The sequence below is a fragment of the Archocentrus centrarchus genome, chromosome 20 (assembly GCF_007364275.1).
Source record: "Archocentrus centrarchus isolate MPI-CPG fArcCen1 chromosome 20, fArcCen1, whole genome shotgun sequence".
Classification (NCBI taxonomy): Eukaryota; Metazoa; Chordata; class Actinopteri; order Cichliformes; family Cichlidae; genus Archocentrus; species Archocentrus centrarchus.
This window is the reverse complement of record NC_044365.1, coordinates 19,173,030-19,308,129: the sequence shown is the minus strand read 5'-3', so window position 1 is coordinate 19,308,129 and position 135,100 is coordinate 19,173,030. Positions and strand designations below refer to the sequence as shown.

The 135,100-nt window shown below is 40.5% G+C and overlaps 5 protein-coding genes across 6 annotated transcripts in view; 1 reads left to right on the top strand and 4 right to left on the bottom strand.

The window, feature by feature from the left end:
- The window catches only part of LOC115799403 (toll-like receptor 13), a 5,929-nt gene extending 3,206 nt beyond the window's left edge, over nt 1–2,723 (bottom strand). For both annotated transcript variants that reach the window (XM_030756549.1, XM_030756550.1), the window contains exon 1: nt 159–2,723. In XM_030756549.1, the coding sequence (XP_030612409.1) occupies nt 159–2,685 (2,527 nt within the window). In that variant the 5' untranslated portion in view covers nt 2,686–2,723. The remainder of the gene's footprint in view (nt 1–158) is intronic.
- A 13,879-nt stretch (nt 2,724–16,602) lies between these two features.
- On the bottom strand, nt 16,603–23,455 carry LOC115799386 (toll-like receptor 13). The gene is made up of 3 exons (XM_030756518.1): nt 20,929–23,455; nt 19,991–20,108; nt 16,603–16,831 (listed from the first exon to the last, which is right to left on the bottom strand). The coding sequence occupies exons 1-3, from the start codon at nt 23,453–23,455 to the stop codon at nt 16,603–16,605; spliced, it is 2,874 nt and encodes a 957-aa protein (XP_030612378.1).
- A 3,243-nt stretch (nt 23,456–26,698) lies between these two features.
- Nucleotides 26,699–35,815, bottom strand: LOC115799943 (toll-like receptor 13). Its single transcript, XM_030757233.1, is given in 5 exon segments — nt 26,699–26,939; nt 27,312–27,429; nt 30,748–30,837; nt 30,840–31,143; nt 35,771–35,815. Coding segments are annotated over 5 exon segments (798 nt in total).
- A 1,908-nt stretch (nt 35,816–37,723) lies between these two features.
- On the bottom strand, nt 37,724–44,022 carry LOC115799942 (toll-like receptor 13). Its single transcript, XM_030757232.1, has 4 exons — nt 43,613–44,022; nt 41,574–43,537; nt 39,276–39,393; nt 37,724–38,647 (listed from the first exon to the last, which is right to left on the bottom strand). Exons 1-4 carry the CDS (start codon nt 44,020–44,022, stop codon nt 38,407–38,409), a joined length of 2,733 nt encoding a protein of 910 aa, XP_030613092.1. The 3' UTR covers nt 37,724–38,406.
- Nucleotides 44,023–60,669: 16,647 nt separating this feature from the next.
- cnksr2a (connector enhancer of kinase suppressor of Ras 2a) lies at nt 60,670–134,699 on the top strand. The gene is made up of 24 exons (XM_030756606.1): nt 60,670–60,733; nt 82,934–83,097; nt 84,553–84,755; nt 95,722–95,809; nt 96,252–96,293; nt 99,529–99,648; nt 101,745–101,804; nt 102,110–102,178; nt 104,775–104,921; nt 106,857–106,969; nt 107,095–107,249; nt 107,710–107,799; nt 111,599–111,813; nt 115,602–115,662; nt 118,932–119,107; nt 120,382–120,455; nt 120,574–120,645; nt 121,235–121,302; nt 124,293–124,390; nt 125,366–125,587; nt 126,079–126,220; nt 128,110–128,334; nt 130,434–130,621; nt 134,502–134,699. The coding sequence occupies exons 1-24, from the start codon at nt 60,670–60,672 to the stop codon at nt 134,697–134,699; spliced, it is 3,054 nt and encodes a 1,017-aa protein (XP_030612466.1).
- The last annotated feature ends 401 nt before the right edge of the window (nt 134,700–135,100 follow it).

Below are 135,100 nucleotides of genomic sequence, written 5' to 3'. Positions count from 1 at the left end.
GGTGACAGTGTCACCTGCTGTAAAAACATTGAATTTTAATTAAACTTTTAATTAAAGGTTATATTTGTAATTGCTGAAACTGATGAACCAAGAGGTTTGGCATAGGGCCATGCAAAGCAAAACTGGTAGAGCCTTTGAATTTAAGCTTGCAGTCTTACCTGGTTCAAAGTCTCGATGGTGTAGGCACAGTCTCCAGCCCTGTTCCCCTTCCAGTTTGGGTAACAGCTCTTCAATGACCCAAGGCTCATCGTGGGTGTTATAGGAGATGAAAGCGTCATACTGATGAGGACTTTTCTTGTTTTTGTGCTTTTTGTCAAAGAGCCAAGCCACAAACAGGTAATAGGCATAGACCAGCTGCAACCTCATGAAATGGTAGGTGAGGGACACCACCATGAAACAGAGGATTGCACATGTGGTGAAGACAAAGCAAAGGAAGCCAGGCTCAGCTGAGCAGAAGTGGGTGTCAAAGTCCAACAGCATTGTACCTTTGAGTTCTTTTGGATCGTTGCACATAAAGTTATAGGCATCAAAAACTTGAGTTTTGTTGTTGTTTTTTGCCCACTGGAGGAACCAGCTGTTATCACAGTTACATGTGAACCCATTGCCCTGAAGATCCAGATAAATCAGAGCTGTTAGGGGTGTTATGTCTTCTTTGTGGATAACTGAATATAAATTCTGTCTCGCCTGCAGGAACTCCAGCTTTGTCAGGTTGGCATCTTTAAGGAAGTCTAGATAGTAAAGACTTGTCCTGGATATGTAAAGGCTTCTAAGGTTTGGAATTGGGAAAAACAGATCTGGAGAGAGTTCTTTAAGTTCATTTGAAGAAAGTTCAAGAACTTGCAGCTGTGGCGTGTAAACAAAGGTGTCTTTGCCCAAAGAACGAACTCGGATATTTTTGGCTTTGAAACTCAAAAGATTTGTCAAACCTTGCAAGAAGTTGGCTGGCAGATAATAATGCAGCCTGCGGTGCTGTGAAGTAATAAGCAGTTCCTCCAGATGGGACAGATTAGAAAATGGTGGATCAGACAAAGGTTTACTTTTCTTGTAAGTGATGTGATTTTCACTCAAATCCAATGTCTTTAAACTAATCAGAGTATGGAAAGCACCTTTGTTCAGTTCATCTTGTGAAATAGAATTCTTTTGTAGCTGAATGTTGGTAAGATTTGTCAGTCCAATGAAACTCTGAGGATCAAGTGTATCTATTTGATTTTGGTGTAATGACAAATTCTGGAGGGAGTGCAAGCCTTTAAATTCCTCCTTTTTAATGGCAGTGAGTTTGTTCCCATTTAAATACAGGTGTCTAAGGTTTGGCAAATATTCTTTGAAAGCACAGTTTAACTTGGTTATTTGGTTTATCTGTAGTTTTAGAGTTTGCAATCGTTTTAAATCCTTGAAAAGACAAGCTTGCAGAGCTGAGATTGAATTCTGATAAAGATAAAGCTTTTTGAGCTTTGTCTGATTGGTGAAATCCTGACAATCCAGTGTGCCGATGTTATTGGTGCTGAGATCCAGCTCTGAAAGAGTCGGTATATTCCTCGTCGCAGCTGGAACCAGTGGAAGCCTGTTGTTACTCAGGCTCAAAATGCTTAAATTTTGAAGGGATCTGAAAGCATCATCATGGATGTTTTTTATTTGATTGTCTGTCAAATCCAACTCAGTTACATTAATGCACAATTTAAACAAATGTGCACTGACAAAATTAAGCCTGTTGCTTCGAAGTTGGAGAGTCGTCATTGTTGGGATGGTGCAGGAAATGTTGATCAGTGTGCTCAGGTTATGAATCATTGCATTCATCCTCAGAATAGTGAGCGATGAGTTCACTGACTCTAGCAATGTTTCCATGTCCCTGTGAGCCAAATGAAGCCCGCTAATATCAAGTGTAGACACACGACTCAGAAAAGTCTTGTTTTGCACATCCCATTTCATTTGTTCCTTTTTGGATGAGCCGGAAATTTTAAACCAGGTGAGACTTGGAAAAACATCGGCAGTGATCCTAAAGACTGTGAGGGGGTTTTGAGACAAATCAAGGGACTGAAGTTCTACTGATGTGTTTGTCAGTTCAAATGAATTAAAAGTGGTTAAAGCATTGTTACTAATTACCAGCACACGTAGATGTGGCAGATGCTGCAATATCATTTGAACCTGTGTAATGTGGTGCAGTGTATTATGAGAAATGTCCAGAAGCTTTAAACTTGTCATGGACTTAAAAGATGTGGATGCCACTTGTTTGATGCGATTCCAACTCCTTCTTAGTTCAATAAGATGACTCAAGCCATCAAAGACATTCTCTCCTAGAGTAACAAGTTTGTTACTATTTAGATTTAAAGTCTGAAGGGAAATCAGACTGGAAAAAGTACCGCTATCTATCTGTGATATGCTGTTGATATTCAGGTCTAATTGTATCAAATTTAGCAGATCTCTGAAGTCTGATGCGTGAATTGTTGAAATTTTGTTTTTAGATAAATCAAGGCCCGTCACGGTTGAAGGAATATCTCCAGGAACAGCACTGAGTTTACTCCCACTACATATGGCAGTATTATAGCTGATTCTGCAAGTCTTCAGGGAAAATCCTCCAACTGGAACAGCAAAACTGATGATGCCCAGCATGATGACAGTAATGTTTAGTTTGCAACATTTTGTTCCCATTTTTGGTTTGCTTCGTTCCTTCTCCAATCCACAATGCATTTTTAATCTTTGCAACAAACAGAAAAGTCAAAGCCAGCCAACCATTAAAGGTAACATGTAATCCACCAGGTGAATTTAACTGTTGCAGATAATCCTGGGAAGCCAAAACAAAAACAAAGAAAAGGCACTGAACAGTCAAACAACAAATGTCAAACAATCAAAAATAAGATCTCCATATTGTGGTGGAATATGCCATTGTAGCTGATTCGAATGCAGGAGGTGGAGACGGCCCCTCCTGGCCCTTAACTATGGGTCTGATAACTGTTGATAACATGCATTTAATGGACTGATAACATTCAGAGTGGGGCATTGTGGTATCAGACACTAATACATGTATCTGTAAAACCTCATTCATATAATACAAAAATGCATCAATACCTCTGTATGTAAATAACGGTTTCTGACAATTCCTTAGGAGTACATGAAGATAGTTCAATGTGACAAAGTGAAATTTTTGTGATATTAGATACTGTTCATCTCATCACTAAGTAGCCAAATGGTACTGCAATGATGTTTAGTCATCTTGAAAATGTGCCATATAGGCTTCAAGTGCTTAATCCAATAAGACACATCTTGTTTTTATGACACCAAATTCCTCACAATTTATTGTGCAGTCTTGAGTCATTCCTCGTGTCTTTATATTTTGCTAGGAAAATGAGAAGCGGGCGCAGCTATTTATTGAAATGCGCAAACATACATGGAAATATAGTACATAATGCAAAAACATGAGTTTTTACATTTCCATCTATCTTGAATGTTGCTGTTTGGCATCAGCACCTTTATTCTTCAACCCAGCCTGAACTCTCATAACTTATTTAAGTAGTCTTCAGGAAGAGTTCTCCGGGCTTCCTTGGATGTTGGCTGCCTTTTTTTTTCTGTTTTCTATCAAAATGATCCCATGCTGCTTCAATGATGTTGAGGTCTGGCCTCTGGGGATGCCAATCCTTGACTGATTGTGTTCCACTGTGTGTTTTATTCTTCTTGACCGACCAACCACAAGTTGTCAAGGTGGGTCAGCTCTGCTTCTCCACCCTGACACTCAGCACCGGCTCCCCGACGGCCGTGTGCAGAGCCCCCTCTACATGTACAACTGTGCTCCCATCCACCCCTCGAACACCATCATCAAGTTTGCCAATGACACCACGGTGGTCTGTCTGATCAACGAGATGGTCACTGACTTCAGGAAGTAGAGACGGGACCATGCTCCACTTTACATCAATCGAGTATGTTACACACGTCACAAGGGGGCGCTGAATGGCGTGCTCAAGGCTGTTTTATTCTGTTTAATACAACACAGCACAGTACAGCGTTAGCGCTCTTCATCTACTAACTATACAACTGAACTTGTGTCTATTACAGTCATCAACTTTAGTACCATTAAAATATAAGGAAACAGGTCTAAACAGTAACAAATAATAGCAGACGGGGGTTGAAAGTGTGCTTACTACTACGCAGTAACAGCGTAAGTAACTGACGTCGGTTAGCATTTTAGCAAGCATGACTTAACATGTTCCATTCAATTCAAACTACGTACAAAACAACTTGCACTCATAAAAACACAGTCCTGCAAGTAGACAGAAGTATACTGATCCAACTTATGTGTTTTGTGCACTTCACCCACCTGTTTAATACAACACAGCACAGTACAGCGTTAGCGCTCTTCATCTACTAACTATACAACTGAGCTCACTTGACCTCTTAGCGCTATGGTTGCCATCTGGTGGCGTGGCATGTGTACTGCACCCCAATTTGGCAGGTGGAATAATTACTATTTTTTCGGTGTCACAACCCATAAGAACATTAAAACAGAAAAGTGAACATAACTTCAGCCTCAATAAAATGAAAAATTACAGGAGGGTGTACTTTCACAACATTCTATATGTCCTGGGTGCCACACCCTCCCCTGCTTAATAAAGAAAAAAAAATGACTAATCAATTTTTTTTCACTACTAATACCCAAAACAGTATCCCTTGAGTAGCTATAGCGGTTTCCCACCCTCTGTGAGTAGTGTTACACCCTATTTAGTTGTCATCTGTTTTTCACTGCTCATTCCTCGTGTGTGGAATAACCACAATATTTCCCAAGCTAAATAAACAAGTTCACCTCACAGTGCATTCTTAAACCGCTGTAACCAGACATACCATCGGCTCACATTGTCACGTTGTCTGTTACCACAACCAAATATTTCTTTCAATTAGACACTTTTATCTGTATTATTCTACTCTAGATCTTTTCAGCATGTCCGTTCTGCATAACAGTCTTGTTTATCTCAGTTTTTTTTTTTTTAACTTGTTGACTCAAATTATGCAGTCTTTCAGCCTTTAGCAGACTGTCTGTGTGGTGTTGGTTGTCCACGGTCTCCATAGTCTCTGGGAGCATGCAAGTGGGACACTCACCTTGGCACAGGCTATACCTGCCTCTCTGGTGGTTGGCTGTCCTAGCTGGTCATAGGTGAAGACCCGAGGCCGCCGGCGCTCTCTCTGTGGGTATGAGTGGGATCGGAGTGTATGCTGCTCCTCTGTGTCTGAGTCTCTGTCTCTCTGGTGGAGCTGTTCTCCATCAGAAGGATGCTCACCGCACTGCTCCTGGTCTTGTTCGTGCTGTCCATATTCCACCATATTCTGCTCTACAGGTTGATTGACTACTGCTTGAGATTCCTCCAGCTGTGGCTCATGGGTCTCAATCTCTGGAGTGTGATGAGGTCTGCTATCCTCACAGATATGGAGAAACGGAGACTCCCACAATAGGGCACCTTCTTCCTCACTGTCTGTTTCTGTATCCTCTTGTAATGACTGTTGTTTCTTCTTGTTGCTGTCTTTCTCTTCTGCTTGTTTGATGGTTTATTTATTCTTTCTAGAGGCAAGCTATCACAGGGAAGAAGCAGGTTCCTGTGGACTGTGCGGCTCTTCCCTCCCTGTTCTGGCTTAATTTCATAAACTGGGATGTCTGGACTCTTCTGGCTGACAACTACATACACCGCATCCTCCCAGTATGAACGGAGTTTTCCAGGTCCTCCTCTCTCCTTGAAATTGCGTAGCAACACTCTGTTGCCTGGATACAGCTGGACCCCGTGTACCTTTCGGTCATAGTAGTACTTGCCCCTTGACGACTCCTTCTGTGCCGCTGCTGCTGCTATGGCATAGGCTTCTTTCATTTGAGACTGCCATTTTTGCACATACTCGTCATAACTTACATGGTGGTTCTCACTTGGTAAGTTAAACATTATGTCAATTGGGAGTCTGGGGGTGCGGCCAAACAACAAATAATATGGTGAGAACCCCGTGGCTTTGCTCCGAGTGCAATTGTAGGCATGCACTACCTTTGCAAGTGATTGTTTCCAGTCTGCCTTTTCATTGTTGGTGAGAGTCCTGAGCATGGAGAGGAGGGTTCTGTTAAAGCGCTCCACTTGTCCGTTCCCCTGTGGGTGGTATGGTGTCGTGTGGGAGCCACGTAGCCCGCAGACCTTCTGGAGCTGGGAAAACAACTGGTTTTCAAATTCACGTCCCATGTCATGATGGATTCTCTGTGGGAAGCCAAAGTTCAGGGCAAAGTCACCAAACACTTTATCCACCACCGTTTTTGCTGACTTGTTTGTTGTGGCATATGCTTTTGCAAAGCGGGTAAAATGATCCATCACTACCAGGATGTATTCGTATCCATGTTTGCATGTCTCTAGGTGAAGAAAGTCTATGGATACCAACTCAAAAGGGTAAGTGGTAGTGATAGAGGTCAGTGGGGCTTTATGGGCTCTGTTGGGACGTTTTCTCTTAAGGCATTCACAGGCATGCATCACAAAGTGTTCAACGTCATGTTGCATTCTGGGCCAATAAAATCTGTCCCTTATTAATCCCAGTGTTCTTTCTGTGCCCAAGTGTCCCATTTCTTTATGAAGTTCCCTAAATACCATATCATGGTGTTCTTTAGGAAGGAGGAACTGGTCTTTGCCGTTCACTCGCCTATAGAGGACCCCATCATCGTTCACGTAAAGTCTGTTCCACTGTCTCAGCAGAATTTTCACATTGGGTGGCTCTTTTTTAAATGCTTGGCCTTTGGGCAGATACTCACTAACTTTGTAATGTAGTGCAGGCCCAATCACAGCATCACGTTCTTGACTCGCCCTGATTTCCTCTGGAGACAGAGTCTTACCAGCTGGGGATGACATATTGTCCTGCACTAAATGAATGCCATTCTGACTGAGAATGTAGCTCTCAGGACCTTTCTGTAACAAAACACTGTCTGCAGCGGCCTTTATCACATCTTGTTTCACCTCAACTGTGCACTGTGTCATGTATTGGCTGATGTCAAGCGGTAACCTGGACAGGCCATCAGCATCAGCATTCTTCTTGCCTGGCCTGTATCTGATTGTGAAGTTAAAGTCAGCCAGTTCACCAACCCAGCGATGTCCAGTGGCATTTAATTTTGCTGTTGTGAGGACGTAAGTCAAGGGGTTGTTGTCTGTGTACACAACAAAATGTGGGGCATAATAAAGATAGTCTCGGAAGCGCTCACATATTGCCCATTTCATGCCTAGGAATTCCAGTTTTCCAGAATGCATGTGGTAGTTTTTTTCTGGAGGTGTCAGTGTGCGTGATCCATATGCAATCACCCTCATTTTGCCTGCCTGGTGCTGGTACAATACTGCCCCTAGGCCTTCTTGTGAAGCATCACAGTGGAGTATAAAGGGTTGTGTAAAATCAGGGTACCCTAGAATAGGTGGCTCTGTCAAACTGTCTGTAAGCTTATTTAAAGCTTTTTGATGGCTGTCTGTCCACATAATGAGCGTGTTTGGTGGTGGTCGCCCCTTTTGTTTTGTATTCACCCGTTTTCCTCTTGTTTTAGTCACAGGTGGTGCTGTTTTGTCTGTGGGTAGAGTCAAGAGTTGGTACAGTGGCTTGGCTATCTTTGAAAAGTCAGGGATGTATGATCTGTAATATGAGAGAAAACCTAGGACTCGGCTCAGCTCCCCTACAGTGGTTGGTGGTTTCTCTTTCAGTGCCTGGACTGGGGCTATTTCAGTTGGATCCATAGTATAACCCTGTTCTGACACCATGCGTCCCAGGAATCTAACTTGACGCTTAAAGACATCACATTTGTGTGGGGTGAGCTTGACACCATGTTTTTGGTATCTCTGTAGCACTTCTCGGATGTGCTGCACATGGGTTTCAAATGATGGGGAGTGTACCAAGTTGTCATCTAAATAGGGCTGACAGTTGATGTCCCTAAGACGCTTTAGGCAGTCCTCCATACTCCTTTGAAACTCCGCTGGGGCTGAACTCAAGCCAAATGGTATGCGGTTCCACTGGTACAAGCCCCAAGGAGTAATGAATGCTGTGAGGGGGCGGCTTTCTGGGTCGAGGAAGCCCTGGTGATAGGCTTTGCCTTGGTCGAGGACAGAGAACCAGGAGCTGCCATGTAGGGAATCCAACATATCTTGGATCCTTGGGATTGGATGCCTGTCTGGTACTGATTTTCTGTTAAGTTCTCTGTAGTCGCAGCACAGCCTCAGTTCACCTGACTTTTTCCGGACACAGACAATTGGTGAAGAATATGACGACCTTGATTCGGAAATCCATCCTCGGCTTAACAGGTCTTCCAGATAGTCCTTTACCTCCTGATGCAAAGGCTTTGGCACTGAAACATAGGTCTTTTTCACTGGTGTTTTGTCGTGTAGCGTAATATGCATATTTAGAGAGGGAATGCATCCCACGTCTTTGTCATTATAAGCAAAAGCATGGCACTCCTCTCGCAGCAGCTGTCTCACTATTTTCTGCTGGTCACAACTGAGATGGTCTAGGCTGACAGGGGGATCCCACTGAGGCGGCTTGTGGTTAGGCTGGGGATTGCTGGAGACCTCATTCACCTGAATAGGGACCCCTGTGTCAGCGTTAAGTCCTTCTGATGTCTTCCCTGGGTTTTCAACTGTAACTGGATACACTGCCTTTATTTCTTCCAGGTGACCCAGGGTGGTACGAGGAGACAAGGTGAGTTCTTGCTTATTTGTATTAGCAATGGAGATTGGAATGTATGCTGTCCTTCCCTGCCTGACAGTGACCAGTCCCTCTTGTACAACCAGGCCCTCTGGCAATGGTGATGCTGCATCAGGAACAAACAAAAGGCTTTGGCCTGCATACTGGGGCCCTACATGTGCACGAACAAATATAGTGCTTATCTGTGTTGCAGCCAGGTTTATCACCTTCTTCCCTGTAAGGACATTCCCTACACTGTGGTTTTCGTCTGGTGTCTGCAATAACTTCAGCACGGACTTGGCTGTTTTGACTGACACTGAGAATATTTGACTGATTTTCCATATACTCTTTGTTTTGAAATGATTTTTTTCCCACTTGGCCACTATTTCCTCTATTACATTGAAGCCAATTATAGGCTGTTCTGCCACACTGGAGTCACTAGAGACTAACATGGGCACCAGTAGCGTCTTTGCTGAGTGATTGTCACCATCCAGAGAAAACTCTGTCTCTATCCATCCCTCATATGGTATCTCACTTCCATTTGCAGCTAATGCAACTAGTGGCTCAGATAAGAGCTCAGTCAGTGGTCTGATTTTGCTGTGAGGAAGGTGTTTCTTTCTCCAGTCATTGTTTAAAAGACTCACTTGAGCTCCGGTGTCCCATAAGGCTTCCACTGGTACCTTGTCAAGGTGGCATTGAACAACACACCTTCTCCCAATGAGGTTTATGAGCTTGGTTTGACGTTGTGTGGGGATATAACTACTAAGCTGTGGTGGGACAGCTGCGCTGTTGAGCTTACCTGGGGTCTTTGGTGAGCCTGCAGGATTTGCCTGCTGAGATGCAATGTCTGTGTGGGACCTGGGGAGAGGTTGGGCTACTGAAGGTCCCTGCTCAGCAACCCCATCCCGTTTCCCTGCAGGTTTCTTCCTTGTCTGCAGCCACGAGACAGATGACCCTCTTGGCCACAGCGGAAACAGTGGCGACATGTCTCACCAGTCCCCGTCTCTCTGCACACCCGACATCCTCTGGGCCCTCTCACCGGTGGTGGCTTTCGGCTTGGCCCTGCTGACTCTGTGTATAACTTTTTAATCTCCTGGACGTCTGCCCTGATGCCTTCAATTAGCTTAACAGTCTCTGCATCCGGTCCTTCATTTTGTGTTCGTTTCTTTTTGTTGCTCTGGTCATTCTCTTTGGTGCGTCTTTCCACATGTGCGCCATCCTCATTGTTTGTGGGCAAGTAGTCAGACTGTACCTCTGTGTGTATTTCACTTACTCTGGGTGATTTGACTGGCGTGTATCTCTTAAGCTTGCTCTGTCGCTCCAACTCAAGACTGGAGGCCTCATTAACTTTTTCAATTAAGACTTCATCTGTAACTTTTGGGTTGCTCAGTAATGGTTTTAGCTGAAACTTGACAGCTTCACTTAACAATCCAGTCTCCAGTGACCGCAAGAACTTACGTTGAATCAGGTTGGTGCTGAATTGCTCTCCCTCATCTTCTTCACCAGATTTACAGAGCAGTTTCTCTCTCAGTTCTATTGCTCTGAACAGAAAGGCTTGGGCAGACTCTTTGGGGTCTTGTGAAATGTTCATGAGTCTATGGAGTAGGTCCGATGATGAGTCTACTTTGTAATGTCCTCTTAATATAACTCTTAATGTAGACAGACTGAGGTCTCGCTTTACTTCTAGTAGGTCTCTGAGATGGAGGCCGGGGCTGACGGCTTTAACTACTGCCTCAATGATTTCATCCTCAGAATAACCTTTCTTCAGGCCAGACTCAATCTGGTTGGTCAGACTAGTAAAAGAGAGTTTGTCTCTTTGGCCTGCTTCCCCTATTTGGCCCCATATTTTGAAATCTTTCCTTAAAGTCACTTCTGGCACCCTGAGGGTTGCGGGAGGGTTGAGTTCCCTCTCACTGGCCAGAGTTGTGTTACTCAGCTGAGTCTCTAATGTTCCTATCTTCTCCTCCAGCGCATGCCGTTCTTCTTCTTGTGACCTCTGAAGTTGTTTGTATTCATGTCTCAGTCTCTCCATTTCAGTGAGCTCTGCATTTTGTGATACTGGTTCAGTTGTGTCCTGTACTTCTGGTGACTGTATGAACAACTGAAGATCACTGATGAACTGCTGGAACACCTCAGGCTCTTCGTGCCCTTGGGCTTCATCTATTGTGCTTTCTATAATCCTGATCAGGCTTCTGCGGGTGTGTCCTTTAAAGCCCTCACCTGATGGTTCCCTGCACTTAAGACGAGAGCACACCTTGAGGCGTCCTGGTGTCTTCAGAATCCACAGTGCTGCCATGATGTCATCCTGTAGCTGCTCCATATTGACTTTCTTTGTTTTTTGTCTTTTAAATCACTTCTAGGTTCGTAGGTTGTCTCTGAGGGCTATATTTTTTTCTAGCCTGTCTGGCTCGCCAGATTTGTTACACACGTCACAAGGGGGCGCTGAATGGCGTGCTCAAGGCTGTTTTATTCTGTTTAATACAACACAGCACAGTACAGCGTTAGCGCTCTTCATCTACTAACTATACAACTGAACTTGTGTCTATTACAGTCATCAACTTTAGTACCATTAAAATATAAGGAAACAGGTCTAAACAGTAACAAATAATAGCAGACGGGGGTTGAAAGTGTGCTTACTACTACGCAGTAACAGCGTAAGTAACTGACATCGGTTAGCATTTTAGCAAGCATGACTTAACATGTTCCATTCAATTCAAACTACATACAAAACAACTTGCACTCATAAAAACACAGTCCTGCAAGTAGATAGAAGTCTACTGATCCAACTTATGTGTTTTGTGCACTTCACCCACCTGTTTAATACAACACAGCACAGTACAGCGTTAGCGCTCTTCATCTACTAACTATACAACTGAGCTCACTTGACCTCTTAGCGCTATGGTTGCCATCTGGTGGCGTGGCATGTGTACTGCACCCCAATTTGGCAGGTGGAATAATTACTATTTTTTCGGTGTCACAACCCATAAGAACATTAAAACAGAAAAGTGAACATAACTTCAGCCTCAATAAAATGAAAAATTACAGGAGGGTGTACTTTCACAACATTCTATATGTCCTGGGTGCCACAAGTACATGTAGAAACAGTAACGTCCTTCAAATTCCTGCGGACCCACATTTCTGAGGAGCTCACCTGAGCTGCCAACACACCAGCACTGGGAAAGAAAAAAAAACAAAACAACAGAGACTCCACTTCCTGTGTGTCCTGCGGAGGAACCACCTGGAGGAAAAGCTGCAGGTGTCCTTCTACCGGGCCACCATAGAGCCAGTGCTGATGTATTGTGTGCCTATCTGGTTCGCTGCCTGTTCTGCTGCAGACAGGAGGGCTCCGCAGAGAGTCATCAGGACTGCTGAAAAAAAATCATCGGTTGCCCCGCCTGGAGAGCATTGCCAGCTCTCGCTGCATTAGGAGAGCAAAGAAAATCTTGGCAGATCCCTCTCACCCTGGTCAACACCTGTTCAAGCTGCTGCCATCAGGGAAGAGACTCAGGTCCCACAAAGGCAGGGTGAACAGGATGAGGAAGTTTTCACCCCTGGGCCATAAGACTCTTGAACACTACAAATAATACACAATAGCTTCCCTGATTCACTTCCTCTTCTGACTACCTCATCGTGCTATATTAGTACATTCAGTATATTACATTCAGTATATCCTCTGTGCAATAACTGGCATTTGTGCAATTATTGGTATATTTTGTATATTTGTTGCGTATTTATTCCCCTGCAAGTGCTTGTGTTGTTTGATATACATATAGGTTTTATTTTTCTTATGCCTGTCAAACTATATTATCTTTGGCATTTTTCATAAATTATGCATTTTGACGACTGACATCTAGTAACAGAACCAATGTAAAATGAGTCCTTTGCTAAGTTGTCTGTTATGTGTAGACGCAACACTGGCTTTTTCATGCTTGGATTAGATTAGATTAGATAAAACTTTATTATAATTCCTTAGGAAGATTCCGTCAGGGAAATTGAATGGTTGATAGGTTAGTTCAGTGATTTCCAAAGTGTGGCCTGGGGCCCCTGGTAGGCACTGAAGGTACTGAAGGTGGGTAATAACATAAATTCACATGGAAATTACAAGTATGTACAGATACATATTTATATAAATGATTTATTTATATGAAAAAATTAATTCAGCCTGGTAAAAGGAGGTGGTTAGTTTGTGATATTATTCATTAATCAGATCTAAAATTACTGCTCTTGTATTAAAGGGTATCAGTGGTAGGTGGGTCACAGACTAAAAATAAAAATTTCAAGAAAATACATCATTTTCTCTTTTGACTTCAGGGAAGTTTTAAGATTCGGTGGGCCTCGTGAGATTTTGTTTTTTTTTAAATGGGCCACAGCACTCTTGACTTTGGAAACGACTGGATTAGTGTTAATTACCTTAATGCACAAACAAACAAACAAACAAAAAAAACCTTCTGAACAAAAATCAGATACATGGGCATGAATGAAAATGAGTGAAAAAGCAGCCAATGTCCAAAGAAGAATGATGAAAGACCTTCAGAAAGCCTGAGAACTGTTGCTCAAGACCATTTAAAACAAATTACAAGAAAATTTGGCTCCTTGCAAACACAATGTGAATACATGAGAGGTACATGCACATTTCTGTATATTACCAATGAAAACAGAAACACATTTTACTGCACAAATTCCTTAAAATCTATATGAAGCATTCACACAAATAAAAGAAGGTCTCAGATTTGTTGCTTCATTTAGATTTGGACCCACATGCAGGTGAGGCGAACAAATGAAATCTTTAACTTACTGAGGATGAACGAAGGCTTACTGAGAGCAAAACTGCGGTCGATAATCCAACAAAGTACAACAAAAGCAAATCCAAAAACAAGTAAAGTCACTTGGGTAAGACCCAAAGAGACATTATGTGCTGAAATGACGGTAAACAGCAAAAGTGTAGAAAACCAGAAGAACGGGTTGGTAGAAAGGGCGAGTTGACAAGTGACAGGTCTATAAATACACAAGAAGACATGAACCAATGAGCCGCAAAGGCAAAAACAGGAAACCTTCAATTCACATCACAACCCCACTCTGGTTTTATGATAAAAAAAAAAGCTCAAGTCACGGTGTCCAACCCCGTTCTTAATTTACTCTCTGTAAATGTGTGGTTTGGTGTTTTTTCCAATAACCGTTATCAGGCACTTTCTGTAAATATACAAAGATTAGTTACATAAGAGAGAAATAGTACTTTGAAGGATATTTGAAGTTTATCTCAGCCTGGTGCATTTCAGTTCTATGTCTTATGTTAATTTTGTGCTCTCCACCTCCATTGTACAGATCCAGGAAAACCTACCATCATTATGTCAATTACAAGATATCTGACAAAAGTGGAGGGTGCAAAGTTCACATGACCCAAAGAACAACAGACACATGAATGGGGAATACACCAGGTTGAAATAAACTGCAATTATCTTGACAGTGCATACATTGCAGAAGTAATTTGTGGAAAATGTTTCATATCCCTCGTTTGTCCATAATAAATTAACAGCATGCAGAAATTTTACAAGCATTCAGGATTTTAACTCTCAGGCACCCATAATATTTTAGTGACTTTGTTTTGCTTATTTATCACACTTACACTGGCCCTATGTGAAAAAGTAAGTCTCCCTTGTGCTTTAACTCCAAAATTTTTGGAGTTATTTTTGGATCTTGTGATTCTGTGGACTAAGAAATATTAAAGCTTACTTAGTCTTTTATTCCCGTCTCATGAGTTCTGCATTTGGGTCTGAAAATCTTTAAGACACGCAGTGGTTCATAACAAGCCTGGCCACTCCCAGGAAGGTTCAATTTCTACATTTGTAGATGATGGCGCTCACTGTGGTTCACTGGAGTCCCAAAGCCTTAGAAAAGGCTTCATAAACCTTTCCAGACTGATTGATATCAATGACTTTGTTTCTCACCTGTTTTTGAGTTTCTTTAGATCGTGTTATGATGTGTTGCGTTCTGAAATTGTTTAGCCTGTTTCACTTTGTCAGACAGCTTCTATTTAAGTGATTTCTTGATTTGCCAGGTCTGGCAGTAATCAGGTCTTGGTGTGGTTAATCACAGTTAATTCATGATTTAACAAGGGGTTACACAGGGCCAGGTATGTTTGGATAGCTTAAATATTAATCAATAAAATATTTTAAAACTGCATTTTGTATTTACTTGGGTTATCTTTGTCAAATACTGAAATTAGTTTCATGATCTGAAACATAAGTGTGAGGTGAACATGCAAAAAAAAAGGTGAAAAAATAGAACTCAGGAAGGTGGCAAATCATTTTCACTGCACTGTAACTGTTTTCAGTAACTTATGCAAAATGAGTTCCAATGCAAAATTTTTATTTGACAGTTCATGCCTTTGACCACTTACAAATTTATTTCAGCAACACTTAAAAAAATTAAATAAATACAATTAATGTATAGTCAAGGTAAAAAAAGAAAAAGAAAAGAAAGAATTTACACCCCTCTTGAATTTCTAATGTTATGTTATATCAGTACATAATAAAACCTCAGTGGGTTTTAATTCAAATTATTTAAAGACAGCCTCAGCTGAACTACAACACAGTTTATTTTTTCACTTTGTCATTATTTATTTAACAAAATGCAAGCATAAAATACTGAAGCAGTGTGTCAAAAAAAAAAAAAAAAGGTATACCTCAGGATTTAATAGCTTGTAGAATCCCTTTTAGGAGGAATAACTCGAAGACTTGTTTTCTGTTTGACTTTATCTGTCACCTTATTGTGGAGTAACTTTTGCCCACTCTTCTTTACAACATTGTTTGCAGGCATTTGTGTATCCGCAGCTCTCTTAAGTTCCTGCCATAGCATTAAAGTCAGATTGAGGTCTGGACTTTGATTGGACCACTGCAATAATTAGATCTTTTTTTTTTAAGCCATTTTGTTGTAGATTTGTTGATGTGCTCGGGATCATAGTCCTGTTGTTTTAGCGCTCAGACAGATGGCCTTGGGTTCAACTCTAGATTATTTTGGTACTGTATACAGAGGAGTTCATGGTCGACTCAATGACTGAAAGGGGCCCAGGTCCTGTGGTTGCAAAAGAAGCCCAAATCATCACCCCTCCACCACTGTGCTGACAGTTGAGGTGTTTGTGCTGATATGCTGTGTTTGGTTTTCACCAAGCATGGAGCTGTGCATTAGGACCAAACATCTCCACTTTGGTGTTGTGTGTCCAAAGGACATTGTTCCAGGAGTCTTGTGACTTGCGCGTAATTGCAACTAAAGGTTTATTTGTTTTTTCACACACATATTACACATTGAGGTTGTGTTTACTGAAGTTCAAAACCTGGCGAGGCAAGATGATTTTTATTATGGGTTCAGCTTAACGTTCTTTTTGCCGTGACTGTATGTTTGATTGAATTATGTCATACAGTATGCTAGTATTACTCTAACACTGTGATTGTGTAATACTTTCAGGTTTCTTCCATTCTTCTGTTTGAAACATGAACAATTTGTTTGGGAGATGTGTAATACTTCAAAGTATTGAGATTAATGAGATACTTGAATATTGTAACTGATTATTATGGAATGATTACAAACAAATGACAATGAAATCAAAGCCTGCTGATAGCACGCTGCAGCTGACTTGACTATTCTTCTTTTTCTGAAGAACATCCATCTGTCATTATCAGCTCACAGTTCATGGAAGACAGAGCTCAGATGCTCATTAAAATCTTCCAGTGTGATTGTTTTAAAGCTGTTCGACTTACTTTCCATTTGTGCTGATTAGTAAATGCTGGTAAAACCGTCCAAGTGATTTTCAATGTCTGTTAAAATAAAGCTGATTTAAAAAAAAAACAAAAAACTTGTAGCATTTTTGGTATTAAAGCACATAAATTAACTTCTAAAAAACATGAATTAACCTCGCTGCTAACCAGTTATTTTATATTTCCATTAAATTGTACTTTACACTGTGAGAATAAATGATTCTATATCTGGATTTTCTCCGGTCTCCAGCGCCTGCCGAAGTTTCTCCCAGAACAGCTCAGTGTACTCTCCAGCTCGTGGCCAGCTAAGGTAGGTTTTCTTCCTCAGCATCTTCCTCATACGGTTATAAGGAGACAGCAGATGTCCAGGAATCTCCTCCAGGAACACCAGGATGAGCACGTCCTTCTGCTCGTCGAACAGACGGAAACTAAAGATAATATGGAGAAAGGGGAAGCTTTTTACTTCAGGAAGTAATGAAGTCAATTTAAAAAGAATACAGCTTGAAGACTAAAGGTGGTCATACCAATTATTGATTTTCAAGCTTGTTAGAAATGTACAAAGTGACTTTTGCAAAGTCTTTTTGTAAACATGAGATAGATTGTGTTTCCTATATTTTGTAAACATGATTCTTAATCACAGTATGATCACACTGTTTTAATGGAGGAAGAAGAAAAAGGAGCCCAACCGCTAGTATGTAATAATGCTTTAATGCTTTGTGCTGGCACATGTATTTATGAAAGTGGTTATGTACTTATCTTTGATAAGTAGTCTTATAAAAAAAAACAAGCAGTAAAAATCCATTTGTGACAGCTGGAAATTGCATGTTTCTAGTAGTCCCATATCTGTAAAACTGATGATACTATATATGATCACAATATATATAAAAAATCACAAGATTAATCAAACCTGTTAAATGATCTGAACACAAGCATCACTAAAAAATTTAATTTTAGCAAAACTGTTTTTCAGATGAAGTGATACAGATACAACTTGACCAATATAAGACACAACTAAACCAGCTGGACCCAGCACATACCCCGCTGGCACACATCTAGTCTCAGCAGCTTAGAGCTATCCAAACCAAGAACAGCCTTTTACTTTGAAAGATCTTGCAGTTCCCCTTGATGGTGGCTCCTGATTATTTTTTTTAGTACATTAAGTGACTTCTGATTGTGGAACACAAAACACAACATTAATGGTACTCTTTGATTGTTATTTTTATTGTCAAATTGTGAAAACAATGAAGTAGCACCTTATTTTGAGGAACTTCGTCAGTATTTAAGGGAACACAGAAGTTTTTTAAATTATTAACATTAATGCTCCAGAACATAGCTGCTGTCTCTTTGGAGGAATGCAAACGTTTTCTTACTTCTGATTAATATGGTATCACTTAGCAGTGTTTTGCTTATTTTCAGCCTATCGCAGCTGTCACAGGGTGAGAGGCAGAGTACATGCTGGACAGGTCACCAGTCTGTCGTGGGGCTTACACAGTGACACATTCACACCTGTTGGGCAATTTAGAATCACCAATTAACCTAACCCTGCAAACTGCATGCCTTTAGAGCAGGGATCCTCAAATCCAGGCCTCGGGGTCCGGTGTCCTGCAGGTTTTAGATGTGTCCCTGATCCAACACACCTGAGTCAAATATAGAAGTCATTAGCAGGACTCTGGAGAACTTGACTGCATACTGAGGAGCCAATTCAGCCATTTGATTCACGTGTGTTGGATCAAGGACACATCTAAAACCTGCAGGACACCGGACCTCGAGGCCTGGATTTGAGGATCCCTGCTTTAGAGTGTTGGAGGAAGCCGGAGTACCTATGCAGACACAGGAAGAACATGCAAACTCCACACAGAAAGGCCCCAGTTAGATGGTGGATTTGAATCCTGGACCTTCTTGCTGTGGGGCAGCAGTGCTAACCACTACACCCCCTCATTCATAATCATTTTTTAATGCACTGACAATAATCACGATCTTCCTCTGTAAAAAGAACTCTTCTCTACTGTAGGAATGTGTGGATAAAATGTATGAACTTTAAAGAGAGAAGGAATAATTGACATGACTGTTTTGTTAAGACAGGTATGAAAAAATTTGTAAAATGTAATGGATGTATGTTTGGGGGGGGCCCATGGCACCAGTAGTTTACACATTCAGGCTTGTGTGGCAGGTTGCTGGAATTTTGATGAAGCATGAATAACTGGTTGGTAATATGAACTTTTTTTAATGATAAGAACTAATATCACTGTGAAAGAAGTGTGAAAGCAGATGATATTTTAAGTTGAAAAATAAATAACCAATACCATAAGGATTTTAGAAAACCCTTAATCCTCCAAAATAGGGAAGTGAGTTCTATTATGGCAGTTGTTTATTGTTCTATTCCAGGAAAAGCTTTTTTGGGGCATTGGTTTATATAACCAAATTATACCATATTGTGATATTAATATTATTTTTACAACACATATATCCAAAATGTCTATACAGTATTTCTTCAAATGTTTTTATAATGAGAAGAATCAGAACCTTTATTTTTGCATTACCCTGCATTATATCAAGTCTGTGGAAGCTTGTTTCCACCGCTAAAAAAATATATAAAAAATCGTCATTCATAACTCGAAATTTTCTGAAAATAACTCTAAATTTTGAAACTTGAAATTTCACGTTAATAACTCAAAATTCTGACTTATTTTCTGGAAATTTCGAATTATCAGTGGCTCCGTGATGCAGCTGTTTAACAAGAAGGCATTTTGACAGTTGATGGTCAGAAAGATGATGACAATCTGTTTACGCTTGCTAGACACTACTAGCTCACTGATGCTAACACTACCCCATTTTGAGTGCGCGTGTGTTGGTGTCATCTGCTTCTGGGTAACAAGGAAATGACCTCTTTCAAGGAGTCTCCTGATTGCTAGGAATAACTGGAAATTTCACATTATTGTTATTGTTGAAATTTTGACATGTATCTCAAAATTTAGACATATTTTCTCGAAATTTTGACTTATTAACTTGAAATTTAGGGTTATGGATGGTGATTTGTTTTTGTTTAGTGTCAGGAACAAGCTTCCATGCAAGTCACTTTGGGCCTCAGGTGAAAGTTTAAAAACTGCAATGTAAAGTGAATGCAGTTTAAAATAATCAGAAATAAAAAAAAATTGAAATGCTGTGACACACAGTTAAATTGTACTAAGTTCATTTTATGCAATGGTAATTCTATAGGTGAATTTTAAAGCATAAATGCAAAAAGGAGGTTAGTTTGTGAAGTTAAAAATGTGTTCTACAACTTCACAGCAAAATTCACTAAAATTCACAGCAACCAAGTCAAATATAGCTATACCAGTTGTCACTACCATGGCTGACTAACCTGGACAATGCATGCTACCAATCTTGACGGTGCATATTAGTGATTTGGACTGTGCATGCAATTCCACTAGTATGCACAGCAACCTGACTCACCATGCAGCTAACACCTGGCCAGCACACCACGTGCTCTGGTTGTCTCAGACTACCTGGATAGGTGGGGACTTGTTTGGTCACACTTTTAAATTATCCAGCCCACCACAGTTAGACTGCATGAGCCAACAGGTTACCTGGCTGCCTGGATCTCTCTGGAACACCACTCACTCTCCAGGTATTTGTGACTGATCACACAAATGGTCTTCCTACTTCCATAAATGGCATCTGTGATGTTATCTATGATGGGTTTCCCTGAGGATTAGAAAAAGAAAATGGTAGTTATTATATGTGTCTGTACACTCAGCAGTTCACTGAAGTACTGTGGTGACACCCTGTGGAGTACATATGAAAGTACACTGTAGACTGATTCTGGCTCTTCAACAACAATCACCCATAATCTCCAGATATATGCTGTTTGGTAGTCTTACTGTTTATACTATCCATCAGTCTAACCATCCATTTTTTAAATCACCTTCAAACCCAGAATCTTCATGGTGACGGTGCCTCACACTGTAAAACCACAGATTTACAATTAATAATTGTCATTTTTTAAATTGCCCTTTATTTAAGTGACACTGATGAACTGACTGGCTTGGTTTAGGGCAGGGCTCTTCAACTCCAGGCCTCGAGAGCCCCTGTCCTGCAGGTTTTAGATGTGTCCCTGATCCAACACACGTGAATCAAATGGCTGAATTGGCTCCTCAGTATGCAGTCAAGTTCTCCAGAGTCCTGCTAATGACTTCTATATTTGACTCAGGTGTGTTGAAGCAGAGACACATCTAAAACCTTTAGGACAGGAGTTCTCGAGGCCTGGAGTTGAAGAGCCCTGGTTTAGGGCCATACTAAGCTATTCTACCAGAGCCCACAAATAAAAATGTAGTTACTGTGATGTTTTACTTAAAAAAAAAAAAAAAAAAAGTGAACCTCTTGGTGATGCTGGAGGATGACCTAAACAAATGTATCAGATTTAATTGCACTACATGTAATATGTTAGTCTGGAATGAAGTAATGAGAGGCATCCCTCAAGTCAAGCCATTAGAACTTAATTTTAAATGTAAGCTTGCAGTCTTACCTGGTTCAAAGTCTCTATGGTGTAGGCACAGTCTCCAGCCCTGTTCCCCTTCCAGTTTGGGTAACAGCTCTTTGATGACCCAAGGCTCATCGTGGATGTTATAGGAGATGAAAGCATCATACTGATGAGGAGTTTCCTTGTTTTTGTGCTTTTTGTCAAAGAGCCAAGCCACAAACAGGTAATAGGCATAGACCAGCTGCAACCTCATGAAATGGTAGGTGAAGGACACCACCATGAAACAGAGGATTGCACATGTGGTGAAGACAAAGCAAAAGAAGCCAGCGTCAGTTGAGCAGAAGTGGGTGTCAAAGTCCAACAGCATTGTACCTTTGAGTTCTTTTGGATAGTTGCACATAAAGTTATAGGCATCAAAAACTTGAGTTTTGTTGTTGTTTTTTGCCCACTGTAGGAACCAGCTGTTATCACAGTTACAGGTGAACCCATTGCCCTGAAGATCCAGATAAGACAGAGCTGGTAGGGATGTTATGTCTTCTTCGTGGATAACTGAATATAAATTCTCTCTCGCCTGCAGGAACTCCAGCTTTGTCAGGTTGGCATCTTTAAGGAAGTCTAGATAGTAAAGACTTGTCCTGGATATGTAAAGGCTTCTAAGGTTTGGAATTGGGAAAAACAGATCTGGAGAGAGTTCTTTAAGTTCATTTGAAGAAAGTTCAAGAACTTGCAGCTGTGGCGTGTAAACAAAGGTGTCTTTGCTCAAAGAACGAACTCGGATATTTTTGGCTTTGAAACTCAAAAGATTCGTCAAACCTTGCAAGAAGTTGGCTGGCAGATAATAATGCAGCCTGCGGTGCTGTGAAGTAATAAGCAGTTCCTCCAGATGGGACAGATTTGAAAATGGTGGATCAGACAAAGTTTTATTTTCCTTGTAAGTAATGTGATTTTCACTCAAATCCAATGTCTTTAAGCTAATCAGAGTATGGAAAGCACCTTTGTTCAGTTCATCTTGTGAAATAGAATTCTTTTGTAGCTGAATGTTGGTAAGATTTGTCAGTCCAATAAAACTCAAGTGATCAAGTGTATCTATTTGATTTTGGTGTAATTGCAATTTCTGGAGGGAGTACAAGCCTTTAAATTCCTCCTTATAGATAGCAGTGAGTTTGTTCCCATTTAAATACAGGTGTCTAAGGTTTGGCAAATATTCTTTGAAAGCACCGTTTAACTTTGTTATTTGGTTTGTCTGTAGTTTTAGAGTTTGCAATCGTTTTAAATCCTTGAAAAGACAAGCTTGCAGAGCTGAGATTGAATTCTGATAAAGATAAAGCTTTTTGAGCTTTGTCTGATTGGTGAAATCCTGACAGTCCAGTGTGCTGATGTTATTGGTGCTGAGATCTAGCTCTGAAAGAGTCGGTATATTCCTTGTTGCAGCTGGAACCAGTGGAAGCCTGTTGTGACTCAGGCTCAAAATGCTTAAATTTTGAAGGGATCTGAAAGCATCATCATGGATGTTTTTTATTCGATTGTTTGCCAAATCCAACTCAGTTACCTTAATGCACAATTTAAAGAAATATGCACCGACAAAATTAAGCCTGTTGCTTCGAAGTTGGAGAGTCGTCATTGTTGGGATGGTGCAGGAAATGTTGATCAGTGTGCTCAGGTTATGAATCATTGCATTCATCCTCAGAATAGTGAGCGATGAGTTCACTGACTCTAGCAATGTTTCCATGTCCCTGTGAGCCAAATGAAGCCCGCTAATATCAAGTGTAGACACACGACTCAGAAAAGTCTTGTTTTGCACATCCCATTTCATTTGTTCCTTTTTGGATGAGCCGGAAATTTTAAACCAGGTGAGACTTGGAAAAACATCGGCAGTGATCCTAAAGACTGTGAGGGGGTTTTGAGACAAATCAAGGGACTGAAGTTCTACTGATGTGTTTGTCAGTTCAAATGAATTAAAAGTGGTTAAAGCATTGTTACTAATTACCAGCACACGTAGATGTGGCAGATGCTGCAATATCATTTGAACCTGTGTAATGTGGTGCAGTTTATTATGAGAAATGTCCAGAAGCTTTAAACTTGTCATGGACTTAAAAGATGTGGATGCCACTTGTTTGATGCGATTCCAACTCATTCTTAGTTCAATAAGGTGACTCAAGCCATCAAAGACATTCTCTCCCAGAGTAACAAGTTTGTTACTATTTAGATTTAAAGTCTGAAGGGAAATCAGACTGGAAAAAGCACCGTTATCTATCTGTGATATGCTGTTGATATTCAGGTCTAATTGTGTCATATTTAGCAGATCTCTGAAGTCTGTTGTGTGAATTGTTGAAATTTTGTTTTTAGCTAAATCAAGGCCCGTCACAGTTGAAGGAATATCTCCAGGAACAGCACTGAGTTTACTACCGACACATATGGCAGTATTATAGCTGATTCTGCAAGCCTTCAGGGAAAATCCTCCAACTGGAACAGCAAAACTGATGATGCCCAGCATGACGACAGTAATGTTTAGTTTGCAATGGTATGATTCTCTTCTTAGTTTGTTTTTGCCATCCTCCAATCCAAGAGCCATTTTTAATCCTTGTAACAAAAAAAGAGCCAACCAAAGCCAAATCCAGCCAATCAGAAAATGTAATGTATATTCTACCTGGTGAATGTAACTGTTGTAGATAATCCTGAGAATTCTAAAAAACAAAACAAAACAAAAAATATATAAAGACAGTCAACAACACAACAAATGGCAAATACTCAAAAATAAAAGACTGTTATTAAATATCGCCGTAGCTTAGTGCAATATGTAATTGTGGTATCAGAAGTGAATATATCTATACTTAGAAAGCCTCTTTCACCACATAATAAATACAGAAATACACCAAAAACCTCAAGAATGATCCCTATTGAAAATAATACCGTCTTATACATACTGTATCAACTCGTCTTTAAACAGTCCTCCTTTTCTCTTCAGTGAACCATTTGTGAAACTAACCACTTCTGCCTGTTTTTTCTGTCCTTTTTTCTATTAACTGACCAAGAGAGGAAGTGAAAATATCCAAGAGAAGATGGTTTTTACCGGGGTCACCTTGATCATACAGTATGCCATATATTAATGTGCAGTAAGATCCTGGTAATTTCTTAGCATACCAAACTCCCAGTCATCTGTCTTGCCAAGACTTTTCATAGGACCCCGATCTTCAGAGTATGGGCTTTAATGTTAGATATTTTCTGTTTCACTTGAGCGTCATGCTGGGGGTTGTGCTCTTTGCACACTTCTGCTGGAAAGTCCAGAAATGACTGAGCATTCACACACACCGGACATTCCTCTTTTCCTTGTGCCTTCTAGATTCACTAAAACAATCCAAATTAATTAAACTCTATATGAAGCGATGTCTGAAAGTCTAAACCCACATTTAAAATCTGATATTTTATTTAAACCTAGAAGTACATGTGTGAAACTTTTTTTTTTATAGTTATCACATGAATTAAAAACAAGAACAACACTATCACCGCAAAGACTAAACTTGAATAAACTTTTCCTGTTGTGAGGAAACCTGTAGACGTTACAATGTGGCTGCTGAAAGCTGATTAGTAATTTAATAAACTACAGCAAAAGCAATCCAAAAGAATAAAAAGTATCCACACTGGGACCATGAAGTGTCTGAGTAAGATTGATTACATAAGACAGTGAACCTGAAAATGTTCAGCTTGAAGCTTCAAAATATGGCAAACAATTGAGAGAAGTCATGGTGACTAATTCATTTTATTTATGGAAAAAGAGAGAGCTAAGTTTACATCAGTCAAAGAAGAAAAACACGCATGACTGGGGAATGCACCAGGTTGAAATGAACTGGAATTATTTTTACAGAGCATAAATTACTGAGGGAATTTGTTTCATGTCATTTGTTTGTCCATAATTTATTAACAGCATGCAGAAATTATAGAAGCATTCAGGATTTAACTCTCAGGCAACCAAGCTGCAGTCACTGTTATAATTTCTATACATTGTATCTGCCATCACACACATATGAACTTGGGTGACAACCCTTTTTTGATCCATAGAGTTTATAATAGTTTATAATAATAACATCTTTAACTCTTCAGGGAAGGCTTTCCACAATGTTTAGGAGTGTATGGGAATTTTTGTCCAACTCCTGAAAAACAAACATTAACAACATTCATCAAACATTACACTTGGCACAGTGCAGTTAGAGAACTACCGTTCTCCTGGAAACCACCAAGCCCAGACTCATCCAGTTTCGTTAGAGTGCCAGATGCAGAAGTGTGATTTGTCACTCCAGAGAACATCTCCACTGCTCTAGAGTCCAGTGGTGATGTGCTCTACACCACTGCATCTGGCACTTTGCATTGTGCTTGGTTATTTAAGGCTTGGATGCAGCCGCTCAGCCATGGAAAGCCATTCCATGAGTTTTTTTACACACTGTTCATGAGCTAATCTGAATGCCATATGAAGTTTGGAGGTCTCTGTGATTTTACACAGCCTACCACTTCATGGCTGTTGCTGTTGCTGTTGTTCGCAATCACTTCCATTTGTTATAATACCACTCATGACTCAACTTGTTTCACAGGTGGCATCCTATCAGGGTACCACACTGGAATTTACTGAGCGATCTATTCTTTCACAAATGTTTGTAGGAGCAGTCTGCATGGCTAGGTGCTTGGTTTATACACCTGTGGCCATGGAAGTGATTGGAACAGAGTAATATAATGATCACATTATACTTTATAACTATTTAGTGGATCTCTTTGCATTTATTATACAGTATACTGTTTCCTTTAGCTATGATAAATATTATAAAATGTTATCATGTAATTATCTTGCATTTCTGATGCAAAAAGGCATTACAAATATTACACAAACAAAATTTTCAGACAGTCCTTGACTTTTACTTCTTACAAAACAAAACATGTTTTGGTAATACTTGAAACAAAAACAAAGCATTTTAAAATTTAATTATGAGCGAATTATGTTGTGTCATTTTAACTATAATCATTAACAAAACAAACCACATTGAAGTGACCACCTGTTTTTTCATCCTTTGATACTCCCATTCTTCAGTTTCAAACAAAATCTAAACAGTTTGTTTGTATATGTGTATTATTTAAAAATATTTTGTACAGAAACACTCATAATATTTAGATAATTTAAATACAGTACCATTCAAAAGTGTGTGCAAACCTTTGACTGGTATTATATCTGAATATTGTAAGTGATGATTACAATTACCAACACATGGCAATAAAATCAAAACCTGGGGGTGTTGTTCACTGTTATTCACCTGGGCAAAAATGGATTTATCCTTACAGGACACTGATGTAGGGCTTTTGTCTTTTTGAAGGTAACTTCAGTGCTTACTCAACAAATGAGACTTTGCTCAGATGAGATGACTTTCAAATTTTTTCTTTTTTTTTTCACAAAAACTGAGTGTCCGTCTGTTGTTATCAGTTCATCAGGTCCTTATTAAACAATCATAAAACAAATCTTACGGTTTGATTATATTTAAGCTGTTCAACTGATTTTCTATTTGTGTTGATTAGTAAGTTTTACTGAAACTTTTTTCAGTTACAGTTTAAAATAAAGGGCAGCTGATTTTTCAAATAAACTTATGGCACTAATGTAGGGTTATGAGAACAGGATAAGCGGAAGCGAATGGATGGATGTAGGGTTATGAGGTGACTATAAGTTGTGATTTGGCACTTTATAAATAACATTAACTTCTGATATCAAAGCAAACAAATTAATCCCCAAAGAACATGAATTACACTCGCTGTTAACCAAATATTTTACACTTCCATTGCATCATGATGTAGTTGACACAGTGACAAGTATCGACTCCGCTTCTGGATTTTCTCTGGTCTCCAGAGCCTGCCGGAGTTTCTCCCAGAACAGCTCGGTGTGTCCTGCTGCTCGTGGCCAACTGAGGTAGGTTTTCTTTTTCAGCATGTTCCTCATGCGGTGGTAGGGAGAGAGCAGATAGCTGGGAATCTCTTCCAGGAACACCAGAATGAGCACATCCTTCTGCTCATCGAACAGACGGAAACTAAAGGTAGGATGGTGAAAAAGAAAAACTTTAGCATTATGTCAGACAGTATTTTAGAGAGAGAGAGAGAAATAAATATGGCTTAAAACAATAAAATAAAATTAAATAAATTCAAGGCTGTATTGGTTCCTATTGAAATGGTCCAGAAATTTGTTTGGGAATGTTGTAAAAATCCTGTAGCGTTCTTAGATTGTGAAAATTACAATCTGTAATGGTGGACAAAATAAAAATAAACATTTACAGAGTCAGGGAGAGTAAATGGGGGGGGGGGGGGGGGGGGGATTCTTCACCATCAAATCACAGCCTTTGCACGTATGTGTGCGTGCACACACAAGTTTCACCCAGGTTTTGCATGGTGCCACACTGCATTACCTGGCAGCCTGGATCTCTCTAGAGCACCATTCACTCTCAAGGTATTTATGACTGATTACACAAATGGTCTTCCTACTTCCATAAATGGCATCTGTGATGTTATCTATGATGGGGTTCTCTGATGAAAAGAAAAAGAAAAAATTACAGTCAGTAATTAAACTGTATGCTCCTCAGCAGACCATGTATTGTGAAATGTGGTGTAGTGATGGGTCGGTCGTGAATGAGCCGGCTCTAAGAGCTGGACAACAGCTGGAGAGGGGAGGAAGTGAAACTAAATGAAAACATAAGAGACAAATACCGATCAAAGTAAAACAGGAAATGAACAACATCATACCCCCACCGATCATGGCAAATGACTGCCCCTCCCTGAGCTTGGTTCTGCCGGAGGCTTCTTCCTTCCTTTTCCTTCCTACTTTTGCCAAGTGCTTGCTCATAGGGGTTTGTTTTGACTGTTGTGCTGTCTCTGTAATTATTGTATGGTCCGTACCTTCCAATATAAAGCACCTTGACGTGACATTTTGTTGTGATTTGGTTCTATATAAATAAAATTTAATTGAATTATAGCTGAAATGCAGAAATTAAGTGAAGGGAGGGGAAACGATGACCAATACTACTTGTCATCAAGGTTAACAACAGAACAGAAGAACTAAACTAATCCCCAGACAAACAGTTGTGGTCAGAGGTTTTCCATACATGTCATGGCAATTTGGTGCTTTTAGTGATTTCTTTAAAAAAGCTGAAATGATTGTACAGTATATATTTATAGTCTTTAAGAGAAAACAAGAAATGGATTTTCTCTAATTCGTAAAGGGTTAAAATTATACATCCAGGCTATCATTGGTGATTGACTACAACTGGCAGTTTTTTTGGCAGCATAAAAAGGATTTGTTTGAAAGCACTCATTGGATTTACCAATATTTAGAACAATGGGAAAATCCAAGGAATCCAAGGTGAAGCTCTAACTGTAGATTTACATATGTTGCGAAGGTTTCTTGGAGCCTTTTCTAAACAACTGTGTATTCCAAGATAGTCAGTTCAAACAATTATACTTGAGTACATGTTATTCAGATGTGACACCACTTTGCCAAGGTCTGGAAGACTTAAATTGTCACCACTAGATAAGAGGAAAGTTGTCAGGATATTCAGGAACAATGCAGGAGCCACCAAAGTTTTGGAAACTGCTGGAACACCAGCGTCACTGTCTACGGTGAACCAAGTTTCACGCTGTTATGGATGGAAGGGGTGCTGACCAAGAAAGAAGCGCTTGTTGCAATATCAACCCATTCAAATTTACAGCATGCAAGCATATGGTGATAACGCCATGCTCTGGGGCTGTTTTGTTGCCACTGGTACTGGTACACTGCGCAAATTGGATGGAAGTTAACAGAATCCTAAACAGAAACTCCATCTCAAATATATAGACTAAGAATTAAAAAAAAAGAAAAAAAAAAGAAGCACTATTAAAACCCTTTGCTGGAAATGGTAAAACATGGATGGAACTAAATAAGCACCAAGACAGTGGGAGTGGGAGACTAAAACGATAAACCAATACACAAGGAACCAGAATCCAAGGAACTCAAACAAAAACTTCCCAAACATTAAATTATAAAACTAAGACTCAAAAATTAAAAGGCTCAAAGTGTCAGGATGCAGGGGTTTTGTTGTGGTGGTTTGTTCTCTCTCTCTCTCTCTTCCTTTCCAGGGGGCAGGTCTGGCTGTGTTTTGCTATGTTGAGGCGGAGCCTGAGGTCAGAGCTGGATAATCCTGCACACCTGTTGTGCAGTGATTAGCCCAGTATTTAAGGTCCAGGTGTTACCCTCGGTCTCCGCCAGAGTGTCAATCTACCACAGTGGTAACGACCTCCAGCCAAATCACAAGGTTCATAGTGTTTACTGCCCGTCCGGTGTTCATGTCTCTGTGTGTCTCTAGGAAGCTTCGATTTACGTCAGCCTGCCTGCCCTCCTGGATCCGCTCGTCAGCCACCACATACCGGCCACCTTCCACACACACTCCTAATTGCCTGCCCTCCCCACGGACCATCCAAACCCCTGCTGCCCTTACGTGCCACCCCGGCAGGGCTTCTCAAATCCCGGAATCAAGTAAGACAGTCTCTTTCGTTTGGAACTTTCAATTCACTTCCCGTTTTCAAGGAATTCACACCCAGTTGTCTCCTCTGCCTAGAGAGAATTCCCTTTTTCCCTGGTGTCCTGTGAAAGCCGCCAGCCACCTGTCACCACGCCGGATTCATCTGCAAGTCCCCAGTGCTAAACATATCTCTAACGCTGTTTCCAATAAATCATTTGTAAAGCACTCACGCCACCTCGTTTGCCTCTGGTCTTGGGTCCACTTAGTAATTCAGACCGCTAGTTGTGACACAAAGTTAAAAGTGCAAACATGAGAAACATTTGCACAACAAGGAACCCAATTAAAAAATTTATTTACCAAAATTTATCCAACAACACAAAATATTATACCAAGGATGCAGGGGAGGTATAATAATAATCTGCAATGACCCACACATAATTAACACAAATTAAATATCAAAAGCAACAAGGATGAAAACTCAAATAAGAATAAAAAACTAAAAGCAAAAACCACACACCCCAACTAAGACCACAAAATAGAAAAGAAGAATCAAAAACTCCACAAACTCAATGATATCTTCTGTAATGTATTCTCTCTCTTTGAATAATGACAATAATTTGTGCTTCCATGTACAAATACATCTGCCAATGGGATGCAAAGCTGTGTAAAAGCATTCTGGGAAATGTATTGAAACCCATTTTTGTGCATCCATTTTCTTTTTCAGTTCAGGATAAGCTAGGGATCTAGCTCATTTGACATTGGGCAAACAGAAGGGTACACCCTGGATAGCTCATGGCTCATCATTCACAATCATATCCACACTTGGGAATTTAGAATCACCAGTTACCTAACATGCATATATTTGGACAGTGGGAGGAAGCTAGAGAACAGTGAGGGAGAACAGTGAACCTCAACATAGATAGGCCCCAGCCAGTCAGTGGGTTCAAACCCAGAAACATCAAGTTTCTGAGTTTGAACCAGTGGGTTGGCAGTGTTTCTGGCAACAGATCATAAATTCACTGACCTTTAATTCAAGGTAATTTCTGTAATTACATTTTGGCATAATTTCACTAAGACGAATGAAACAAGAGCTTGGCACAAGGCAATGCAAAGCTTCTCTAGAAGAGTGCACAAATAAAAATGTGGTTATTGGGGGTTTTCCCTAAAAAAGCACAAATGTGAACCTTTTGGTGGTGCTGGAAAATGGTTTGAGGATGACCAAAACTAATGTATCATATTTAATTGCACTACTGTACATGTAGTATTTTAGTGATGGACAGACAAAAACAAAAAACTGGGACAGTACTCAAACCAATAACAAGTAAGTTTGAATTCTAGCCTGCAGTCTTACCTGGTTCAAAGTCTCGATGGTGTAGGCACAGTCTCCAGCCCTGTTCCCCTTCCAGTTTGGGTAACAGCTCTTCAATGACCCAAGGCTCATGTGGGTGTTATAGGAGATGAAAGCATCATACTGATGAGGAGTTTCCTTGTTTTTGTGCTTTTTGTCAAAGAGCCAAGCCACAAACAGGTAATAGGCATAGACCAGCTGCAACCTCATGAAATGGTAGGTGAAGGACACCACCATGAAACAGAGGATTGCACATGTGGTGAAGACAAAGCAAATGAAGCCAGTGTCGATTGAGCAGAAGTGCGTGTCAAAGTCCAACAGCATTGTACCTCTGAATTCTTTTGGATAGTTGCACATAAAGTTATAGGCATCAAAAACTTGAGTTTGTCTGTCATCAGACTGGCAAAAGCGTCAGTATCTATCTGAGATATGCTGTTGCTACTTACGTCTAACAGTGTCAAATTTACCAAATCTCTGAAGTCTGATGCGTGAATTGTTGATATTTTGCTTTTAGATAAATCAAGGCCCATCACAGTCGAAGGAATATCTCCAGGAACAGCACTGAGTTTACTCCCAGAACATATGATGGTATTGTTGCTGATTCTGCAAGTCTTCAGGGAAAATCCTCCAACTGGAACAGCAAAACTGATGATGCCCAAGACAATAATGTTTAGTTTGCAACAGTTTGATTCTCTTCTTTGTTTGTTTTTGCCATCCTCCAATCCAAGAGCCATTTTTAATCCTTGTAATAAACAAAGAGCCAACCAAATCCAAATACAGCCTATCAGAAAATGTAATGTATATTCCACCTGGTGAATTAATCATGCAGATAATCCTGAGAATTCCAAAAAAAGCAAAAAAAAAAGAAGTGAAGTGAATATATCTATACTTAGAAAGCCTCTTTCACCACATAATAAATACAGAAATACACCAAAAACCTCAAGAATGATGCTTATTGTAAATAATACCATCTTATTCTTACTGTAGCAACTCGTCTTTAAACAGTCCTCCTTTTCTCTTGAGTGAAGCATTTGTGACACTAACCACTTCTGCCTGTTGTTTCTGTTTTTATTTCTATTAACTGACCAAGAGAGGAAGTGAAAGCAGCCAGCAAAAGACAGTGTATACTGGGGTCACCTTGAACGTACAGTATGCCATATATTATTGTGCAGTAAGATGCTGGTAATTGCTTAGCATACCAAACTTCCAGTCATCTGTCTTGTAGATATTACCAAGACTTTTCATATTTCTGTCAGAGGATGTATTAATGGAAAAGCTCTAAAGGACTCTGATCTTCAGAGCATGGGCTTTAATGTTCTGTTTCACTTACGTGTCGTGCTGGGGGTTGTGCTCTATGCACACTTTCGCTGGAAAGTCCAGAAATGACTGAGCACTCACAGACACCAAGCATGGTGTGAGGAAACCTATAGAGCAGGAGTCATCAACTACATTTGTCCAAGGGCTGGAATTTTTCTCAGCAGACACTGTGGGGGCCAGATGCTCTTGTAAAGTAAAATAAAATTAATATTGTGTCCTAAGTAATATATGATCATTTTCCTTTCAATTTCATACAATTTTTAATGATGTGATGTGCAAGTCTTGCACTTACATGTTCTTCTCTGTTATGCTGACAGTTGTTATGAAAGCATCACAACTGTGTGCAGTTGTTCTCATTATAGATATAATGAGCATGAAAACAATAAAATGTTATGTGAGAGCAACAAGTTTATCTATGCACAATCTACTGTTTTTTTTTTCAGATTCAAAAACCCTCTAAATCTGCCTGGACATTTCCTGCTAAAAGAGCAATTTATTATTATTATTATCTGGATCCTATGGTAAATTTTCATACTTTCATTTTACAGGCAATGGTGATGGTGCGCTTTTGCAAAAATGTAAATATAGTAATTTATCTACTTTTTAAACAGATAATATTTGTTTTGTGGCAACACCAACTAAATATCAGTGTGAATGAAGGCAAAAGGCCCAAATATTCCATCCATCCATCCATTTTCTTCCGCTTATCCGGGGCCGGGTCGCGGGGGCAGAAGCCTAAGCAGAGAAGCCCAAGCTTCCCTCTCCCCAGCCACCTCCTCCAGCCCATCCGGAGGGACCCCAAGGCGTTCCCAGGCCAGCCGAGATACACAATCTCTCCAGCGTGTCCTGGGTCTACCACGGGGCCTCCTCCCGGTGGGACATGCCCGGAACACCTCACCCAGGAGGCGGCCAGGAGGCATCCTAATCAGATGCCCGAGCCACCTCAACTGGCTCCTTTCGATGTGGAGGAGCAGCGGCTCTACTCCGAGCCCCTCCCGGATGGCCGCACTCCTCACCTTATCTCTAAGGGAGAGGCCAGCCACCCTTCGAAGGAAACTCATTTCTGCCGCTTGTATTCGCGATCTTATTCTTTCGGTCACTACCCAAAGCTCGTGACCATAGGTGAGGGTAGGAACGTAGATCGACCGGTAAATCAGGAGCCTCGCTTTTACGCTAAGCTCCTTCTTCACCACGACGGACCGGTGCAGCGTCCGCATCACTGCAGAAGCAGCCCCGATCCGCCTGTCGATCTCCCGTTCCCTTCTCCCATCACTCGTGAACAAGACCCCGAGATACTTAAACTCCTCCACTTGAGGCAAGAACTCGTTCCTGAGCCGGAGATGGCACTCCACCCTTTTCCGGCTGAGGACCATGGCCTCAGACTTAGAGGTGCTGATTCTCATGCCAGCCGCTTCACACTCGGCTGCGAACCGTTCCACTGCGAGCTGGAGGCCCCCCTCCGATGAAGCCAACAGAACCGCATCATCTGCAAAAAGCAGAGATGAGACTCTGAGGCCACCAAGGAAGAAGCCTTCCGCCACCTGGCTACGCCTAGAAATTCTGTCCATAAAAATTATGAACAGAATCGGTGACAAAGGGCAGCCCTGACGGAGTCCAACACCCACAGGAAACAAATCCGACTTATTACCGGCTATACGGACCAAGCTCTCACTGTGGTTGTACAAGGACTGAATGGCCCGCAACAATGGGCCAGACACCCCATATTCCCGCAGAACCTCCCAAAGAACACCCCGAGGAACACGGTCGAATGCCTTCTCCAAGTCCACAAAGCACATGTAGACTGGTTGGGCAAACTCCCACGCACACTCGAATATCCTTGAGAGGATAAAGAGCTGGTCCAGCGTTCCACGACCAGGACGAAAACCGCATTGTTCCTCCTGAATCCGAGGTTCGACTAACGGACGCACCCTCCTTTCCAGCACCCTGGCATAGACCTTACCGGGGAGGCTGAGGAGTGTGATCCCCCGAAAGTTGGAGCACACCCTCCGGTTTCCCTTCTTAAAGATGGGGACCACCACCCCGGTCTGCCAATCCAATGGCACTGCCCCAGATCTCCACGCGATGTTGCAGAGGCGTGTCAACCAAGACAGCCCTACAACATCCAGAGCCTTCAGGAACTCAGGGCGAATCTCGTCCACCCCAGGGGCTCTGCCACCAAGGAGTTGTTTAACTACCTCAGTGACCTCACCCCCAGTGATGGTCAAGTCATCCCCCTCATCCCCAGACTCTGCTTCCACTACAGAAGGCGTGTCAGTGGGATTCAGAAGGTCCTCGAAGTATTCCTTCCACCGTCCGACTATAGCCTCAGTTGAAGTCAGCAGCACCCCCCCCGCACTATAAACAGTGTGAGTGAAGCACTGCTTTCCCCTCCTGAGTCGCCTGGCGGTTTGCCAGAATCGCTTCGATGCCGTCCGAAAGTCTTTTTCCATAGCCTCACCGAACTCCTCCCACACCCGAGTTTTTGCTTTGGCCACTACCCGAGCATATTAGACTATGAAAAAAAGACTTCTACATAGATTCACACAGTACAACTGCAATGGCACAAAATGGCAGCACATTAACATTTAACAACATTTAACAATATCAGAGTACTAGGCCCCCTCCCACATGCGGGTACACACCCAACCGTCAAGCCATATACCCAAAGGAGATGGCGCAGGGTGGAGAGTATGCTCGGCAGCCAGTAATGATCCTTCCACAGTTTCACTGACAGAAATCTTGTTATGACTTTTTACTTCCTTTAGTTTGATCACCTTCTGCTGTGTTTACAATCAGATCACCACCAACAAAGCTCCTCAGTGCAGTGCAGTTCTGAAAATACTTGAAGTCACATGGTCAGATCTTGCATTTCAGGCAATGGGAAGTGTCATTTTGAGGCTTTTGATAATTCAGATTAGTCAGAGACAGATATTTAACAACTCAACTCAACTTTATTTATAAAGCACTTTAAAATCAAATGCAGTTGGCCAAAGTGCTGTACAACCAAGAACAAACAAGCAAAACACAGACATAAGATAAGGAAAGAAGTAATAAAACTACAGCTAAGAAAATAAACAAAGAAAACCAACATCTCAAACTGAGTTAAAAGCCAACAAGAAAAAATGTGTTTTAAGAGAGGACTTAAAAGCAGAGAGTGAGTCAGCCTGTCTAATGTGCAAGGGAAGATCATTCCACAGTTTTGGGGCAGCAACTGAAAAAGCGCGGTCACCTCTGGACTTCCTCTTTGTCTTTGGGACAGCCAGCAGTGCCAGATCAGCTGACCTGAGTGAACGTGAAGGAACGTACAGGTGGAGCAGATCAAACAGATATGACGGGGCGAGGCCATGAAGACATTTAAAAACAAATAAAAGGATTTTAAAATCAATACTAAAACAAAGTGGGAGCTAATGAAGTGAGACCAAGATCGGAGAAATGTGCTCATGCTTTTTGACCCCAACTAAGAGTCGTGCAGCAGCATTTTGTACCATCTGGAGCCGGGCAAGCAGTGTCTGGCTGAGCCCAACATAAAGTGCATTGCAGTAGTCTAAGTGAGGCGTGATAAAAGCATGGATTAAAATCTCAAAATGATGCTGTGAAAGAAATGGTTTCACTTTGGCTAGTTGTCTTGATAAAAGCTGGACTTGACTACTGACTTAATCTGGGCATCAAGTTTAAGTTCACTGTCCAGCTTTACACCTAAGTTTCTCACTGTCTTAGTCAGATGTTGAGTTAAGGGACCCAGGTCAATAGTCATTTTTGAAGTATCACTGGGCCCAAGCAGCAACACCTCTGTCTTTTTATCATTTAGGTGCAAAAAGTTAGTGGACAGCCATGCCTTGATCTCTCCAATGCACCTGAGGAGATGGTTAGCAGAATATGCATTTTGCTGCTTCAGAGGCACATAAATTTGGCAGTCATCAGCATAAAGGTGGAATGCAATGTCATGTATTCTGAGAATTGATCCCATCGGAAGAGGTAGAGAGAGAAGAGGAGAGGACCAAGAATAGAGCCTTGGGGCACCCCACACATAAGAGGTGCTGCGCAAGATTCAGCAGCCCCAATACGAACACAAAAACTTCTCTCTGACAAATAGGATCGAAACCAATCTAAAGCCACACCCTTAATGCCTACCCAGTTTTCCAGTTTCCAGTCTTCTAGGGTGTCACGCTTTTCTAAAAATGAACTGAGCTGGCAGTAAACAATCTTCTCTAGAATTTTTGAAATAAAAGGGAGTTTAGAAATCGGCCTGAAATTGGAAAGTTGAGAGGTGTCTAGGCCAGGTTTTTTAATGAGTGGGGTCACCACTGCCTTCTTAAGACAAGCAAGGAGTATAGAGGATAATGATGTGCCATAATTGATTGGCGTATAGTGCATATCATTATCTAATTTTTGACGGAGGTTGCGTTTAGCGGCTTTTCCATCTGAACACTTTTCCTCCTCACTAGGCTAGTGTTGATTTCAGTACTATTGGGGGGATGGCTGGAAATCTCTGGTAGGTCGAATGTGGCCCGCAAGCCACCACTTGACCTTCACTGCTATAGACGATGTGGTTGCTGAAAGCTGGTAGGTAATTTAATAAACTACAGGAAAGCAATACAAAAGAATAAAAAGTATCTACTGTGTGACTATGAAGTGTCATAGTAAGATTGATTGCATAAGACAATGATCTTGAAGATGCTCAGCTGGGTAATTCCGTCCATTATTTACATTCTATGTACAGGCACCTTTATGGAAGTGGAGAGGGCTAAGTTCACATGAGCCAAAGAAAAACAGACTGCACCAGGTTGAAATAAAATGGAATTACTTTTAAAGAGCATAAATTACAGAGGGAATTTGTGGAAATGTTTAATGCCACTTGTTTGTCCATAATTTATTAACAGCATGCAGAAATTTTTATAAACATTCAGGATTTAACCCTCTGGGGTCCGGGGTATATTTGGCTGTTTTTGACTACTGTTACTTTTGTTTTTATCTTTATAGTTCACCTTAGAAACTGTTTACCTTGCCTTGTTTGGTATCATTTTTTTCAGCACAGCCTCATATGTGTTACTGTACAGTTATTCTTTTATTTTGATATACTTTATTAACCCTCAGGCAACAAAGCTGTAGTAACTGTTATAATTTCTATACACTGTATTGCCAAAAGTATTTGCTCATCTGCCTTCAAGGGTGACAACCGGTGATCCCAAAGGGTTTATAATATGATGTCCGCCCACCTTTTTGCAGCTACAACAGCTTCAGCTCTTCTGGGAAGGTTTTCCACAATGTTTAGTAGTGTGTTTATGGCAGTGATTCTCAAATCCAGGCCTCATGGCCCAGTGTCCTGCAGGTTTTAGATGTGTCCTGATCTAACACACCTGAATCAAATGGCTGAATTACCTCCTCAGTATGCAGTCAAGTTCTCCAGAGTCCTGCTAATGCCATGAGGCCTGGATTTGAGAATCACTGGTTTCTGGCCAAGCCTGTCCCGACTGCTGCAGCAGGCACAGTAGAGAGAACCTCAAAGCAGGACTCCAAGGCAAGAGTTATACTTGTAATTCATTCTATTGTACAAACTTAGAAAGACAAGGCTGGTCTGGGGCCAGCTACACAAAACCAGAATACTTGAAAACTAGAGACTTGAAACGCAAAATTCAAAACACATTGCAGGAACTGACAAGGACCCGATAAAGGATAACGACCAAAGCAGACAATAAATACATCAGGGCTAATGAGGAGAGTGGCAGCAGGTGAGGGGCACAGCTGAACAGAATTACAAAGTGGAAGCAAAGCTAAACAGAAAGCACAAGGAACACGAGACTGTCAAAATAAAATAGGAAGTGACCAACCCTAACACACAGGCAGACTCAACACATGGAAATCTGACACAGGGAATCTAAACATATGACTAAACACACACCTACTTGACCACAGGCTGACAACATGGGAAAGAGAGACACAACACAAGGGAGGGACACTAAAGGAAAAACCACAGGGAGAACTAAACTCTAGAGCTACGGGAGAGGGAATCAAAATGCCACAAAAGGAAACTACGGGAAAGGAAACTAAACACAGAAGGGCCAAGACACGGGAACAAAAGAGGCACAGGAACACAAACGAAGGGAAACCTGAATAACATACGAATTACTAAATAACAGAACACTCAAACAAGAAACTGAGAAGCTAAACTGAAAGAAGAACTAAGAAACACCACCCAAAAAGTCAAACAAAACAAAATTAAACAAAAGGGAACTATACACACTGGGCCACAACGTATGTCACTTTTGGTATTGATACAATAAAATGAATCTCCAAAAACTATGAATGACACACGCTGCCAACTAAATAGTTTACATTTCCTTTCCATCAAGACTTAGCGGACACTGTGAGAAGTAATGACTCTGCTTCTGGATTTTCTCTGGTCTTCAGAGCCTGCCGGAGTTTCTCCCAGAACAGCTCGCTGTGTTCTTTGGCTTGTGGCCAACTCAGGTAAGTTTTCTTATTCAGCATCTTCCTCATGCGATGGTAAGGAGAGAGCAGATAACTGGGAATCTCCTCCAGGAACACGAGGATGAGCACATCCTTCTGCTCATCGAACAGACGGAAACTAAAGATAGGATGGAGAAAAGGGAAGCTTCAGTGCTCAGTGTACATACGTCTCTTACGATATTGTGTCTCTCCTTAGTTGTGTTCCAATTACCAGAGCAGTGGAAGTAGTTTATAAGAAATTAGAAGACAATCCCATCCTTTTATAACAGAAACACCTTCAATAATGAGGGTATCTGCTCATGGAACTGTGTCTTCAATTTTCATATTTCACAAATAAGACCCAGTACTGCAGGCAGAAACATGGGTGCACCATGGGTTACCTAGTTTCACCCATTGTGACTAACTGTCGAGGAAATGGTGAAGAGGGTTCCTATATCCTATCCTGGAACACCCCCGAGTGACTGGTTTAAGCATGTGGATGACACCTGGATTAAAATCTAATCTTGGAACATATCACAGTTCACTAAACACATGACCTTGGTAGACAAAAGCATCAGGTCCACCAGGGAGTATATAAAAAAATGAAATTGCAGTCTGTAATGAAGGACAAAATAACAATAAACATTTACAGAATATAAACTGAGAGGAATTCCTTCCCATCAAATCAAACATGCTTGCATGTTTGCTTTTGTGTGTGTGCGCACAGAGGTGTCACACAGGCTTTGCATGGTGCTACACTGCATTACCTGGCTGCCTGGATCTCTCTAGAGCACCATTCACTCTCGAGGTATCTGTGACTAATTATACAGATGGTTTTCCTACTTCCATAAATGGCATCTGTGATGTTATCTATGATGGGTTTTCCTAAGGAAGATAAAAAGAAAAAGCTACAATCAGTAGTTAAACTTTATTCTTTGCAGCAGACCAATTGGAAGAGTGAAAACATCTGGATAACAACAAAGAACAAGGTGGAATGAAAAATCCAAGACACAAATATCTATCAAAGTAAATGACCAACATCATAGCTGAAACACCAGAATGCAGGAATATGAATTAACTTAACTGAGGGGAAATGACCAATATTGGTTGTTATCAAGCTTAATAATAGAGAACAGAAACAACTAAACTAATCCCTAGACAAAAATACAGTTGCGGTCAGAGATTGTCCTACTGTACATTTCTCACTGGCATGAATGTCATGACAATTTTTGGTTTCAATTACTTCCTTGAACATTTTTTTTCCCCATGGTAGAATTATTGTACAATATATATTTTTAAAGACTTAAATAAACAAAACAAGAATTCTATGATGGGTTTTCCTAAGGAAGATAAAAAGAAAAAGCTACAATCAGTAGTTAAACTTTATTCTTTGCAGCAGACCAATTGGAAGAGTGATTTTGGATTTTGTCTCTTCCATTCAGGCTCGCAACTGGTAGTTTCTCTTTCCCAGCATAAAAAGGATTTTTTTTAACAGGACTCACTGTATCGACCAATACTCAGAACAATGAGAACACTGCAAAAAGTGAATGGAAGTTAACAGAATCCTAAACAGAAACTCCATCTTGAATCTATAGACAAAGAATTTAAGAAAAACAACAAAACACAAGAAAGCGCACAATTAAAACACTTTGCTGGAAATTAGCAATAAAAGACTAAGGGAAAGCACGGAGGGAACTACATATACACCAAGACCAGAAAACTCAGTACAAAAGACACGGGAAACCTGGTGGCGAAGCAGCACAATGGCTCTATGTATACAAAAGATGGTGACGGTGGAGAATTTCACTAGTCACTACCTGCTAACACAATTTCCATGTTCTGCTGGGAGAATGAATCCGATGTTCAACATTTGTTCCGCATGACTTTTCTCCAAGGTCATTTGCACCCCTCTAGTGGGGCACGCCCCACAGTTTGAGAAACACTGGCCTGTAGAACTTTGCTATTAAATATTTTACTTGCACAATGTGTGATATATTGGAACAGGAAGTAATTTAGCTGTAGGTTTAACATGACTGAGCAGAGATTTACTTATTTAAAAAAACTGTAAAAAATTTCTACAAAATTTTAAAAAAGTCAAAAATTGAAAATATGTCTGGACCACTGTGTAGACCTTTGCCTAATCAATATTCTTATCAAGTTGTAGATGAATTGGCTAATAAAATATGAAAATATGGGAGAAGTGATTAAAGTTAAATATCAATCTGTGGTAGTTCTTGAAAACTTCCAAAATTTGTAAAACAAACAAACAAACAAACAAACAAAAACAAGGTGAAAAACCTGAATTTCATCTGCAGCATATTGTATAGATTTGCTCAAAAATTTTAAATCCATCTGCCCTATTTTGGCCCTTACCCAAAGAGTATTTGTGCCATGTTTTAGAAGATTTCAAATAAAAATCACAGAGGATTAGTAAGTAATTTAGTAAAAAGTTGATGGACAACAGATGGATGCCAGATGGCTTGGTACCGGATAAGCTCTGCTGGCTGTCATCTATTGCCAACAGCTGAGCTAATAAAAAGTAGAACCCCAACAGAAATGACATAATAGGATACAAGAATCAAAAACTCCACAACTTTATCATCCCACACACTCGAGATATCATATTTAAGGTGGGAGGAAGCTAGAGAACCCACGCAGGCCAAGGCAGAACATGGAATCTCAACAGGCCCCAGCCAGCCAGCGGGTTCAAACCCAGAACCTTGATGCTGTGTGGCAACACTGTGTCATACTGTAAAACCACTGACCTTTACAGTACTTCAAAGTAATTTTTGTGAATACATTTTTGCAGAACTTCACTAAAATTAATGAACTGAGCACTTGATATAGGGCCATGGAAAGATACTCAAGTAGAGCCCATGAATGAAAATGTGGTTACTGGGGTGTTTAAAGTGTCTAAGGTGCTGGAAAAATGTTTGAGGATGACCAAAAGGATTTTAACTGCACTACATGTAGCACTTTAGTCTGGATTGAAGTGATGGGCAGATAAAAACAAACCGACACACTAATTAAGCAATAACAATTAACTTTGAAACCTGCAGTCTTACCTGGTTCAAAGTCTCGATGGTGTAGGCACAGTCGCCAGCCCTGTTCCCCTTCCAGTTTGGGTAACAGCTCTTTGATGACCCAAGGCTCATCGTGGGTGTTATAGGAGATGAAAGCGTCATACTGATGAGGAGTTTTCTTGTTTTTGTGCTTTTTATCAAAGAGCCAAGCCACAAATAGGTAATAGGCATAGACCAGCTGCAACCTCATGAAATGGTAGGTGAAGGACACCACCATGAAACAGAGGATTGCACATGTAGTGGAGACAAAGCAAATGAAGCCAGTGTCGACTGAGCAGAAGTGGGTGTCAAAGTCCAACAGCATTGTACCTCTGAATTCTTTTGGATAGTTGCACATAAAGTTATAGGCATCAAAAACTTGAGTTTGTCTGTCATTTTCTGCCCACTGGAGGAACCAGCTGTTATCACAGTTACAGGTGAACCCATTGCCCTGAAGATCCAAATAAATCAAACCTGATAGGGACATTATATCTTCTTTGCAGATAACTGAATATAAATTCTCTCTCGCCTGCAGGAACTCCAGCTTTTTCAGGTTGGCATCTTTAAGGAAGTCTAGAGAGTCGAGAATTGTCCTGGATATGTAAAGGCTTCTAAGGTTTGGAATTGGGAAAAACAGATCTGGAGAGAGTTCTCTAATTTCATTTGAAGAAAAGTCAAGATTTTGCAGCTGTGGCGTGTAAACAAAGGTGTCTTTGTCCAGAGAACGAATTTGGATGTTCCTGGCTTTGAATCTCAAAAGATTCGTCAAACCTTGCAAGAAGTTGACCGGCAGATAATAATGCAGCCTGTGGTGCTGCGAAGTAATGAGCAGTTCCTCCAGATGGGACAGATTAGAAAATGGTGGATCAGACAAAGGTTCATTTTCTTTGTAATTGATGTGATTTTCACTCAAATCCAATGTTCTTAAGTTAATCAGAGCATTGAAAGCACCTTTATTCAGTTCATCTTGTGAAACAGAATTTGTTTTTAGTTGAATATCGGTAAGATTTGTCAGTCCAATGAAACTCTGAGGATCAAGTGTATGTATTTGATTTTGGTGTAATGACAAGGTCTGGAGGGAATGCAAGCCTTTAAATTCCTCCTTATAGATAGCAGTGAGTTTGTTCCCATTTAAATACAGGTGTCTAAGGTTTGGCAAATATTCTTTGAAAGCACCGTTTAACTTGGTTATTTGGTTTGTCTGTAGTTTTAGAGTTTCCAGTTGTTTTAAATCCTTGAAAAGACAAGCTTGCAGAGCTGAAATTGAATTCTGATAAAGATAAAGCTTTGTGAGCTTTGTCTGATTAGTGAAATCCTGACAGGCCAGTGTGCCGATGTTATTGGTGCTGAGATCCAGCTCTGAAAGAGTCGGTATATTCCTTGTTGCAGCTGGAACCAGTGGAAGCCTGTTGCGACACAGGCTCAAAATGCTTAAATTTTGAGGGGATCTGAAAGCATCATCATGGATGTTTTTTATCTGATTGTCTGCCAAATCTAACTCAGTTACATTAATGCACAACTTAATCAAATATGCACTGACATCACTGAGGTTGTTGTATCGAAGTTGCAGAATCCTCATTGTTGGGATGGTGCAGGAAATGTTGATCCACGTGGTCAGGTTATGTGCCATTGCATTCATACTCAGATTAGTGAGTGATGAGTTCACTGACTCTAGCAATGGGCTCATTTGCTCAGGAATCACATTAATCCCACTAATATTAAGTGTAGACACACGACTCAGGAAAGTCTTGTTTTGTACATCCCATATCATTTGTTCCTTTCCAGGAGGACGGCCAATGTTCAAGTGCTTGAGATTTGGAAAAACATCGGCAGTGATCCTAAAGACTGTGAGGGGATTTTGAGACAAATCAAGGGACTCAAGTTCTACTGATGTGTTGGTCAGTTCAAGTGACTGAAAAATGGTTAAATAATTGTTCTTAATTACCAGCACATGTAGATGTGGCAATTGCTGCAATATCAGTTGAACGTGTGTAATGTGGTGCAGTTTATTATGAGAAATGTCCAGAAACCTTAAGCTTGTCATAGACTTAAAAGATGTGGATGCCACTTGTTTGATGCGATTCCGATTAATTCTCAGTTCAATAAGGTGACTCAAGCCATCAAAGACATTCTCTCCCAGTGCAACAAGGTTGTTATTATTTAGATTTAATTTCTGAAGGGAAATCAGCCTGGTGAAAGCGCCGCTATCTATCTGAGATATGCTGTTGCTACTTACGTCTAACTGTGTCAAATTTACCAAATCTCTGAAGTCTGATGCGTGAATTGTTGAAATTTTGTTTTTAGATAAATCAAGGCCCGTCACAGTCGAAGGAATATCTCCAGGAACAGCACTGAGTTTACTCCCAGAACATATGGCGGTACTGTAGCTGATTCTGCAAGCCTTCAGGGAAAATCCTCCAACTGGAACAACAAAACTGATGATGCCCAGCATGACAAAAATAATGTGTGGTTTGCAACAGTTTGTTCCTCTTTTTGGTTGGGTTTGTTCCTTTTCCAATCCAGGATCCATTTTTAATCTTTGCAACAAATATGAAAGCCAAAGGCAGCCAACCATGAAATATAATGTACTGTCCACCTGGTAAATTTGACTGTCGCAGAAAATCCTGAGTCAAAAAAGAAACAAAAAATGACACAAACTAGACAATAAACAACACAACATGGCAAATACTCAAAAAATAGACTGATAATAAATCTTGATGCTATATCTTATGGAATTATATCTTATGGAATCAGAAAACATACATCTATATTTAGCATGACTTAGCTTATAATAAATACAAAAATGCATCCAATTTTCAAGAGGAATCATTATTGTAAATAATAGTTCTTTATACTTACTGCGTCGCAATATGTTTAAATCTTTCTGTTTTAAGTGAAGCCTTTCTGTTTCACAAGACACTTTTCATCTCTGTTTTGAGTCTGTCCTCTGTCTGTTATTGGACCATTAGAGAGGAAGTGAAAGTACCCAAGAGAAGGGGTAGTTCAATTCTTTCAATTTTATTTATATAACACTAAATCGCAACAAATAGTCATCTCAAGGCACTTTATTTTGTAAGGTAAAGACCCTATGATGATCAAAGAGAAAGCCCAACAGTCAAAACGATCCCCTATGAGTAAACACTTGGTGACAGTGTGAAAGGAAGAAACCTCCGGCTGAACCAGGCTCAAGGAACGGCCAGAGATTAATAATAATTAATGAATAAATGCAGAGTGATGCATAAACACATAGAGAGTGGAAAGAGGTGAATGAAAAAGAAACACTCAGTTCATCATGAGAACCCCCCCACAGCAGCCTAGGCCTATTGCAGCATAACTAAGGGAGGGTTCAGCGTTACCGGTTCCAGTCCGAACTTTAAGCTTTATCAAAAAGGGAAGTTTTAAGCCTAATCTTAAGAGTAGAGAGCGTGTCTGCCTCCGGAATCCAAACTGGGAGCTTGTTTCACAGAAGAGGGGCCTGAAAGCTGAAGGCTCTGCCTCCCATTCTACTCTTAAATATCCTAGAAATGTCAAGTAAGCCAGCAGTCTAAGAGCAAAGTGCTTTATTGAGGTGATATGGTACTATGAGGCCTTTATGATAAGGTTGGGCCTGATTATTCAAGGCCTTGTATGTAATCAGGATTTTAAATTAAATTCTGGATTTAACAGGGAGCCAATGAAGAGAAGCCCATATTCTAGTTCCTGTCAGTACTCTTGCCGCAGTGTTTTGGATCAGCAGAAGGCTTCTCAGGGAGCTTTTAGGACAGCCTGATGTCTGCACTTCAGCCACATATTGGTCATTTGACTGTCTTGGTGTACAGAGGTGAAATTACAAAACACATTATTAACCAAAAGCTTAACAGTAAGTGTCGTGCTGGGAGTTGTGGTTTTGCTTCCCTCATCTAGAAAGTCCAGATGGGAAGTCTACAAACTTTCACTTTTCCTTACAGCTTTATGAAACACCAAAACAACAAAACTCCAAAAGTCTACAGCCAGATATAAAGTCACACTACATTAAAGTAACTTGGTAAGACACATGAGGACAGGTAGAACAATAACGGAAAATAGCAGGAAAGTAAATAGATTTGGGAAAGCCAAAAATATTAAAAAAGCTTGACCAAAACAAAGCACCACACATCCACTTGGACCCAGTGGACGTATTTCACTAACCATTTGTCATGTTGTGTGATCCACCTCAGCGGTGCAGAGCTATCCAAACTCGAAATGGCCAGTTTTTTGCTTTGTAGGATTTTGCCTTTCTCCTGATTATCTTTAATTTTTTCTTCAAAAATAATTACTCATGTTCATAATAGATCGATTTCAGTGGTTGACAGTAACCACCATCTGCCTCTATTGTTTTAATGGGCTTTTAATGTGTTGTGTTCAATGAGGATGACATTGTCAAAATAAATTTTCTTCTAAAAACACTGTAAATGTATCAGTTGCCACTTGACAAGATTAAGTGCACTTTTGCTATATCATGATGTTTGTAACTCAAGTGCCCTTGCTCCAAGATGTCCTCCAACAATTATTCATTTGTTCCTATAAGACCCATATGAACATTTTCAAAATGAGCACCCCTAAAGGTGGCAGGAAACAATGCAGCCTGATGTTGTGACATGGCTTATCAACTACAGGCACTTTTGAAGATAACGGTTCCATGTCATGTCAACGTGTAATGTGGCTGTAGCTCAGGAGGTAGTGCAGGTCACCTACTAATCGGAAGGCTCGTCTTTCCATGCCTGGCTGCTCCAGTCTGCATGCCAAAGTATCCTTGGCCAAGATACTAAAGTGCTTGTATGAATGGGTGCAAATGAAGCATGTTGTATAAAGCACTCTGGGTGCTCAAGTAGAAAAGTGCTATATAAGAACTAGACCATTTAATTATTTAAGCTTTTCCTGTGGCGTCTAATGCCATCTAGACTTTTCAGAAATATGAGAAAAATCTGTATTTACCTAATTCTTTGAAATTTGCCAGAGAAAACAGAACATGTTACAGTACTCACACGCCTTTTCATGTACAACTGCTATAGTTGGCTTAATTTTAAGATTGGTCGGTATTGGTTGTAAAAACGTGGCTTGACAAATGACCTATGAGGTCGTTTTCTTAAGGGCGGACAAGCTCACTTCTTGTCTGCTTGAAGGATAATTGATTTTTTTTTTAAAATACTGCTATTTCAGTGTGGGAAATTTATGTAATAAATATCCACAGTGTTACTTAATCCTCTTTTCACTTCCTCAGCTCACTCACTGGATAGTTTTCTGTCTGGCTTTGAACTACACAGTAAACCCTCACTTATTGCGGGTGTTATGTTCCAGGACTACCCGCGACAAGTGAAAATCCACGAAGTAGGGATGCTATATTTATTTTAATACTTATACACTATTTTACTAGTTATACACTATTTTAAGTTTTTAGAATCTCCCCCACACACACACATTTATACACTACATAACACTTTCCCATTCCCTTAATAACCTTTCCCACTGTACCTGTTTCTTTTAAAACACTCCTTCAAAAAACCAAAACAAAAAAAACACTCCTTAAATGTTCATACATACAGTACACTAAAAGTGTTTTAAAAACTCACAAACAGCGAAAATACCGCGATAAATATTTTGCGCTAATATTGATTGAAAACCCGCGAAACAGCGAGTCCGCGAACAGCGAACAGCGAAGTAGCGAGGAATTACTGTAGTTGTAAACACAGAAATGGAAGAACACAAAGAACACATGCTTGACCTAAACCAAAAAAATCAAAAAGTTTAACTGTGTACAAGTATGTGTAGTGTATGGAAAGCCAGTGCAGCAGGATTATGTCATCAGATGTCTTTCACAGCTGTTATAGATCTGTGAAAAACCAGTGTTAGCACAGACGATGAAATCTGCATGTAGGCATTTTTTGTAATGTGTTCTTTATATACAGTAAGCTACCTCGCTGCCAGCTGTTGCTTCATAGACAGATCTAATTAATCCTAAAATAAATGAACACCAAGCCTGAGCACTCAATTTTTATTATGATCATGTCTATGTTATGAACCACATCTTCCAGTAAAAGTCTGCTAGTTGTTCCAAAGTGCAAAAGGAAAACCTTGACGGAGGCATATTTTAGCTTTTTTAGACTTCAACAGCTGGTCTGCCAGCTCTCATCACCAGCAATGATCCTCCACATGAACTGAAATTTGTGTTATTCCACCTGAAAGTCTGAATTCTTTGGTGTAATCAGCAAATACACACTGAAATTCATCAGATGGGACTTCCAGAGAGCAATTTGAGGTCTTGATTATACTTTCCACATCAATGAGCCGACTAGAGTCTGCTTGGCTGCAAGTGACACAAATTTTGTTGACCAGGTCTAAAAACCTGCCAGTTTTTAGACTCTTCCATTTCAAAGGGCAAACAATTTCAAGGCACATCTGGATTTATATCTATGCAAAACAGTCTTCCTGTTCCTGCTCACACCGGACGTGTCTACCTGCCTCTGCCTCACCTGTTCCTGTGCTTTAAGCAGTGAAGGCAGCTCAGCGTAAGCCGGAGGACCCTGAACCTGCAACACTTCGAGAGCTGAATCAGAGACTGCTTGCCCTGCTGAGCATCGTTAGTGTGCCACACTAAAGATTCAGCCCAAGCATGAGCCTAAGCCTGTGGGTCCCTCAAGACCAGCACATAAACCTGAGTCTGAAGGTCCAGTGCCGCTTCACCCTGAACCTTGAAGCCTTGAGTCACCTGAGCCTGAACCCGTAGGTCCTGAGCTTCCCAAGTCCCAAATCAACAGACTCCACACATGACACCCTCAGTTTATCAAAAATAAGACAGAGGTGCTTCAGTATGGAAATTGTTTTATTATCATACAATCTCTTTTCACTTCCTCATTTGCATTAGATGAAACTGAAGGTCCTTAACTAAATAAATGATTTGCTGCTGTCACCTTTCCAGCTTTGAACAGTGATTGAAAATAGAACTGAAATCCATAGAAAAGCATCACAAAATTAATTCTGAGCAATATTTCTTTGAAGATAAAAATATTTTTTTTATGAACTCCAGTCCAGAGATTTAGAGGCTGGGTTAATTTTAGAGTTTTCACAAGACTGAGAGGCTAAACTTATACAGGTCAGATTTTCAGTTTTTAAATTTAATAGAAGACAAACCTTTCTGGGTCCAAATGGCAAAAATATATAATTGCTCACACTGAGTCCATCTTTGTGTCCTTTAAATATCCTGACCTAACACACTGTGAAATGTTGCTTCATGTTCAAAGGACAGATATGGGTTTTGCGTATTTAGTTTGCATATTTGCGTATTAGTTTGACATTCAGTCACATAACAGTGTGTATTGTCATTTCCAGTAAATTTGTTTTCTCATGTGGAGAGGTTGTGATCAGCTGACAGGTTCTTCTGCTAGCTCTGAGGTTTACTGCTCATTGTGGATTTAGCCAAGTGCTTCTACTGCTGGGATTTTTCTTGCATAGCCATCTCTAGGGTTTACAGAAAAAGAGAAAATTTCCAGCAAGTGGCAGTTTTCTGGGTAAAAATACCTTGCTTATGCTAGAGGTCAGGGGAGAATGACCAGACTGCTTTAAGTTGATATGAAGGTAACAGTAGTTCAAATAAACACTTGTAACAGCCAAGGTATGCAGGAGATCATCTCTGAATGCAAAACACATTGAACCTTGACGTAGATAGGCTATAGCAGCAGAAAACTCCACTGGGTGCCGCTCCTGTCAGCTAAGAACAGGAAACTCAAAACTCTCCAAGTTTAATTTTTCATCTCAAACCCTCAAATGGATATCTTCTTATCTCTCTGATAGGTCACAGTGTGTTAAAGTAGGTAATGTTTTGTCAGATAATGGTAGGTGCTCGCTGGGTGTTCCTCAAGGTTCTGTGTTAGGCCCGCTGTTGTTTAGCCTCTATATTAATGACCTTCCACAACTGTGTCACGGCATTAATATGCAAATGTATGCTGATGATGCTGTTATATATGCATATGCAAAAACTGCAGCGTTTTCTGCAAAGAAATTAACAAATGTAATAGGAAGAATCATGGAGTGGCTTGATCAGTCCTGTCTCACTCTTAGTATAAGTAAAACTAAAGGTATACTCTTTTCTGAACCAAAACAGTCTATTAGAGCAGAAAATTTTATTAAGAATGAAAAGGTTGAAATTGTAAGTGAGTTTAAATATCTTGGTATGATCTTTGATTCAAGTCTTAGTTTTAAGCCTCATATAAAGAAACTGACAAAGACCATTAAATACAATCTCATAAATTTCAGACACATTAGAGGCTGCCTTTCAGTGGATGCTGCTAGGACCTTCATGCATGCCGTGATCCTTTCCCATATGTCATATTGTATAACATGTTGGGGACAAGCTGGGGAAATGGTTATTAAACCACTGGAGTCTCTTTATAAACAAACTCTAAAAGCAACAGACAAAAAATCTAAGCAATATCATCATTGCAAGGTTTTGGAGAAGCATCATTTAATGACATTTGAAAATTTTAAATTATTTTGTAATATGTGTTTAGTGTTCAAGATTTTAAATGGTTTAGCCCCTCCTCCACTGCATCATTTTATAAACTTTCACCCAAGAGAATCTATAAAATCTGTGAGGATATCTTCAACTAAGGATTGTGTTGTACCTTTTCGTTATTCTGCTTTTGGACAATCAGCTTTTTCTGTGAAAGCCTCAACTCAATGGAATACTCTGCCCGACATCATTAAGTTTTAACAGTTCAACAGTTTTAAAAACAGACTGAAATACTTGCTGAAAGACTCACAGACTTGTACACACTGATGTTTTTCTGAGTGCGTGTGCGGGTGTGTGTGCGCGGGTGGGTGTGTGCAGGTGGGTGGGTGTGTGTTTGTGTGTGGGTGTTTTTATTCTTTTATTGTGATTCTTTGTATGTAACCTGCCAAGGGACTGCAGATGCAAATTAGCTTTAAGCTAACTCTGGTACAATGCATCAAATGGTAACATTTATGCTAATATTGCAAATGGTCCCTTTTAAAATAAATTTTAGTAAAGTAAGAAACTGAGGTTTACAGTTCATGTGTGTTCATTAAAACTGGAGAATCGAAGATTGGAAAATGTCTGGACTGATGAGTTGTGATATCTGCTGCGACATTTAGATGATGGGATCAGAATTTGGTATAAATAAAATGAAAACATGAATCCATTCTGCCTTGTTGTCTTTGGCCTGTTGATGGTGGTGGTGTAATCACTGGGATTGCTTCCAGCAGGATGTCACAAAGCTGAAAGTAGGGGTGAAAGTAGTTTTAAATTCTTGCCGGTACTATGACAAGCACACACACACATATACTATATATATATTATATATTAGGGATGGGACTTTAACGCGTTAATTTCGATTAATTAATTACGGGGAAATTAACGAATTAAAAATTTTAACGCATTTTAATCGCACTTTGCACCGTGGAACGTTTCTCAGTGCACGAGTTCCCGGCATACAGATTATATCAACGCACAATGTCCAAATTCAGGGGCCGCATCCTTCGCAGCCCAGGAAGACCGCAAAGATTGGAAGTGAGCGGCTAGCCTTCATATCAGTGGTTGTTAAGGAACTGAGATGTTTGCACACAATGCACACTTAACACAACTGATGACCACCTCCATGCATTCTGGCTCTGTCCACCAATACAAAACTTCTGGACAGAAATAACCACCAAACTTTCGCAAACCTCAATCCTCTTGGCAACCACTGTGTTTTGGAGCTGAATGCACTCTCATGTAGCGTAAATGAAATCTCTGGTCATAAGCAGTGTTTTTGAGCTGTGCTGTGTTGTTGAAATTGAGCAGAATAACATGAAGCACAATTAGTTAATCTCTACTTGCTTTTAATTGAGATAGTTTGTAACAAGCAGACCGACATTAAACGTAGCGGTTAACGTTTTAACCTGTTAAGTGGCCAAACCAGAATCACCTGAAAAAAACTACGCCCTCTGGTTATTATTGGCTGTGGAAAACCCACGTTGTTGCCCGTTAACTGGCAGTGTGCTGCCCGCCGGGATGTAGCGCATTTTATATGAAAGGCTAGACCCTCCCATTTTGATTGACACCTTAATGGGTTTTCCAGAGCCAATAATAACCAGGGGGTGTCACGTAGCGTTTCAGTTGATTTTGGTGCAGCCAATTACATGATTGGCCGAACGAGGTGTCAATCAAAATAGGAGGGTCTAGCCTGTCATATAAAATGTACTGCATCCGTCCTGTAAGCAGGGTTGCCAAGTCCACTTATTATAAGCGACTTTGGGCTTGTTTTTTTCTAAAGTCACTTGCAAATCTCGTGAGTCGCGGGTTGCGGTTTTTTGGGCTTGTTTTTGAACGTGAAGTTGCTTATTTGGGCTTGACTTTCTTTCCGAGTAAAACTCGTTGATTATCTCTCGGCGCCCTAGAATAAAGCAAAATACGAGTGGTAGGTAGTTTGTCCAAGTCCCCGTTTCCTGTTTATCGCTCCCACACAGGTTGACCGGGCGCACACCCAAACAAACACTCCTAACAGCCCAGAGTGAAGAGGCAGCGTAAGAATGAGCACCAGTAAGTGGGGAAAATATAGAAAAAATATCCGAGCTCAGATGGGACACAGTGGCTCAAAAAGTGGGTGTGCACTAAATGCAATGCATAGGGGCGCCTCACAAGAGGGGGGCGCCAAAGATGCGGCGAAATTATTTATCTAGTGGCATTTTATGTATTTAACATCTGTGCATATGATATGATCAATAACAGAGGAACGGCGCTAATTAGACACCCATGTGCTCCTTCACCTCCCCTCCTCCTGTCGCCCCCCTTAGACACACAGAAACATTATTTTTTTTGTTTGTGATTGATGGAAAATAAAAGCCTGTGATAGAAATCTTGTATTTTATAAGTCCATGAATAAGTGAGATCTGCACGCATGAACACAGTAAACCTTGAGTGTGTGTTTCAGGGGGGACTAAAATTTGGTTCCGCATACACCTCTGAAAGTAGCTGCGGTCCTGACGGGAGACGTATCAAAGGCATTCTGCAGATTTTGCTAGTGTGAAATATGTGCTCATCGTGCTGATTTAATTCAACATGCTAATACCGAGAAGCACACACACAAAAAACTGTGCATCCTTCGCTGCTATGAGGCTAAGAAACATGGGTTTCACTGCTCCAAAACACAATGAGACAAAACAAAGACATGAGCTAAACTGCATTAAAGGTATACTGTTAAGAAGTGGCCTCAGTTTTACACAATGTTGTGGGTTGCCAGTTGGGCTTATTTTGGGCTTGTTTTCATAGAGCTGGTTGCTTGTTTCTAGAGCAGATTCTGTGCATGGAGCGGACATACCCGGACTCTCTTATCATCGTACTTGGGGACTTTAATAAAGCCAGCCTGAGACAGGAACTTCCCAAATATAAACAATATATCACATGTCCGACCAGAGAGGAGAAGACACTAGACCACTGCTACAGCACGATAAGCGGGGCTTATCACGCAGTGCCCCGCGCTGCACTCGGCCTCTCTGACCACGACATGATCCACCTGATCCCCGCGTACAGACAGAGGCTGAAGCTCTCAAAACCTGTGGTGAGGACAACAAAGCAGTGGACCCGTGAGGCTGTGGAGGAGCTCCGCACATGCTTCGAAACTACAGACTGGGACTCAATGAGGGCTGCCTGTGACAGTCTGGATGACTACACGGACACTGTAACCTCGTATATCCACTTCTGCGAGGACAGCATTGTGCCATCACGCACCAGGGTGTGTTATAACAGTGACAAACCCTGGTTTACTCCCAAACTGAAGCAGCTGTGGATAGAGAAGAGGGAGGCTTTTAAAAGTGGGGACAAAGACTGCTACAAAGAGGCCAAGTACAGGTTTAGCAAGGAAGTGGCCACTGCTAGATCACATCACTCTGAGAATATACAGCAGCAGATCTCAGAGAACGACGCGGCCTCTGTATGGAAAGGTTTTAGGCAGATTACCAACTACAAGCCTAAAAACCCCACTCCACAGACGACCTACAAACTGCAAATAGACTGAACGAGTTCTATTGTCGTTTTGATGGTCAGTTCAGCAGCCTTCACACCTCCACCAGTCCCAACTACAATACAGCCAACACAAATATTCACCCCCCAACCTCCCCCACTCCCCACACCTCAGAGAAGCCCACATCATCAAGGACTCCCACCCCAGAGTCCCCCTCCTCCCCCACCCCCACAGTCTTTTGTATTCAGGAGGACCAGGTGCTAAAGCAGTTCAGGAGTGTCAAAGCTCGCAAAGCTCCAGGTCCAGATGGTGTCTCACCTGCCACACTGAGACACTGTGCTAACGAGCTTGCCCCATTGTTCACGAACATCTTCAACTCCTCACTGGAGGCTTGCCACGTGCCTGTCTGCTTTAAAACCGCTACCATTGTTCCTGTCCCCAAGAAGCCAAGGATCACTGGACTAAATGACTACAGACCTGTGGCACTGACTTCTGTGGTCATGAAGTCATTTGAGCGTCTGGTGCTGTCCCACCTCAAGTCCCTCACAGCCCCCCTTCTGGACCCCCTGCAGTTTGCCTACAGAGCCAACAGGTCTGTGGACGACGCCATCAACCTGACTCTGCACTTCATCCTACAGCATCTGGACTCCCAGGGAACCTACGCCAGGATCCTGTTTGTGGACTTCAGCTCTGCCTTCAACACCATCATCCCTGATCTCCTCCAAGAAAAGCTGTCCCAGATGAACGTGCCTGATCCCATCTGCAGGTGGATCACTGACTTCCTGACGAACAGGAAGCAGCACGTGAGGCTGGGGAAGAATGTCTCGGACTCCCGGACCATCAGCACTGGCACTCCTCAGGGCTGTGTCCTCTCTCCTCTGCTCTTCTCCCTGTATACCAACTGCTGCACCTCTGACCACCAGTCTGTCAAGCTTATTAAGTTTGCAGACGACATGACTCTCATCGGACTCATCTCAGACGGGGACGAGTCGGCCTACAGGATGGAGGTCAAACGTCTGGCGTCCTGGTGCAGCCACAATAACCTGGTACTGAACGCCCAGAAGACAGTGGAGATTATAGTGGACTTTAGGAAGCACACAGCCCCTCTACCCTCCATCATCCTGACTGACACCCCCATCACCACAGTGGACTCTTCTCGCTTCCTGGGAACTACCATCACCCAGGACCTCAAGTGGGAGCCCACCATCACCTCTGTCATCAAAAAGGCCCAGCAGAGGATGTACTTCCTGCGGCAGTTGAAGAAATTCAACTTGCCAGCAAGGACCATGGTGCAGTTCTATACTGCCATCATTGAGTCCATCCTCACCTCCTCCATCACTGTGTGGTACGCTGGAGCCACCACTAGGGACAAACAGAGACTACAGCGCGTTGTGCACTCTGCTGAGAAGGTGATTGGCTGTAACCTCCCATCTCTCCAGGACCTGTACACCTCCAGGACACTGGGGCGTGCAGGTCGGATCACAGCCGACCACTCTCACCCTGGGCACAGACTTTTTGACCCTCTCCCCTCAGGCAGGAGGCTACGGTCCATACGGACCAGAACCTCCCGCCATAAGAACAGTTTCTTCCCCTCTGCTGTTGGACTCATGAACAATTACCCTAAGACTGTTACTACCACCCTCCACAAACGTTGATGACCCTATGTTTATGCACCTGTCTGACTGCACTGATGTACATATTAGTGGAATATAGTCTACATTCTTCTATCTTTTAATTAGTCTCTGCACTGTATATTTTGTAATTTTGTAATATTGTGCTATAGTTATAGCTCTAATATCTCTGTATATTTGCAATTTGTATACTTGTATATTGTCTTATAGTTTTTATACTTATTTGTTTCTTTCTGTAAGCACGAAGTACCGCAGCAATTTCCTAATGCTGTGAACCTGTTCACCCATATGGCAATAAAAACCTTCTGATTCTGATTCTGATTCTGATTCTGATTCTGATAGAGCTGGTTGCTTGTTTCTATTGCGAAATCTGGCAACACTGCCTGTAAGCAGAACGGATGTAGTGCATTTATGTGGCTGTCCTCGACCTCGACCTTATTTGTTTCTTTCTGTAAGCACGAAGTACCGCAGCAATTTCCTAATGCTGTGAACCTGTTCACCCATATGGCAATAAAAACCTTCTGATTCTGATTCTGATTCTGATTCTGATTCTGATAGAGCTGGTTGCTTGTTTCTATTGCGAAATCTGGCAACACTGCCTGTAAGCAGAACGGATGTAGTGCATTTATGTGGCTGTCCTCGACCTCTGAGGGGAGAGAAGCTAGAGATTTGAGGTGCCAGCATAGCAGGAACAGTTCAGAAACAATTTGAAATGAGAAAAAAAAAGAAGCAATTTATTAACTGATTACGTCGTGTTTTAGACTGCTTATTGCTAGCGGATTTATTCTGACCCAAAGTATAGCTGCTCCAACTTTTGCCGGTACGCAGTACCGGCACAGAATCTTCTAGTTGTACGCAGTACCGGACCGTACCGGCATACGTTCACCCCTGCTTGAACATGAAAACTAGTTTACTGTATTCAAATGGCCTCCACAGTCATCAGATCTCAATCCAACAGCGCACCTTTGGAATGTTGTGGGATTGGAGCATCTCTTCACAGATGTGCAGCCAACAAAGCTGCAGCAGCTGCAGCAATATAGTTTACATTGACTTCGTACTATCACATGTATAAATTTGTATGAGTGTTTATGAGTGGATATTACCTAAGCTAAGATGGTTGCATCCCTTCCCCTAGATTGCATAAAGTTGGATACCGAAGAACATCACCAGTCTACATTCAAATTGATGCCTGCTACCTTTGCCCTAACCTTGACGGAAGTGGGCAGCCTGCAGTGTGAAACATGGGGACTAGTTGGTTGTGAGCAAAGAATTACATTTTTTTCTGATAGCGTGGCTTCATGAAGCTCAGTGTCAAGCTTTGTTTCCAGTTAAAATATTTTATTTTTTCTAGGTGAACACATGGGGATGTGAATAATGAAATGAAAAAGGGAAATAAAAAGGAAAGGGAACTTGCCTTTTAGTGATTTTTATTTGTCTTGTTTTTCCACCAACCTCTGCACATGTTGCACTCACTGGCAAGTCTCGAGTTTCCGGTAAGTTTGACCGCTTTCCTTTAACCAACGTCAGTTACACTTTTCACCAGCAGAGGTCTCTGTTGGTATAAGAAATCTTCACCCTCATCTCACTCGATTACAGTGTGTGCAGTGAATGTGCGTACATCCACCTACAGAGGAGGTGAGGCAGCAGTGAATCAGATCATCATCTGATTGTATCTCAACCCCCCCCCCCCCCCCCCCCCCCCCCGCCCCTTTTATTTTTTATAACTGGACTGTGTGTGCACTGTACTTGTGGAAGGCTGGGAATATTGGTAGGCAGGTACCCGACACTATTGCAACACACCAGCTCTTTAATAATTTCTTTTGTGACTCCAGTAACTATACCAGTCAGTATAAATATGTATAAGAATGAATTACTGCAGTTTCCACCACAGGAAGGAGTATTATTACTGCACAAGTTTTTCAAAGTCAGCTGTTCAAGATTATATTTTCTAAAAATGATATAACTAATCACTTCACCCTAAAGGTGAAAAAAAAAATCACCTCATGACAGATTTTAGATATTTATCTGTTTTTAAGCACACAACTTTAGATCATTTTTGTGCATAAGTATTTCAATTGTTCTTCTTTCAACTGCTCCCTTTAGGATTCACCACAGTGGATCATCCGCTTCTGCCTCCACCTCATCCTATCCCTAGCATCCTCTTCTGCTACACCAACCTTCTGCATGCCTCATTATGATCCCCATTTATCTGGCCTTGGGACCAGCAATAGGAGTACAATGGCCTATGTCACTGATTATATGCAAATGCACTATACTGCCAAAAATATTCACTCATCTGCCTTCACACATATATGAACTTCAGTGACATCCCATTCTTAATCCATAGAGTTTAATATTATGTCGGCCCAGCCTTTGCAGCTATAACAGCTGCAACTCTTCTGGGAAGACTTTCCACAAGGTTTAAGAGTGTGTTTATGCAAATGTTTGACCATTCTTAGAGCATTTGCGAGGTCAGACACTGATGTTGGATGAGAAGGCCTGGCTCACAGTCTCCACTCTAATTCATCCCAAAGGTGTTCTGTCAGGCTGAGGTCAGGACTCTGTGCAGGCCAGTCAAGTTCTTCCACACCAAACTCACTCATCCATGTCTTTATGGACCTGCTTTGTGCACTGATGCAGTCATGTTGGAAGGGGACATCCCCAAACTGTTCCCACAAAGTTGGGAGCATGAAATTGTCCAAAATGTCTTGCTATGCTGAAGTTTCTTTCACTGGAACTAAGGGGCTGAGCCCAACTCCTGAAAAACAACACCAGTCAGATGTTGTTCTCTTGGCACCTGACCAACCCAGACTCGTCCATCGGACTGCCAGACAGAGAAATGTGATTCGTCACCCCAGAAAACACATCTCCACTGCTCTAGAGTCCAGTGGTGGCATGCTTCGCACCACTGAATCCAACACTTTGCATTGCACTTGGTGATGTAAAGTGTTGGATGCAGCTTATAGAAACCCATTCCATGAAGCGCTCTCTGCACTGTTCTTGAGCTAATCTGAAGGCCACATGAAGTTTGGAGGTCTGCAGTGATTGACTGCAGAAAGTTGGCAACCTCTGTGCACTATATGTCTCAGCATCCACTGACCCCTCTCTAATTTTGCGTGGCTTACCACTTTGTGGCTGAGTTGCTGTTGTTTGTAATAGCTTCCAGTTTACTATAATCCCACTAACAGTTGACTGTGGAATATTTAGTAGTGAAGAAATTTCACGACTGGACTTGTTGCACAGGCAGCATCCTATTGTGGTACCATGCTGGAATTCACTGAGCTCCTGCGAGCGACCCATTCTTTCACAAATGTTTGTAGAAGCAGTCTGCATGCCTCGGTGCTTGGTTTTATAGACCTGTGGCCATGGAAGTGGAACACCTGAATTCAATGATTTGGATGGGTGAGTGAAAATTCTTGGCAATATAGTGTATGTGTATGATTATATAAGGTTTTAGATTTTGTTCTGAAAATTAAGTAGGACCTTCTTGTTGTGGAAGTCACAGCTGATCACGGCTGATTAGAGAGAGGAAGCATTTTTTGACTGCGCTCCCATTTTTTTTGGGGGGGGGGGGGGGGGGGGGGGTTGCTTTTTCTTGAAATTTTTACACTTTTTTCAAAATTCTTTGTAAATATTGAACATCGGGAAATGAAGCGGTGAGCTAAACTTGTCTGCATAGACAAACTGATCATCAAAACAGCAGCCTTCTTTTTCTTCAGCAAGATGGTTCCTATTTTGAACCTAAAGAAATCTGAGTGGTCAGCAAGGACTCGAAAAGCATATATAGATTTTCTTAGTATTAAATAGTAACAGAACCAATTGTGTTTAGAGTCGGTTTCAGGTTCTTGGTTTTACATGTTTTCTGTGGCATTAAGGTTTTATGCTTCACTTGGACAAATAAGACCAAGCATGGAAACCACCAGGAATAACTGATCCAAATAATATGTCAGGAGATATATACAGTGTGCTTATTTATGACTGAATTAGAGTGCTTTTCTCTTGCATTTGTCCTAAACTTGGATTACATACAAACTTTTTCCATACATTTTGCATGACAAAATAAATAAATAAATAAAAATAACAGAAAATATTTAATTAGGTAAAAACCTTAAGATTCTTAAAAAAAATGCTATTGAATATAACCCAGCATGTTCCAGTTTAAACCCTTTGCAATCAACTTAGTTTATGAGTTAAAGATAAAAAAAAAAAATGCTTATGAACAAACTTGCTTACTAACAGTGATTCCATTCAGTGACTCTCCCAAGGCGCACATTAACTGGTATGTAGGCTGTGTTGCTCCTGGTTCTGCTTTGGTGCAGTTGTCCCTAAACAAATCCACCACTGTAATTTGTCTGGAGCAGAAATATCTCGAAACGTGGATAAATAATACCTGAAGTGGTTCCAGCCTAACCTAAAATATTGGAACAGCAAGAACTTCCCTCTTGGATTTGTCTGAATTTGCCAAGGAACAACATTTTGAAATAGCTTCGAATATTACAGCAATGACACATTAAACCAAGTGGCAACGATTGAATTCAATGACTCGGAGGGTGCACTTCTGCAGGGTAGGTATTGGTTCCTCCTCAAAACTCTTCCAAATGAGCAAATGTAGTGTAAACGTAAAACAACTGCAGACTCAACAGCTGCCCAGAGGATTTCAAGCCAGAAAGAGAGATAAATGTTTTGAGGGGGCAGAGAAACGATCTTTGGAGTGGAGGTGGAGCGGTTGGCTGAGGATTCATTAAGTTTCCTCACACAGCATCTGGAGCAGAAAGTGTGTAGGCACCTCATGCTGTCTCTCTCTCTCTCTCTCTCTCTCTCTCTGTGTAACACAATGTCTCTCTCTATCGAAGACACGCTCTTATTAAATATCTTCTGAGAATATCTCCTCCCTCAATCATATCTGCATGACTTTATCGCTCCAGTGGGAAATACACTAACGTGCGCGCGGAACCACCCACAGAGCGCGTGCACGGATTAATCATATCTGGAAAGAGAGAGAGAGAGACCGAGAGAGATGCTCCCGGCTGTTGAGTCCAGTGTGACTTATCTATCCTACACTGCTGCTATCGGTAACGGAGCGGCTGCGCACACACCTACACACACTCCTCTCTCTCTCAACCACACACACACTCACCGGGAGCGCAGGAGCGGACTAGCGCACTGAGAAGGAGAGGGAGAGGCGACACATGTCAGACCGGCTCGAGCAGGGGAATGTGCCTCATTCCGCTGCGCACACACCCGGGCTGTCCCGCACCGAGGGCTCCACTGCGTTAACGGGAAACGACACCGGGCTGATACTGAGGCAGGACCAGGACCGGAGAGGGTTAGTGTAAAAAAAAAAAAAAAAAAAAAAAAATCAGTCACCTGGCTGCGGAGGAAAGAGGAGAGGGAGGGGAGTGGAGGAGGGCGGGAGGTGTACCCGCCTCACAGAGCTTTGTTTTGGGGTAAGGACACCGCTTGCGCGCAACGGAGAGTCAGCGCAAAGTTTCCTCGATGGCGCTGGTGATGGAGCCGGTGAGCAAATGGAGCACGAACCAGGTGGTGGACTGGATCAAAGGTAGGCTGTATAAACACGTACACACACACACACACACACACACACACACACACACACACACACACACACACACACACACACACACACACACACACACACACACACACACACACACGTCTTATGCGCACATTTTAAAATTGGCAGTCTTTTTAAATTACACAGCTTGCACACACACACACGCTCTCTTTCTCTCTCTCTGACCATGGTCCATGACTGGACATTCATGCAGGGGAGATAGAGGCTGACAAGTTGATTTGTTGTGTGGGAGGTGTGTGTGTGTTCATGCATCAGCCAGGCACCTGATGATCGGTGGGTAATGATGTAATGTGTAAGTGAGTGACAGCAGGAGAAGCAAACTTCACTGCTGAGAGCAGGGGCGGGTGTAGAAACTTTTGAAAGGGGGGGTGGGGCAGATTCACTGCTTGCCTCCTCAGGCTGCTCGAGGCAAAATCGGGATTGCATTTGAATCCATCCTGCTCGGCTTGAAACAGTTTGAACCAGTCAGCATCCTGTGAAAAACTACTGGCTGTGAAGGTCATACAGTACAGGCATATTTTTGGTGTGAGTGACAGACCTAAGCTTGACTGCCTAAGGGTGCCTCTTATTCACAAAATTTACTTGCAGAGATGGCAAGAATATACTGTGTACTTGCTATGTTTCACCCTCTATGTCCTATGGTTCATTGATCTAAAAGATTAGCTTAGTTAGTCTGTGATAGATGCTGACAGGCAGATGGTTCAACCAATCTGCCTTTTGTAAACACTTTCCAAGAATTACTTCCCAAAGTGGTTTGCAAACAGACTGTATATGGAAGATGGATGTAGCCCTGATGACATCACCCTTTGATTAGTGAGGTCCCACTGAACCTTCAAGCTTTGCAATCTGGGTGTTTGAGGAGTCATGGGTAAATTTGAAAAACGGAGGAGATCATAAATTCATCAGGAAAGTGTTTCCTGAGGTCACAGACAATCAATTTGCATCTTTTTGAAACCAGAGGAGTCGCCCTCTGCTGGTCACTAGGAATATGGGTTCAAAGCGCTTCTGCATTGGTTCAAAGATAATATAAAAGACAGCTGAAGACACCCATTGCTTAGTGAAGTCATGTAAAGTTTCTAAAGTCACCATCTTGTTTTTCTGATACCGGTAATTGACTAATGAGTTGTAACTGGCAGGTCATTGGCCAGTGAGCATCTTTTGGATAATCCTATTTTTTGAGGAACTAAGGGACATTTTCTCATAGACTTTTGTACAACTGATTTTTTTTTTTCAGCCAGAATGCAGGTTTTAAAGCTCTTTGGCATTTGTTTCACTTTTCAGACTTGAAGGCTTTGTCCATCTCTTATATACAGTCTATGCGCTCTACATCCTATGTTTCATTGATCTGAGTGGTTGAAGTTAATCAGTGATAGATGGTGATTGTGACAGGCAGGTTGTCTCTGGAGCTTGAAAAAGGCGACTGGACTTCTTTTTGTTTCTTGAAGACGTTTCACCTCTCATCCGAAAGGCTTCTTCAGTTCTCAACCAAATGGTGGAGAGACCCAGGTATTTAAACCCCTGTGGGCATAGTCCCCTGGAGGTGGTTATGACCCTCTATTGATCATGTGCGTGAACACATGTGCCCAGGTGTGAAGGGGGCGTGGGTCATATTTAATCAGTGGTTTCAGTTGAAACCAATTTAGGACTCCGCTCCATTGTTTCCTGTGGCCTATTGAGGTCACTGGAACAAAGGTGTGAATGGGGGTTGAGACGTCTGGGAAGGGAGCTCAGGACAGCACTGTAAGCGGGGGAAAGTTGGTGACGTAATCCACCTCCTCTGTTCAATGATGGTTGTTCACAGTGGACATAGATGGCTTCTTTCACTCCTCTTTCAAACCATCTGTTTTCCCTGTCCAAAATGTGGACATTGGCATCCTCAAAAGAGTGCCCTTTTTCCTTCAGATGCAGATGTACTGCTGAATCTTGTCCTGTCGAGGTGGCTCTTCTATGTTGTGCCATTCGTTTGTGAAGAGGCTGTTTGGTTTCACCAATGTAGAGGTCCGAGCACTCTTCACTGCACTGAACAGCATACACTACATCGCTGATCTTGTGTTTGGCGGGTTTGTCCTTGGGATGAACCAGTTTTTGTCTTAGGGTGTGACTTGGTTTGAAGTATACTGAGATGTCATGCTTGGAGAAAATTCTTCTGAGTTTCTCTGACAAGCCCGACACATATGGGATGACAATGTTGTTCCTCTTGTCCTTCCTATTCTCTGTAGTTTGTGTTTGGCCTTCATTCCTGTGCATCTTAGCTGATTTGATGAAGGCCCAGTTGGGGTAACCGCATGTTTTGAGGGCTTTCTTAATGTGTGTGTGTTCCTTATGCTTCCCTTCTGCCTTAGAGGGAACACTTTCCGCACGGTGTTGTAGGGTCCTGATCACCCCAAGTTTGTGTTCCAGAGGGTGGTGGGAGTCAAAGAGGAGATACTGGTCTGTGTGTGTGGGCTTCCGGTAAACTTCAATGTTGAGGCTTCCATCTTCCTCGATAAGCACCGCACAGTCCAGGAATGGTAACTTGTTATCTCTGGTGTCCTCCCTGGTAAAACGTATGTATTTATCCACTGAGTTGATGTGATGAGTGAAGGCTTCTACTTCATGGGTTTTGATTTTGACCCAGGTGTCATCTACATATCTGTACCAGTGGCTAGGTGCTCCACCATTTGGTTGAGAACTGAAGAAGCCTTTCGGATGAGAGGTGAAACGTCTTCAAGAAACAAAAAGAAGTCCAGTCGCCTTTTTCAAGCTCCAGAGACTACTATGACCTGGATGACTGAGAATCTACACAGACTGACAGGCAGGTTGTTCAACCAGTCACCTGGGATAATGTCTGAGATGGTCCTGTGTAACTGACCATCTATTTTACTAACTACTTAGCAACTTATTTTGAAGTTACTGCTTGACTCAGCATCACCATCTACTCAGATGTGATGTGGAGTCCTCCCACCAATGGAGACACTTAGCTAGCCAATCAGAGATGGCACCATTCCTAAATTCCCCAAAGCATCTTGTTGCTATGATGCTCTTTGAAAGAAAGTGTGCATATCGGTGCATATCAGACAACAAATATGCAAATACAGTAGATCTGTGATTGGCCCAAATCACTGGATATTTCTGGCTCTAGTTCTTGTCACACAGCCATATTTTTTTTTCCAACTTTTTGGCATTTCAGCAGCTTTTCGTGCCTTTGTGTCATTGTTTTGTGCCTCTTTGTGAGTGCTCACATTTTGGCCCAGGCAGGAGATATCATGTGATCACCCACAGGGTTACTGCTGACTCTGGTTGCAGATGATGTACCAATCACAAAGGAACAGAGTGTGCTTCTGGAATTTTTTGCCTTCACTTTTGTTTCATGTGAACAGATATTAAAATGGTATTTACCTTGCCATTTAACATTCTGGAAATAGCTATAATCCTGATGCAAACATTTCAGAAACTCTCTTAATTTAATTCATTAAGTAGCCCCTTAATGAACAGGGTTGGTCTTTCAGGAACACATGCTTAATTGTATTTTGGTTTTTTTTGCTATATCAAGGAGCATTGCATCTTGAGTTAAACCAATCTGAACTTTAGGTCTCCTTATTATGACCCACACAGAGCTTTGGCAATGCACCACATGCACACTAATCAAACCTGATCAGGTCACTATTTCTTCAGAGATGTTAAGATTAGATTGGTGAATACAGAACAAAAAACAAAAACAGAAAACAAAACACAAAGTTAAACACATGCACAAAACCCTAAGCCTGAGTATTTATCCAAAAAATGTAATTAAGTTTTGTTTAAAAGAGTGCTGGCGATACCTTGGAGTGATCAGACTAGAGATTATTGTCATGCATAATTCAGCAGCCGGGCTGATTAGGTCTGTACCCAAGGGCCTGAATATTGTAAAGAGCATTGTAAAACTCTTTTGCACACAAAAAGAAATGGCTACTGTGCATTTTCCAGATTTCACGCAGTGTGACAGCTTATTTTGGCTGCGGCTCGTAGACATTGTGACGTATTCCCAAATCTGCTTTGATATATGATCATTTAATGGCTCTAAAACATGAAGGGTAAACAATAAGTTACAGCTTCAGTGCCTCTAAAGCGACGGTCCCTTTAGGCTCAGTGTGTCTGCACCAATAATAATTTGTTCAACTTTTAACTTAATTCCCATAAAATAACTCTTTTAGGTGCTGCATGCATGACTAATATTGCCCCAGCCTCCCCAAAACTACATGCCAGGGGGAGACCACGCTAAGGACCAGCCCATTAATCACTTTATTATCTCGCTAACTAATTTAGTTTAAATTAATGGCCAACTTCAATGCCATAGGGACAAGTTCCTTCTAGAAAGTGATCACTTTGGCAAAAATACAAAAAAAAAAAACAAACAATGTGAAGGTCATACAGGACTTTATAAATAGATCCATCCAATTTGTTAAGTCATTAAGGGATCAAAGTGGGTTATATTTATTAACTTTGGCAATAATCAACTGCTTTATCATATGGAAGCTGTCTGTGTTTTACCACTGAACACAGTTCACAGCTGAGCTTCGGGGTGATTCATGGGATTCCAAAACAGAAGTGATGGTTTTTGTCATTAAACGCTCACTCCCTCCCAAAAATCTCTATTTTAGTGTGAGGCAATAAAACCGTGCTGACACGTTCAGCACGGTTTCACAGCAGTTACAGCGGACTGCAATGGTGATGGTTCACTAACCCCATACCTTACAGAGCAGAAATGAGGTCTAGAGTAGAACATGATTTCCTAATAGCTCACTGACAGTCGAGAAGAAGAATTTTCTTAACCCTTCTCACCCTGGAGATCCCTGTACCCCGAGCCAGCTGTAACTATTATTAAAGGGGACCTGCTATGCTTTTCCTTATTTTCTCTCATATATAGCCTGTTACAATAGTGGATACTCATATTAAACATGCTCAAAGCTTCAAAGATGCTCTATCAGAATCCAAGAATAAAAAATATTGAGCTGGAAAAGAGCAATGTAGGTTTACTTTGATTTGCAGAAATCCTCAAAAGTTGCAGAGTGAGGCAGTAAAGAGGTCACCTGTTGGGCTGTTTTTTTTTTTGTGCTGCATTATTTCTGTTGCATCAGATTTGTCAAAACTGTGGAAGAAGTTTTTAAGCAGGTTCACAACATCAGTGTCTCAGACTCAGTCTAGGAAGGCTGCTATTCATATGCTATTTTACATCTTTGATTCGGTAATAGTACAAATGTAAAAATGAAAAAGTCCAGTGAAATCTCTATGAATATTTAAAAATGTATCAGCCTCTACTCTGTTCGAGCAACAACAGAGCAGACAAGCAGCAGCTCAGCTGAATGATCTTTTTGCACGTGTGCAACACGGTTCTTGTGGTTTAGCACGACACAGATTTTGTGGGCGTTAAGAAATGCAATCTGTTACTTCTAACTTTCTCTACGAGTGATAAAAATGATACATGCAAATATAGCCCAAATTTTTAGCTTACAATTATAGTTTTTTTGTTACATGATGTCATGGTTATAAAATCAGGATAGTTAGATAATAATTCATTCACTGGATGAATGACATGTTTGGCTGAAGCTTCAAATATTCCCTGTTGATTGCTATTGAAACTCCATATAGGGACATGGAATATTTCCATATAGGGATGACTTTATGTATAAATATGTTAAGAAAAAAAACATTTTTGTACATATGAGTTGTTTTAGCAGTGAAGGTCTTTCAAAATCTAAAAATCCTGGCATTAGTTTAGTGCACCTCTCACCAAAAATGCCAATGTCAGTCATAAAACAGACGCTTATGAAAAACTCAAACATCAGAATCCTTAAGTACGAACTGAATGACCTTTAAATTTGACCTATTGACCATTTACATCCTCTTCAAGCCTTTTTTTTCTCCTGCTTTAATGCCGAGATGCATCATTGCTTGCTGTTTTCTTAAACACAGCCCACCTTCCAACTGCACTTTGAGAAATGACTAATGATAACTAATATTAGTAATATTTGTTATTCATCATTTCTGTTTGATGCATGAAAAGCAGGTCAGGGAGACCATTGACTCATGCGGCAATGAAATGCTAATGGAAATGGCAACAAAAATTTATTTACATGATGCACTGTGTCAGTTTTTGGAGGCACATTGTTGGATGGGTTATTGGTTGGTCATGTGCATATGGCGTGTTTATATATGTGCCTCTGTGTGTGTGTGTGTGTGTGTGTGTGTGTGTGTGTGTGTGTGTGTGTGTGTGTGTGTGTGTGTGTGTGTGTGTGTGTGTGTGTGGGAGGATGGCGAGTTGTTCGTCTCAGAGCGTCTGTGCACAGCAGCTGACAGACGCACACACCCGCTCTGAACAGAAGGCTCCACCCGAGTCCTCGGACATTTGCAGCAACACACGCACACACATGGCATGCCTCAGTGTGGTATTCAGTTCATGCCGGGTCTCTCGGGTGTGTCTGTGGCGACAGAGGGAAATATGATAGTGTGCTTGTGTGTGTGTGTATGTGTGTGTGTGTGAGTGTGTGTACAGTAATATGTACAGATCACATGTGCCAAAGGGGCCAAAAGGTCTGGGTATTGTTGACTTGGCAACAGTGCAGCGCTGGCACGACTGATACTAAAACAATATGGGAGTGGTGCTCTTCAATAGTAACGTGAGCACTTTCTCCACATTGATGGGAATGCTGGGAATTTTTGCCCACGTCGTGTTATGTTATCATCTGTTCACGCACTGAGACGGGCAGAATTTCACCTCATTTCCCTTGCACGAATTTGGTCGCTAGACTTAAAAATCAGCGGTGAAATTGGCGTGACAGCGTGCGAGCACATCTGATGACACCGCTCGCCATGAGAGGAAGCTGCCAGAGTGATAGTCACAGGCATTAGGATGAGTGGGATTTTGGGTCTGTGGGCTTGATCTGTTCAGGCTTAAGCTGAATATTGAGTTATATCAGAAAAAATAAATCCTGAATGAACACGTGGCTCTTGGGGAAATCATTTCATTTTCTTCTCTCAGAGGCTGAAAACTTCAAGCAAGCTTCTGAAATTTACAACAGCGTGATTCCGCTCTGGTTTAGGGCATGTACTGAAGCAGTGGTAATGCTCAGTGACTTTCAATGCATCAATTAACGTTTTGCTAAATGATTTCTTAACTCAATCAAACCCAATATTAACATGCCAAATTAGAAAAATTAAATATAAAACGTGACATTTAAAAGGCTTCTTTTAATGCCTACTAATTTATTCAATCTCTGTTCTGAACTTTGGCACAATTACATTATAATATTTATAACTCTAATAAAGAGCAGATAGAGATAGATGCATGTGCCATCAACTTAGATCCAGCTACCCTGGGTTATTTAGCTTTAGTACAGCATGTATGTAGGTAAAGCATGATCTGCTGCTTTTGTTGCACCCTTGAATTGTAGTGTATTTTGCATATTCGTGTATCATGGTGTCTGGAGGTTTCCCGAGCAAATTGCAAAGCGTATGAAGATGGAGTACGATGGAGATTAATATGTCTGAAAGGATGTCCATCTGATGCTTTTCAGTACTACCTCATTGGTTACTGGTCACTTGATATCCAGCATGACAGGCGAGATGGAAATGTATTTAGACTGCCATGTCAATGTTAGTTTCCAGAAATGATTCCAGGTGATGCCTTCCTTACTTAGGAAGTAAGTCTGAAACAATCTCTGTGCCTAAAAGCCCAGATGGTACATCATCACTAAGTATATGGTTGACGTTGTTGACTTTAGTTTTTTGCTTATTGACCTTTAATTTAATGGGAACTGCAGGATTTTCTAGACTTTTCAATGTTCTGCTACATAAAGAACAAAATTTCAAAGAGCTTAAGTCAGGAAATCTTCCAGGTATCAGGTATGATACCTGCTGTGTTGCAGGATCTTGACAGATGAAGTAACAGTAACTAACTAACCAACAAACTAGTGTTGGCTACACTGATGGGTAGTTACACATTTAAAAATCCTTTGCAAGGCTTTTTATGCTGCAAATGTTGGCTGAATTAGCTAGCTTGTGAGCTGGAAAAAAATTCTGATAGTTAAGAATCTTAAATGGTCTTTCAGCCTAATTATAAAGTGCAACAAAAAAACAGCTTTATGTACAGGTTTATGCGTGATGGGCGCTGTATCTGCTCCTACTCATTATAAAGATGCACTACATAGGTGTTGACAGGATGTCTAATGTGAATTAGCATGGATGGGATGTAAAGAGACAATGATTGTGTGGCTACTTGGGATTGAGCTGTTAATATAGTCAGAATGATGTAACACTTAAAGGGGGAAAAGCTGATTAAGCTTCGTTTTGAGATAAAGTTGCCAAACCTTTGAAGTGGATTTATAAATGTTTTATTTTGAAATTGGTCACCTTGTTCTACTTTCTCCCTTTTTGGTTTCCCAATATTTTCCTGCCTCCCGGTCTCCCACCCGCTAATTACTCAACTTACATATATGCAGCCATATATACAGGCCTTCCAGCAATCCTGCCAGATGTTTCCTGATCCTTGTGAGTTTTGCTTGTTGGATTTTTGGACAGTTTTTGGACCGCTTGTGTTCCTCTTTGTTATTTTGTTGGCTAAATGGATTGCCTTCCTATCCATGACTCCAGCTCTGATCATTAAAACTGAGAAATGAATTTATTCTGTGTGTGCCAAATCCTTGCTTCTGAGTCTGTTGATTCATTCATGCCAAAACCATGTTAAAATGTTTTGTGCTTTTTTTAGGTTGAAACTTTTCTATTAATACAAGATGGAAACAGAAATTTAGAGGCTTCTGGGTATACTGAAATGCAGCACGACACTGATTGGTGTTCTGTTTATTGATTATTAAATTTCCAAAAATAGTCCCACTCATTTCTTTGCCTTTGCATTGCCTGGAGCAAAGTTCCATTCTCCTTGCTTTACTTGGAAATATTCCACTAACTTTTCATGCGAGAGTTTTTTTTTTTGAGTAAGTATTTTTATTTTTATCTTGCCTAATTACTGACTGATGTGATGGAGACATCTTGGAGTAGATGTAATATTCAGTTTTCAACAAGACACAAAAATGGTATTACAGGAAGAGTTTCCCTGGTTTATTTCCCCAATGCAAAATCTACCCATATGACACTGGGATTCAAATGGGAAACTTTCCGATAATAAACTCACTTCTGCCCTCCTTTTTTTTTTAAACACCCCGCATTTACAAATCCCTGGAACAGAGCGAGCATTCGTCTGGCTTTTATTGTTACCGAAGCTTTAGAGCTTGGAACAGATGACACATAACCCGACTGGGAGGGCCATCTCTTTTATAGGACTCTTGAACATCCCAGAAGTCAGTGCAAAATCTAGCTTTATTACTCGTGTGTGTGTGTGACAGAGAGAAAGAGGGTGTTTGTGGGAGTTTGGCTCGCCTGTTGTTGTGAAAAGTGTGCCTCTGTGGGAGTCAAGTGTGTGAGTCAGCCATGAATCACACGTTTTGTACCAGTTAAACCGAGCACACACATGATCTCGCTCTTTCTCACACATGGACATGTATACAGTACATACAGGGATGGGAGTGCATGACTGTACAGAACGACACCGTTATACAACAAACCTACACAGAGCCTTACACTGAGCTTGTGACTCAATTTACAGCAAAAAGGTTGGATGGGTACATTTCAGGATTTTTACTAAATATAAAAAAGTTCAGTGATTCACAACACTTCTGCACTTCCAAGTGAAGTGCCTAATTACTATGGTGTAATTCAACTAATTAGAAATACAGACACACACACACACGTATATATATCAGCAGGATGAATGGATGCAGATACCATGGTGTCGCCCACTGGTCAAAGCCTTAAGTTTTGGATTTTGGGCACCTCCACCTTGTGTTTTTTTTTTTTTTTCCAGACTTCAGGAGTGAGGAGTGAGGAGTGTAACTGACTCAGGAACCAAAGGACCTAGCTCACTCATATGGTCGCTACTTTAAATCATGCGACAGCGCGTTTTTTAAAGCTTCAAAGTAATTATTTTGGCTGCATCTATGAGTTTTATTTACCTGTTTATTTATTTTGGAGCCATGCTTGGATAAGAGGGTGTTGTGCTAAGGTATCATCTAATGCAAGCTATATCTGTAAACTGTGTGGGTGCAATGCACAGACTCCCACATCTGCTAATTACACCTGAAGTAACAGACTAATGAAAGGATTTCAGTCAACTTGATTGAAGTTTAAACTTCTTAGACTTCTTTACCACACAGCAAACCATCATATTAGTCAGAGAATCCATTAACAGCTCCCCCAAAAAGTGCCAACACACAGTAAGTAGGCTCACTTTAATGACCTAAAGTAGCATAGCAGATAGCTAGCATAACTCCAGAATGAAGCTGAATGACTTATTAAAAAAAAAAAACTCACCTGACTCAGAATTTTTATGAAAGAGGAGGTCAAACTGCTTTTTTGCACTAGTAAACGTGTTTAGTGCAATAACTTATTTTATCATGAGACTCTATTGGGATCAACTCGCTTTTGGAGCCAGCCTCAAGTGGCACTTCTGCTTTAGCTACATGTTTCAGTGCAGGAGGTTGCCCTTTGGTCAATCCCTTTTCAGAGGTTATGCCCATTTTTAAAGTCAAAAAGGACAAATTGCCAGAAGCATATTGGACTACGGCTAGGTATTAAAATGAAACATCAAATTTTCATTGCAAATAGTAAGTAGTAATTATTCAAAATCAGCGGGGTTTTGCTCATCCAGTTCTTTATTGATCCCTTTATTGAGTCCTGACTTTATTCTTTTTTAAACATCTAGATTACTATTTTATTATCGATAAGTCTAAACGCAGTGGAAACAGTAGAACAAAGGCTTCATTTTCTTAAGTTTTATGGTCTCCATCATTAATTTCAAGTCTTAGGAAATGCAACACGATGTCCTTGGTTCATATTAGTGTCTGTAAAGAGGATAAAGCATGCTTTATCCACAGCATTTATATTTATTTCCATTTCACCAGCAATTATGATAAACATCTTTGTCACCATAGATATAATTATAGGTAACTTAGTAGCCTACTGCTCATGTGCATTTTAGGAGCCTACTGCTCTTGTGCATATTAAGTCTTGCGAGTATCGAATAAACTGTTGTAAATTGTTTACACACTTCTTCAGTTGAGCTGACATGTTTGTGGGGGTATATTTGACTGTTGCAGAATGAATTCTATACAGCAGTCACTATGTTGCGCATATTAACTGTGCAGAACTGCTTCGCTTTCTCGTACTGCGTGGGTGTGTGTGCTCGTTGATGCCAGTTACAATTTGACTCATCAGTATTCGGGGCATTCATGCTCTCCCTCACTGCCAGTGATAAGCGATGCTGATTATCAGTGAACTTTTGCTACACAGTGCATCTCTCCCCTTCTGTTTCTGTGCCTCTCGCTGCCTCTCTCAGCAATAGTAACACTTTGCCTGTGAGAGTCAACATTGTTTTAATCAGCTTCACGTCTATTAAGAATCAGCCACTATTAACACTCATTAAAGCCTAAGTGGTGGAGGCAGAGCTTAGATGCGTTACTTGAGTAAAAATAGCAAAGCTGTAATGTAAAAGTGCACTGCGTGGTCACACAGTGTATGTTCTGGCATAAGGGCTTCCCTTACTGGAAGTGAAGGAACTAACTCAAACTCTGAATCAGTATTGTAGTAGTTGCTTTCATAGACAACTAGTAATGTATTCCATTTTATTTATTTTATTTAAATTTAAACCAATTCACAAAGGAGTTGTTCAAAGGAGCTTTATACTGTAAATACCCTAAAATATTAGATGGAAAATCCTCTGTGAGCCAAAACTTGGCAACGTTGGGAAGGAATAACTCCTTTTTAACAGGAAGTAAGCAGAATTTTAATACTCTAGGTGCCATTAGTAAAAGATGAACTTGTACTGAGACACACTAATGTATGTGTTATAAAACACAAGATTTACTTATTTTGACAGGGGGGGGGGGGGGGGGGGGGGGGGGGGGGGGGGGGGGGGGGGGGGGGGGGGGGGGGGGGGGGGGGGTCTCTCTCAGACTGAACACAGTGAATTGTACACTCAACATCTGCAACATTTTACTGCATGTGTTACATTAACTAAAGCACATTGTGAACTTTTGCAACTTATGATGGATGACATCACTGTGACATCACATGTTGGTTAAAGTCACATTATGTAATGTATTCACATTTGTATAGAGCTTTTCTAGTCAAACTGAGCACTCAAAGTGCTTTAGTGCTTCAGTCACCAAGGCTAGAGCCTGGTTGATGACCCCCTGCCAGTCTTTGGCCTTCAACTTTCATTGAAATAAAATTTGTATTTATTCATATATTCTTTTATATATATGTTTGTCTGTTAATGGGGTGCAGATATCAGAGCTCTCGTTAAAGTCCTACTTTAGACCAACGTTAGTTTCACCCAACAAAATTGAAACCACACGAACAGAGAATTAGATAAATGAAGAAATACAGAAAATAATCCAGTGCATTACTTTTTGCTAATTTTCAGTTCCAAAATGTGTTTTTTAAAAATTATATGTCCCTTTATTTATATATATATTTACCTAAGTAAAAGCACCCCTCAAATTAATGAACCAATCCCCCACAAACTTCATGCTTCCAGTCTTTAAGCTGAGCTACATTAGTCACAATGGTGTCAGTCTGGTATAAAACACTTAAAATGAGTGAGTACTTTAATTGGAAGTACTTCATATAATTTTCTTTCCACCACTTTACCAATTAAAAAGGTGTTACCACCTCAGCCAAAGCATTTCATATTAAGTCCTTCTTATGTGTACCTCAGGTGACCTTAGCCAAACACTGCAACACAAATCACATCTGAGCAGCTTGATGTCTTCTTATCGAGTGCTTTCATGCTTGTCAGTGGAGGCTGTGAGCCGAGATATCGCTCATCAGCTTGAAGTGTTTGGAGGTCCAGATAGTGGAATCAATTTGTTGAGTTTCCTTCCAAAACCAGATAGCAGTGAAAAGAATGATTCCTTATCTTCAAAACCGATTGCTACTTGTTCATTTTAAGGCCACAAAGCCTGCATATATTTACATTTTTAGTGGTAAAATTTTCTTTTTTTTTCAATGTTGATGGATTTTAGGCTTTCACTTCTTTTTTCATCTGACTCGATATACGGCATTCTGGGACTGAATGCTTCATTTAGACTTTAGATTTAGCGGCTGAGGAAGAGGAGGGTGCAGAGGCCGACAAATGGTGTTTGCTGGTTGCTGACGAGAGAAGGAATTTGTGTGTGTGAAATAGTTTGCATGCAATTTAGCAGCTGGCTTGTGAGTTGTTTTTTTTCCCTTTCCTCTTTGCCCCCCCCCCCCCCCCCCCCCCCCCCCCCCCCCCTCCCATCCCTCTCTTCCTCTGCTCGCTTCCTATCCTGCTTCTTTTCCTCATCTTTGTTAGTGTGGTTATGATAGATGAGTGTATTATAAAGTGGTGACTTGAAGCAGGGGGAAATCAATGCTCATTCCTCAGAGGTGTGTGTGTGTGTGTGTGCTTTCCAGCTGGCTGTTTGTTAAGAGGTTAGAAGCTGGATACATTCATTGTTTTGGGAGCCAGGGGCTGCAGCTGAGCTGCTCTGTCTTGATCTGCTTTCCTTTGACTCAGCAAACACACTCTGGCCAGACAAACACACACACATGCACTCAAACAAAGCACGCACCCACCCACTAACACGCTCACGAACTAGCAGATCTAGAGAGACCGACCCACACGTACAACACAGACGTTACACAATCCAACAGAGAGTAAAGTCTTACCTGGATTGCTGCCTGATTGCCCGTCCATTACTTCTTTTGTTCCAGTATCTTGACTTTTGTTTCAGGTACAAGGTTTGTTTAAGGTGCTTAAGAGACTCTGAGCTGGACACGAACCCATAAATAGTGCTGACATGATAAAACTTTATTTCTAAGATTGTAGTAAAACTTTGGGTATTGTTGTGCCTCTTTATCTGCTGTTGTTTTGTACACAGTTGTGCTTTTTATTGCATGCAGGCTTAGAAAGCAAATGTGGATCCTTTCCAGAATATAATATTAACCCTATAAGAATCACAGTGCCTCCCCAACCAAATATCCAGGGAAATGAGAAGTTGGGACAAAAAGCTACACATTCCTTGCAGCTTTTGAAAAAGTGTGGTGTTTACATGAACCACTTCAAAGTAATCATTTGAAATGATTCATGTAACTGAAAGTGAACAAAGATTCTGCTATCTGTATTAAAGTCTCCAGCAGCATGATGGTGGGATCATCATGGTTAGCTGATTTCTGATGCTTTTATCTGCAGCAGCTCTTACCTAGTTAGATCTCGAACACATAACCTGGTCGAGGGCACATTATGTTCAGAGTTTTGGTTTAAAGTCGGTTTAAAGTGCCATATTTGCCACATCACTGATTCTTTCATTTACAGTATGCTTTATAAAGGCGATATAGCTTCTTTGCTGAATGAATGAATCTGCTGCTAGGTCTTCTTAAAAAAAATGTTTTTACACTGCTGCAGTTAAAGAGCAGGGATAAGAAAAATCAGTCTATTTGTAGGACAATGTCAGACCTAAGCAGCCTGTAATGTTTCAATGTATCAAGTTTAAGGTTTCAGAGCTCTAATGTGCAGCTGTCACAGCAGCACAAAGTAGCAAAATAATGATTTTCTGTATCCCTGCTCTCTCTCTCTCTCTCTCTCTCTCTCTCTCTCTATATATATATATATATATATATATATTTTAATATATATATATATATATATATATTAATATATATATATATATATATATATATATATATATGCCGCCCTCATTACTTCCTGACATAGAACACTGAAGCTTCCCTTTTCTCCATTCTCCACATTTTTATCACTCGTGTCTCTGATTACAGTAGGAGGCACTCGGTCAATCAATTTTGTTCAGAATTAGAGTGACACATCAAACGCCCCTTTTATATGAGCCTGAAGCAGCCTGGTTTAAGAGAGAAAGTTGATAACCACCACTGTGAAACTTGTTGTCTCTGACTTGGGCTTTAGGTTTTGTCAAGCCAGCTACTGCAAAGAAAGCCAGACTCTGTTGAACTTGCTTTGTAGTGCACCCCACTGGGAGGCCCAGGCCTCCTCCTTTTAGATTTAACTGCTGTGTTTGACACAGTTGATCACAACATTCTTTTGTCGAGACTTGCACATGTTGTTGGTCTTAAAGGCACGGTTTTGTTGTGATTTAAATCATATTTGTAAGAAATGTCTTTTTCTGTAGCCATGGAGGAATACTCCTTTTCCTCAGCTCCTATTTATTGTGGTATACCTCAACGGTTCATCTTAGGTCCTACTCTTTTTGCCGTTAGAAGCAATTTTCAGGAAGCATAATATTCCCTTTCATTGTTATGCTGATGACATCCAGATTTATTTCCCTATTCATTTGGATGCCTCTGTCCCACTGCAGCCCCTTTCTAACTTTTCCCAAATGTCAAAGACTGGTTAACACAGAATTTTCTTACCCTTAATGAAAAAAATAACTGAAATTATCCAAGAGGACACATACACTCAGAGAAAGACATGAAGTAACATGAATATGATATATTAATATAAAAGTCCATCAAGTGGCAACAGGAGGCTGAGGGTATAACAAAGCCATTATAAACGTAATGGACATCCATACTCAGAGGATGCCTTCTTTAAAAATAATACATTGGTGCATCTGTAAAAAAGAAATTAATGAACATTGATATCTTGAAAACTTTACCGATCACTTGTTAGGGAAGATGGGTTTGTGATACAAACATAAACAACATGTATGTGATTCAGGGCAGAATATTAGGGAATAATATATATTCATCTCCCACTACTGACCATCGGTCATATTTTTCTGAAATAAGGTCCCATGGAAAAGCGCAGCACTGCAGGTCTTTATGTATCCACATTTCTTATGTACTGAAAACTGAAAATCTAACAGGTACTGCAGGAGCGGCATCATATTAGCAGATAAATCTTCTGAAATACAGGCAAATAAAGATGGCACAGGGCAACAGCGGGTGTAGCTCTCGAGTTCTCTGCACTTATATTTATGAAACATTTCTTTGAGCAGGTGCATTTTCCCTTACAGAATCATCTTTATAGTATGTTCAATATCCTTTTATGTTACAATAAACTTAAATTCTCATATCAAAACCAAAATCTATACTAAAATATATCTGTGTATAAAACACATTTTCACATATTCCTTCTGATTCAATTTGCATTCGGTATGAAATACATTTATCATGGTCTATTTTACCAACATTTGTTTAACACCAAATTACAGTACTCATAGTACTCACTACTCAGAGGACTCATAACTTAACATCAACTCAAAATACAAAATCCATTTTACATTAAGGTTAACCCATAAGTAAAACTTTTTCAACAAATATACATTTATACTTGTAAAAGGGGAGAAAGTGTGCGCCTTGCTACGTCTCGCGCTAATCAGAACATGTCTACTCAGCAAGGCTAATAGGCTAACACACTTTACACAACAAACTCTTTGGTCAGATAACATCAGCTGACATGCTAGAGAACATAACGTGATAATTTGTGAATGAATTCAAATAAGTGCGCGTTCTTTCCAATTTGACTCGGCTGCTACAACGTACTCCGGTAACTCCTGCTGATACGCTCACAGAGAAGACCAATTTCCACTATGGAGTTCCAATACGGAGTTGAGGTATGGCGGCGCCCTCTTGACTGCAGCCAGGTCCATCTTGCAGTTATTGTATTTGGAAATAATACCCCTCTGCATGAGTTAACTGATACCGTTGGCCCTCTCGCTTCTTATTGTTTCACCACTTTTAGAAATCTTCAAGAGTTTTTAGATAATTCTTTTAAGTTAGAGAAGTGTTGTTAAGACCAGTTTTCATCAGTTACATTAAATTGCCAAAGCAAAACCCGATCTTCCTTTAAAAGACCTCAAAAAACATATTATTGCCTCTTGATTAGACTACTGCAATTCACTGTACTTTGGTCTTGAACACTCATCTCTCCATCACTCGCAGTTTCTTCAAAATGCTTCTGCACTTCTTTTAGCAGATATTAGAAGACTTGATCACATCACTCCTGTTTTAGCAGGTTTACACTGGCTCCATGTCTGTTTTGTGCATTGATTTTAAGATTAAGTGCCTTGAGGTGACTGGTTGCTCTGATGTGGTGCTATAGAAATAAAATTGAATTGAACTGAAAAGAATTATTTTTACTTACTTTTAATGTTTAAACTAGTATGGCACTCAGCTATTTAATCAAGCTGCTCAACTTATATAACCTCAAAAGAGCACTTAGATCCTGTAGCCAGATGTGATTGAAGCATAGAGGGGATCCGGCTTTCGCAGTCTCAGCCTCTACACTCTGGAATAACATGCCACTTGAGAGTCATACCGCAGTCTATACAGTCTTTTAAATCCTGTATAAAATTCACTTTTTTTACCTCGGCTTTTAGTTCACGCTTAGTTTGAGTCCCTTAAGTTTTTTCATGCTTGTGTGTCTTTTTGTTTTAACCTGTTTTTAGTCAATTATATTGTGTTTGTTTGTTTTCGTGTTTTATTTTATTGTATTTATTGATCTATGGTTTTATCTTGTTTGTTTCAAACTAACTTGTAAAGCACTTTGGTCAGCCTTTTTGCTTTTAAATGTGATATAATATAATATAATGGACATTGACACTAACATGACCATATTAAAGATATCCATTCTCACTGACATCACTGACAGCCGATATTAGAAAAAAAAAACTCTGAGAGCATCTTCAGCTTAAACTTCTCCTTTGCATGGATTCATTACACATAAAGTCATGACATCAGTATTAGAAACTTTTCTATGTTTAGGATGAGCATATTCCAATGTAACGGTTTATGACTGAAAATAACAAGCATAATAGGCCTCTTTTAACTGGTTATCAAAGTAAATATACAGCACAGGTCTAGTCCCAGACATTCACTGGTTTCAGTTTAATTTCAATCTTGGAAGAAAACTATTACAGATGTTTAAAGTTATGTAAGGCATAACGTTTTGATTAAAGGCTTCACTGTGCTTTAAATAAAATACTTGTTAGATCATCTAACAGCCTCCTGTCACTTTTCATAACTACAAATGCACCTTGAACATGCATGAACACTGAGAAAAGGCTGCATGAAAGGAAGGAAACACACAGGCAACCTGCAATTTCTTCACTGTTGAGAAAGCTCAAAATATCAAGACATCATGATTCATAGATTTTTGAGTTTTCTCAGCTTGTGACTGCTGTTGACTTTACAAGACTGCTAGCAAATTTGAATTTTCTTGTTCGCATAATTACAACATTCCTGTGAGGTTAACAATAACATTTTGGGGTTGGCACAGATTTTTTTACACCAGACACCCTTCCTGATGCAACCCTCCCATTTTTCCGGGCTTGGGAGCAGCAGTGGGAGTATACTAGCTTGTGACCCCCCGTGCTAATGTTCACCTCACAGGTGAAAGGTGCCTGGTTCACACTCCAGCATACAACCCCTGATGGTTCCAAGCCTAGATTAATGGGCTGAAGAAATCCTTCATGCAACTGAGGGTTACAGAGGACCTCTGGACCTCATTCCAGGTGAAAGAGGGTGAAAAATGTGATATTCCCTTTTTCCAGTCGATCACAGGGCAGTCAGTCAATCACAGTTCTCACATTCACACCTACTGCCAAGTTAGAGCCATCAATTAACTTAACAAGCACGTCTTTGAACTGTGGGCGGAAACCCAGAGGAAACCTGTGTAGGCAGGAGGTTCAATCCCAGAAGCTAAAAACTGCACCACTCTACTTGAAATCAGTCAGAAAGATGTAAAATAGGCCTTTCAGTTGTGAAAAAAAGCCTCACTGAATCTGGGAGATTTCAAGGTAGAAAATCACTTCCATATAACCTGTTCGCACTGAGGTGGAGAGGCAAAGAAACAGTTTCATTGCACAGTAAATCGGCTCTGAAACTAACACATATACAAACCTAGTCCTAAAATACCTTCCATGGTTCTCCCGTCTCTCTTAAACCAAGCTCTGTTTCTTTACCTTAAAAGAGCCAAAATGTACAAAACTGCGAACAAGCTAAAACGTCTCAAAAACATGACACAGCAGCTGTTGTGTTACATCAAACAAAATGGGACAAACAGCAGCAGAAAAACTGGCATTGCATTTTCTTGTGCAGACTAAAAGAAATCTGTGCTCCCTGACAGGCTTTGAAGAAGGAAACCACCGGTGATAGTGTGGCAAAGAAAGCCGGTTAGGGCTTCTGGAGTGCAGCCCAAAACCTATAATTTTAAGTAGGGATGTGTGTGGTTATTGATCGGGGAATAAACGTGTTGAAGAGTGTCTGAGCTGTCGACGGGTTATGAAGAGTGATGGTAGCACTGGGATGAGGGTTGAGTTCCCTTCTGAGTCTAGGCCCATAATTTCAAACTACCTACTATGTACTCCTCTAATTCCCATAAATATAGCCTATAACTATGTATATATATATATGTGTGTGTGTGTGTGTGTGTGTGTGTGTGTGTGTGTGTGTATATGCCCTTCCTTTCACAATAAAAGCCCAGAGCATATACCCAGAAAAGTATATTAAAAGAGTTAATAACAATTTCTGAAATTATATATATACTGTATGTGTGTATTTGTCTTTACCAGGTATAAAAGAAGAGTGACTTTTTTTATTATTTAACAAACTAGCACATGCCCATGCTACATTATGATTTTAGTGGTTGCTAAGCTACAAGATGATATTATAATATATAATGCATCATTCAGACATTGGGGACATAAATTAGATGTTACTGTTGTGAAGTAAAAATTATACAATGCTTTTCTAATATGTATATAAGTGCATAAATGCTACAAATGAATCATTTTAGCCGGTTCCTGTGGATAATTCAGGGTTTGTTAATACAAATGGGATGTTACTGACATGAAATTAAAATGACAGGATGCTTTCATAAGGTGCACAAACAGTACAAATGGGTCATTTTCGGCATTTGTAGGTGGTTACTAGGCAACGTGATGACATCATAATATGTGATGTGGATAAGAACCTTCAGGGACCTAATGTCATGTCCTGAGTGTCATGTTCATGTACATTGTCATGTTCATGTACATGTTCATGTACAATGTCATGTTCATGTACATTGTATATAGTGTTATTATTAGTAGTATTAAGGTTAATATTGTTTGTTGATTTTATATATATTCTTTTCTTAATAGTGTGAATTATTATATCTTTATTTATATTTATAATAACTGCGGCTGCTGTTACACCCAAATTTCCCCTCTGTGGGACAATAAAGGCTGTTTCTTCTTCTTCTTCTTCTGAGCCGGTGGCCCAGTGTTTTGTGTTTTCTTGGTTTTGTTTCAGTTATTTCTCTGATTATGTTTATTAGTTTCCTTTTGTATTCCTCAGTTTATTCTAGTCCCTTGTGTTTCCCTGTGTCAGGTCTGTGTCTCTGTCCAGTGTCCGTGTGCCAGTTCCCCGTGTCAAGTCTGCGTGTTCTTTGTTTAGCCACTTCCTGTATTATTTTGACAGTCTTGTGTTCCCTGTACTTTGTGTTTAGTTTTGCTTCCCCTGTTATTAGTTTAATTTGCTTCACCTGTTGTGCCCTGCTGTTTCCTCTTGCCCTAATTACCTGCTGTGTATCTAAACCCTCAGTTTTTGTCTGGTCTTTGTCACGTTGTTGTCGCTGCATCTGTTTCTGTGTGTCTCCCTGTTCCTCTGCTGTTTAGGTCTAACGCCTGTCCAGTCCCAGTGTAGGTTTGTTTTTGTCTTTAGTTTCATCATTCAAATAAACTACTTTAAGTTCACCCTCTGCCTGAGTCCTGCGTTTTGGGTCTAACCCCTCCAGCCACACAGCCTGACATGACACCTAAGACTTCAGATTGTGTAGGACAAACACAGAAACAGAGACCTAGTGTATTACAGTAGGATCCATGTTTTAAATGTTATTGTAAAGAATGCAGAGTACTAAAATAGGAGATGAGATTTTCCTTATGAAATAAAAACAATAACAATCTTGTTATGGTAACTAAAGTTTATTAAATTTTATTTTGTCATCCACTGACTAAAAAGGTGGTTTAAGAGATATAAGTAAATATATACCTCTGCCCCGAATCGTAATGCCATTTACATACTGTGTCTGCCACCTTTTTACCCTGCCCCCTGGGGGGGGGGGGGTTATTGTGTTCGGTCTGTTTGTTAAAGGAAAATTATGGACAATAGGACCTATGTGTTATATCTGTGATTCAGTGTTTGGAGAGCGACACGTTTGTGAGATGGACAACATGCGTTAAAATGTCTGCTGGGGGTGGGGTTTGTTGTGCCTGGCACCACTTGTTGGTGTAATGACACCAGCTGATTCTTACCTTGTGATGGTAAAAGTGCAAAATAGTATTTTTTAAAATTAAGGTAACAATACCTCCATTTAAAAAAAAATGAAAGTCATTTAAAAACAAACAAAATAACAAAACATTGACCTAATTATAAGCATTTTCATGGGGGAATTATTTTTCTTTCTAATGTCTGCATCTGCTAACCGAAAGGAATGTGCAGCTAGCTCACATTACAGCCCCACTGAGAGGGGAGGCCATCCTGTCACGACACAAGCACTGGGAGATGCACATTTTGTTCTGGTGGGTGTAGTTTGCTAGAAAGATAATAGGTTCTACATGAAACTAGTCACATCAACGTTTATGGATTTTTTCTACTTTTTTATAAAAGGGGCATAATTTCTGGTAAAACACATCACTGCTGGGTTCTCAAATATCATCTTCTTATTTATTAATTTTTTCTTTGAAGCTTTGACAATGCAAGTGCTTTCTAACTCCATTAGGCAGACATCTCAATAGCCAGTATCTCTAAAATTATGAAGCGCGAACCAAAACTCTCCAGATGGGTAAATGAGCCAGAGTTAAAAACATGTGCATTAAATTTTACATGTAATGTCATACTATTCATTCAGTTAGGAAGTATAATTTTTTACTTTTTAGACTGACTGGATTGCAGGGGCTGAAGGGAAATGTTGCCACTGCAGGTTTTGTTCTTAGTCTTTTAGTAAAAAAAAATCAGCTTTTGTTTCTTTTTAAAACTTCATGGCTGTGATCTTACTCTGGAACAAATATGCGTGTGTCTGTTGTGAGTAACCTTGATAATGTGTGTCTATTGCAGGTCTGGACGACTGCTTGCAGCAGTATGTGTGTGTGTTTGAGCGCGGAGGTGTTTGTGGGGAGCGGCTGCTGAGGATTAGCCACGCCGAACTCGAGGAGCTGGGAGTCTCTCGCATTGGACACCAGGAGCTCATTCTGGAGGCTGTCGACTTACTCTGTGCCCTGGTGAGCTTCTGCACTTTGTTTTGTGCTTCACTTAAGTGCTGAATTCTCATTAGCAGTATTTAAAGCTGCAGCTTTAACATATGCCACTGCACGTAAATTGTCAGTGTCCTCCAGTAAACCCTTGTGTTTCCTAATTGTCCCGATCTCAAAGTAAGAACAAACAGCCTCTTTTTCAGCCAGTTTTAAATTAATGCCATGAATCATTTTTGTGGGCTGAAAAGTGTGAAATATTGTTTATTACAAAAATTTGTTCAAGGTTAACAACCTTCTTTTCAAGGAATATGTGGGTAGAACATCAGCATCAAGTGTACAAAGGAAGCAACACTCAAAACAAGGTGATGTAGGAAAATTAAAAATGAATTTACAAATAAGTCATCAAAATGAAGACAGCTAATATAAGCCAAAACTAGTACATTTGTAAAAAAAAAAAATTTTACCATAATTCACAGTGTCCTTCAGATATGATATTATGAAGGAAGATGATCTCAGTGAAACCAGTCTGCAAAGATATTAGGAACTCTGAATAGGTTTATACATAAAAATATATCCATGAATTGGGCAGTGTGATACTTCTGTTTTGATGACAATCATCTGATTAAGAATGCAACTTAAAAAGAGGAAAAATAACTTCCTTAAATATCAGTGAGCAATTAGCATTAGTCAGGCTACTGAGTCACCAAAGTCGTCTCAGTGCAAACCCTGTGTGTGTGTGTGTGTGTGTGTGTGTGTGTGGGTGGGTGGGTGTATGGGGGGCTATTTAAGCTGCTTTAGCCTTCATATAGTTGCTGTGCAGCTGCAAGCTACTTTGCTACCCACCCTCCACTCCAGCTCCTCTTTTTCACATCGTATCTGACTTCATCCGTGCTGTATCTGATGTCATTAATGTCTGCTCTGTTCTGTCGGGTTCTTCCTGCTGCTCTCCCCTTCTCTGACTTTCCATGTAGGTCCATTAAAGGGTAGATCCATGCTGTCAGATATAAATTAACACAGATCAAAAAACAACTGTCTTTTTTGTAGTGTGTGTGCTGTTTGCTCCCCATCTCTGAGCTCTGCAGTCAATAAATCTGACTTAAAAGTTGCTATAAGCAGATTTTAACATAAGGGCAGAGCAGATGATGGAAATGGCTTCCAGCAGCCTGGTCACAGATTCATTCAGATAATTATTCCAAAAAAGAAAAGAAATAACAGAAAAATAGATAAATGTCATCATTATCATCATCATCACCCACTCAGACTGCATTCTTTGAATAATTACAACAACCATTTTAGTCATTGTGAGTCATTCATATCCATCATTTCAGTCGCTTCCATCGTGAAAAACAATAAAAAACAAAATGGAGCTTATTTTTTACAATATAAGTCACCAATATGCAGCAGACTCCTTAATAAAAGCTGGCAAATAATTTGTATTCATGAAGGTTCACTGTTTGTGTCTATATCTGTGTTTACATCTAGAACTCAGGGCTGGAGACAGAGAGCGTCAGGACTCTGGCTCACAAGCTCGGCGCCTCAGCCAAGAACCTACAGAACTTCATTTCCGGCCGTCGCCGGAGCAGCCAATCGGAAAGCAGGAGCTCGCGGCGCCTCCCCAATGATCTGCTGACCTCCGTGGTCGACCTCATCACCGCTGCCAAGAGCCTGCTGGCCTGGCTGGACAGGTGAACCTATTCTCTAAATTTATCTTTGGGCACAGACGTGGTGTGTTTATCCAAAGGAGAGATGATGCAGGTTGGAGCTTTAGTTGTACAAACAGATTTTATTATTTATGTATTGTGCGGTGCCGTCAAGGCACACAGGGTGGATGCTAGAAAGCTGAGGATTTCCATGCTTACAGCCTGTTTATATTATTCAATGACTCACTTGTATGACTGCAGATCTGGTCATGTCAGAGATAAAAATGTGAAGTACGTCAAACCTCAGACTTTGGCCAAGTCATGCAGCTCTTTGAAATCTAAATCAAATCAATATTTGTCTTTGCAACAGCACCAGTTTTCCTCGGTACACTTGGCAGGTGAATTATTCCAAGAAACTTCTGTGAGTTTAGTCTGTCTCACTGTCTTCTGTTTGATCCTCAACATCATGGAGTCTGAGCCCAGACTCTGTAATGTTGAGATCAGGGCCAAACCACCTGTTGCAGGACTCAAGTGATCAGACGCCACCCTGGTGCTATTTTCTTGGATCAGATTTGTTTTTGTTTTCTAGTACAAAAATAGACAGAAACCTCAGTCTCAGTGTGATCCTCTGTCACAACAAAGGCTGCTCAGATTCAGATTGTTCAATTTGTACATAATGAAAAATTAATTATTATGTACAATATTTGCCTAAACAACTTAAAATTAAATGTTAGAATAACAATATTAAATTTGGGTTTTTTACTGTGTAGGCAGTATTGGGTGCTCTGACTGGGTTCTCCTAGGATGCCTATGTATTTATATATTTTTTAAAAATGTATTGATTGCAATAAATTAGAAAGCAATGATGCAAAGCAACTGAGAACAATTTGAGTGATGAAAAATTGGAATAATACACTAAAGCACCTGTAATGTGATCAGAAAGTACCTCTGGGGTCTGCAAGTGCACCTACAGGTAGGCTTAATATAAATAAATGAACAAACAATTAATCTGCAGCAATTTATGAGTATTCATAAATTATTTAAGTCATTTTTATAGCAGTATCACATTACAGTGCACCAATTATGCATGCCTCCCCAAGGCGGGCTTGAAAAAGTATACTAGGAATGAAAAAATTGAATATCAAACTCAATTTAACTCAAAAAGGTAAACTTTAATATATTTATTGGAGTATTTCTTTTCATGTTTGAGTGAAATGCTGTGTTTCCAGGGCTGGGGAATAGAACTATGAACCATTATCAATATAAAGTCAATAAAATACATTCCTTCCACAAAACCGATGATAATAAGAACAGAACCAAGTTGAACCAATCATGTGGTGGAGTTAGAGCCACGTCAGGTTAGGCTGATGCACACAGCGTACGATGAGTGGCCGTAAACAGCACATGTGCTACTGTTTGGGTGCAGCCATACACACCAGTACAGTACGTTAGGTGTGAGAGTGAAATAAGACAAAATGACAACAGAAAATGTGAACTAAAACTTGAGCGACAGCATTACCAAACAAGACAAGTCAATGGACACAGCCCAAGGCTCAAAAGATAAGAACATAGTTGAAAAGAAGGGTCTGAGGAATTCTGTAGTGTCGAGATATTCTGGCTATTTAAAGGCCAACAAAGAAGCAGAATATCATGCGCTGCAAATTGTGTCAAAGTATGTTTCCACAAAGGCAGGTAACACCACAAATCATTTTTACCATCTGAAGCAGTGCCATCCTTTAGAGCATGCACAATGTAACACTACAATCCAAGACAGTTTCTCCAGCACCATCCCTTATGAAAAAAAAAAAAAAGAAGAAAAATGAAAAGACACAGTGATATCACAAATGCAACAGCCTGCTTTATTGTAAAAGACATGATGCCAGTAAGCACAGTTGAAAGTGTCGGGTTTAAGCAGCTGATTAAAGTAATTGATCGTCATTACAAACTCCCAAGCCATCAAAGGTCATTGCTGAAAAGGCTGGCTGTTCAGAGTGTTGTATCAAAGCATATTAATGGAAAGTTGACTAGAAGGGAAAAGTGTGGATGACTGCAGCCTGGACAGGATTGTCAAGAAAAGTGGATTCAAGAACTTCACAAGGAGTAGAATGAGGCTGGTGTCAGAGTATCAAGAGCTACCATGTGCAGATGTCCTCAGGAAAGAAACTACAAGTGTCACATTCCCAATATCAAGCCACCCCTGAACCAGAGACAACATCAGAAGCGTCTTACCTGGACTAAGGAGAAAAAGAACTGGACTTTTGCTCAGTGGTCCAAAGTCCTCTTTTAAGATGAAAGTAAATTTTTAATCTCATTAGGAAATCAAGGTCTTAGGATCTGAAGGAAGAGTGGAGAGGAACATAATCCAAGGTATTTGAATTCCACCACTCCAGCCACCTCCTCCAGCTCATCCGTATGGATGGGTGGTCCCTTGGGGACCTGGGCTTATCTGCATAGGCTGCTGCCCCCATGAACCATCCCCGGATAAGCAGACGAAAATGGATGGATGGATGGATGGATGGATGGATGGATGGATGGATGGATGGGTGGGTGGATGGATGGATGGAATGTTTCAGCAGTCTGTGATTTGGGGTGCCATGACATTTGCTGGTGTTGGTGTGGTGGTTGGTCCACTCTGTCCAAAGTCAATTCACCTGTCTGCTGATATGCTTTATGGAGATGCTGATTTCCTTTTCCAGCAGGATTTAGCATCTTCCCACAGTCCCCAAAACTACCAAATGGTTTTCTGACCAATCCTATTACTGAGCTTGATTGGCCAGCCAGCTCACCTGACTGCCCACACAGAATTCATGAGGTATTGTGAAGAGGAAGATGAGAAACACCCAACCAAAAAACACAGATGAGCTGAAGGCAACTTTCAAAGCAACCTGGACTTTGAGAACACACACGCTGATCACCTCCATGCCACACAGCACTGATACAGTTATTCATGGTGACCTAACTGAGCACCAAGTGTGAACATACTTTTCATGAGTTGAAGATTCCTGTATTATACCCTTTTTTGATTGATCTTAGGAAATATTCTTTAAGAATATATGAAAGTAAAATTAAATTGCAAAAGAGAAAAACTTTTTCATGATAATCTAATTTATTGAGATCCAGTAGTATAATCATGATCTTAAGGAGAAAGGAGAATATTTTAGTTTTTATAATCAGTGATTCTATCTTAGCTGAAAAAAAAAATAACCTGGTGTCCATTTTTCCATATTCGGGGACCTTATATACAAAGCCAAAAAAATCTGATAATCAAAAATGAATGCATGGAAAGCCTAAAATGAATACTTTGGTCATAAATCCTCCCTCAGTTCTCTATTTTTCTCTTTGTACACCTAAAGCTCCAATCTGCAAAACACAGCTCTCTCCTGCAGATGTTGGTTGTTGACATCGCTTTTGTGAAATATGTTTTTTTCTTTCTCCAAACGGATAATATCAGACTCGTTTTATTCCCCCCCCCCCCCCCCCCCCCCCCCCTCCCCCCCCCCCACCATGCTTCTCTCCTCGCTCTGTTCTCTCCTCTGTCACTTCATTTATTCATGACTCGACACGATCTCCTGCACACAGCACACAACTAAAGGTCTTTGACATCGGTTCTTGAAATGCCAGGCACCCACACCTGTCCTCGGGCCAGCTAGACCACAAAAACAAACATGAATGCATAGAGCCTCAGACTCATAGAGACACCCACAGGCTCGTAGAAACGCACGCTCGCAGACACACACCCACGTCGGCACGCACTGACACACACTTATGCAAGTGCAAACGCGGTCGCCCACGCACGGTGATGCAACTGAAAATGGCAAAGCGACATTGAGATGGGGATAGACTCAGCAGAGCTTTCTATTCTTCAGCTCTGAGACAGTGTTCAACAACTTGTTTTTTTAGTGTCTTTATCGTGCAGATTATACAACAAAAGAGCAAAGAACATTTTCCAGGATTGTGAGGACACACAAATGATTTTAACATGAATATGATTCCACTAGAGCTTTTATTTTGATGAAATTACATCTTCTAAAATTGACCTTTACAGCCAGGGAATAAGAAATGTGTGAGTAGAACAAGGTTATTTTGTTACTGAAATCAGAGCCGTGTGGTTGATGAAAGGTATGAATTCATTAGGGTACCCTAACAGTGTGGAAAAGGTGAGCATGTCAGGCTAGAAGCTCCTCTGAATTTGTAACGGCAGGATGGCTTCATCTTTTAAGGTGCGCAACAGAAGCAAATTGCTTTAAAATGTGTTAAAAATGAACTTTCATCTCCCTCTGATTGCTGGTTATTAGACCTCTCGGGGACGGAGGAAAACTGCAGAAGCAGTTCAGTGCTCAGCCAGTAAATGTGCACCAGCTTCTCCCAAAATGACTTAAAAAGACATTTTGCAACCTTTTCATGTATAAAATAACAGCGTGGGTAGAGCACACACAATCTTTTTGCTGTCCCTAATGACTCCATATATGTTTACTTTCGTCCTCCAAACATCATTTTTACCTGATTCGATCGCTTCCTGTTTCTTTCAAATGCACATTTGAAAGCTCCTCCCTATGAATTAATAACACGGCCCAGGAAACTGCATTTTAAATGTGGAATATTGTGCTGATAGATTTAAAAAAATAACATCAGTATGAATGTTTCAAATGTCTGGTTTTTTTTTTTGTTTTTTTTAACCAGTGTAGTGAATAAGCACACTTAGAGTTATGGGGTGTGTTGCTGCGACCTGGACTGGAAGTTATTAAATATATGCCAAGTAATTGATATGCAGGTCATATGTAGGTCCAACTATCACTGAATTATCATGATACAGAAGATTATTTAAAATCACACCGATTGTCAGGTGAGTTCTGAGTGTTTTTTTTCCCTGTGATTTCTTTGCAAGCAGAGGCATTCAGGCAAACCACAGTGGTCACCTCTGTGGCACACAGTCATTGTGTCACACGCAAAAGTAGCAGTATATGGCAGCCAGGGATGCTTAATTCATAATTTAAGATGGATTATATATGTGAAAAGGCCACAAATGGCCTTTTATTTGAGTTCAGTAGTGTCACCTGTGAGAGTTTCATTGCTACTAATGGGGTCTGTGACCTTAGAGGCTTACAATCAATTAATCAAATAGGGCAGAAGTGATTAACTTAAAAAAAAATAAAGTCACTGATTTGTAATAATCCCCAAAGAACTCCGTGTCATTATGTAGGCTAAGGCCTCAGTCACACAGGCTTAGCGATTGGTTAGTGATCCCTTGGTGATATATATTCTCCAACCAATTGGTGGTCTGTAGGTGAAATCTGTCTCAATGAGAGTGCTGCACCAAAACCCTGTCCCTGCGCTGTGTTGTGTCCTTGGGCAAGACACTTAAACCACATTGCCTAACGGTAGCGCCGGTCTCTGGCTGCATGACCGCAGATGCTCGTCTCTGGATGAGTGATCTGGAACGATCATTTTGTTGTGTTCACAATGACAATGAGTTGAATCTAATCTTTTCTCAGGTGCCGTTTACACGAAGCCGTTTTCACTGGAAACGGTGTCGTTTTGATGCGTTTCAGCCTTTCGTTTACACGATGGCGTTTCAGAAACGATCCGCGTTTACACGAGGACATGTGAAACGATGAAAACGATGTAGTTCCCATGCCAGGCCACAAGTTGGCGTTGGTTTTCTCTTTGCAGTTTGTTTACGCAAGACGCGCATGCGTGGAGTGACACAGTAGGTAGTGCGGCAAATTGTTCATTACTTACAAAACGGCCAATGTGAGAGGTTTTGTGTGGACAGATGATGAGGTTGGATCGCTGCTGCACACAACGCTGAATTACAAAACGGTAAAAACACAGGAAAAGCATAAGAAGCACTCGTGAATCCGCGAGTACTGTTTATCAGTTTGCGCGTGCGCGAAAAACTGGCTGTCGCAACCATAGTGCGCATGTGCGAGTCGAGCGTTTTCAAATCACCCCGGTTTCAAGTGTTTACACGAAAACGCAAGCCGGTGCGTTTCTGAAACGCTCCACTCTGGACCCCGTTTCTGAAACACATCGTTTTCACTCTGTTGTCGTGTAAACAGAAGGGCGAAACGCATCAAAACGACACCGTTGTCGTGTAAACGCAAGGCCGAAACGCATCAAAACGACACCGTTTCAAAATGAAAACGGTCTCGTGTAAACGGCACCTCAGTTTCACTCCCACTCAGTGAGCATTTGCAGACAAATCGGCATTTTCCATACAAACTACAGGTGAGCGCAGCGATATGCTAGCAACCAAAACAATTACAAGGGAGTTTTTCGTATGTCTCTCTGCAACCATTCTCACCTGGCAACAGACAGTAACCTTCAGGAACTACTCACCAACCACCTATGGAATACACATTCGCACACTACAGTAAAACTAGGACAGAAACGTCCGTGGGACTGGGAAAAATTGTATTTTTTTTTCTGCATCACAGTTTTGGAGGCATTCATTTTAATCAAATCAAAACATGTCTCTGACTTCTTCGGGGATAAACTCTTTTATTTATTATTATTATATAACTTTATATCTATGTTATAGTAACTGATTACAGCCTCTTTTGAGTAGAAACACATGCAATCGAACTCTGATGTTCAAATAACAAATTCAAAGTCATAGAGGAAAACAAGGAAAATCTAAACAGTCAATCAGAAATTCATATTCTCTGTAGACGAAAAAAAATTGCTCCTGTAGAAAGATAAATGATAAGAACACAAAAAGCTTTGGGGATATAAATGGGAAGAATATTGGATTCAGTCTTTCTAGCTACGGGCTATAGAGATGCCCATTTTAGTCCCTACATTTATTTAACTTTTGTAAGTTTACCAAATGAGCTTCTAGCAGTTCCAGTTTGCAACAAATACAAGATATCTAGATAACTGTAACTGGATTACTGTAAAAACAGATGACTCTCAAGCACATCCTGGAGTCACAAGCACCATCCTTTTTTAGTGTGGTTATTTGAATACTTAGGTTTATTTGCAGCTAGCTCTGGGGTCAGTATCCTCAGAAAAATGCATTCAGACTGAGTTTAAAAATGTTTATATCATGCAAGTTTTTTGAATTTTGAATGAGTTACGACTTTGAGACAGCATATGGAAGTGTGGACTGCAAATAGCAGCCATTAGCAGGGACTGTTTACAGTGCAGCCATATAAAAAACAGGCAACTATCACTGGGATATCAAATATGAAAGAAAACTTAAAAACATGAGAATTCTCAGGCAACTGAGTTTCTTTCTGCACACATTTATGGACTTAATGATGTAATCCAAAAATGTTTGCACAAAGTCCATGTGGATTTGCCTGATTTATGTTTTTTTTTTTTTTTTTTTCTTTTTTGGACCTTCAGGGTTTTAATACCCTCAAGTTACCCTGCACTGTAGCATCATCATAGACTCTACTTAGGGTAAAAACTGTTGTTTGAGAGCTGGAGCCTGGTGGTTAGCAAACAGTCTGCATAGCCTTAGGTCCTGCATGTATATATAGCACTCAGCCTCAATACTGATGACCCAAATCACACACACACCACAGATAAATCATACACTAGGGGCTGTGGCCGGATTTTAATCTGGGTCTTTAGAACAATGAAGGAAGTGTGCATCTTTCTGTTGTTCATTTCATTACATTGTATGCGCAACCCATGTGCCATGAATGTGCACTGACTTATATAACACTGCATGCACCTTGGATTTGTCCCTCGTGTGTGTGTGTGTGTGTGTGTGTGTGTGTGCTGTCATTAGCACCCCATTAGCTGCAGCGTGTACCTTATCGTTAACACCTTATTCATACCTGAATAGTCCATTATGCTCAATACGGCAAGGGCTTCATTTATAAACATTGTGTTGGCACAAAAAAGGCTTTAGAGGCTCCTCTCTCACGGGAAAAATGGGTTTTTATAAAAACAAACTTGACAGCAGAATGTGCACACCTTAGTGGAAACTCTGACCGAGCGTACAGACATGTGGGAGACATTGGGAACTGACAATGCCGGTGGCAAAGTGGCATAATGAATCCAAAGTGGCCTAATAGCTCTTCTCGCAGAATTTATTTCAGTCAGACTAAAAGCAGATTTAAAAAAAAGAGAGAACGTCCACGTCTAAAGTGTTCTTTTTTTTATTTTTGTTTGTTTGTTTGTTTCTAAAACCTGGATCGAAGTGAGAAATAGTGTAAGGTGTGTGAATTGGTGCACTCAGAACAGGATGGCCTATTTACCTGGTTCACTAACGCACTTTCCTTCTTTTGTCCACTGGAGCTGTGTCCTCTTTCTTTAGTGGGAGTGAATTACTGTTGAGTCCCCTGAAACCTACCTGCAGGGGTTTGGATTGCTATACTGGCAGCAGAAACATATTCATATTCAAATGAGAAACTCTTACTGTTCTTTAACTTTTCTTTTATTATTAGGCCATTTTTGATTGATGTTAGTTAATTATGAGGTGTGAACGTAGACTGCTTGTACCTGTAAAAGATGGAGCTTCTGGGTCTGGAAAGTGAAACCACTGCAGAAGTGCCTTCATTCTCTGTTATTTCAAGCCAGCCAGGGGGGAGTCCTCTGGTTTAAAAAACAACTCCAGTTGTGTAGAAATCTATAGGAAAAACAACTGTACTTCATGTTAATGACCTCAGTAATAATTGCCAGATGAGTTTTCTATCACTAGTTTCAAGTCTTGATGATTTATGTTTTTTTAATAAATTATGGTCCCATTTTAGAGTAAAGTATATGATTTTAAAAAAAAGGATGTGTTTTAGGACAGAGCTAGCTTCATCCTAGCAGCATCCCTCAGTTTTGGTCAGATCCACCTTGTGATTGTCATGTCTGGTTTCAAACACCAACAAAATGCTGACACTGAAGCTGAAAGCAGGATTTTACTAACTGAAGGATGGTGGTTATAGCCATCTAATAAGCCTATGGGTGCATCTACAGGTCAGTTCCTTGATTCATGATTCACCACCATGTGTTCTTGCATGTCTCCTCTCCAGTGTCCAGTGTAGAGCTAACTTTGCAATGGCGCTCTTCTTGCCATGTTCTTACTAGCAAAAACAATTAATGAATGCTTGTTTTCATGAAGTCATCTACAGATTTCAATTCAATTCAATTTTATTTATATAGCACCAAATCCCAGCAAGCAGTCGCCTCAAGGCGCTTCATATTGTAAGTAAAGACCACACAGTGATTTAGTTTTCTTTTCAGTCTCTTTTCCCTGTACCTATAAAGCCCTTTCCCTTCCTAACCACCACATCTTCCCTCACAGGCACTACCACAATTTATCTTTCTAAATATAAACTCAACAAATCTAGGCCCCCAAACCTCCTCTGTATTGCTCACCATTATAACACCTTATCAGTCCATTACCCTATCCTTCTGACAGTGGTAGTGAATTACATACTGCCAGATGTATTTATAACTAAAAATGTGAAAAAAAAACCCCAAAACAAACTATGAATTAATGGTGCGTTGATGTTTTTCATGCTGCAGGAAGTCCGTAATTTCCAATTGGTAATGGGTTAATCAAGCCAAAACACCAGACATTCTGTTTTCAGCTTCATAAATATGATACTTTGCCACTTTCTCTGCTGCTTGTGCTGGCAAAAGGATTTGGTTTGAGGTCTGGTGGATTTAATTACCAGCAAGCCTTCAAGCTGTACCACTATCTAACAAGCCAGGACACATACAAGCACAGTGGCTGCCAACAAGAAGAAAGGACCTGTGCTGATTTTGATTCGTTCAGTAACAAATAGATGCAGACTGAGGCTTGAAAGATGCGCTTCAGGGATATAAGGATCGGCTTATTAAGGTTTGAAAACCTCTGTGAGACAGATGGCAACATCTGGTTAATATATTTTACCATATCTGATGCTCAACAGACAAAACAGTCGATTCATCTGTGAAGAATGATCAATGGGATGAAATATCAATAGCTGTGAGCTTGTACCAAAGGAGAAGCCACAACATCACAATAAAGCTCAGTAATGTTATCCCATTGGTAGGTGGTTGCTTGGCAACATTATGTCATTATAGTATGTGATATAGATAAGAACACTCAGGGAACTAAGATGTACCTGTGTGCCAGTTTACGTTGTTCAACTCCTGATTGTGTAGGAGGAGTTAGCTGACAAACAGATTTATTGATATATAATGACACGTCATCTCCAGCAGCAACATTAATCAATTATGATCCAATAATATAATATGATTCTTAAAAATGACCATTTTGAATAATCATTGCTTTTACTTTAAGTATATTTTGATTCTAAAACTTTTCTACCATTGATTAAGTAGGAGTGTGACGAAAAGGTTGTTTGAATTAATAACTGTCTAATGCTGTAGTTGTTTTGCCACTTTGTAAAACAGTTTTTCTAATATTAAACATTAGAGCACGGGGCTGCACGTGAGCCTAAAGATTGTGCCCACTTTTGTTTTTACACCAATTTTCTACACTGTATTTATTTCTGATCAAATATTCAAACTTTTTCCCTGCCTTTCCATCTTGTGCTACCTGACTGAAAAAAAAAAAAATCCCATGTTAAGAAATATTGTTGCAGTCTTCAAAAATACAAAATTATTTTTGCTTTACAGTAAATCCCAAACCCTAAAATATTTCTTCCTGCTCATATTTGAAAGTGTTAATTAGTCAACTTGAAGACAAAAAAGCTGAACTTGTAAAGTATGAAGTTCATTTTTCATTATTTACGGATGCCTAACAGACCAAACAACTATTATTTAAATTAAAAAGTAATAATTGGGTGATCAATCAATAATGAAAAGTTACCAGGTTTTGGTCGCGCTTCATTTGCGCCTAATGTGCACCGTTTCACTTGGCAGTGAGCTTTAAAGCGACTCCTTCTCTCTCACTAATTAAAGGGATTCTCGCATGCGTGTCTGTGTTTGAGTGTAGTCTGTGGCGTGTCTCCCTCCCCTCCCTGTAACAATGCTCCTGTCCATCTCCTCTGCACATCATCTAATGCTGCAGGAACATTATAAGACATAGTGCTGTGTTATCTTTTCCCCCCAGGTCTCCCTTTGCTGCAGTGGCAGACTACTCAGTAACCCGAAATAATGTCATTCAGCTCTGCCTGGAGCTCACCACCATTGTACAGCAGGTGTGTGGAATTGTTTGTGTGTGTGCGTGTGTTTTGAAGGCTTATAGCTCTTATTCTCCTCCACTTGAAGTGTGCGGCAGAGGGTAGCTGCCGTGCCATATCCCCAAAGAGCGGTGTGTGTGTGTGTGTGTGTGTGTTTGTGTGTGTGTGTGTGTGGGTGTGATGTAGCAGCCTCAGCTTCTGCATCCTTGAGCGAGACTCAATTCTTTGCTATTTATGTCCTTTACAGTCAGTCTTATGTATGACTGGTGTGTGTATAAATAAGAGATAAACGTGTCGGTTTGTGTGGGCGTGTTTTTATCTGTCAAAGGGTAGGGGTACAGTAATGTGAGGCCTAGACAGTGTACGGAGGTGGTGTAGCAGCGTGTGCAGCGTGAGATGGTGAGTGTTTGCAAGACAGGATGTTCTGCTTGCGCTACATTAAATTTCTCTCGTCCCGCAGGACTGTACGGTGTTTGAGACGGAGAACAAAATCCTTCATGTGGTGAGTCCTGCATCCTCAGCCAGCTGTCGCTTATTTGCTTTGTGCTGATGGGCAGCATCCTGTTTTTTTTTTTTTTTTCCACATCCCATCATACCTGCTGATAAAACACTCCGCACACATAGAAGCTTAAACTCCCTGCCAACAACAATCAACAACATCACACTTTTTTCTTTCCTTTTACGGACCTATAGCCTGGACACTTAGCTTAGCCTATAAAGACTGGAAACAGCAGGAAACTGCTAGCCTAGCTCTATATGGATATCATATATCAAATGAATATCATTCATTTTATTTAATGAAGCATAACTTGTGAGCTAATCCAGGCAGAAAACATCTTATAATCTTTATATGTTGGTCTGTCTGTTCACATATCTCAAAACCTGAGATAACTATTTTACCACTATTTCTTCTGCAGTGGCTGCAGCCTGCTCCACTCTGTGTGTAGAGGGAGAAGCACACATATAAACAGTTTTATGAGGACATTTATTGACATTAATGGATACTCAGTCCTCTTACACCCAGTTTAACCATCACAGCTAAGTGCTAAACCTCTGCATTTAACTTGGACACTAAAACCAAATTTGGAGCCCGAAACAAATAATTTGAACTAATAGTATTACAAGGATCTCAAGACAACCCCCTGTTTATGTGCAATTAAAAGAAATGGGATGTTTTTTTTTTTTTTAATGTTGATTCTTATGTTTCAGAAGTACTGCTTGTTGGATTTTTAACGGAAAGAACAAGGCTTAGTTGAGCCTTAGTTGAGTCTAGCTGCCAGCTGCCTCCTGGCTCCAGCTTCATCCTGAATGCTGCATTTGCACAGCACTGGCAGAATGAAAATAACGCTGTAATTCTGACTCCGGTCCAACTGTAAATATACTGCGAGCCTTGGAGTCACATAATTAGAAAAATTGAAATGATCTACTCTTGTTAATGGGTGAAATCCATCCTTAATTTAACACTTTGACTTAGATCAGTTGACTGCATTGATGCTGATGCTGAATTTAGCTGCAGCAGCAGAGATTTGCAGGAATTTTTCCCCACAGTTTGTTAGCTCTCATCCTGAGATGGAAGAATTTCCTCATATCTCAAATTTAGATGTTCACAGTCTTCTCATCCGACAGGGAATACACATTCAGTCACTGGCCACTTTATTGGGTTCAGCTGTTCGGCTGCCTGTTATTGCAAATATCTAATTGGCCATACATGGTAGCAACTCAAAGTTTTTAGGCATGTAGACAAGGTCAAGATCTCCTGTTGATGTTCAAACTGAGCATCAAAATGGGGAAAAAAGGTAATTTAAGTGATTTTGAATGTGGCATGGTTGTTGGTGCCAGATGGGCTGTTTCAGAAGCTGATCATTTACTGGGACTATCTCTAGAGTTAACAGAGAATGGTCTGAAAAAGAGAAATTGTCCTGTGAGGAGCAGTTCTCTGGGTGAAAATGCCTTCTTGATCTCAGAAGGAAGGTAACGGTAACTCAAACAACCACTTTTTACAACCAAGGTATGCAGTAGAACATCTCTGAAGGTAAAACACATCAAACCTTGAAGCACACGGGCTACACCGGGTGCTACTCCTGTCAGCTAAGAACCGGACACTGAGAGTACAACTAAGAGCACAGGATCACCAGAATTAGACAACAGAAGATTGGAAAAAACCATCTGATCAGTCTCGATTTGTGCTGCAGCATTAAGATGGTAGGGTCAGAATTTGAACTAAACAATGTGAAAGCATTGGGGGGGTATTTTCTCGCCACACTTTGAGCCCCTTAGTACTAACTGAACATAAACCTTTAGGGTGTGATGGAATGGGAGATTCACATCCTGGATGTGCAGTTGACTAATCTCCTGCAACTGTTTTTTTATTACTTAAGAGTCTTTCTTGTATCTTTCTGTGCAGCTGCTCTTGGTTATGTTTGTCCACACTTTGAAACATAAGGTCTCTTCCTTCATCCATGTCCAAGTGATGTTCATGAAATTGTGTTTGCAGTGCTCGCAGTGTTAAAAATTACATTTGAAAACGTCAGCAGCATCTACTCTCTGAAAAACAGCCCAATTACTGTAGATCAGCATGTCCCAAAATTGGATGGCAGCTAAAGTTTAATTGGCCCTTTTCACAGCACACGTTTTGATTTGTCAAGCTCAGCATCGCTAATTGCTGGAACGGAGCCATTGTTAATGCCATTAGTTTCACCCAGGCTTTCCCTGTTCTGACAAATCAACATGTCTGCTGTGAGGAAGACCGATGAGTCTGATTCATCTGGACATAATCAAGAGTAGTCTGCTGCCAGCATGGCTGCCTTCGGTGAGATTAATTCAGTGAAATGACACACAAAGTACAAGATGGACAGTCTTTTCTCAGGGCCGATTCGAAGTGAAAATCCATAATATGATGCCGACCGAGAGTTCACTGTCTATGTGTCTTTTATAGATGTTTGTCAAAATGTCTGCAAGATATTGTCCAAAACATACACTCTGCACTTTTTATTCAAACTACGTTCTTTTTAGGGAAATCATCCCTGAAAGTATTGACAACATTTTGAATGGAGTTTCATTGTGTGTGAAAAAAAATGTTGCTCTTAAAGTTTAAGAGGCAATTTTTCAGCGTCGTGGACTGCAAAATAATGCCCATTATATTCAGTCTGAAACAATTATTTCACAGATATCTGGAAAGTAAAGCCAAAGCTATCTTTGTGATTAATGTGAGCAAAACCTGTAGTGGCTCTTTGCCCAAAATCAAAACCAAATGTCACTGTGGGGGTATATTGCACACGGGCAAAAATTAGTCTTTTTTTTTTAAGTTTGTTTATCTGCTGCAAGCAGGCGAACAAATGAACAAAGAGAACATAACTCCTGGGCTTTTTGTGCCTGCCTCACACAAAGTTTTGGCCAGTATTCACAAAATAAGATAAAAATGGGAAGTAAGTGAACAACAAAAGAAAATACTTATGAAATGAAATGAAACACCATTTAAAATGCTTCAGCGATAAACCGTATTTCTGTTGGCAGCTTCATTTCCCCTTGATTTAGATGTGCAGTAGCTCTGCAGAGAAGTTCACCTGTTTCTTTTCCTGAGTAAAGTTGAAAGAGAAAAAGCAGCAGGAGCTCTGAGGCATGAGGCTAAGAGGTTTCTTAGAAATACAGTCTAATTTTGACAGCTACAAGACGTGGCTTGTTCTTTGTTGTCTAAATAAAGGCCCTGTTTGTCCCCTTTTTATCCTCCTTCTCTGTAGTGTAAGACTCTGTCGGAGGTGTGCGAGCACATCGTCTGTGTGTCATCGGACCCGCTGGTTTCTCAGTCGGCCCACCTCGAGCTGGTTCACCTCACCAACATCAAACCCTCTGAAGGCCTGGTAATCACTCTGTTTGTCTGGCTGGGTTTAACACAGGCCGAGATCCTCCCTTCTGTTTATTTATTTAATGTGTGAATCTTGTGTGAAGTCATACTGTGTGCGGCCTTTCTAGGCTCAGATAAAGAAGAAACACCAAAAGAGTTTTTTAAATGTGCAATTTTAAACAGTCATGCAATTGTTTTCTAGAAATAACACACTGTAAAAGATGATGTTGTGCTGGGCTTATTTTCTACATTAAGAATTTCATTTTATTTACTTTGCTGTTGGGTGTTTTTGTGCTACTAAAAGCCCAATGAGACATGAACTTTGCAAAATGTATGGAGTCTCTTAGGGTTGGGCAATGTGATAAAATTTACCAACTAGACAGATTGAATCTAATAATCAGCAAGTGCTGATGTGTCCACTAAGGTGTGCACACAGATTTGGCAGCATACATTTGATTTATTTGCAAATAAAAGTCTTTTAAGGTATAAATTTTGAATTGAAAGATTATGATTGTTCTGTGCTACATCCTAGAAATAAGCAAGAAAAAAAAAAATCTGTAATGATGTCAGTCAAAAACTAGCAACCCACAGTTAGCTTACCTGGCATGCGATAGCTTGCGAGTTTAAGCTGTGGAAGATGTGAAGACCGCAACACTGGTGCTTTACATCAAGCATACAGTGCCAGGTCTCCATGTTACTGCATTCACTAGTCATATCAGTGGGGCTAAGTGCTAATGGTCGATCGGTCAAAGAGCCTTTCCACCTTTCTGTTAATCTCAGGTCCGACTATTTGACTGTCCACTTACCTGCTAACGTTTCCCCACACTTTGATATGTGCTGTTGTCAGGAGAAAATAACTTGCTTCAGCTGAGAGTGGTCACAGTGTGTTGGCTAATCGGTGGAGTGTAGCCTAGCAAAGGAGGAACATTTAGCCCTACGGTACTCATTTAGTGGCTGTTTTTTAATATTTTTATTTAATGTATTTATTTATTTCACCATTTTCTACACCGCAGAACACAAGAGAAGGCACCAAACTGTGAAACAGATTTAATTTAGATTATTAACAATATCTTCACCAACTTAATGAGTTCATGACCTGGAATGGTTTTCACTTCACAAGTAGGCATCATCAGAAGTTAACTTTTGGAATTTCTTGCTTCTTATTAAGATCATCAGTTACTGTTTGAAGGCGTACTGCTAGTGTACAATAAACAGTACAGTATTAATTCATATTGTGGCATAAACTGCTCAGTTGAGTAAAGAGGCTATCTTTGCTTTAAGGGATAAAGGTCAGTCAATCCAGGAAGTTTTGAAGTTTCAAGTGCAGTCACAAAAACCATCAAACAATGTGATGGAACTGGCACCACTCCAGGAAAGAAAGACCCAGAGGGGGAAATTCTTCAGAGTTACCAACCTCAGAAATCACTAGTTAATGGCACCTTAGATTAGAGCCCACATCGATACCTCCCACAGTTCAAGCTTCTCACCACATCTCAGCACCAGCTGTTGGGAGGAGACTATGAACTCCTGCAAAGAATCCATAGCAGAGGGAAACCGCATGTATTATTTCTGGTATAGATCTTTGCATCCTATTCCCAGCAAGAGAGCAGAGACACATACCATAGGTGTGCATTATGTGTTTCTGCTTGGGTCTGGAAACACAAAGGCTGGACATAAATATCAGTGGAAATCTGGAGTATAGTCTCATGTTTTTGAGACAGGTGAAGGGAGAATGGATGATATTAGCATACGGTTTTGCAGTGTGACGTATGGAGGATTAGCAGTGATGGTGTGTAGGGAGCTTTGCCGGCAACGCTGTTGGATAGTAATTCAGAATTCAAGGACACACTCTTATCCGCCATGACTACCACGGCATCCTGCTGCGACACACCTTCCCATCTGGCTTGAGCTCAGATGCATGATTTTTTTTTATTATTATTATTTTAGCAGAACAGATACCTCAGACAAACTTTCTGCTTATGTGAGAGCTGCTTTCTATTTTATAAATAAAGAAAAACTCTTAAATCTCTCTCTCTATATAAGTCCAAACATTTATTAGTGTTATACAGTGCTTCATTCACTTACTTTTTTCTCCGTTCATCTGTCAATCAGGGAATGTACATAAAGTCAACCTACGATGGACTCCATGTCATCACAGGAACTACAGAAGGGGTGAGAGGTTTATTAATATCCCATTTTTCACAAATTGACATGGTCTGCTGCAGATTTCTCATCATACCCTGGGGTGTAAAAGACCTATTATTGGTCAGAATACCTACAAATCTGACATTTTGTATTTAGACCAACATAACTGATTCCATATCGATGACTTTGCAGTGCTTTCCCTTATTGCTTTATTGCGACATATTAAAGTACGGTTTGTTGAGAAACTTCCCCTCAGCAGTGCCCAGGGATCAATAGATCAATTCATAGTCGGCTGTTTGCCTTCATTCTCTCCCTCTCCTGTGCCTCTGTAGTCTCCAGCTGATCGCTGTAAGAAGATCCATGCAGGAGATGAAGTCATTCAAGTCAATCATCAGACTGTGGTGGGTTTTTTTGGTGTGTGTGTGTGTGTGTGTGTGTGTGTGTGTGTGTGTGTGTGTGTGTGTGTGTGTGTGTGTGTGTGTGTGTGTGTGTGTGTGTGTGTGTGTGTATGCTTATGGGATACTTAGTTACTTTTGTGTTTATTCAGGAAAACCAATCCATCTGTTCCATCCACTGATTTGGAAATGTAAACTATCATAGTATTTGTTTTTTTTGGGGGGGTTTTTTTTGCAATGTAATCTGGATTTTTGGTTTTTGTGATATTAATAAATCAAAGTTTATTTTCCACATACATACATGGTCATACAAGGTACGACTAGCAGTGAAATGCTTTTGAGCTTTGGTTGCTGTTTTGATTTGTTTTGATATTCTAGCCTTGCCAGTGTCTCCGTTTTCCTCTTCCTCTGTCTCGTCTGTGTGTAACGGGCGATTTATGCTCGCTGTTCTTCCCCTCACAAATGCCGACGCGTGACAAAAGTGATGTCATACCTGCTTCCACAAGCCCTACTTTGATGTAGTGTTGTCCAGTTGTGCACCCCTCAACTTTTGTGACCCTGTACGGGTGCCGCTGCTGCCACAATCAGGTTGAAGGTTTTGCCAGAGTGGTGACACGTATCATTCAGGAGAATACTGCAGAGAGTATTTGTGCCATCAGCACTGGTATGAATGGTACAGACCCATTGCCGACGTCACAAAACGACCAATGTGTGGAGCATAAGTGGGCCATAGTTGTTTTTATGTTCCCCAGTCTCTGTTATCATGTTTAGTGTTAGTCTTTCTGCTGTGGTGTTAATTATTCAGTTAATTAGTCAGTAATCATGTCAGTTTCACCTGACCATCTCAGATTTGCCTGGGAAAAGACATACTTCTTAATCCCAACTCCCTACTGGCATTAGTTTTGTCAAAAACTACATATATGACTGTTTCAAAAGTTCAAATTAGGCAAATGAGAGAGAAGATGCTCAGTTTTATGAACAGAAACTTACTCTTTCAAAATAAAATTATTTGGATTTGCTACATAGTTTCACACCTGGGCAATATCATACTGAACCTTTTTTCAATATTCAAGCTTTAACATCTGTGAAGCCACACAGATGACCTGTATATGTCATAACTTTGTATATGAGAAGCTATAAATAAAAATATCGCCCCAACCTGCAAAACTGTAGTTTTTACAGGTCTCTAAATATTTTAGATAGATAGATAGATAGATAGATAGATAGATAGATAGATAGATAGATAGATAGATAGATAGATAGATAGATAGATAGATACTTTATTATCCCTGAGGGGCAAGGTAACGCTTTCTTTTAATGCCTGCCCTTAGGCCATAACTATCCTGTAAGTAAATTTTAGTTATGTGGAATTATGCCGTAATTATTTTTAATTCCACCGTAATTATTTTTACTACGGCGGAATTAAAAGTAATTACAGCGGAATTAAAAATAATTCAGCCTTAGTAAAAATAATTACGGCGGAATTAAAAATAATTACGGTGTATTTCCACATAACTAAAATTTACTTACAGGATAGTTATGGCCTAAGGGCGGGCCTTAAAAGAAAGCGTTACCTAACTGGCTTTTCATCCCAAATGAACCCACTCCACCCCAATCTTAATTGGCACATCTGTCTAACTCCTGGTTGTGCTTTCTGTTTTGCACCCATGCTTCTCTTGTATTTAGGGGGTAATATCATGGTTATCTGTAATGGGAATCAACCCTACTTGCTTGGCACCAAACAGCAGACAGATTCAGTTACCTGCCAGCTGCTGAACGTTGTGGAAGATTTGGCATCTCAGAAGTTGAGAGAGACCAAAAACAGAGCTAAAACAGGGGCTCCAGAAAAGCAAGTAAGCTTTAATTTTGTTTAGAAAGAGAAAAGTTATTGGCATGACAGGTCTCCCCTGCCCATGTCTTCAGTGTCATCAGAAGAGAGTCACATGAGGATTAAGTTTCTATATAGTGGTGTTAACATCACCAGTATTGGCAGCACTTGATTTTATTAGCAGCTTAAAACAAGTTCCTGCTTTGTGTTTTTGTGGCGCTGCTTACATCTGTATTGTGGACCATGTCCTTTGCGTACAAGGTGCAAATGCAAGCATGCATTGCAGTCAGTGTAATCAGATCCTCTGACCTTTACAACTCCTCCTGCATTGTGATCAGGTCTCAGGTTGGTTCAATAGCTGTAGCGAATGGAAGCTATCCCACGTCCCTGTTAGGATTTCTACTTTTGTTTACCTTTATGTGTTTCTGCTCAGAAAGGAGCGCTGTGTGGGTTTGTGAATATGGTGGGTAAATACGTTTTTAAAAAAAAGAAAAAAGATTTGTGATAACATGCATTTGTTTTCAAATTGAGGGCAGGTTACATCACATGAAAGCTCTATAGATAGACTTACCACCTCCACACCCACTTGCCTTGCACAGAAGGCTCAACAAGAGAGATCCAATCACGACGTGGACAGAATTCAAACTTCAGGCTGCATATAAATGCTACTTACAGTATAAATCAGGGTGTGATTGTTTTGTTCTGTATACAGAGGATTTCAGTTTTTCTGCAGATTGCTTTACTCTCAAATTCTCCGTCCTCTCTCATTCACAGGTGGGCTGGCAGTTACGTAACCTGGTTGGCTCGCTGCGGGCCGATAAAGGCGTCGTGTCCCTGACCCTGAAGAAGCGTCCACAGAGCACGCTCAGTTCTGCCCCTGCGCTGCTGAAGAACATGCGCTGGAAACCCCTGGCTTTGCAGGTGGGACCAGCTCTACCTTTTATAGACTTTATTAAAACACTGCACTGGCCCACATAATTCCCCACAGCATTCCCTTTCCCGAACGACTGAAGCTAAAGCGTGTAATTAGGTCAGGGAGCAGTGGCTCAGCATGGTTTTGTTTGCCAGCTGAAATACACTGGACTGCGAAAGGAAAACTAATGGTGCCCTTAGGCCACATTCCCAGAGCACCCATGATTTTAAAGTGTATCTCTATAATTATCACTCATTAACTAGACAAAGAGGAAAAAACACAAAGGAGAAGAATCAACAACTTTGTTCTTATTTTTGTAGTTTTGGCTATAGTTGCAACTGGATATTATAACACTGCATGCACTGAGCCCTGGGGACACATTGATCACTTTAGATGGAGGTAAAAAAAAAGGAGATAACTACACTGAGCTGCCATTGGGCTCACCTGGCACTTATGGGAAGGGATATTGATTTTGTTTTATTTTATCCTAAATGGTAAGTAGTCCCTCCTTCCAATATCTCTTTCAGTCCTAATGGAAGCTTATGGAGTTTCACAACAGTTGAATAAATATGCAGTTTGATTCCACCAGTGAAGCTCTGTTTGCTCCACACACCTAACAGTGAATACTGCATCAGGCTGGTTCAAGTACCTGACCAAATCCAATATATGGAAGTCAGTGATGTGCAAGTTCACACAAGTTTGGTTTGCACATATTAAAATATAGTAGCTCATAGTTCACAATTATCAGTAAGCTCATATTCCCAAAGACGAACCGGAGCTGCTTTTATTCAGTAAATGTGGCTCCTGCTCATCCATGCAGCCTCCAATGGCTGCCTCTTCCCTAACCAATCACTATATCCTACCAAAGAATCACAGGCAATTTACTTATAAACACAAAGACCAACAGTTCAAGTATGTGTTTCATGCATAGACTATAGGAAAGATGGATGTCTTTTTCAGACTGAAACCTGATGTGTTAAACCTGCATTGTTTCTAATGGCCACCAGGGGGTGACTCCACTTATTGCCAGAAGAAGACTAGCTGAAGTCAGTTTTTCACTTCTATCCCCAGCCAATGGGTGGCATCACAGTTGCTACACTGTTTGCAGTCAATATGTTAAAATTTGTGATGAGTTGGAGTAAATTGGAAGCTTCAAGACAGACAAAAAAAAGTTTAGAAAGTAAGCAGGCATTCGGAAAACTTTAGAGAAAGCCCAGCAAAACAAAGAGCACACTAAGGGATGTACACAGATACTACGGCAAAAGGACAAAGGGAAGACAGGACTATTTATACAGAGAGGGCTAATTAGTGGATAGAGCTGGGGGAAGGAGACACAGGTGCAGACAATCAAGACAGTCACACGGGGGAGAAAACAAAAGTCAAAGCAAGACACGAGGCAGCTAACTATCCAAATAAAGCAGAAAAATAACAAAGAACCCAAAGGAATGCAGAGACAAGACAACTCAGACTGAACATGATACAAAGGAACAATGGAGAGGCTGGAATCATAAACTCAACCTACCAAATATAACAATCAAAATTTCACATACTACACATACACAAAACCTAAAGCCCAACACACTGTGGTTTAATTAACGCAGTGATTTTCACTACACAGTTCTGTTTGCATCTGTTTGTAATCCAGTTCCTCCTGAGGGCCCGAAGATCACGGCCACTCAATCCGGGCTTACAGCCTTGTCTCATGCATGTTGAGATGTCTCCAGATTTCTGAATCTTTAAATTGGTATTAGATTTCATTCTAACTGGAGCATAAAAGTTGAGTCCAAATTTTATTTAATTAAAATGGCTTTATTATTATGTCATGGGTGTGTTGTGTTTCTTGTGGTTAATGGTTATTGTTCAGAATTTGAATGTGAAACATTTAAGATACCAGAAAAAAAAAAAAAAAAAAAAAATCAATAAATTACTTCCACTTTCTGCAGCCAACCAGAAGCCCAGGCAGCAGTTCGGCCACGCCTTCAGGCACACCCACCAAGAACTCCGCCCTCCAGGACCTTTACATTCCCCCTCCGCCCTCTGAGCCGTACACACCCAGGTAGTTTACCTGTGTGTTATAAACTGCTTAAAATAAGAGAGGAAGAAAGCGGAACAGGTCACAACAAAGATACGCTCTGACGCTGACGTATATTTGTTATAAATCTGCCTCTGCTGTTGCTATAGAGATGAGACAGGAGCCTTGTCTGGTGATGAGGCATCTCGTAACCATGGTGGCGTCAGTGCTGCTAAGCGCTCTGAGTCACCGAACTCCTTCCTGGATCAAGAGTCTCGCCGGCGAGAAGAGGAGGAGCCCGTGTACTGCACCACGCCCACATACGGTTCGTTCTTATTATGATTGAGTGTTTGTGTGAGAGTGAGAAACAAAGAGAGAGGTAACCGAGTTCAATCTCATACCGCTGAATTGAGCCACTTATAAAAAAATAAAATCATTTTGTGAGTATGAATCCACCTGCAGGGCCAGCAGAGAGTGATGGAGCTTGTTACAAAGCAGGTGAAATGCAAGAATCCTGCAGTTCGTCAGTCAGCTTCAAGCTTGTTATTCTTCATTCTCTGAGAATATCAGCTCAGTACAACTCTTCATCTTTTATTTATTTTTTATTTCTTTGCAAAGTGTACCAACATTCAACCGAATGCTTCTTGGGAAGTGTGAAAATTTCAAATTTCTGGTTGAGGACCATAAGTTTTTATTGATCGACCCATCTGCTTTGCTAATTTTAAGCTTGCGATTGTGTGTGTGTGTGTGTGTGTGTGTGTGTGTGTGTGTGCGCACACTTGTAGGCAGGCTGAGGCCCATCTCCATGCCTGTGGAGTGCAACTGGGTGGGTGATTATGAAGACCCAGCCAAGCTTAACAGAGAAAGCCGCAGAGGTGAGTGCCGGCGTGTGGAGTGCATATGTGCTTCCTGAAGAGCTTGTTAGATATTTGTTAAGTGTTCCTGTCTCTATGAATTATAAAGAGATCAACGTGTGTGTGTGCAGATCAATGCGCCTTTTTTCTAATTCTCCCTGTGATTAGCATCACAGAGGAATAAGGGGGGATGATGAGGAATAAGAAGGGGGGGGGGGCAGTTTGCACAAAAGGAGAGAAAAATGAAAGGCAGCCGTGAAAGGAGGAAGGATAGAAAGAGAGGAAAAGAGGAACTGAGGGGAGGAGGTAGAAACCAAAAAAAAGCCTTTTCTCCCTGACCTCCACCTGAATCACTCACACAGTTGCCATGGTGACGCTGACAGCAGCTCTTCTCGGTGTCTCACTTTCCTCTGGCCGCTGCCTAGCAACCAAGGGAGGACAGGAGGGTGGGAACCACAGAAAAGGGAAGAGAGAGGTGGAGGAAACCTGAGTTTGTTCCTGAGTTCAGGTGGAGAAGCGAAGAGAAGTTACCAAAAAAAAAAAAGGATGGAAAAGATTCTCAGAGTGTGGCAGGAATAAATTCAACAGTCTTACAGATGAATTAATAAGAAACAGCAATATGGTGTCAAATAATTTTACATCATCAGTCCACAAACAAACTTTACAGTGCTAAACTTACAGGTTGTGCTGGTTATTCAAACACCTCAGACAAACAGCTTCATTGTACTGTATGTGCTACCCATTTCCCATTGCCCATGGTGCAACTGTGCTCTCATCAGTGGGCTGTGTCAGAAATATGTAAACTATTATACTGGTATTATTGTGGAGGGTATGTTACGGGACAGCCCTGTTGGCTGAATTCCCATACTTTTTAGAGCTATGAAACTGGACACTAATGCAGGGCCATGATTCATTAACAATCGCTCTCTAAGAGGCAAAAGCAACAAAAGCAATCTGAGACAACAAAATGTTGCCAAGACTGAAAATCAACTCCTCGCCATGCATGAATTGAGTCCCTGGATCTGTATTCATTTGTGATATTTTCTTGAGAACTTCACAATGCATACCATTTTTTTATTATTTCATTTAGAAATGTATTTGTGAAGATTTGATGCAAATTGTTGTAATCGTAAAAATCCTTCAAAAAGATTAGTTTGATCCAGATCTGGATTGACTCCACAATTCTCTGATTTTTTTTTTTCTTTTTCACTTTTCTTGCAAATCAGTCCATAATTTTTGGAGCAAACATGCAAACTAGCAGTTAATTTAAAATGATCAAATCAATTCAACAACTTCCTTACTGTGAATAAAAAAGAAAAAAGAAAAGAAAAAGAATCAGATTTAAAACTTTTGCTGACTTTGCTTGTCATGGTCCTGGGTTTGAGTCATGGACTTTCTAGTTTTGTTTTATGTTGCTTCATGTTTTATATATATATATATATATATATATATATATATATATATATATATATATATATATATATATATATATATATATATATATATATATATATATATATGCATGCATATGCTTGTTTTGGAGTTTAGTCCCAGCCGTGTCAGTCTGTTTCCCTGTTTCATGTTTCACTTCCTGCTTTATTTTGATAGTTACTTGTTCCTTGTGTCTTGTTTCCCTGATTGTTTCCACCTGTGTTGTTTCCCAAGCTGTTGTCACGTCCTTTGTGTATAAGTAGCTCCAGTTTTCTTTTATACTTTGCCAGGGCATTTGTTATCCCTCCCTGTGATGTTTCTTAGTTTTGTGCGTGGTTTCCTTGACTCATAGTTCGTCCGGACTCTGATTTTTTTTTTTTTTGGACTGTTTCTTCAGTGTCTTGATGTGTGTGACAGAGGACCATAAATAAGTTGCTTTAATAAGCAAATATGCCCACCACCATGTAGCTGATGTCATGAAATGTAAATGTGCTTGTGTGCCAGTGCAACAAGATGATTGGCTTATATATTTACTGACTGGCAGTTTGATTGGTTCTTTGGGAGCAGGGGCAGGACTCTATTTTTTCCAATATACTTCTATTCAGGATTCTTTGAGTGCCATGTCTCCATAGCAAATCCTCCAAATCTGAAAATATATTAATAAATGAATTGTTTAGACCAGTCATGTTCACTTCCTAGCAACAGTGTTACCAGGTTTACAGTAATTATTGTATTTTACAGTTAGGGATTTTTATAATTGATAATTCTAAAAAGAAATCCCCTTACCCTGTGGCTACACTGAACACATAATAATAATAACCAGTGACTACACCTTGCTTGAGAGCAGAGCTTAAATGGTGTGTATGTAGAAAAGAGATCAGCTATGCATACTTAAAAATGTATTAGCCTTCAATTTGTTTTGTTTTTTAATGTGAGGTGAGCACAGTCATCAAGTGAGTAATTTCCCTGTGTTTAGAGCATCACTCATGGGCAGGTACTTTCCCTTTAACCCAGTTTACCCACTCCTGCTTATCAGTGTTCCTACGCTACATGAGTGATGTGCAGTCCACTTGCACCCACTTGGTATGCATCCTACCCATTTGGCTATCAAGTCATCACCTGTTGCACAAATATCAGAAAGCCTGAGTTTCACAAGCAAACTGAAAAAGCACCCGGAGTGCAGGGAGGATGGATATCGCACAGGAACTCAGTGTGAGCAGCAGCACATCTGAGTGCATATTTGAAGTTCGGAACAAGAACAGAGGAAATCTGCATGCATGCACAGACCGTGTAAATTATATGGGAGAGCAATGCAATATTTGATAAAGGAAATAAGAAATGATGCTCCCAAACTGAAGGATCACTCTTGCTTTAAGATGCAATCAAAATCTGCAATGCGCTGTGAAGAATGGCACAAATATAAGTTAACTCTGTATTATTTGTGCAGATTTTTGAATGTATGATCATTTCCCTTGAAATGTAACAACTGCGGAGTCTCTGTGCAGTTAATTGGTTTGCCTCTTTCAATGCTGGCTAACACTTTTCTTCTTCACTTCCTTTGCGGGCACATTTCTTAGTGGCAAAGTGTGAAAATGGCTGCAGGATGTGTGTCTCTGCATCCTCACATGAAAACACAAAAAGCTCCACATCATACCTTCAGTAAAATGAATTTGTAAGAAATGTCTGAATCAACTGAAGGTACCTGAAGGGATTTTATGTCTGTATGTGCTGACTTTGGTCTTCTTGTTCACTTTTTATATAACTGCATTGCAGCTAATAGGATGTTTTTATTCAGCAGTGACCGTGATCTTTTCTTGACCTTAATCTGTTAGTTTTAGTTAAAATTAACCAAATCACCAGACCCTATTTGTTGCATGGTTTGCTTTATTTCCCAAATTACCTATTTTGTTATGCAGATGATCAAACACAATGCAGAATTCTCCACTCCAGTCTAGGTTAAACAACACTAATTAACCTTGTGGGATGCCAAACTACAAGGCAAAAAACCCCCCCAAAAACCAAAAACACATCTGGAAGTTTTGCACTGCTTAGATAGTTCCAAAATAGCTGATTAAGGCAGTAATGATTCTTTAATTAAAGGTCAAAATCTTTCAAAAGGTTTTTTTCTCTCTTTCAATCTCTGCTGCCCTAATTTTGATGAATTTGAATGATGGGACATTTTTTTGCTGCAGGCTTTTATTTATATATTTTTAAATTTAGTCTCTAATTAACCCAGAAACCCTCATAACATCATAGGCAGCACTGATGAAGACAGACTAGAGAAAGTACAAACAGAAGATCAAAACCACAGAAAGATGCATTAAAGTCGAGGCTGTGGGCGGTGCAGCTACGGGTGGAGCTTTGATTGGCTGATGTGACTGTTTCACAGAAGCCTCGCTGATGCGTTACGTGGGACTGTCTGGCGGGGATGAGCGGGCCTGCAGTGAAGACTACTCCTCCCACACAGCTCGTCCGGGCAAACGGTCCAATGACACGGCCAAACGTGCCAAGAGACGGAGTCACCACAGTCAAAGTCCTTCCCACTATGTGCTTCAGACAAATCAGAGAGAGTCGCCTCCCAGAGACCCAGCCTCCATTTACCATGTAAGGAACATGTTTTTATTTATTTGCTTCTTCCTTCCTTACTTTGTTTTTTTTTTATCTTATTTAATCTTTTATTATTTTAATAGCTTAGCTCTTATTGGTGAAAGGAGCACACGTCATGATAAATTCCACCCTCATTATTATAACAATAACTTCCTTTCTTTATGATCTAATGTGTGTTCATTTCCCACTGACAAACCTCTGTGATCCTTAAAACACTCTGTTAAATAGAACTATTCATTAGATGACTTTGGTTTTGGTGGAAGGCTAACATGCAACCTCCGATCATGATTGAAAAATGTGTGCTCCCCAAGTGGTTGATGGAGGTTGCTTGCTGTCGCTTGGTGAAATTGGTCACAAAGACTTGGTTGCTAGCAGATTGCAGCAGTCACAAGTAGTTTGCATGGAAGACACTGACTTGTCTGCAAACACTTGCAAACCGTTAGCTGTGTGATAGTAAAACTTGAAAACGTAGACACTGAAAGTGGAGAATGTTCACTTTCAAATTAAAAATTGTGCCTCGGCACTGTTGTCAACACATTTGCACATTTTTTCCTAGTGATCAGTGGTTACCAGTGGTCTCTTGACTGGTCTCTAGGCCTGTGTAATTGGGGCTTTAGTAACTGACTGCCAGCAACTGCTGTCAACCTCCAGCAACGACTCACCAGCCGGTCAGAGAGTTAAAGTTAACGTTATCATGTGGTTAGCCGTTGGGTGACTGTAAAACCTTAATATCAAAGGTCGGCCTAACCACCCTGATGTCACCTGTTGGTTTGAACCTGCTGTAATGCCTCAGTATCATTGTATTTTGGAAACAGATGTGCCGTGCACTAAAGAATGCCCTGATTTTGCATATATTTTACTCTAACGGGATCACAGTGTACCAAATGAACATTCTGCTGTATTAATTAAGACTTAAAGCTAATGTTTGAGACCATATGCTCATTAGGAAGGTGTTTCTGAGGTCATGTATCAAGTGAGCTACAGGGTAATTTTCCCAAGGACTTCAAGACAATGGGACTACAGGAGGTGCCCCCTGCTGGCCATGAGAAAGAATGCAGATTTTAGGCAGTTCTGGATTGGCTTCACTTTTCAGAAACAGAAGCTACGCCTATCTTTGATATATGGTTATACCTTTGCCATGTTATCATGTTAATTTACTTTTTCAGAAGCCTCATTACCAATCGCTATCATGGTGGCAGCTAGTTAGTTAATTATTAACTGAACCAATGTGAAAGTGGCATGGATCTTACTCATTTAACTCTTGGCCAGAGAGTCAAACAGACAAAGTAACCACATAAGATAAAGTCTTTAAGATAAAGGAAAACAAAAGAATATGTGGTTGACAGGTGATCTCTCACAAGCGCAGAGGGTGCCACAACAAGCTTTTATGGTTAAACATGTCACTGAAATTGACAGAAAAGGAGTATGATTGTGTTGTAAAAAAGCAGTTCATTTAAACTCTAGGTGCATTAAATAGATTTATGCTGTGGATCAGAACTACTCTGGACAATCGGGTAATGCAACTCCTGTGAGCTATTTTGATACTGATCTAACGGTCAGGACTGAGAGATTTGAGAGAAAGCAAAGCGCTTTTAGCCCTGATGCCGCAGTGAAGTGTGATCCGAGTGAATGCTGACTTGTTATTACCCCCTGTCATTTCCATGACATCTGCCTGCCCTGCCTGTCTGTCTGAGCTCGCCGGTCCAGGCAGTCAGTTTGGCCGGCGGTGACCTTATACATCTTGTCAGCATCTCTTTGAAAATTAAAAGTGTTTGCATGCCCATGCTTGAGTATGTGTTTACAGTGTGCACGGGCACTGCGATGACAGATGGCGTGTCAGTGGGAGTGGGCGGGCCCATGTAATCTGTCCTGCTGAGTGTTGGGCTGTGAGTGGCTGAGCTCCAGGCTCTGACATGTGTAATATTGTGACATCAGAGCTGGTCTGTTGCCCCATCTGACCGGTAGAGAGAGGTCACATGAGAAATGTGCTGGTCAGAGTTTGTTATTTTGAATCCAGGATGCTGCATGAGGCATCGAACATACTCAGCTCTACTAAAAGTCATTACTCAGTAAGATCTGAACACAAGACGTTAGATTTACTGTGGCTTACTTTTTGAAAGGATATCAGTCAAAAATTTAGATCCTTTATCGCCAGGCTGGTTAATGTAGTTCTTTTATGAAGCCTCGGAGTGTTTTCGTGTCGCAATTGTGGTGTTCTAAAACTGGGCGTGATGACAAAGGCATGGATCTGGCTGTTAAATTGCATGCTCATTGGCTAATGAGTTGTGATTAACAAGTCATTAGCCCCAGATAATCCTCCTTTCTGACTGTTAAAATGGGATTATACGTTCCGCGTCCACGAGTCTGCTAGGGTCCACTCACGTCCGAGTGACCTAGTCTGAGTGCTGCATGGACTTGTCCATGGAAAATTTACATTACAATGCACCGACTACACATGTGCCCCAGGTGGCGGACTTCAAGCTGACTTCAAAGAGGTATAACAGGAAAGACTTCTATACTGTTAGGTGTCTAACTGCGTCTGCGACAGTATAATTTGGTGCCTTAGAATGACCCAAAATTTACAAAATTACTCAGTATGACCCAAAATAAGTGACTGTAAAACGTTTACAGAGGTCAAGTACGAGGTCCGTTTTCCCATAGACTCCTATAAGACTGATCTTAAGTCTTTTTTCAAATGTAGCGCCCCCCAGTGGCTATTAAAAAAATGCAGGCTTAAGGCACTTCCTTTTCATCTTAGGAATCTACATCCATCTTTGACACTGTCTATGGTGCTGCCTCAATATTAGCATCCTAAAAACAGGAAAAACTGTTTTATTTTTGGTTTTTGTTGACTAGTGTCCACTGTTAATCCTCAAAGACTCCACCATATATCCTTACCTCCATCTTTTTAAATGTCTTTAAACCTTTGCAGTTCTTCTGTTTTAGACAAACATAAATACATGAGCAGCTACTTGCAGTTACCTGGTCAGCCAATAAAAGTGTTAATTTACCCATAATTCACTGAACCATAATCCTACTTAAGATAGTCAAGGTCTAAGGTCTGCCTCTGCCTAATTGAATATATGACCAACATGACCCCACCCCTATTTGTGAGTTGCAGTGATTGTCTATGATGAATTTGAGAAATTATGAAAGACAGAGGGATAGACTTCTTTTTTGAGAATCTCTTCTGTTATACACAAAGACATTTGCACAACTTGAATGAGAATGATCACTTTTTGAAACTAGTACCCGTCTGTACACCTGTACAACTTCTGAAAAGCACAAACTAATATGAGCGGATTCAGTGTAACTTTTAAGCATGCCAAGTAACTGGGCACGTCGGGGTTCACCATCAGACTTTGCCAAACCTTTTTTTGGATGTTTGTCCTTCATGTTTTGCTTACTGAAGTTTCTGTTTAATCCCACAGCTCCCCTGAGCTGCTCCCCTCACACTTCCTTCATCACCTGGACGTCCTATTGTGTCACCCAAACCTCCTTCCTGTCCTTTCCGTTCTATGTTTAGAGGTGTGAAAGTCGCTAACGTCCTCGGTGAGGTCGACTATTCCATCCCTGCATGTGTGTATATGTGAGTGAGGAAGAGATAATGAGAGAAGAGAGAGAGAGAGATCCCCCCCCCCCCCCGTCGCATTGCTCCCGCTCTCCCTAAGATCTGTCATCTTTTATATCCCAGAATTCACTGCAGCAAACAAAGGGCACTGATTCATCCTGACAGCCTGCCTCTTCCTCTCTCTCCTCTTCCTCTTCTTTCCAACCTCTCTCAGACATACCAACAGTCCTCCTCCTCCTCCTCTCTGCAGTCAAAGAACAGGAAGAAGAATAAAGGTAAGCAGGAAAGCCACCTGTTAGGTGGGAACAGATGCTGCCAGTTGTGGTCTCACTCATTTACTAATGGATGCAGGAAAAATGTGAGAACAGCTGCTGCTTCAGAAAGCCAGCAGTCATAGTAACACGTTATTTGATGCTGATCTGAACTGAAATGATGTGCTGCACTGACAAAAGTAACTCAAATAAACTTATATAGGAAATGCTCTTAGTTTCAATATTTGGCAGTTTGGTCAAATTTGTCATCACAACCTGCCTTTAATTAAGCTTTGGACCCATCGCTCACTGAGACTACATGACTGTGAGCCATAAGGTATGTTTGTATTGTAACAGCTGTTCTGAACCTGTAAAAGGTTTTTAATCTAATAATTAAAAAGATTAAAACTAACAGTGAACAATTGAAATTAAACTAAAGTAAAATTCAAAACTATAACTCTTGAGTAACCAAGAAGGAAAATTATCATTACTCGAACTGTACATGAAAATGAAGACTTCATATTTACACATGTAGACGTGGTCCTTAATCACCAGCTCAGGCACATCTGCTGCTCCCGTCCATGCATTTCAGCTTACAGATGGGCAGATTGACGGTCAGGTTCATGACTGCTGGTCTGAGTGGAGGTTTTACTGCCTAGCAGGAAAGCATCTAATATTTCCAGTCATTCATTCTTCATTATTCATTCTTCTCGAAGCAATTTCCACTCACCGTCTGAGCGCAACTTCTGTGTAGAGATCCAGTTTTCTGTTTTTGAGCTACTTGGATACATTTGGGCTACTTCCTCACCTTGTTCTAGTTGTTCTGTCACATTAGGAACTTTTAAAGAGCTTTAATTTATGGCTCTGCAATTTGCTAAGAAGGAAAGTTCAGTGGGAATCAATCTGATTTAAATCTACAGGAAATAGAGATAACCAGACTTGGAAGAGTCACCCTATTGCTGGCTATTAGAGGTTTAAGGGGCTTTGCAGGCATTTTTTATGCACAGTGTATGATATGACTCCACAAGCTCTAGTTTTACTTTAAAATGACAGCCCCCCCCCCAAAAAAAAAAAAAAAAAAAAAAAACTGCAGAGGATGCGCAAAGTCAGTAGGACTAATAGTTAGCAGCTGAGGTAGGTTTTAGTAGGTTTTAGTAAAGGTACATAACTGTGTAACATACCAGTATTATAGAAATAACAGTTACACTGGATCAAACAGGCCCCTTTGTCTAGGTTTTTCCTGTGATGGTACTGAATGAAGTTTAACTGACTGAAGTTCTAATACTGCATTGACCATAACTGGTGCATAATTGGCCAGTTAGCTTGGATGTTCTTCTGACCAGCTGTGCTCTGAGGAAAACACATTTTAGCTCTCATTAGCTTACGTTAACGGAAATAAGTGTTGCACCATTCAAAGCCTGCAAATTTACGCTTCATTTTTTTTGTCTCTTGAGGAAGCTGCATGAAACTATTGGACCTTATAAACAAATGAAGAGCCCACATTGATTTTTGCGTATGCCAATCAATGTGGGAACAGAAATGGACAAACACAGTCGATATGCAATTAAGATTCACTTATATGTGTGATAATTTAGTCTGAAATATGTTGTCGGTGTTAACAACTGCTTATTATTTACATTACTTGTGTGGTAATCAGTCGGTTTGGCTCAAATCATCAAGTGGTCACATTTAAGAAGTTGGAAACAGTAAATATTTTTCCTATAATAAATGATTTTAATGAATCATAGACTACAAAATTGTATTGTAATATAAACTGACAAATTGCTCTAGTAACACTCAGTATCAAAGTCAATTTTTCCACATTTTTGTGATCATTTATTAACAGTAATGCATAATTGAAAAGACTCATTGCTTTTCATGCATTTCACAGTTTGGGCCGAGCCAAAGAAAACACGATTTGTGGTTTTAACAGTTAAAATAAACACTCAATATGTGATAAAATGATGGTATAAAATAACAAAATAGGAGTAATTTGCTTATGAGGTAGTTTTCCCACCTTGTAATCATTTCATACTCATGCAGTCTGTGCAGACAGCTCTGTATTTGCATTTTAACACGTTCCCATTTCACATGTTTTGATGAGTGTGCTGCAGACTGGACTGCAGGCAAGTTCGTGTTCAGTTAATGTGCACGCATCACAGAATCCAGCATTTCTTTATGTCTCTCTTAACAGTTAGACTACTTATGTTTGTCACATTCATATTGGGATCATAAGACCAGTTCTTGCCTTTCTCTATTTCTTCATATAAACGGCTCAGTCGATTCTTTTCTTTATCATTTTTTGGATGATTTTACTCGTTGCCATCAGTTTATTTTTTTGCCTCTCTGACCAAACCTTTTTTTTTTTTTTTGTCTTTCACCACACTAACAAGGATCAACATGTTGAAAGGGATTTTTTTTTTTTCCAGAGGCCTTTTGCTTGTTTCACCATCTGCCATTGTGAGAAAGCTTTAGCTCCATCTGCACATTTTGTCAACGTCTTTGTTTGTTTACTGCAATTAAACCAAAGTTTCAAAATGAGTGTGATAATAATGATGTATTCACAGTTCCACTGCTCCAAGTGGTACTCTTATCAAATGTGTAATGAAATATTATTAACTCTTTTAGTTGAGGGTGAGGGCGGAGAAAAAAAATCTTAATTTGCTGTAGCAAGTAGTTCTCTTTTAAGGCTAAATTGGTGATGGTATCAGCTTGTAGCCTGGAGCTGCTGCACAGGAAATGGAGAATAATCATTATTAGAGAGCACTTTTGGGTATATAGCATTTTAATTATGTCCAGACTCAAAACCTTTTCTTAATGCATCGTTGAGGTATAGTTTTTCGTGTCGATTTCCTTTAGCCACATATGTAAATGGAGTATCGTAACCATGTTAAAGGACTTTCATCCAGCACAGTGCAAGTTTCTCTGTGGCCCTCGAGTGAGAAGCCAAGTTCCCCTGCTAATCTTTAATGAGGAGCCTGCTGAGAAAAATGTTACAGGGCTTTTATGCCAGAAGGAAAAGGCAATTTTTATTAAACACCTCTTACCTTACTGCAGTGCAGTGGCATTCTGTCAAATCCAGAGACTGAAGTATTGCCAAGAATCATTGCTACATTAGGATGTGACATTTTGTGGAAGATTTGCACGCTGAAGTGAGAACTTACAAGCAGGATTAGTGCTACCCTTTGAATCACACATTTTTCCCTTCTTTGAGTTCATGCTTTCTTCTAGTTTTGAGAGTCTTTTCTGTCCATGAACACCGCAGCCTTCACATTTCCTCTGTGTTGTTCCAGGACGAAGTTTGGCCTCGCTGAGTCGGAGGCGTGTTTCCTGCAAGGCGCTGGGCAGAGGAGACTGCGAGGGCTGGCTGTGGAGAAAAAGGGATGCAAAGGGTTACTTTTCACAGAAATGGAAGAAGTACTGGTTTGTTCTGAAGGACAACTGCCTGTACTGGTACATCAATGAAGAGGTACGTCTCAAAACTCATATTGGAGTTTTTACTGACACAAAAATGACAATTTAGCAGAAACCACATTACCACAGTAGGGATCTGAAATTACAACACCATGCAAGTGAAAACTATGTGTTTGAAACTGCTCTCTTAGCTGGTGTGTGATAAAGCCAGCGAGAGAAGTTTCTATATAGTTGTATTAAAGGGAAAGTATACTTGTATCAAGACAAAATATACCTGGTCCTTAGCAGGTCCTAAAATAAAGTAAACCTGGGCAGCTTGCTGTGATTCAGCTAACCATTCAGTATATCAAAGCATTCTATTTGTCTGATGGCAAAAGTTTGGCCCAGATTGGATCATGCAGCAGGACACTGATCTCAAGCACAGCAGCAGATCTCCAGCAGAATGTCTGAAAAAGAAAAGAATCAAAGTATTCCAATGGCCCAGTCAAAGTCCAGACCTCAACCCGATTAAAAAGCCATGACAGAACCTTAAGAGAGCTGTATGTAAACAAATTCCTGCAAATCTCAATGAACTGAAACAATGTTGTAAAGAAGAGTGGGCCAGAATGAGAGCAATACTCAGGTAAAAAGATTTCAACTTGTCAGCCTTTTTGTGGATGGTCATCTCATGCTGTTGCTGATTTGGCTCAGACTAAAAAATCTCAGCTATTATCCATTTGCCTTTAAATTTAAAAGCAACTTTCATAATTCCCAGAGGATAAATCTGAGAAACATGACCCACTTGGTGACCCCACAACTTTTCTTTTTTTTTTACCACCATGAGATTAACATTTGTAATTGGATGGATGGATGGATGGATCTTTTAAAAACCCTTTGGCTAGACTGCTATGGAATTTATATAATCATGGTTTCCAGAGGATAAATCATACTTAATTTGGTATGAATTCTGATATTTACTAAATGATGAAACAGGACATTAATACTCAGGGTTTTTAAAGAATAACAATCTACCCAACTATAGTCCAAACTGTCATGAGATTTAGTAAAAATATGAATGGTTTCCAGAGGATAACTCCAACGTAACCCTGAAGCGCCGGTTTCCTGGCCTTACTAGCCGCAAACAGCTGGATAAGACGTACTGTATCATTTTCCCAGTGCTTTGGTTTATGGCTAAATATGTAAAGAACCAATTTCCAACTGGCCCATTTTTTTTAGTACAGTGTAGCATAATCTTAGCCTGTTAGCATTTGAAAATAAGATGGTGATCATAGTAACAATTACCTGATACTTATAATACAAATGATGTCTTTCTCCTCTCTGTTTGTTCAGGATGAAAAAGCTGAGGGTTTTGTCAGTCTTCCAGAGTTTAAGATTGATCGAGCCAGTGAATGCCGCAAGAAGTAGTAAGTGCTTAACAAAAGCAGGTCTCCTGCATATTTGTGTGTCTATGTTTTGTGCAGTTTGCATGCTCTTATATGTCTGAATGTGTGCCTGCAAAAATAACCCCCTCTATCTCTCTAGTGCTTTCAAAGCTTGTCACCCCAAGGTCAAGAGTTTCTACTTTGCAGCAGATGGAGTGGATGACATGAACAGGTAAAGGAGCGTGTGCGGGATGAAGGTTATGTAGCAGGGCAGACTTCAACCTGGGTGGCAAAACAGCATAAAAGAGCCTCCAAAAAGTAAAAAGAAAGAAATATGTTTCCTTTAATGAATAAGAAGGTTTTTTATTAGCAAAGATTTAAAGTACATATCCAGTTTTGAGCTGTGCAACAATGTGTGAAACCTTGTTAAACACCACAAATTTTCATATGTATTGCTCTTTTGATGCAGCACACTAAGGATAATATATTATAACCTATTTTTTGTCATATCTTATCGACTTTCTAGCAAATTAATATATATTTGTTCAACCATTACTCATATGACATGTAAAACATGATATACTTATCTGCTTATTTGGTGCAGTTATGACTCTGGAGATCAGTTAGAAGGGCTTCTATACCTTTTCAAACTTTTAAAAAAGACCAAAAATGGAAATAAAAAGGAATAATAATTTATTTTGATGCCATTATTTATGTGCGCTGTGAGACTTTGGGACCCCAAGAAAGCTCATTATTTTGACTTTTAATTATTTGTTTGTGGACATTATGAAATATTCCTGATTATTCCGTCCCTCTGTTAGGTGGCTGAGTCGTCTCAACATGGCTGCTGTGGGCTATGCAGAGCGAGAGAGGATACGCCAGGATCAGGGTGAGGGCTCATTCAGTGACTTGGTGACAGGTTCTTGAGAAGATGGGTGCTCCAGGATGTCATCTTTAGCCACAAACCTTCTGAACTCTTATTTTCCCAGAATAGCTGGATTAATCTCCCAAGAACTTACAGGGAGGAAAGATTTGTTAATGGGCAACTAATGACCCCCTACCACACACGGCTGTTTCATTACACCCCCAGGCACTCAGAAACCAAACAGTATTTTGTGACCCGCTTGTTAATGTGATGCAATTAGATATTTCTGGAGCCATATGCTCCTTCAGTTCCCAAAAACTAACAAGCGCAGAGGAATCATTAAGTTAAAAATGGTCCAGTTTCTTTCAACTCTTAATGAAGTAATACGTTTAGATGTTCTCCAGGTATTTTTGTGTCCAGGCATCCATGGAAAAAAAGGATTTATGAGTTTAATTTGAATTTAACATAAAGTTAACAATAAGCAAGCTAGCTTACTGACATCCAAAATAATGTGCCTTGTTCTGGCAAAAGTATTTCTAAAAACAAAACAAGGATTTGTAGGATAATAAAGCGAGGCTAGTTGGCATAAAGGTCTGCCACTGCATGGTTAGCTAGATATTGTGAGGCTAATAGAAATGCAGCAGTAAATTCAATATATATTATCTGAGACGTTTTACCATGAAGGCTAAATTGTTGTCTACAAAAGCAGACATTGAAGGTCAGTCACTGAAAAACACACCCAAAAACAGAAGAGACTACAGCCAAGGGAGTGAAATGACACCATTCACAATGGAGAAGGTTGCTGTGTTCGAATCCACCCTTCCTGTGCGGAGTTTGCACGTTCTGCCTGTGTCTGCGTGGGTTTTCTCCGGGTACCCCGGTTTCCTCCCACAGTCCAAAGACATGCAGTCAGTGGAGTTAGATTAATTACTGATTCTAAATTGGCCTGTTGTGTGAATCTGAGTGACTGGTTTTCTGTCTCTGTGTTAGCCCTGCGACCGGCTGATGACCTGTCCAGTGTGTATCCTGCCTCTTGCCCTATGACAGCTGGGATAGGCTTCAGTGCCCCCGTGACCCTAAAAAGTGGAAGAAAATGGATGTCTGGGATACAGTTAGCTGGAGGCTGCAGCATACTCTGAGACTTCTGAAAAGCTTAGATTAAAGGTTTTCTATATGTGTTTAGTCCTAATCATATTTTTTTAAAAGAGTTAAGTATATGTGTAGAATAACCAAATAGGTTTTTGACACTTGTGTCTACTCAAACTCAGCCATAAATACAGTAGATCACAGATTAACTTGTTTTTATTATTATCATTATTTTTAATGTTAGACATTATATTAATTTGAATATGAGTTAGAAGCTACAAATATTGGCAGTTTTTTTTTTTAACGAATACCTTTATTAGTCCCACAATGGGGAAATGACAGTTAATTACATATTAATTATTTATGAGTAGTTGGATCATAAATATAACTGTTGGCTGCTGACTTACAGCAGATGAATTAATGTATCCAATGTATAAAAAATATTTGAAAAGGAATGAAGTCAAGTTTCACTTGAAGATGTGATGTTGTAGTGAAAAGCTGTCATGTGAGAGCCCAAGTCAGAGTTTCAATAAACAGGAAGTGAGCTTTAATCCAGATTCCAAAATTAGTCCCAGGAAAAAAAATTCAGAAGATACAAAGGACCAGGTGATCCAAAACAATGCCAAGAACAAACACAAAACAGAGCTGACATTTGGGAGGCTAAATGGTACAATACAACAAGGAACAAAGAAAGGCAGGGCTATTTATACACACAGAGGTAATCAGGGGATAGGACACCAGAGGGTAACTAGACACAGTTGAAACTAATCTAGACAATGACAGGGAGGAAGTGAAACTAAACATATGACACATGAGACAAGTTGGCTAACAAAATGAAACAGGAAATGAACAGCAACCAAAAAAATAAAGGAACACTTTTATTGAGCTGGTCACTTATGTATCAAAGGGTTGTTAATCAGTTTCAGCTGCTTTGCTGTTAATAAAATTAACAACAGGTGCACTAGAGGGGCAAGAATGAGAGAACCCCCAAAACAGGAAAGTTTTTTCAGGTGGAGGCCACTGGCAGATTTTCCCTCCTCATCTTTTCTGACTGGTTTTTCGCTAGTTTTGTGTTTGGCTAGGGTCAGTGTCACTATTGGTAGCATGCTGGCATACCTGGACCCTACAGAGGTCGCACAAGTAGTCCAACTCCTCCAGGATGACATATCAATACGTGCCATTGCCAAAAGGTTTGCTGTGTCTCCCAGCACAGTCTCTGACCCCCTGTGCTTTTCACAGAGACCAGGTTCACCCTGAGCACATGTGACAAACGTGAAAGGGTCTGGAGAAGCCGTGGGGAACATTATGCTGCCTGTAACATAATTCAGCATGACCACTTTAGTGGTGGGTCAGTAATCGTCTGGGGAGACATGGGGGGATGTCTACAGGCTAGGCAACGGCACCCTGAACCATTAGGTGTCAGGATGAAATTCTTGGAGCCATCGTTAGACCCTACAGTGGTGCCGTGGGTCCTGGGTTCCTCCTGGTACATGACAATGCCCAGCCTCATGTGGGAAGAGTATGCAGGCAGTTCCTGGAGGATGAAGGAACTGATACATTGACTGGCCCCCACGCTCACCTGGCCAATGTTGCTTCCTATGACCAATGTTGCGTCCTTTTCCTAACACATTACCCAGTCCATATCAGTATGGATATCCGGTATGATTTTTTTCCCATTGAGATCTGATGTGTTCCTTTAATTTTTTGAGCAGTCTATTTACAGTCTAAGCAAATATGTAAAATGTGCATCCATCCATCCATTCTCTTCCGCTTATCCTTTTCAGTGTCACAGGGGTGCTGGAGCCTATCCCAGCCACAGGTCGCCAGCCTGTCGCAGGGCCAACACATACTACTACAAATACACAGGATGGATGATTGATTCTAGTTGGATGGAAGGATCTAACAGTATGTGTGTGGGTTTCCTGCAGATTACTGGAGTGAAAGTGAACATGAGGATGATGCCGCCTCCAGCCCCAAACAGGACAGTCCCCCACCTCCATATGATACCTACCCACGGCCTCCATCAGTGAGTCACACACACACACACACACACACACACACACACACACACACACACACACACACACACACACACACACACACACACACACAAACTCTGTTACAACTCACACAAAGTGGATACAGTACTTGAGAGGCAAAAACCCGGCCCTGTCCACTGTAAAAGGTGGAATTATTGCCAATAAAGCCCACAGATAGTGCTGGGAATATATTTAGCATAATTCTTGCTATAACTGAACTTGAAATGGGTTGCTCTACATCTGTGGTTCCCAAAGTGTGGGTCATGGCCCAACAGGGGGCCGTGAAGGTACTTCAGGCGGGGCCGCAGTAATAACAACAGAAATTCTTTTCTTTTCTTTTTTTCTTTTTTTTAACCTTTATTTTACAAGTAAAAATTTTAAGAACAGTTCTCATTTACAAATTACTCACAAGTATGCATAGTTACATATGTACATACAGTAAATGTATTCATCTATATAAAAAGTGAATTGAAACAGGTAATAGGAGGTGGTTAGTTAGTGATATTAATCATTACTAGGACCTAAATTTACTGCTCTTGTATTGAAGTTTGTGTCCCAGCAGGTCACATATTGGCATTATCACTTTACATATGACTGGGTAGTGTTAGCAATTTATAGTCAACAGCCCGTGTTGTTTATGGTTATTGAATAAAAATTTTAAGAAAATACATCACGTTCTCTTGTATTTTGATGAGAGTGTGTGTGTGTGTGGGGGGGGGGCAGCACCTTGTTAGTTTGAGTAATCAGAGTAAGAAAACACACAAGCTCCAAAGTTTTAAGATAATAATTGAGTCGCTGAAACACTTCTGCTTTGTCTTCTTGTCTCTCACCTACCATCTCACAAACTTATTCAATCAGGCAGTCATGTTGATGAAATCCTTTCTTTGAAGTGTGTCATTTTGGTCGAATGAGACAAGGTGATCATTTGATGTCTGCCACATTGTCTCCTTTCCCTCTATCAGATGAGCGCCTATTTGGAAGGAGGTCGGACCACTCGGCTGTCTTCCACAGAGACGTCTCGCTCTCGCTCATCCCAGGAGGACTTCCTCTGTGGCGAGCCTCCAGCTGCAGCTGCAGAGCCACAGTACCACCCTGGTCCTCTAGGGGGAGGCAGCACACACAGTGGGAGAAAAGCAGGGGGCAGCAGCAGCAGCGACGTGCAGTACAGATGTGATCCTGTAGAGGTGTGTGACGTTGCTGTTCTTGCGACTTTGCCGTATAAATTTACTTTTAAGCCTGAATGTACACTCACCAGCCATTTTACTAGATACACCTGTTCAACTGCTTGTTGAACTGATGCCTAATCAGCCAATCACCTGACATCAACTAAATACATTAATCCATGAAGACATGGTAAAGATGACCTGCTAAAGTTCATGTTGAGCATCAGAATGGGGAAGAGAGGTGATTTAAGTGACTGAAAGTGGCATAGTTAATGGTGCCAGATCGGCTGGAAGATGATAAATATAATGCAAGAAACTACCATTTCCTAATTAGAATATTTAGTTAAATACATTTTACCAGAACTAAACCAATGCGTATGATATATGAGCTGTCTTCCTGAGGGAATGCTTAGATCACAGTTGTTGTCATCCACTAAAAGTGTCACATCTGCTCAGTTTGGTAGGCCTACTGAACATAATTTGCAATTTTTATCTGTTTCTGGTTCCTGTAGTACCGATCCAGTCCTGCAGGGGGCAGCAGTGAGACGGGGTCCCCGGGCCGCTCTTCATCATCTCAGAGACGCTCTTGGCAGGACCTGATTGAGACACCGCTGACCGAAGCTGGACTGCACTACCTTCAAACTGGACCACTTGGTAGTGCACAAAAGTCTATTCAGTTGCTTGAATTCATACACATTCGTGTTAGTGACTCTTTTAATAACTTACGTTTAAGGAAACAGTGGGTGACATGGCAGTTATGTCCAACTTTAATACTGTCTATGGTTCATAGCTGTCACAGCTGTCTATGGCAGTTCTCACTATGAGATAGCTTAATTTTTGTACAGGGGAAGAGGTAATAACAGATTGTCTATATTGCTGCACACAGAACATTGAGAGGTCCAAATTGTGTTTTCTGCACATGGACTTTTCCTGGGCTGGCTGCTTAAGTAATTTTTGTGACTTTCTTATTTTTTTTTTATCTATCTGGCAGAAATACCAGTTTTGTCTTGAGCTATAACTTAGCTCCAAAAGTGTTTGGTCGATTGTTGTAACAATGCTTCTTACACTGCTGGAAAGCCAGTTTATTTCCCCTTAAATGCGTCACATTTATAAAGAAAATGCATTTGTGGGTTGAGCAGCAGAGTTGAAGTGTGGGTTGCACCCATGAAAAACTTGCCAAATCTTTTCTGCTAATGCCAAACAGCTTATTCTGCTATTGACTCTTGTTTGGTGTCACTTATTGAAGTCTGAAGAGACAAGACATATTGGAAATTTAAAAATTTATTCATTTAACAAACAGGGGCCTCGGAAGCATGTGGAAGAACCATACACAGCCACAACAGCCTGGCACCTCCTCCTCACCAGCTTGGTCATGCACTGCTGTGGGATGGCATCCCATTCTTCAGCCAGCATTTGTCGCAAGTCAGCTAATGTGGTTATGTTGGTCACTCTGGCACAAACAGCACACACAAGCTGATCCCACACGTGTTCAGTGGGGTTGAGGTCAGGACTGCAGGCATCCTCTCCATATCCTCTCCACTCCAAATTCTGGAGGTACTCTTGGATAAACCCCACTCTGTGGGGCCAAGCTTTGTCAACGTGGAGGATAGAGTTTGGTCTCAGACTGTGGAGATATGGGATTGCCGCTGGTTGCAGAATCTCATCTCGATATCTCTCTGCATTGAGATTGCCTCAATGATGACAAGCCTAACTGTCAGCACCTGGGGTACCAGAAGCATGCCAATGCCAATGCCAATCAGCTTATTCTGGGATAGCAGAATAAGCTGTTTGGCATCGGCAAGGAAGATTTGGTAAGTTTTTCATGGGTGCACCCTGCATACTCAACTCTGCTGCTCATCCCACAAATGCATTTAAGGGGAAATAAACAGGCTTTTCAATGGTACAAGATTTATTGCCAACAAGCATTGTTATAGCAAAGAAATAATCGACCAAACACAAATCTACTTACTTTTTGTGCTAAGTTTATATTTGGGATCTTGTATTATTACCCATTTGGACTTTTACCTCATCACATTTATCAGTAAAAGTAATAGAAATACAAAAATAATCTATTTAATTTGAGGTACCTTAGACTGAAATATTATTAATACCAAGAAAATTTAGCAGCAAGGCCTCTCTAGAAATTGTGCTATTGTAATTCTGGAAGCTCCACATCCACAGAGCAGAATTTCTTCAGTTTTGACAGGAACTGCTCTCTGCTCAAGAAAAGGTTGCCATGAAAACTGTCTGCCCTATAATCTGTGATCACCAGCGTCAGCTTTACAAGGGCTCCCCCTCATAAATATACTTGTGACAGTAGTTGAATATTTTATGCAGTCACCGATGTGTTTTATATATTATCTTGTGTTTTATAGTAACTGCATGTGTTCAGTGTTTTTCTCTCTGACTTTAAAGTCAGTCAGAACATATATAAAATAAGTTTTACTGTATTGTACAGTGTGTTCTTTTAAAGAAACAAGTCATATTGTATTGATAATTACTGAGACTGAATTCAGTCTGAATTTTTTTTCTTCTCGTTGCAGAGGATGCCGTCTTTGCTGAGCCAGGCCCCGGTGGCGGCTCGATGATGGCCGGAGCTGTTTACACTCTTCCTGCTCCGAGGAATGTCCCGTTGCCCATGGCAATGCAGAGGCTGATTCCTATGGCAACCCAGGGAGGGAAACCCCGCAGCTTCACACTGCCACGAGACAGCAACCTCCACACACTCCTCGCGCCGCCTGCGAAAGAAGAACAGCAAACACACAACGGTGAGTTCTAACAGGAGCAGGCGTGTGGTGTTAAATGCATGCAAGGGCACAGAGAGCTTAAAGCTAATCCAGAAACATTATTTTTATTCAGCATGTTTTAACAACAAGCCAGCTGTACAGTAAAATAAAACCAGCATTCATATATATTATACAGTGTACAGAGATTTTAGGTAATAAAACCAGCCTTTGATTCAGCCACAGCATTTAAACATCTGGATGCTGGAAAGGAGCAAAATCACTTACCAAGCAAGCAGTGCTGAGTTAAGAGAAAATTAAATTCAAATAATGCATAAACTTTCATTTTATGAATAAATAGTGGAATTATCTAGATATATGAAATCTTAAATAGGAAAAAAATAATGAAATCTCTCAAAAGAGGGTATAAATGATGTAAAACCAGCCACTCCCAAACCAATGAATACTATATTCCACTTTAAGGGCCATTAGTGAGGTTGCTGCTTTGTTTAAAAGCAAGCAGAAAGCCTCACAATTCAAGCAGTGAAAAGCCTTTTAAAATAACAGAACTGAAACAACAGCAGCTCTTTACTTTCCCCACGAGAGTGCAAGCAGCAACCTCTGTGGGTGAAAACTGAAGCCAACGCAAAAGTACCCAAAACTGCAGTTCCTCTCATGGCCACTTGAGGCCGTCCCAAAAAGTGGGTCAGTCCTGTGTTAAAATGCCCAACTTTACAGCTTTATAAAACATTTATTGCCTGGTAAAAACAGGTATCTTCAGACTTTATAACAGCTGAATGGTAGATTCATTTTTTTTGTAGAACTAAGACATCTGGCCTTACCTCTGCGAATTAGAGTCACTGAACTTAACCTGTGTTCATGCTGTTTTTGCCTTTTTGAGCAATTTAATCTAATCAGATGACAAACAATATGGCCTCCTGTGAAGTACAGTTTGTGCTAAGTGAAATTCTAGTATTTTATCGGTCTGTTAATAAGCACTGATCAGCCAGTATCTGTGCTTTGTACTTGTGCACTTTATGGCTGCAGATAGCAAACCATGCTTACTACCTTTAGCTGATAACTTAGGGCTCCACCCTCTTTTTCAAAAATTGCAACTTGCGGCAGCCAAAACACAAAGTTTGAGGCTTCAAAATGTGGCGTCCAAAACCAATGGATGACATCATGATGGCTAAGTCCCTCTTTTATATACAGTCTGTGTTGGGGCATTTGTTGAATTGCTGTGTGCTGCACGCTGTTTTCACTGTGAGAGCCCAATGAGGGAAAAATGCTTCCAAGTGGTCAGTCTTCCTCAGTAATAATGGGGGGGGGTTCAAACAATGACAGAAAATTCTGAGCTAGTTGTAGCCATTTATGCAAGAGCTGGAATGAGCAGGTCTGGAAAAAAATATAATTGCATGTTTGGCCTTCTCAATTTTACTGAAGGACATTAAAGATTTTATGTTGGTGATTAATTCAGTGAAATAAGCTGGTACTGCTCTCAGTGATGTATTTTTTGGGTAACAGCGAAGAGGGAAAACGTGTCTCACTGTGAATGACAGCCACTAGAGACTGAGGGGACAAAAAAAGAAAGATTTTTTTTTTTTAAAGGTGAAGACGTCAGCACATGTGCTAGATATAAAAATGCTCTCAGGCAGACACATATCCATTTAAATCATCATCAGTATTAAGCAGAGCACACTGCGGCCATACATTGATCTAATGAGGCTACTGACACCGTGGTGCTCTTGTTGCCAAGGTGAGGGCAGGTGCATATGAAAAGAAAAGAATAAAAGGGTAAATAAGACTGATTTATGCAATTGCATGATATATGTATATTTGTTAGGGAATAGATTGAACAATCAATAATGATGTGAGCAAGGAAATAAAACTGCCAAAGTGAAGAGGGCGTCCCTGAGGCTGACAGGGTTTTCTGCTCATTAATAATCTTTCTGTGACTAATACAGATCATTACACAGTGTAGTCGATGTGTGGAGGTGTGCTGCTGTCCTCCAGTGGTTGATCTGAGATATAACTCGAGCCCCTCCTCGGCCTTTTAGCTTCCAATCCTGTGACAGATGTGAAGCAAAGAGTTAAAATCAACATTAAATGTGTGGCTCTCTGTTTCCCCTCTGACTGCTCTGAAGGTGGTAGCGAAGGCGCGTCCCTGGGCGACCTGTTTCGTGCGTGCGAGCAGGGTGGGGTCTGTCCTCTGGGTCGGGGGTCGGACGCCAAAGGTCAGTCAGAGTTCAGGCAGTCGTTCCTCCGAAGGGCCGCGGACCCTCAGCTCAACGAGCGCCTGCACCGCCTCCGCATACTGACCTCCACATTGAAGGTTGGTCCTTACTTTCACTCACATCAACACACACGTGCAAGAAGAATATGCACTCTTTCAGAAGCACAGAACTATTTCATTTCAGTCATGTGATGAGGCAACTGACCTTTCCCTAACCTCTCACCCAAACTCCTGTAGCTATACAGTACAGATGCCCGTTGCAGGTTTGTGAGATGTGTTTCATATTGCAGCAGATTTCTGGCCATTTGAAATAGCATAAAAAAACAAACCTTTGTAAAAAAACATTTTATAAGCAAGAAATTATGTTGAATTTGAAACATCAAAGCAAGCTATTGTTCTCTCCTGTGAGGCAGTATACTAAGATTACTACAATCAGTTGAAAAAAGAAAAACTAAGATTTTAATTAAAATAGTCTTTGATTTTTCTGATGCTTTTATTTTCAGTTATTTTCTTTTAACTTCAAATTATTATTTTTTATTAAATAAGGCCGATAGAGAAAAAAAAAAGCTAGGACACTAAAACGCAGACTCCCACTACCTTGAAACCACAGACTGTATATAAAAGATGGAAGTAGCCACCTTGTCATCACCTGGTGATTTTTGGACTATTTTGACGCCTCAAGTTTTCCATTTTGAGGGATCATCATCTTGGTTGAACTGCTTAGCCAAAAGAAAAAAAAAATAACTGATGTGACTTGTGGAGAAATCTTATCAACTAGCTATAGTCTTGGCTTGCTTAGTAAGCAGTATAATGAGATGATAATTTTGGTGAATGAAAAATGGGCTTTAAACTAAATATATCTGCCAGAATAAGTGTACAGACAACTCCTTACAATGACTTTAAGGTGAGTTACATTGTCCTTAGCTTTCAGTTATACTCAAACTCAAAGCAGCCACGCCCTTAATTCTCCATAACTTTAGTAGAGTTTAAACATTTGTAGGGTTCACATGAACAGTGAAATTAGCTAAAGACACCAAAGCACAAGGCTCTAAATGTCTTTATTTCTTCTGTAAATTGGTATGTTTTAACATGGGAGTCTATGTAGATTGCCTCACTATTGGCAGCCTCAAGTGGCCATTTGAGAAACTTCAGTTTTTAGGTACTTCTGCTTTGGCTTCATTTGCAGCCCTTCTTTGAAATAGGTGAAATATTTGACTTGGACACATTAGGAGGATAAACAGAAAATTACTCTGGGGAACAGAGAGCCTGGTAACATAGATACACTCCAAAATGAGTGGTCGCTGACTAAAAACAACAAACTGCACCAGTGTTAATTTCACTGACAAACTATTTTTGTCGTAGTTTTCGTCAACGACCCTTTTTTTCATGATGAAAACGAGACGATAACGAACTAAAAACTACCTAAAAGGATATAAACGATGATGAAATTAATTGACACTTTCGTCAATGAATGAAAATGAGACAAAAATGCTTGGCGGGGACGACATCCAATCAGAACTTACTTCATTTTGTGAAAGGCAGGGACAAGTTGGGAAAACATCCAATCAAATGCACAGTTGCGCAAATGTGATCTAAACCCAGAAAGGCCACACTAGCCTGTGAATTTTTCAGGCAGAGCAGGCCTACTCATCAATTTTTTATTGTTATGCTCAATAAACAAAGTCAGGTAAATAAAGATGTTGTTTGTTCAATATGTTTTTGTGTGTTTTGGTCTTTCAAGCATTAATAATATTCCATAACTTTTAATAAATGTTTAATTTCGTGTAAGTGTGTATAATGACCTATTCAAGTTTTGAATTGAAGAAAAAGCATTTACATTTTACACCCTTTATATTTTAGTTGACTGAATTGACTTTAGATTTAGTCGACTATTTTATTACGCTAATTAGTCGACTAGACTAATTAACTAGACTAAGACTAAAACTATTCAAATGACTAAATTATAAGTAAAACTAAATCAAAATTTGCTGTCAAAATTAACACTGAACTGCACTCCAGTAAGAGAAGGTGTTGCCAGTGGGTACTCACACAAACAATAAAGGCATAGGAACAGCGACTTTTGAGTCTGGAGCTTAGCAAAAGGTCAGTTTTGTTGAACTTGATTTATTTCCTTCTCGCAGAATTCATTTTTGTTAAATGCAACACCATATTTCATCTCATCTTACTGATCTTACAGGTCATAGTCCTCTAAAAGCTGTTTTTTTTTTTCTCCATTATTTGTTCACAAACCTTTTGAACCGGAAAGTTTCTTGAAATAATGGTTTACTTCAGACGTTTGTGTGAAGGTTATTTACCTAAAGGCAAAATGCGCTGCTTATAAAACTGAAATATTTGTTCTTTTCTGTTCAAAAATAAAACATTTTCTAAAACTACGATAGGACAATAGAAGAATGAGTCTCACCATGAGGATTTATTTCATAATGATATATTTCTAATCATTTCTGATTGTGATGCACACATAAACACACACACATGTGCTGGAAGATGTCTGTCTTGTTAGTTTTAGTGGCGTTATCTGTCACAGTGTGTCTCCTCAGAGTCTTCAGATGTCAAGCAGCCGTCTGTTGTTTCATGCTGTCTGAGCAGCAGTGATGCTCCCGGGCTGGGTGGCTCTTTTGCTGTTTTTTGTTTCTGTCTCTAGAGTTTGTTTCTTTGTTGCTTCCTCCGTGTATGTGGGTGGGATGGCAAGCGAGGGCATGGAGGCTTTGTCGCTTGCAGGTACACTAGCTTCTTTTTTTTTTTCTTTGTCTGGTTGGGTGAAGGAGCTTACGTGTGTGTCGCTTGTCTCGCGTCTTTTAAAGGTATATACCAAGCTTTGGGGGGAGTATGGATGAAAAGATTCTCCATCAAATAATCCTCAGAAGACACCACAGTGACCCCTGTAGAGGCCACACTTAATTGCTGTTTCCAAAGAATCAGGTTGGATTTGTGCGTTGAAGCAGCATCAACATATCTGCAGTGGTTGCTGTGGAAACAACAAAGGCTTGCATATTTTCTTTCTGTCTTTCTGCGTATTAAAATTGGACCAAAAAAACACGATATGTTTTAATGAGAATGCGATGCAGAATTTCTCAGTTGTAGCATGAAAGAATAAGAGGAAGAGAATAGAGTCATATATGTGCTTTAATAATGGCATTGTGGCATCAATTAAACAAAAAATCATCATGAACTGTTAATAAAAATAATAATAAAAGCATTTTTTTCAGCTGCTCCATTTGTTTCGAGGGCTCACCACAGCAGATGGATCGGGATTTTTGATTTGGCTCAGATTTTTACACTCGATCCCCTTCCTTACACAGTAATACTAATAATCCTCATACTATTACTACTATTAATAATAATAACAATAATCACGACATAGTCATATCAATTATCAAGCAGTATATAACGGTTTTAACAAATAGTAGATTGTTTTAGGTAAAGTGGAACAGTCTAGTATTTTTTATTATTATTATTCATAATTAGTACTTTTAATTTTTGTAATTGTGTATATTTTGATGTTTCCGTATTTTGATTTCTAACCCTGGGAAACATCAATAGTTTGACATGTTCCTTTATAAAAGTATATTCTTAGCAGACTATTTTATGATTTTTTTTTTTTTGTGCTAACTGTACAAAGATTATTACTAATTAGTGCAATTAAAAGTGCAGGTTAATGTACTGAATGATGAACTCAGAAGTAATTTCATGCTGTTCAAATTTACATTGAATTACTTCAGAAATAGCCCGTGCATTAATCCTGACTACACATGAAGGTGTATTGAATATACATAACAATGACAGATAAAAAATGTTGTTTTTTAGTGATTTTATTACTAAACATGCAAGATGATCAAATCTCCCCAAATCTTAGTGTATCCCCATAAGTGTGTGTCTTGCTTTCCGTGTGTCTGCGTCTTAAAGAAGAGCGATATTTTGCAAAGTGACCCGCCCCTCCTGTGTTTCTGCATCCCCATAGGACAGGGAGGGGGAGCTAGCACTGATTGACAGGCTGCTGGCCAATCCCCAGCTGTCGTCGGCAGAGTTCCAGGAGTGGAAGAGGGCCTATCAGGAGCTGTTCACTCAGGAGTCGAACTCGGCCGCCGAATCAGATCCCGGCCCACCCCTGACCCCCTCGCTCTCTCACACGCACTCCTACATCGAGACTCATGTCTGACGCGCAAAGCAAAAGCAACGCACACGCTTAAATTGCTCTCATCACCTGATTTTGGATTGAGCTGAACAAATTGCAGCTGATGTTCTGAGGCATCGGGGTTGCGATCAGAGGACTCTTAGTGACGGACTGAGTTGAGAGGCGAGAGTAGGGATGTGCTTTGAGCAGCCGCAGTGTAACAAGTGCAATGTGACATTTTTGTGGAGACCCTCATGTCACATCAGTCTTTGAGCTGATTGGTTATGCCACTCCAGCTGGCTCGAGGGTGGACAATAACACTGATTCTTGAGTATTACATATTAGCTTCTGTGCTCTATACCTAAAATACTCTCCATGGAAAAACCATATAAAGAAGGATCTTCATCACCTTCGTACAGACTTCTCATCCATTGGGATGACAGAGT

Excerpts from the sequence above, each read along its gene's own strand:
- cnksr2a (XM_030756606.1), top strand. The coding sequence starts at position 60,670 with ATGGCGCTGGTGATGGAGCCGGTGAGCAAATGGAGCACGAACCAGGTG. Across the intron at positions 120,456-120,573 it reads AGTGAATGCCGCAAGAAGTA|TGCTTTCAAAGCTTGTCACC; the intron begins GTAAGTGCTTAA and ends CTATCTCTCTAG. Across the intron at positions 120,646-121,234 it reads GGAGTGGATGACATGAACAG|GTGGCTGAGTCGTCTCAACA; the intron begins GTAAAGGAGCGT and ends TCCCTCTGTTAG.
- LOC115799942 (XM_030757232.1), bottom strand. The coding sequence starts at position 44,022 with ATGCTGGGCATCATCAGTTTTGTTGTTCCAGTTGGAGGATTTTCCCTG. Across the intron at positions 39,394-41,573 it reads CCATCGAGACTTTGAACCAG|GAAAACCCATCATAGATAAC; the intron begins GTAAGACTGCAG and ends TATCTTCCTTAG. Across the intron at positions 38,648-39,275 it reads AGAGAGATCCAGGCAGCCAG|TTTCCGTCTGTTCGATGAGC; the intron begins GTAATGCAGTGT and ends TCCTATCTTTAG.
- LOC115799386 (XM_030756518.1), bottom strand. The coding sequence starts at position 23,455 with ATGGCTCTTGGATTGGAGGATGGCAAAAACAAACTAAGAAGAGAATCA. Across the intron at positions 20,109-20,928 it reads CCATAGAGACTTTGAACCAG|GGAAACCCATCATAGATAAC; the intron begins GTAAGACTGCAA and ends TCTAATCCTCAG. Across the intron at positions 16,832-19,990 it reads AGAGAGATCCAGGCAGCCAG|TTTCCGTCTGTTCGACGAGC; the intron begins GTAACCTGTTGG and ends TATTATCTTTAG.